Source organism: Camelus dromedarius, chromosome 36, assembly GCF_036321535.1.
Source record: "Camelus dromedarius isolate mCamDro1 chromosome 36, mCamDro1.pat, whole genome shotgun sequence".
Classification (NCBI taxonomy): Eukaryota; Metazoa; Chordata; class Mammalia; order Artiodactyla; family Camelidae; genus Camelus; species Camelus dromedarius.
Genome location: NC_087471.1, coordinates 9142638 through 9265109, shown reverse-complemented (window position 1 = coordinate 9265109; position 122472 = coordinate 9142638). Strand labels below are relative to the sequence as shown.

The following is a 122472-nucleotide window of genomic DNA, read 5'->3' as shown; positions in this document are numbered from 1 at the left end:
GTGAACAGAGATGGGACTTATCTGTATTGACAAAGTAAGTGTGAAAGAGATTAATGATACAGAATGGTGTGTTTACATATTTCTATCTTCCAGATAAGTGTGCATCCCGTGTTAATATGAATGAAAAAATCAGTAATTAGAAGAATGTAAAGTAAACCTCATTTAAAAACAGCAGTGTAATAGGTTAAATGAAGAGTCTAGGAGATGATGTAGAAAATCATATTCGATCAGGCACTAATGACAAAATAGAGAACGAATCATTTAACTTTATTACAAATTTCCAATTTATAACCAAAATATACAACCACTACATTTAAAATCAGTTTGTACACTCACAGTTAAAGTGCTAAGTAAAAACATTTACAAAAACTGACATCAGTCTACTGTAAACAAAATAGATCTACAAGAGCAGAGTGCAAAGCACATCCAGCTAATGTGAAAGTACAGTCCATGCTCTAATCAAGTGTACCTGCCCTACACATATCTCAACAACAGTAACTTTTCCACTCATCGGGAAATGAATGAACAATTTTAAGTACATAGGAAAAGAAACATGAAGAACTAATGCCACGAAATAGAAGTCTTTCTTAGCATAAACAATTTCTAACTAGATGTTTATATGATAAAGCAAGATTAAAATTTTAAGATCAATTTTGGAATCACCTCATCAGTTTACTCCAGAGAGGATTCGAAAACTAAATTGCTAAGTGCTGGCTGTTTAAAAATAATGAAAAAGGAGTATGTTTTCTACTTTTATCTCTCTTGAATAAAGGAGAAGGTGGTGGCCACTGTTGATAATGGTAAAATGAGGAAAGGCTTTTTTAAAACAAGAATGGAAGGTGCTTATCTCTAAATTTAGTATCAAGGAGTAGAGCTAGAAGACAGGCTTAGCTGAAGGTAGGGCAGACTGAGCCTGAAACACAGTCAGTCTTAGAAGAGCAGCGTGGGTGATGGGTATCTAGCATGTTTCAGACCCAGCCCTCGAACTGAAAAACATGGGACCAGCAAAGCCCTGACTTCACATGACCCATAAAAAGGAATGACTAGCTCCCTTCCTCAACGTCACTGAAAATATACAGCACTGTCAGACATCACATTGGTTCAGGGAAAGAGGAGCAGATTCCCAAGTTAGGTCACTTAAATGTTGACTCTTGTCTCAAAACAGTTCCACCAACACTAATTAAATTATTTCCACTTTTGCTTTAAAGCTTAATATTCTACTAACTGATAGTAATCTGTGCTAACAGCAATGTGTTTGTTCCTAATGCAGATTTTCAGAGAGGTAAAAGGGCTATAGTCACTAACACTTTATTCTAAACCAAGACACCTAGGTTAATACTGGAGTGCACTATGTCAGCTCTTGTTGGCTAACCTGTTACCCTTATTATGCACAATGATATTATTTATATGAGGAGATACAGTCTGAGTTTGTCAATCCAATCTTTTACAACTTTCTAGATCATAGCTTTATTTAAAATTGGGGATTTCCTGTGAAGGAGCTTCATATTTTTATATGCTTTTTTATACTCATATACTTTAATTCTTATAACTTGAAATGTAGGTATAATGAAAATCTTTCAATGGCATTCTAAGGCAAGTTTGTTCATTACATACTAGTATTCATTATTTTAGAATGCCTACCAAGAAGATAAAATTCTATAGCTGGCAAAATTTGAGTCCATATTATATACTGGGGGGGGGGCAGTTATTTTGCCTCTAAATGATATTTACAGGCTAATCCTTTGATATATGATCATATCACAGGTTATGAAAGCTTAAAAACTACACACAGACTTCATGAAAGGCTTATGTATTCCCAAAAGATACATCTTTTCAATTACTTCAATTACTGAAGTCAATTATTGAAGTCATTTTAAGTATCTTTGAAAACCGGGCAGTTTAACAACAAAACAAAGCAGAATTTTCTTGATACTTATGGTTATCTGTAGTTTTAGTCTCCTTCATAAAGCCTCTGATAGGCTGATAAAAAGAGTCGAAATGGGAAGTCAATATATCTGTTCTAAAAAATCTTTTGTTTGGCTGTTTCTTGAATATACACAGTGAAATTGCTAGCATCCGATCAACAAATCCAACAACCTCACACAGCTCAAAATAATATTACCCAACTATGACCACGTAATATGAATCTCCTTGGCCCGATTCTCAGAAAGAATAGTTCATCTACAGAACAGTTTTCTGCCAAGATGACCATGAAAACCTAACATATGCAACACTGTACAACATTAAGAAAATAAAGTGAAACAAAAAAAGGCTCAAAATAAAATTCACATTAAATAAGTGTGAGCTTTGGGTATCACATATTACAGAAAGTGAAATAACTATTAACTATAATAAACTGAAGACATACATACTTGTATAAATCATCCTCCCAATTCACTATCAGATAAAGTACAGCAAAGCTGGAATTTTCTTAATACAAAATTTTTAAATTGGGAGAAACAGCTTCCATAGCTCTTTTAAATAACAAAAATAAGACAATTTAATAGCTTTTGTGTGTTACATGGACTTTTCTTTTTGGGACTGTGCAAAGGGACATCGGTGTTGCTGTCATTATCATGCCAAAGTAAATGTTTAAACTGCTGTCACTCCTTCACATATACAGTATGTTTAAACTTCAATGAAAAAAAAAAAAACAACTCTCAAAAATATAATTTGTCAGTTGAAAATAAAAGCAGAAAAGTTGTTTGAAGTTTGTGTTAAATATCTGTGAAATGGGATAATTCTACACAAGTTAAAATGTCTTAAAAAGATGAATGATAAAGAATTGAGATTTGCTGTGCCAATTCACAGGAAGGTAGAAATAGCACCTGATGAGAACTCCCAGACTAACATTTTCACATCAGACAGTCCTTTTCATGATTAAAAAAAAAAAATAATTTTAAGTTCACATATAAAAAAAAAAAAGCACAATGTTTTCAAGTACTTAATCACCTCAGCTCAACATAAAGGACTACTGTGTTGATTTTATCTCAGAACTATAGAATTATTTCATACTAAATGTTTCTGCTGACAAGAATGGTTCAAAGAAAAATTATCTGAGGCAAGGCTAAGGGAGAGATGGAAGACATTTATAAACTTCCTTTTTAAAACTGGGGAGAGGAGCAGCAGTTAGAGAAACAGAAAAATGGTGGATGGATAAATATAAATTAAATCACCCTAGGATGATCTGTTTTATCCTGTAGAATATTCTCTTATCAAAACGCAGAAAACACTCCATGAAATGTTTTGACCTCAGGCTCAAGTTTAACAAATGTAATAACAAAACATGCAAAGCCAAAGAACTGAAAATAAAGTTGTTGCTGTTGTTTTTTTTAACAGGCAATCAAAATAACACTGTAATACAGGCATGTCTGAGTGAGAGAAGCTGGGCATCTAATTTAATTTCTGGAAGTCAGGAAAGTTGCCTGATCCAGTGAACTGACCAAAGACAAGGAATCAAGTAGAGCTGAAGAAATCACACCAGAAACCAGTATGGCTTCCTGTATCAGCTTTCCTTTAGTCTTCCCTACCCATCAGACACCAGACCCAATACCTAGATTGTAAATATATAGACCAAAGTGTTCAAGAGATTGATATGAGCTAATGCAGACAAGAACAAAGACAATGATCTTTAAAAGTAACAGGAAGCTTCTTGGCCTGATTCTCAGAGGACACAATTAAATCTACAAGATAACTCTGCTGAGAGAGGGAACTAATGGAATCTCTACATTTTATCACAGAGGGAGGCTTTACAGAAACATCTTCTGCAGAGCCAGAAAAAAAAAATTAAAAATAACAAATCACATTTATCTCTAACAATACTTTAAAGCAGGACACTCACTTGCCCATGGCAATCTGGCAATCTGGCAACTATATACAGCCTAAGAATAAGAATAATTCCTGATCAGAAAAATTTCAATCCACTCCTCTTAAATTCCTTTTACATTTTATAATTATTTTAATGTTGGTAAAACCTAATAGCTATATGGGCCAGTGCTATCACTGCTTCTTTGCTAATTTTAACTTGAATAATTTTTCTACATAGCTAAATGGCTAAATTCATATTTAAGAGACCATAGATCACAAAATTTTACATGCCATTTTTCCCTGTATATCAGTTTTACGGTGCTTATATTGGTTCTTTAGGAGACTTTTCCCTTCGGAGAAAAAAAGTCATGTCAATTATTTGTAACCTTGGTTTTATTATCTGTAATATAATTTTACTCCTTTAAAAGTACTTAAAATCACGAATGGAAAACAAAACTAGCAACATGTCTGAATCCTATCAATTTAAGTATAAGTTGCACTAACAGTACAGGCTGATCTAGTAAATATAGTTCATGGGAAGAACAACAAGAACAAAAGTAAACCTAGAATAATGATTATAAAATAGTCAAGGGATAACCAAATCAGAGACAAGTGAAATTTGAGACACTACCTAACCTAATCTTGTTTCTTTCACTTACAGATAAGAAAACTGAGGCCCCAAGAAATAAAATTCCAGAGTTACACAGCTCATTGAAAAGAGAGGCAAGATGAGAAATCAGGTCTTCTGATACAAAGTTCTGTGGTATTTAGAAATTAACATAGTGCATTAACTAAGCAGTAAAAAAACTGCCAACTTAGAAAACAGAAATCATTTAAACTCTAAAACTTTTTCTTTTACGTCAATAAGTATGTCAACAGAATTAAAGAAATACTTGCAAGTTAGCAATACAAACAAGCTGACTTGATGACAAAACCCCCAAGTCTATAATAATAATAATTATAATAACGTAGTTCACCCTACTTTGGGAAATATGATAAAATAACAAACTTGAAAATATCACTTTTACAAATACTGTTACTAGTGAATGATAATTATCGAAATAATGAACACTGAATCTTCAAAATCTGAATTACTATAAGGTAAAAGCTTATTTCTCTTGATTAGGGAAAACTGGTGACAATGGCCAATAAAATGAGAAAAAAATGAACAATGAAATGAAAATGAAAATGTCCAAGAAAGGACATAATAGATTTCCTGAGAAAAGTGATTACTGAAAAAAAAAAAAAAACTCTGAAGGAAATCATCCTTCAATGCATTTAAACAGACTGAACTATTCTCTCTTTATAGGAAGTAATGTTGCACTGGTATAGGATTTGGCTAAAATATGAGTGAAGCTTTACTTTCTTTTATCTTTATGGCAACAAAATTTTACTTTCTAATTAGAGACCATGGAGTAAGAGACATCCTTATTAATTTATTATATGAAATCTTTATAAATTAACCAAATAGGAATGTCTACAAAGATGGCTGGTTCTGGGTAGACCTTAACATTTTCTTTTCCAGAAGACGTTGGATCCTGAGAGAAAATTATAATCCTGTATCAATATGACTATTAAAGAAGTGTAGGATTTACATTAGAAAAAAACCCAGGAGACTAATCACAGTCAGATGGAAGGTAAAGGCTGCTTAGTCTTCCTATTCCTTGCACAAAACTCATATAATTAGAACAAAAAAGAAGGGAAGAGAATTAAAATATAGAGAGATGTCAATATAACTTTTTCATATAAAATAAAAATGATACAAAAGTAATGTAAAAAATTACACAGCTACTAGGAAACATAACTGAAATAAACGTACACTTTCTTATTTTAATCAGTTGTGAAAAGGCATAAAAGAAATTTAAAAGAATCATGAGTTCCTTTGTAAATCTAGGTTCTATAAAAATGCTCTTTTGTGTATTTATGTATGGAAAAGAATGGAGAAATCCTTACTTTACACAGTTTAAAAAAATTACATATACAAATATGCATACAATTAAGATAATGTTATGACTTAAAATTTAAAGTTTTGCCATAATGAAAAACCAACAAGTTACAATAGTCACCTTTTAAAATAATCACCTTTTAAAAACTTGTTCTTAATTGCAAAGAATTAGGCACATGAAAATCCTCAAAGGAAAAAAAAACAGGGCCTATCCTCCTCTTCATATTTTTCTTATAAATTTCAGTGAAACCAAGCTCATATATTTATATCATTCATTATCAAAGGAAAAATATGATGGAGATCCCTAAAGTTCTGTTGAAAGTGACCTATAAATTCAGCCATATAAAATCTGAGAGCATACTCTGCTGTAACATACACTAAAGAGTCCATACAATCTAAGGGCATAGCTACTCTTGAAAGAGAACCTCATTTTAAAGGGTTAATTGAATTGATTTAAAGACTGTACCAAATGAACACTGATCTAATTGTCTATTCTGTTGTTATTGCTAAATACAACTGAAGACTATTATCCTTGTTTTCTGTAACCCCAAATTCTAACAAGAACACTATCAGTAGGGCAATTTACAGGTTAAAGAGCACTATAATGCCTGTTATCTAATTTGATCCTCATGATGTCAGTGAGGTAGGTTTCAGGACCTAAAAGTACCTTATTTTACATCAAAGAAGTTGAGACTAAGAGAAATTAAATGACCTATCCAGTTTACATCATAATTATGGGTCTTTTGAATTCCAAGCTCAGTAGAATTTTCATTACACTAGACTATGTTAGTCATCCAAGTATGATGAAATATAAATACACCTTTGGCATGTCAAAAGCAATATAAATATAATCATAATGAAATTTTGGTATATTAATATTTTCTAAGCTCTAGCCAATGATCCACTATTTTATCAAAGATTTTTAAGTAGTTCCTTTTATTTCATGGGTATATAGCCTAAACCAATATAGTTATAACTTCAGTTATTTCCAGCTATTATTATCACAAAGAAACTAATGAGGTAGGTTAAAATGTAGTAAATTTTCTAATTTGAAGAAATTCTTAGAATTTTTGTAAGTCTGCTCTAAGAAACAGCTTTAGAAAAAGAAAATCATCATTAATAATGGTTTTCTTGAATATTTATTCACCCAACTAGTACACAAAGATCTAGCTTCACATAAAACCACCAAGAACCTAAATACTTCTAAGAATTGCTGTTCACCTTTTAAAATTAATATAACGAAGTTTGTATATATATTTCTTTAATTAAAATAGTAATATGGACTGTTACTCTAGGAGAAATTAGCTTTACTTGGTGCAATTCACTTATTGTTACTTGCTACATATTATTCTGGTAAAGCAGAGACTTCATTTCACTTAGTTTAAATTTAGATTCTCCAAACTTCTTTGAAGTGAGACTCTCACTACTAGAGTAAAAGTGAGTTGCATGACATGAGTCATTGACTCATTTAGGTTTTACTGAAAACCTACTATGTCCTCTGCTAGCTGTTGTTATTAATCAAATGTTCTTTGAATCTAATTATTGTCTCGAGCTTAATATTGTCTTGAATCTTTTGCTTTAATTACTGAAAAAATTCAGTACAGTATTGCTGAAATCAGAGTACTTCTCAAAAAACTTTTGGTTTTATATTAACATTTTGGAGAGAACTACTATTTTCTCAGTTGACAACTGAACAAATAAAATACTAAACATTATCATATGCCAATCACAACACAAATAAAAGTTAAACATATGGTAAGAAAGCTGTTCAGCAGACTTGCTCAAGTTGGTTTAAGTTGGTTGAGACTTGAAATTGTTGTTTTGCCATAGTTCTTCAACTGTCTCTTTAATGAAAAAAAATCTTAATTCGGAGTACTTAGTTTGATAAATAACGTGGCCAAAACTAAATACTTATTTACTTCTAAACTGTTATTTAAAACAATGGATTAACAATACTAATATTAAGTAAATTTTGTGGAGCAAAACTAAGGTACTGAAAGTAACTGAAAGGCCAAATAGCATTTACAAATATACCAACAGTTTAATAGGGAAGATACAAATGAATATATAAAAATCAGGAAGCACAAAGATTTTCATAACGATGTTCACTTGACTGTCTATACAGTTATACAGCCCACTTGTACAAGAAAACCAATTAACATTTTGGCAATTGATAATGTAATACAGATGGTGACGGATGACAACATCTTTGAGCTCAAACTGGTACCTTCTATACTAACTTCTTATTTTTGTGTCTGAATGTTTGTTTTGGTCTCTTATGCTGTTCTCAGGGTGAATTCTCCGACAAAAGCCTCATGAATTACCGACTTATTATAAATGAGTTGTTAAAGTTTGGCCTTCAGAGAAAAAAGTTTACTAACTGTCAGATATGAGAGAATTCAGACTCCTTGTCTTGAGTTCTAACTCCAGTTCAAAGGGGAAAGACAATGAAGATAGAGGAAAAGTAAGACATTTCAGCCAAATGGTCAAATATATCTCATGAAGAATTAATAATAAATATTAAGAAATATGTCCCTTGAAAGAAAAAACATGATACGCAAACAAATTATTATTATCAGAAAACTGACTCTTGTGTCTGATGAAAGCTTCTTTTTCAATACCTAATTTCTTGGTACTTTTTGTTTTAAAGAAGGAGAGAAAAAAGTACACATGAATTAAACACATGTCAAGGAATGTACCATGGTAGCCCTCAAACAAATCTCTTAAATCGTCAAAAATCTTAATCCCTTATATTTCATAACACTTTACAGTTTTCAAAGAGCTTTCAAATGATTTTCCATTTGATCCCTATTTGACAACTTTGTGAGGTAGGTATTTATCTTCTATCTTCATTTACAAACAAGGGAACTGAGGCTCAGAGAGGTTGACTTGTTAAAGGTCAAAAACTAGCATTTGGCAAAGCCAGCCTCTCTGGAGCCTAGAATATTTTTTAAAGTGTGATTCTTAGATACTTGCATAAGAATCACCTGTGGTATTTTTATAACTACAGATTTTTAAGTCCTACCATCACCTTTGACTTACTTTCGAGAAGAATCTTTAGGAGTGGGGTCCAGAATTCCAACTGTGTATCAGGTAATGATATAAAAGCATAACACTGATTTTCACATGATATAATATGATGCCATCAGATCATCATCAGGGCAAGTTAGTTTAAAAAAGCCTGCAGCCTGGCTGCAAAATAGAATAATCTGGAAAACTTTTTTTTTTAAATAAGTACCAATTCTCATCTAAACAAGAGGAAGGTGTTGGGCACCAGAGGTTCCCCAAGTGATTCTTATCTGTAGTCAGAGTTGAGGACAACTAGTTTAAATATGCTTTTCTATATAACAACACATCCAGCATTTTCCAGAATTTTTCCTTCCTTTCTGATCAATTTCATGCCTAATAAAATTTGCAGTTTTTATTGTTAAATTATATAAACATTACAAGACAAAATGTCAAACATTTTTGAGTTGACTTTTTTTAAGAGTAAAAGATACGTCACAGCAAGACTAATCATGCTTCATTTAGCAACAATGATTTTCAAATAACCCAAATTAATCACTACTTTGGACTCAGGTTATATATATTTCAGCTGTAAACAAGAATGATCCAGAATCTGAAAATAAGGGTGTGGGACAAAAGCTGTAGTCTATTGGTTATCGGGCAATGCAAAGGTGGACAATAGGACTCACTGATAGGAAGGGCCTGGATACCAAGATCTGGTGGCTTTGGCAAGATCACATCTCACTGAAGAGAAACACAACAATGAATACAGAGGAAACATTCTGCCACTGTAATTATGGTTACCACAAAAAACCTTATAATGTGATACTTATCTTATTACATGCTTCCACAGAACAGATCTGAACATGAAGCTCTCTATGAATCAATACCACTACATGGGAAAAGACGGCTACAAATTAAGTAGTTTCCATCATGCATATGGGTGAGTTACAAAAACACAGCCAGTAAAAGTGATATTTACAAAAGTAATAAAAACAGGATAATTACTGGGAAAAAAAATGCCCATCTCCACTTTTACTCCATTGCTGACCCTTCCTGCATTTCTCTGGATAAGGATTATTTTGATAGAATTTCAAAAGAGCCTTCAATAGATTAATCAGATTCTTCTGTTGATTTTATATTCTATTAGCTAAAATAACCTTGCTGATTTATCAAATTCTCCTACAGTTTAAAAACACAGTTCTTTTTCACTTAGTGGAAAGAAAACTACAAATCTTGCTATTCATCTGAGAAATAAACCTTGCATAGAAAATTTCTTTAATTCTGAAATTTTATTAACAGAACTACCAGAATGTTATCTCATGACGAGTTGATATATGAAAGTTCACTACAAAGCAGGCACCACACGTTTAGAATTTTTCTAAATATAAAATAAGTGGGTTTGTAAAAATGCTTACCAGACAAGTAATTTTTCTTCATAGCCTAGAAATAAGAATTATTTATGTGATGATATGATCCTTAACATTTTGGATGCCTTGATGTTCCAAGTTTGATGCAATATAAAAAGCAAAAATTTACTTTTTCAGTGGACACAATCTGCACCTGACTGAAAGCATCATAACGGTGAGTTACAGCAATCAGTCATGCAAAGGCAAAGGGTAAAATCTGCTTTTTAAACAGCACAAGTTTTCCACCTTAGACAGGACAGTTTAAGCACTGGTTCCATCTTCTTCAATAACCCGATTCATACTGGTGCCATGTGTGATGTGGGTCATAGGGTTGTTACTGAGATCTCGGACGCTGCTGTGTCGTGACTGTTCATTGAGCCGATGAGAACTACTGTGCCTGGAGTGGTCTGTTAGCCGTGACATGCTGCCATGAGGTAGTCTCTCCTCCATTCCTCTGTAACTGCAGGGAGTATACCTGATACAGAAGAGTTTACTTTGAAGTAGGTAACAAAACACACTAGAAAATACTAAAAATTTTCATGAAAATATCTCATTAAGTGAAACGACTGGGAAACTAACAAGTGAAAGCGTAACAACCAACTTTTGATGATTTACACTGTAGAATTATTCACACGGCCAATTAGGCTCAGAATTAAGGGATGCCTTCCAAAAGGACAGAAGCTGAAGTTAAGCAGAGTGGGTGTTCTGGAGCTATGTTAAGTATGGATACTTTTCTCATTCAAATAAATTTTGGGTTATGAAGTGAGTTCAGGAAGAGAAAGAATAAAAACAGAAGAAATATGGCATTGTCCCAGGGAGTCTAGAAGATTGATTATAATCAGTAGTACAGCAAACTCCCATTTTACTAAAAGACTAGGATTGGAAAAGAGAGCGTATGAAATTAGAGGAAAAATTAGTATAACCTTTAAAAAAAGTGAGTGAACTGGCAAGCAATGAGGACTAAGTGTGGACAGCTTCTTTCCAGAGCACCCAGTTAACAGCAGAAATAACTACCTGTAAATGGTCTTAATTACTTTCACGAGGGCTTGCGGCTGTGAGGAAGCTATTTCATAGAAGATATATCAGCTTAAATATACAAGTAACAACCTCCTAACACTTTGTAACCCATATTCCTGCAAAAGCAAGTTCTTTCCATACCCTTAGCCCAAAAGGCAGCTTTTGAGTATGTCAACTGGGCTACTTTGCTTATTGCAGGCCATCTTCTTCTCCATCATTGTTCTTATCTTGAAAAGCAGCAATGGGAGCTGTTACATTTTCTTTTGCTGCAATCCTGATTCACTGAGCCCCTATTAGAGGTAAGAACTCACACTCATACACACTATAACACCTATTTATAAAAAGCATTTAATTTAGAGTAACAAATATCAAAGAAAACTTAACTGAATATAATTTATAACCTTATTATACATTATATTTTAAGTAATATTTCTAAAAATAAAGAGGAGGTAGCAGGCCATTCTTTTTTTAAATAGTCATCAAAAGAACTAATCACAAGCAGCTGAAAACCTACTGGCTGTCAAAATGCATTAATTTGTCATTTCTTTCATAAGAATTATAACAAATTTCATAACTCAATATGAATTACTCATAAAATTTAAAGATTTTAAAGACTGATTCATACACTACCAAGGTAATCTGGTATTATAGCAGTGCTTGTCAAGTAATGTTTTCATTAGATCAGAGTTTAAAAATTATGTCCTTTGAAAATTATAAAAGAAAGCATGCCTTTTTTTTTTCCAGTTCAAATAAAGCGAAAAAGAAATTTAAGAATGAAAAGCTACATTTAAAATACTTTAAAAATTTCTCATGTTAATGGATAAAATAGCACTTAATTCTTATTTATTAAAAGACTTTTCACATTCAGAATATAAATAGTTTTAAATTTGATTTGCATGTTTTGGTAAAATAATCACAATGTTTGCAAATGAAAGTATTTCAGAATGAGCTTGTTATTCTAGTTAATAATTCATTATTTTGCATAATGATTACTGCCCTAAACTGAAAGATTTTACTAAGTATGATTTATCAGCTAATTTGGAGATCTTTCACCTTTCAATGGCTTAATGAATATCTATTTCAAATAAATATGGCAAGTGAAAAAAAGGAAATATGATGCAGTGTTCTAGGAATGATATCAAATTAATTAAAAATATGAATTGGGTATTTTCTAAAATGAAACCTAAATCTTTGAGTTTAATTTAACAAATAAGACTCAAAGAATGCATTTTTTTCACAGAAAAAAATTATTATATTGAGTTCTTATGTCTAACTGTCTAAGTGAAATATATGGCTGTCCACAAAATTCTAGAATATGAACAACACTGCCCACGGATAATTAGGAATCCACTACGCAGAAAAATAAATTTAATGAGTGTTTAATTTCACTTGTATACATGGGAATTATCAAGTTTATTTATCTTTTGACAATCATTTAAACCACTGTGACCATCTACTCTAATACACAATATGAAAATGTACATTACATTTTAATACAAGCTTGGGCAAACCAGTTAGAATGGTTAATTTGCTACAAAGATAATATGGTGTATTCCTAAGTCAAAATGAAAGAAACTAAAAGATGATTCACTCTTTTTGATTCTCTATACTGTTTGCTACCATTAACACAAGTCATCGAATTCACTGTAGTTTTACTAGTATCTCATTATTCAGCCCTTAGCTTTCTCTTGTCATGTTACCTACTTACCAACCTAACCACTCATTCTCAAACTTCCACCTACCTACTCATCTACTTCCTCTCCTACATCCTCTCATCTAACTACCAATTACTTTTTCTCTGAAGTGTACACACATGTGTAGGTATACTTACCTAAGCCTATTTGATTTCATGTAGCACTGAGATCAGTAATTATCCATCAAGGAGTCTGGACTAGAGTGAGTACTGAGAAGCAGGTATGTGCATGTATGTATGATCTCATAGCCAAGCTACCATGAGATGATGAGAAAACCATGGCCAAAATACAGTGTCAACATACAAACTTAAAAACTGACTGATGCAGAAAGAAATCTCCACGAGATGGCATGCCTACATTATTTCTAAAGTTGTTTGATAGATCTGTCTCCTAATATATATATATGACTAGCACTGGGCAAGATACTGTGGGGGAATTCAGACATGTCTGTCACCTAGTTTTCATTCTCCAGAAGCTGCACACTTAGCTCAGGAAAGAAAACTATTTTGAAAATAGGTCATATGAAAAGAATGATGAAAAAGCAATTAATTAATTGCCATAGATATGAGAATTGAGCAGGCCTTAAAGGATAGGTATGATTTTAATTAAGCAGAGAAGTGGGAAAAGCCATTACAGGAGGCTGTTATCTATCCCGTAGTTTCCATGACACCTTCATATGTCTATAAGCACTTTCTCTGAATCACATGCTAGGCTATTCTTAATGTATTATTATCATTCCTGTATTTACCAAGGTTTTGTTCTTGGTCTGTTTTTTTTTTTTTATTAAGATTCAAGGGATTCTGTCTCACAATTTTAACTACCAACTACCTAATGATTATAAATTTTCTTATCTAAACTCCAACTCCATTCAGATTACAGAAGCTGAAATCCTCCTGTGTTTAACTGCCTTCAGAAAGTCTACTCGATATAAACTTATCTTTTATTACCATTCATTCATCCTATTTATCTCCTCTGAGATATCTTCATGGGCCAATCTGATCTTTCCCTTTTCTAAAGTTCTAGAACACTGATCATCTCTAATACTTACTGTTTTAGTTCTATGCTGGCCTGCATTGTTTTTTAATTGGTTCTTATGTATATGTCCTATCTTTCCTAGAAGGTTATTGCTCCTAGAAAACAGAAATTATACTTCACCTTTCTTCTGTATATCTCTTTACACACAGGATACCACGATGCATAAGAAATGTACTATAAATAACTGTTCATTCCTTATTGAAAAGGGTGAGGCTAGAAATGCCAAATATCAAAAAATGCTGAGAGTCAGTTCATGGACTGTGGTATTCACAGAACCTATTCTAAAAGATTCTCTGGTTCCCAACCTCCTTATGAGTGTCTTAAGACTGCTAAATTACTGTAAAAACTTCCCAACTGGGTTTACTTACAATCTCCTCTCCTATGCTGTTGTCAAAGTGATCTTTCTAAAATACAAATCTGATTTTATCACCCCAAAACTCAAAGTCCTTTAATAGTTTCTCACTGTTGTAAATAAATAAAAAGAAAAAAAACCCCAAACTCCTCTCAGCATGTTTCATGTCCTACGGTTGCCCTGGTACCTAACTACCTGTTTGTCCTCCTTTTCTCTGCATGTGCTGTTTCCTTGTCTTTCATTTCCAACTGCCTCCTCTGAACCCTATTCAAAGTAGAAGTGCTGTCTTGTTTGTGAAGCTTTCTCTGACTTTCCATGATGACTCAGATGGCTTTCTTCTCTGGGATCCCAAAGCACCTTGTAAATGATTTTATCATACCCATTATATTGTATATTATAACTGACTGTTTACTGTTCTGTCTTCCATTTCTGTGTCCCTTAAAAGAATGCTGTTCATATATGAGCGCTGACTGGAAGGAAAAGGCAGGGAAGAGAAAGGATCTTAAAATGTAGTTTAAAAAAACTGGTTATTGGTCATGTTAGAAGGTATAGTTTAGGTGGGTAAGAATGTGAAAAAGACTAGAAATACAAGGAATGAAGGATGGGACTGGTAGAAAGGAAACATTCAAAATATGCATTTCAAAAATCTAGCATGGAGAAGAAAAAAATGCATAAAAGAGAAAAAAATCAAAGAAAGGTTCCTGCTTTTTCAAACACAGAGTAGCTGACCAAGTTAGAAGACAAAGGAAAGCAAGTTGAGAGGAAAAACCAGAAGGTCTAAAAATAGAGGAAGTATGGGAGTCATATCCTACACTGGGAGGACAGAGAAGTCTGAGAGAAAGGATGGAATGAGATTGGAAGGATACAGGACAGTTACAGAAACAGAGATGTTTTAAAGTGAACATAGAACACTTTCCATCTTAGGCGTTAGAACTTTCATTTTCTTTTTCCCAAACTAGAAATCTTAAAAAAAAAAAATCTTTGGCACATTCATTCTCTCCAATTGCTTTTAATCCACCACCAACTCCTATCATTTCATTTCTTATTAAATATCTTTCAGATCAGCTCTTCCTCTCTTGCCACTGCCACAGTTCTCCTAGAAGCCTGCATCATCTCTCAACTGAATAACTACAAAGCTTCTAAAAAGTTTCTAATTCTAGTGTCTCCACCATCAAACCTAACAGCCTTCTCCCAAACATTCTCTGTGATGCTTTCTCCCACCATCCCCCCACCAGAATCAATCACTCCTTCCTCCGTGCTACTACACACCTACAAACAGGGGTTGGCTAACTATGGTCCACTGGTCAAATATGGCCCCTTCCTATTTTTGTAAATCGTTTTACTGGAACACAGCCATTTCCATTCTGACTACATATTGTCTATGGCTGCTTTAGTGCTACAATAACAGAGATGAATAATTGCAACAGAGACCATATGACCCAGAAAGCCAAGTTATTTATTATGTGGTTCTTTATAGAAGAAGTTTGCCAACCTCTGGACCATACCACTATCCTTGCGTTTTACTTTAATTATTCACTTATAATGATAATAATAGAAGTTGATATCAGGTACTTACTGAGATGAGCACTGTTCCAAACAATTAGGTATATTATTTCATTAATTTTTTACAACATTCCTAAAGAGGCAGGTAGTATTACTATTTCCATTTTACAGATGAGGAAACTGAGGCTTACCATTTCAGACCCAATGCTTTTAACTACAACACAAATACTGACTACATTATCTTTCTTTTTTTTAATTAATTTTAAATTTTTATATAATTTTGAGGTTACACTCCATTTACAGTTATTACAAAACATTGGCTCTATTCCCTGTGCTGTACAATACATCCTTGTAGCCTAACTTACATCCAATAGTCTGTACTCCCCTCACCCCTTTAATGCTCCCCTCACTGGATAATCACTAGTTTGTTCTCTGTATCTGTGAGTCTGATTCTTTTTTTTGTTATATTCACTAATTTGTTGTATTTTTTTAGATTCCACATATAAGTGATATCATATGATGTCTTTCTCTGACTTAGTTCATTTAGCATAATGCTCTCCAAGTCCATCCATGTTGCTGCAATTGGCAAAATTTCATTCTCTTTTATGGCTGAGTAGTATTTCTTTGTATATACCACATCTTCTTAATCCATTCATCTACTGATGGACACTTGGGTTGCTTCTTTATCTTGGCAATTGTAAATAATGCTGCTATAAACACTGGGGTGCATGTATCTTTTAGAATTAGTGGTTTTGTTTTTTTTTTTCAGATATATACCCAGGAGTGGGATTGCTGGATCATATTGTAGTTTCTTTTTTTTTTAAACTTTATTTATTTTAAAACAAAGTTTATTCTAGGAAGAGCAACTCATTGAAAGATGAAACCATTTTAAAATTTACATACATGTACTGTGCACTGTTTCTAAGAACAGTTTAGAGCATTAGCTTTTTAAACTTAACATAGTTATCAAAGGAATAAAGCCAACCAAAGTAAAAATCAACAGAATGCAGTAATCTAATCATAAAGGACAAATGTGCTTACACATATTCAAGAAATCAATCATCTAAGTTATAAATAATAAGTAGTTCATTTGTGTATATTTTTGAACCAGGTCCTGAAGTATTGGAAATAAAAGCAAAAATAAACAAATGGGATATAATTAAACTTAAAAGCTTTTCCACAGCTAAGGATACAATCAACAAAACGAAACAGCAACCTACCAAATGAGAAAATATTTGCAAATGATGTGACTGACAAGGGACTAATTTTCAAAATACACAAACAACTTAACATACCTTAATATCAAAAAAACTAGCAACCCAATGAAAAAATGGGCAGAAGAAATAGAAATCTCTCCAAAGACGACAGACAGATGGCCAACAAGCCCATGAAAAGATGTTCAACATCACTAATTGTTAGAGAAATGCATATCAAAATTACAATGAGATATCACCTCACACCAGCCATTATGGCCAACATCAAAAAGTCTACAAATGACAAATGCTGGAGAGGGTGTGGAGATAAAGGAACCTTCCTACACTTTTGGTGAGAATATGGTAGTTCTAATTTTGTTTTTTGAGAAACTTCCATACTGTCTTCCATAGTGGCTGTACTACATTTATTAAGAACAAAGATCATGCCTAAATCATTTTTGTATTCCCAGAGCCTAGCACAATGCCTGACACGGTAGGTATTCCATAACAGCTTGTTAAATTAATCTTACTAAAATAATGACTTTTACCCTGCCTTCTTCCTGATCAATAATACCCTTCAATGACTCCATATTGCTTACTCCATCAAGTCTAAACCCTAAACCCCTCTGACTAATGTTAAGTCTGGCCATAATCTGGGACAACTTTACCTAGCAAAGTCCAAAAAAGGTTAATAATGATGAACTTCTTTTTCAGAACTGGCTACTATTCCTTCTGAAGCTATGTGACTCTAACTCAGCATATGAAATAAACTAAGCTACCAATACAACTCACCTGCCATCACGGGACCTGTGGAGGCTGCCGTGGTAGCTGCTCACTTTGCTGTGGACACTCCCTGCTTTGCTTCTCTGATCATCCACCGTAGCCAGTTGCGTTGAAGAAGCATGAGTGGATGTTCCTTGAGTGGAAGTTCCTCTTGATTTTCTTATAATAGGAGTATTTGGATCCCTCAGGAGGGACTGAGCAAAATCAGGTTCCTGAAGTACCTGTCGGCTCTCATTCACTATCCTAGACAACAAAATATCAAGTTTAAGATACAGACTAACATCCCTATGGACCAAACAAAACAAAACAAAACCCTTTTTGGACAAACAGACATTATTCTTGAAATTAATTGCTCCCCAAATAATGTCTTTAGGACAAATATAAGGTAACATTGTTGACAGAAGAAAGAATATAACAAAAATCTGTGTCAATCTGTCCCCTAAAATGGTATGATGGAAAGAGGTTCATATATAATAAGGAAATCAGGATTTTAGTTCCAATTCTATCAATAAATGTGATTTTAGGCAAGTCACTATACCCTTTCCTTAATTTTCCTCATCTATAAAATGAAGGTATACAGTTTTATCATTTCTAAAAAGCCCCTTTCAGCTAAAGAAATTTATGATTCTCAAGGACACTGAAGTATTACAAAGATATTACTATAAAGTAGAGAAATTATTTCCTTGCATGGTTTATAGAAGTAGTGGAGGCCTCATCATGGCATAGACACATTTTTTAACTTGTAAGAGCAGTCGTTTTAAGGCTACAAGTTGATTTTATGACAGAAGCAGTTGTCAAGTGCTGGAATAAACATAAATGGCCATAATTAGAACAAAACATATGAGAAGTTAATTTAAACAAATGTACAATTAACATATTAAAGGCTTAAGAAAAAATTTAAGGGGATGAATTATCATCAAGAGCAAAACTGTTTAACTGCTATGAAAGGGTTAAAAGCAGATAGATATTTATGATGATGAAAAAGCAGTAATAATAAAAAAGCCAACTAAAAAGTTGCAAAGATCACTGTTTCAATTTATGTAAATAGATGACTATGACAATCATATGTAAAGTTAAAATTAGAGAAACAATTTCACTTAAAAAACCTCTAACATGTAGAGACTGGATAGTACATTGAGAAAGTGCATATATTCTCAGTTTTCAAATTACAAGAGGATTGTTGTTATTGCTGCTGTGTTTAGTGCTGGGGTAGAAGGGCTCAAAGAGGACTGATATTTGTTGGGTACCCGCATCGTACCAGGTATTTTACAAATACTCTCCTTTGATCCTCCTTAATAATGTTTTTATTATGGAGATTAATGTTCTAAGAAGATAGTTCCAAATTGGGATAGATATCTATTAAGAATAAATATTGATCCCCATTTTATAGATGAAGAAACTGAGGCTCTAAGGGATTAAAGAACTTTCCAAAAGTCACGCAACAAAAACAACAGTTGAGATCAAACTTAAGGTTAAATACTTTAGAAGTCCATCATAAAGTAATAAAACATAATGTTTACATATACCCTAAAAACAAAATGTCAAAGAATAGACAGAAGAAAGAACAAGTCAAAAATAGAACAACAACATTTGTTCTCCTCCCATCAACAGCCCCATTCATATATACACACATCCCAAGTTACACTTGACTGCTGATTTTATTTTCTAAACATTTATAAAAATTGGTTCAAACTGACTTCTGGTTATTCCAAAAATTTAATTCACCTTCAAATGGTGAAGGTTTGTCCCCTCATTTTACAAATTAAGAAAACAGAGGTCCAGAGAAGTTAAGTGATGTGACCCAGATAATTCCAAAAGAATATTTCTAAAAATGTTTCAATCAGTGTCAAAATTATTAGCATAAACAGTCTTAAATATGGCTTCACTTAAGAGGAAGAACACTAATTTGACTAGCATGATTTTAGAAGCCAGTCTCTACAGCACAGAATAACAGAGGGGTTAAAAGCAAAGACTAGAGGCTAGCGTTGGACTGCCTGGGATTGAATCTCAATTCTACCATCCACTAGCTATTAAACCTTGGTTCTTTGCCTCAGTTTCTTATCTGTAAAACGATGATCTACCTCACAGGATTGTTTAGAAGATTGAACGACTTAATAATATGTAAAAAGCTTAAAACAGTGCTTGAAGTATTAAATGTTCTCAATTAATTGGTTACCATTATTATGATTACTATCTAGTCATTTCTCAAAGGCTAAACCAGACAAATGCTAGAAGTAGCTCTACAGTGCTCACACTCTTGAGCTCCAGAATAAAGAGCTGCCAGTCTAGCAAAGAGCACAGTCCCAGCGAGGAGGATCACAATGACTTCGTTGGGAGGAGATCCATGGTTGCAGAAAACCAAACAGGAGGGTCCTTGGTAGCTGTAACCAGTTTCAAAAGGATTCTGGCCCAACCAGGATCCCCCAAATAACTAAGGTGAATCCCCATAAGGGTAGTTGCATGTAGCTCTATCTGGAATTTCTAATACAATCCTATTACAGAATTGTTTGTGTATGCTCCAGAGGTGACCAGAAATGTTTAATTCAAACTCTTTCCTTAGCATTATGTTTTACTGTGATTAAAACATATTTTAAAATTTCAAAGAATATATAGATAACTCCCCCAAGGAAGGACATTCCATGAAAGCAAGGACTTGGCGTGTTTTGTTTGCTACTGAATCCTTGGTATCCCAAAATAGTTCACCGCACATAGTAAGCATTCACTAAAGACTTTCTCAAAGAATTCCTAGGAAATACATTTTTGTTGTTGCTGAATTAATCTTTCCCCTTCTGTCCTTCTCTGCCGTATGAATCTGTATTTAAAGGAGAAATGCATTATCTGGTATCCCTAGTAGTAGTCTCAGATATGGTAATTAGAAATGTGTACTTTTAAATTGTGTTTTTTTTTAAATCTCAATCTAATCTGTATGACAGAAATTGTTAATTACTGATATTATAGAAAATACAGATTTTGCTTTTGAAGTACTTTACATTGTATAAAAAATTACATTAACCTATGCAAGACACAACAACATTTTAAATATAATCTTAAGACTTTTACAGACTATCCCCCAAAACCCATTTTCCATGGTAAATCTTTCCATTTACTGTAAGTTAAGTTAAATTGTAAGAATATGGACTCCACTAACTTAGAATTTATGATAATTCAAATACAGTTACACATGCAAGATTTATACTTAGTACAAAGTTTGAAATCATTTGTTCCTTTGTGAATACTTCAGGGTCTTATTTTGTATTTTATTAACTATGGGTTCAGAAAATTAAAGATTTCTTAAATATACTCTCAGAAGACTGTTTTGGCAAATTTTACATTTTATCATGACACTAATATGCAGTGTGGCCAACAACTACAAATTAAAATAATTTAACATATTTCATTTTATCTACTAATATTTTACTATTTTGGCTTTAAAGTATACTACATGAGAATGGAATAACATGCTATCTCTTTAAATAATTTATGGTGTAACTTGGAAGAACAATGGACAATTGGAAATGGAAGTCTTACCTGATACCTACGTGACTTCAGCCAAGGCACTTAACCTCTGTGTTTTCTCATTTGTAACACAGAGATAATACATACCAGCCCTCACAAAAATGTCAAGATCTAATAAGAATATATATAAAAGCATTGATTTGTTTTTAATTTTAAGAAGATTATAATTTCAATTTTTTAAAACAAAGATTAGCCTTGCCCCAAAAATTCTGAATTAGTAAGGAATAAACTTGCAGCCTAGTTCTACTTGGCTATCTTTTCTGAATTAGTTTTTAGCTTTGATTTAAGATATGCTACTGTACTAATCATAACTGGTGGCAGCTGAGGTTACAGTCTGGTTGGAATACTTCCTCCAAATCCGAATTGTTTTAACACTGGCAACACAAAAAATGTTATATAAATGTAAAGTCTGTGAACATGATAATTCACTTCAACTTACTCTTTTTTCCTACGACCATGAAAAAAACTGGCCCATTCGAAGCATGTCTTCTTGCTTCCAACCCAAAAAATGGAAGGAATACCAACTATGAGAGCCATCAGGTACTTCATCAGAAAGAGAATCAGGTCTGGACGACTCATTTGAGTAACCTACAAGAACAGAAAGAAAAATATCTTCACTGTATAAATAGATAATTCTATTAAACACCATTATAAAATCTTTTAAATAAAATAATAAAATAATTCTATGAATTTCATGTTTTTACTTACACAGTTTTATAGTTAATTTTCTTGTTATACGGAAAAGATATACTCCTGTAAATTTGACAATAAATTTATATTCTATATTTTGAGTTCTACAGTTTTCTTATTAGCTCATGTTGGATATCTTCTATAGAAAAAGATTACTAATGTAGAAAATAAATCACGAACAGGAATAGAGGTTCAAATAATACCTACATTCTCAGCCAACTTCACTCATCCTATCATTGGTCATCACAATATAAAATTCATCTTTCCCCCTCATCTTATTAATTTTTGTTCTTATATTTAATATGCTCTTCTTTCTATTTACTTTCATGTTTACTCTGCTGGGTTTTCAAGCTTCATAATACCATAGACAAATTTCACAAAAATAATGAATGACAAAAGAAAATGCAAACATTGTATAGCTTTGACATTGTAAAGTTTTAAAATACTTCAACTGATACTATATATTGTTTAGGTGAGTAAATATGTAGTAAACACACAATAACACCAAATTCTGGATAATGACAGTTTAGAAGGGAGATTCGATCAGGGAGGGGGACCTGATGTTTTGTTAGTGTTTTACTTATTAAATGGGTAAAATCTACTGTTGTTCAATGTATTATTCTATATAATATACATGTATATGTATATGACATACATACATATATATAAATACCCGTGTGTTAGAAACATTTAAAATACCTTTTTTAAAAAAAAGGACAAAACGAAGTCAAGGCTCCTATAATTAAATATACATTGCTCCTCAGAGAGGCAATAGTTTTGAAATTAAAGCAGCATTAGTAGAGTAAAAAGAGAACTAGTTAGTAATTCACCCCTTTAACTAGATCTGTATCTTCCTTTTACTCTCTAAGTTTATCTTCTTCCATTCTTTGCCCATCAATTTATCTGTAATCCTGTGAAAAATAAGTATAGTAAGCTGAGATTTCAATTCCCAAGCTTTCCTCAATCACGAGAGGAAATGATAAAATACAAACTCCACATTTCAAGTATTTTGCAAATAACCTCATTTTCTTTTCTAAACACAGAGACTACCTTCTTAAAAGAATGTGTTCTTCTAAACTCAAGAATGGCTAATGGCAATGAGGAAAGTTAAACAATTAGGTCCTAATTAACTTTATCAATGATTACTGTAAAAGTCTGGGTGGTGTCAACTTTTAGAAAATGAAAAATAAAATTTAAAGATTAAAGAACAAATTTTTATCCCATTATTTAAGGGACACACAACTTTCCAAGTGAGAGACTAGGTAGGCAAAAAGATGAGGAAATGGCTTCAGTAAACTGAGGAAATAAAGGAGAGCTTGCCTGATTAGGAAGGGAATGACTGGTACAGAGCATATGTACTCAAGAGAAGTAACCACAGAATATTATCTCAAAAGATTTATCATGACATCTGGATATAATGTGGTTCTACCTCTGACAGAAAGGTGTTCTGATATGGGCCAAGAACAAAACAGAGTCCTCAGGGAGGACAGATACACCACTGTACTAACAGATGGACATTCTGTAGGAGGAGGAAAAGAACTGTAAAGGGATGGGTGAAAACTCTAATAATCTTGTTTCTCTTTTTTCGCTAGCTGATGTGTTCCTTCCATTGGAAGGGTTACTAGAATTAGGGAAGGGCCTGAGAGAAGAGACATGGAGAACGGTGGCTAATGAAGGCTCAGCTTTAGGCCTTAGGGAAAAGAGTTATTCTCAGATCTTTGCTCACTTTCTCCAATTATGGTGCCAGTGGTAAGCCTCAGATAGGGCCAAGACCAGAAGCAGACCTAGGACAAAAATTTATAAAGCAAATCATTTGGCCTTCTCTTGTAGAAGGGCCAGAGGAACGCCCCTACACAGATGGACGGGCATGCACACACACCCACGTTTGAAATACACAACACCGTAAGCAGAACAGTAGAGGATTTAGGCTTCAGAGCTGTAGCCACTATTCTCTTTCCATCAGATATGCCAAATAGACGTGGTGTTCACAGAGAAACGTGTATGTGCATGCACAGTGCTGCGTTTGGTGATAATTTTAAGACACACTTATTTTTATTTTTTCCATAGTTACCCTTTGGGATTAAAGTGCTGTATTTTATTTGACGGTAAAGGTGACAAAACATTTATCTAAGAATTGGTTAAAGTGATTACTTGGTCATTTTAAACTTTAAGACCTCAGGGAAGTTTTTCCTACTCAACTGATAAAGAGACATATTTTAACTTGGCTCTGAAGCATTTTCATTGGAAGTGCTGGAAAAATATACTCTTCTAAATTAATCATTGTATACTTACTAAACAACTTTGTATTTTAGCCATAGTTTAATCAATATCATACTCTTTAAGGTGTTTTCACTAAGTTGCTCTCTATTTTTTAAAGGAACAAAAGAGAGTAAGAACTCAAAATAACTGTACTTTAATCAAAGAATTATCTGATTTCCATATTTATTTTCTCTTAGTAGGCTATGAAGTCCTTTAGGATAGGAGTTGCATCTTGTTCACTATTGCTTCCTCAGCAACTATCGACATGCCAGAATGGTCAATATATAATAAGTGTTTGTTGCATTAATGAATGAGTTTTATAAAAAAAAGGAAAAGAGGCTGGTATGGGAGAAAAGTTCCCAGATTCATTTGATATTAGACCTGAGAAGAACCTGAGAGTTTATTCAAGCCAATCCCCTAATTTCAGAGATGAAGAAATTGTAAACTGAGTGACTAGTCTAAAGACACAAAACCAGTCAGAGAGATAGCCAGGACTAGAATGTGTCTCTCAAATACTCAAACCAGTGTTTTTTGCCTAAGAGGTGTTGAGTGATGGTAAGACTGTGAATTTGGAATCAGAAGTACAATTCACCCCCGGCTCTATCACTTACTGTAAAAATCTGGATAAATTATTTTATTATGAGGTTCAGTTCCTCATTTGTAAAACTGAGTACAATCTAACTTACTGGGCTAGTGTGAGGATTCAAGGAGATAACGTATATAAATTCATTGAGTACAGAACCTGATGTGTAACATATACTTAATAACTAGAAGCTTCTATGACTACTTCATTACGTTGCTTCTATTTTACTATTCCCATAAATCACTCAAATTATTTCCTTAAATCGGGGTGGTAATGATTTCAAAGATAACTGGAAATAAGATTTTTTGGCATGTCTTTATTATGATGATGTACTAGAATTTATTTTTATTTATTTTCATGATACAATCCTAGATTGTACTGAATATTTGTAATACTATTAGAGAATTAACGTAGCATTAGAGTAAAATGACGATCCTCAAAAGTAGTAATGAAAATGAAAGTGACAATTTCCATGGGACAGCAAAGTGCCATAGGTCACCAACCACTGTTATGAAAGAATTATCAAATGTGATAGGGAATAAGGCTTGCTATAGATCAGGGATTGGCAAGCTACAACCTACAGACATAATTTGCCCCAATTATGCTATTGTAAACAAAGCTTTATTGGAATACTTCCATTTGTTTACATATTGTCTGTGGATGCTTTTGCATTACACCAGCAGAGCTGAGTAGTTGCAACAAAAAACACATGGTTAGCAAAACCTAAAATATTTACTATCGGACCTTTTAGAGAAAATGAGCTGTGCCCTGCTGTAGACTGTGGCAAATGCACTGAATTTTTTCCTAAGTATTTGTAAACCATTTGTACACCAGGCATATCTGCAGTTGAGACTTAAACTGAACTCATGGCTTAGGCTATTTATTGTTTAACAGAGGCCAAAATAATAGTAACTTGAATGTTTTAAAATATTCATCCAAAAGTGGCATTTGACAGCATTTTACAGCCTGTACATAATAGTATGAATTTCTTTAATATTCTATATTTCTGTAACATAGTATTTTAAATATTTTCCTACAAGAGATTTAGAATATTGTTTTCAGAGAATTTTCACTCTTTTCTTCTATTATAGACACTAAACAACCTTGAGGAAAAATTAATTTGGTACTAGGAAGTCACAGGCAGGATATTTACCACTTTAAAGATCAGTAGTAGAAAAAAAGACTAGTAGTATGTACTATAGAATTATCTGCTATCACTAATGCTGGAAGGGCAAAACAGACCCCTTCCCTTATGGTCCTTTCACAAACAATGCTGAGCCCTTTTGGAATTGCCTGGTTAAGGGAAACACTCCTATTAGAAAATGAAGCTGAAATCATAAGTTAGATTTGATATTATTCTGCTATTTTTATATGTTTCTGAATCAAGATTAGATAAACAACAGATGGGTTGCCTTGTGTGGCTGAAAAAATAAAAATGTTTGTTTGTTTTCTACAAAAATAATTTTTTAAAAATTCTACAAATGGCTCTCATGTGAATTTGATAGCCTTAGCTAAGCTGCTTCTATTATCATAACATATTTCTTTCACTGAAACACAGGTTCCAGTATCAGAATTCCTTAGGATACACAGCACTGGATTAGATGGATGAAAGAGATGAAGAACAATGAAGGGGCATTTTAGGAAAGGAAATGTGTCCTTTTGAAAGTCAATATTTAAAAGAAAAAAATGAAGATTCTAGTGCAGAATATAAGAACAATACTTTTTTAAACCTCAGGAATTATGTATGTACTTGTAACAACAGAATACTGAAATTTTTCTTTGTGCAAGGCACTCTAGTAAGAGGTTTAAGTTTATTTTCTCATTTAATCTTCACAGCCACGCATGAAGTAGATATTACTGTATTTAATATATTATTTCCTGTATTTTACATAAGGAAACTGAGGCTCAGAATGTTATTAGACAGGACATAAACCCAGCCTGACTTTAAAGCCCACATTAAGCCCATGTTCTTAATCAATAATGTTATATGAGAATAGTTTTCTAGAAATATTAACAAACTCTGAAACTTGTAATTCTTTCATAAAATGCTTTGAGCCTCTTAGAAAGCCCTAAATAAAGAGGAAATTTATTTGAAAGAAAAAACCCCCTAAATACAGGGAAAATTACTAACATGTTTAAATAATACATAAGATGTAAACATATTCTAGGAATAAAGTTTACTGATTTTAAATTGTAAAATCTAAATTATTCTGAAAGGTCAGGTTATATTTCACAATTAATTCTTGATTCAGGCATTAAGTATTACCTTCTCATTTTTACTTAATATATACTTTAAGAAAGTGTTCTTGTGAAAAATACTTGGTATAAAGTATTCTAAAATCTAAGCAGTGAGTTTCTGATTTCAGCAAGGACAGTCACTTTAAATATTTTAAAATACCTTACACAAGCCCATTTTTCAAGTTATGGACTTTTAAATACATACAATTTGCATTAAACCCAACTGGTATTTTTATCAACTACCTCACAAACTGATTTTTTCAAATATTTGAAAGCTTCAATAATATGAGAAATGACTATAAAGCAACCTCACTGATTTTCAAGTGAACATACATTCAGATAAGTCACCTGAGGAGGCTACCCCAAGGATAACATCATTGCTCAATACATTTTAAAAACTTCTCATTAGGAATTATCATCAAAGCCTGCTAAGTATTCTTTTAGGCATGCTCAGTAACAGCAAATCTTATTCAGTTATGTATGGATATTACTTCAAGGAGCAATTTAATATCTCTAATGCTCAATGCACAAGTCTGTGTAAGAGTCCTCTAAAGTAAAATTCTAAATGAAAACTAGTATTAAAAATCTAGTATTTGAATTCCACTTACATGAGGTACCCAGAGTAGTCAAATTCATAGAGACGTCAAGTAAAATAATGGTTGCCAAAGGCTGGGAGGCAGGGAGGAATGAGGAGTTACTGATTAATGGCTACAGAATTTCAGTTTGGAAAGATGAAACTTCTCTCTTCTTACCTCAAAGATACCATGACAGAGGGTTTTTACAGTATGATATACCAACCTTTTCAAAGAGCAGACAGCCCCTATTTATTGTAAAAGCTGTTTCAAAGAATAGAAGGGAAGAAAAAAACTCACTTTATGAAGCTATTATAACCCTGACACCCAAACTGGACAAGGACAGGGCAGGAAGAGAAAAATTATCACAATCTATCTCACTCAGGAGTACAGATGCAAACATCTTAAATAAAACAAGAAATGGAAAGCAAGCAAGCCATTAATTTGTTCTTATTTGCAGACAACAGGATTTCTACAAAGAACATCTAAGAGAATCTACACACAATTAGAACTAATTAGAGTTCAGCAGGGATGCTCAACATAAGATCAATATCCAAAAACCAGTGGTATTCTTGTACACCAGCAATAAGCAGTTGAAAAATGTAAGAGAGAAAAGATGCCATTCAAAATTGCAACAAAATTGTAAGGTACTTAGGAACAAATGAATGAATAAACACATAAATAAACAAAAAGATACAAAAACTCAGTACTACAAAGATGACAATTTCCTTCAGATTTATTTAAAACTTAAAACAATTTCAATCAAAATCCCAACACTTTTTCAATAATAAATTATTCTAAAAGTCACATAGGAAAGTCCCAAGAATGGTTAAAATAATTTTGATGAACAAGGTAGAGGAAATGTGGAATTGATACAAAGTTACACAAATAGACCAGTGGAACAAAAGAGAGAGCCCATAAATGAAACTTGTATATTATAATAGAAGTTGCATTGCAATTCAGATGGGCTACCTGATAAATGGTGCCAAAAGCATACTGCTTATTCATATGAAAAATAAAATTGTTACTCATAGTGTATATAAAAATAAATTTCAAGGGATTAGAGATATGCATCAAAAGTCAAATTTTAAAAACTTCTAGAAAAATATGGCAGACCATTTTATGACTTTTAGAAGCAGGAAAGGATTTCTTAAAACCCAAAGGCAAAGAAATCACAAAGTGAAAAGACAAGCTAAGAACAAGATAAGATATCTGCAATGTAAATAATTGACAAAGAACTAAAACAACAAAAGGCAGATAACCTAACAGAGCAATGGACAAAGGTAACAAATAAGGAGATCACAGAAGAGAAACCCCAAACGGACAATAAACATATGAAAACATACTAAACCTCATAAGGAATAAGGGAAATAAAAATTATAGTAGACTTAAAATACTGTTTCAAAGGCTGGCAAAAACCTAAAAGCCTGAGAACACCAGGATGGGGAGAAATGGGGAACTCATATTCCACACTGTGAGCATAAGCTAAAACAACCTCTTGATTTGAAGACGTCTGTATGTCACAATGCAACAATTTCACTTTTTGGCATACACCCCATGGAAATTTTTGGTCATATACAAGGAAGATAGGTATTACAAGAACGTTCACTGCAAAATAGTTTATATGGCAAAAAAACTTGGAAACTATATATTCTTCAATAGAATAATGAGTGAATAAACTGTAGTATATTCATACATTAGATTACTGTAGTTAAGATGAATAAATTAGTGGTACACATATCAACATGTATATTCTCAAAAATTTAAAACAATTATGGCATCTGCTAAAGCTTGGTACTGGATGGTTTAATAAAACATCTATATACGTATGTATGTATGTATGTGTGTGTGTAAATAACAGTAACAGCAGCAACAATAAATGAAGAAACTAACAGAGCTAATATCTGAGCACTTATTATGTAGGAGGCATTCTCCTAAGTGTCTGCATACAGGCTCCTAAAATCAACCCTAGGAGGCACAGTCTATTACTATTTCTAACACTATCTAATATGATTACTCTTTTATTACTGTTAGAATCTATTACTCATTTCACAGATGAGGAACTGAAGCAGAGAGAGGTGAGGTTGATCTAAGGTTATATATAAATCTAGTAAATAATGAAAGTTAAATATGAAGCTAGGATTCCTGGCCCAGACTTTACAGCTTAGTAACTATGTTACTGTTACTATACCATTTTCTATTCTTTTTAGGATGTTGGAAATCCAACATTATTTCTGTATGTTGGAAATAAAAAACACTTTAACCTATGACTATAATGAGATGCATACACACACATTTTTGTGTAGCTCGAACTAGTTCTAAAGATGCCTAAAGAATTCTAGTAATGTCTTGAAAATAGCAGCATCCCAACTATCCTAATTTGCAAATTTACATGTTTGACGTTTGGTATTTTTCAGATTATTTTACAGCCAAACATTATTTCTTCAACAGCCCTAAGATAATATATATTTAGAATCCTAGATACCTTATATGGGGAAGCATATGATGAAACTCAATCATCTCTTTTTCTTTCGTTAGAGGCAAAATTTGATTCTTAGCTTCAGGTCTGAAAACTCATATTAGGAGTTTTTAATAAGTAATTCTGCCAAGAAATGTAATACAATTTCAATTATTCATTTTTTTTCTGGTCTCTCAATTAGATGTTGGTTTATTTTTTAAAAGCCAGTAGCTAATATTTATACAGTAAAAATACAATTCTGTGTAGGACTATTTATACCACAAAATAAAAAAGGGTAATTGGCATTCTCGGTCATCAAATATTTATGAGCATTGACTATGTGCTAATCACACATTCCTTGTCCCCAATACCACTGTTATCATTTCTTTAAAATGTCTTTTCTTCTCTATCTATACACCCACATTCTCAATGACACCATCTACTGACCTACAGAACATGCTTTCAGAAAATATAAAAAGACGTTCTTGCTTTCAAAGAGTTCACTGTCTAGTAGGGGAAAGAGACAAGTAAACAAAAGTTATCTACATCAGTACTTTAATAAAGGAATTTTAAAGGTATTTGAGAAACACAAGGGTTGGGGGAGATGAAAGGGTGGCTGGTGCACCTTGAGAACAGGAAAGCTGGAGCATGATGAAAAGGAGACATCAAGTGGAGACAATTCTTTCAAGAAAACTTGTCTCAAAAGGAAGAAGAGAGGGTAATAGCTAGGGGCAGAGGTTCTAGGGAAGGTTTTAAGATGAGAGAGATAAATGCTTTGCATCAATTCCTCTGAACCTCTCCTTCTTCCACTCCCCTCCTAGGACTAAATCCAAGCCAAGCGTGAGCAAGTCGCTTATTATTTCTACACCTCAAATGAGGCAGAAGTTTAACTCTAAATTATACAGGGAACATGAATAAATGATCTCTGAAGTTCTCTCTAGATGTAAAATTCTATGATTCTATGACTACGATTATCTGATCTCTTTGAACTCAAAGGTAAATCATAAAGTATTCAGTATACAAAAAAGGAAAACCAAGACCAATTAAGAGATGAACTTGTTTGTATAATGGCGTTCTTTTCTTTTTTGCAAAACTGTTAAAACAATTAATTCCTATTCTGAATATCAGTAAAATTTCCACAGAAAGACACTGCCTTTTAATCAACGTCTTCCCCTTAAACCTGCAGACTTCTGAAGAATCAACAAGCAATTATTTTGTGATAACAGAAGTACTTAAAAGCCCAAAGCTTGGACTTACAAAAGTTACCTTTTAAAAGGAAGATATTTATAGAAACATGTGTATGACATTATTACTACAACAAACTTGTTCATTACCTGCACTTAAAAATTTTAATGTACAGATGGCAGGTTTGCGAAGTTAAAAAAACAAACAAACAAAAAACACAAAAAACCAACACCAGCTAAGATTAGCTCTTTCACTGTTATATATTCTGAAATTTAGAATAAGGTTTCCCTTACCTGATATGGACATGGAATGTGATATTCTCTGCAGCGTTCTTGTATCCATGTTGTTTCCCAGATGCCACGGTACGCTTGCTCATAAAAGTAGCATCCAATTACAACCAAGAGTGGTACGAGATAAAGAATGCTGAAAACGCCAATCCGGATCATAAACTTCACCAATTTATCTTGGTTCTCCTTTTCTAATGGAATCTCAATTCGAACTCTGTTTAGGGATATAATGCCAGCTAAGAGGAGTGAAACCCCAACTACCACATACAGGCAGAGGGGTGCAAGAACAAAATACCTCAAGGCGTCAACATCGTAGAGGCCAACAAAACACACGCCACTGATATTGTCACCTTCAATTTTATTCATGGCTAAAAGGATGATAGTTAGAGTTCCAGGGATGCCCCATGCACTGGCGTGAAATAGCAGCGCTTTCTTCTCAATAGCTTCACTACCCCACTTGGGCACAGCTGCCAAGAACCATGTGATGGTAAGAATTACCCACCAAACGCTGCCAGCCATAGTAAAAAAATAGAGTACCATAAAAAGCATGGTACATGCTTTATTGTGAGATCCTTGTGTCACTGTGGAAGCCTTATACTGTGCAGGGCTAGATGCATTGCAGGCTACTCGGTCCTCAAGCAAAAACCCAATGAAGAATATTAATGATACCATCATGTAGCATACTGCATAAAATATAATAGGTCTTTCAGGATAGCGGAATCTCGTGACATCAATCAAAAAAGTTAAAAAGGTAAACAACGTCGCAGAGAGGCAAATGATTGAAATCAATCCTATGAAATATCGAGCAAATGAAAGTTCTTCTCTCCTGAAGTACATATTCGGACAAGGAGGTGAACAATCACGTACGTGCAAAAAGGAATAACCAAGATCAGGATCAATTTTCAACTCTCGAGGACACCAAAAACCATAGTCCCTCTGCACAGCCACTGGGGCTCCTTCGGTAGGATCTCCAGCTAAATTCAGATCCACAAGTCGAGGGTACGGCTCATCACAATCTGGGAACCTAAAAATACAAGATGAGAATCATTTTTACTTATTGAGACCTAAGTATTTGGGTCTCCAAGTTTAGCACCTGGGACCTTATTTATGTCCTTGGAGCACATTACAGTAAGTTTTAGAAAAAATACAAATTGTGTATCTTGTTTGTGGGTCACACAACTAGGTGTTCCACAATTGACAAATGAAAAATTTATACTTAACTTTGTTTTGACTTCAAAAGGATTACTCTTTATTAAAACAGTCAAGCATAGCCATCAATAAATAGTGTATTTACTTACTATTTACTCAGGATACAGTTTAGAGTAAGATTTCAAAATATAAATTATATATATATATATATATATAAAATGAAATAAATATACATATAAAAAGCTCCATCAAAATAGTAGGTAATAACCTTTAATTACATGATAGTCCTCAGTTTTACCCTATACTCAAATAGAACTTACTTAAAAAATAGAGCTAAAAATCTTCCCTAATTGCATGGCCCAAGGTGTTTTGAGTGGATTAGCACTAAAAATCCTTATAAGTGACTTAGTTTTAGATTCTTTCTCCCCATTTTACACTTGCTCTCAGCTTATTATGTTGGTTGATCAAAGTCCTTCTAAGGTCTCTAATGCTAACTATTTCTTTCCTATACTAACTTCTCTCCAATCCACTGCATTCTCTATTCCACTTATTCACAAACTCTGATGTGCAAGACAAAAATTTAAGGTCATTTGAAAATGCAAATTCTTGGTCCATACCACCTCAAATTTTATTTCAGTATGCCTGTGTTAGGGCTCAAGAAATCTGCATTTTAACAATTTTCCAGAGAGACATGACCCACAGACTTGATAAAATGTCATAGCCTCAGGACAGAGAAAACAGGGTATACTTACACAACTGAAAATACTATTCTCATGAACTTCCTGCATCTTCAATTTTCTTGCCAGCATTAGTTTCTAAGCCTTCAGATTCCCAACAACTAGGTGTTTAGCAGTTATATGCATCAAGTAGTTTCCAAGAAACTATCACTGCTATTAAGTTTGCCAAATACATACATAACCTTATACTGAAGCTGATTAATCTTTTATTTTTTAATACAAACCATTTTCTTCACAGGGCTTGGAATTATAAAGTTAAATGACAGAAACTTATTGCATTCAGGCATTTAATGGAATTTGTAGTACGCCAGAGGTTTAACAGAAAAAGACCAAGAAAACCAGGACCTCTATCCTTGAGTCTAAAAGGAGACAGAAACTTGTAAATACAACATAAAATACAGCGGTGTGACATATGAAGCAATCAAACTGTATATCAAATACAAAAATGATATAGAAAAGGATTAATTATTTCAGGAGAAGAGGTTGTGAAAGACTTCGTAAAGTAAGCCCCTCAACACAAGATTTTGAATCCGTATTTGCCAGTACTGGCAGTATGCCAATCAGTATCCTAGCAAGAAATGCAAGCACAGGCATAGAGGTTTGAACAGGGTGTGTTCAGTATTGCTGGGACATGAAGAGTATATGACTTGTGACAGGAGACAAGGTTTGGAGAGGTATGCATGTTGCAGAAATATATGTGTGTGTGTGTGTCTTATGTATGTATAAACATTGATATCAAACTTAAAATCTCGCAAAGTTCGGTTTATATATGTTTTTGGATATATTTGTATATCCAATTGCCAATTCATAATATATACACCCCTCCCTTTTTAACCTTCCAAATCCAAACTCTTGATTTCCACTCCTCAGTTTCTCTACCTCCTCAAGTGGTAATTCCATTCTTCTAGCTGCACAGGCCAAAAACCCTGGGGTCATCCTTGAAATCCCTTCTCCCTCATATCCACCTCACAACCCATCAGCAACTCCTTGTCATTCTACTTTGGGACAGATCAAGAATCTGACCACTTTTCATTTCCTCCACTGCAGCCACCCAGTTTGAGCCACGAGTACCTCATCCCTGGCCTTCTAGAGTGGCTTCCAATTTTGATCTCCATTCCCACACAAGAGGCAAAGTGATCTTTTAAAGACACAACATTCCTGTGCTCATGATATCTCTTCTCAAAATCCTCTAATGGCTTCCTTTCTCACTCAGAGTCAACTCCAAATTCCATAACAGACCTAAAAGACCCCACCCCCAGTGCTCTTCTGATCTTATTTCCTTCACTCCTCCCTTACTCACTTGGCTCCAGCCTCTGTGGTCTCCTCGTTGCTCTGTGAATACACCAGCACATTTCCACTTCAGAGCCTTGGCACTTGTTGTTCTGCTTCTTCTGCCTGCACTGTTCTTCTCTACATATCTGCATTATTTGTTCTCTAGTTTCATTCAGGTCCCTTTTCCAAAGCTTCCTTATTAAAAAGGCTTTCCCCAATGTCTCTATAGAAAGTAGAGTCTTGCTTCCTCACATTGTATCACTATCACCTAACTCTACTCTCTCCTATTAGCATTCACTACCATCTGAAATTATGTATTTATTTATCTCCTCCCACTACCACCACCACTACAATTTTTCAGCTCCATAAGAACAGAGACTACGTTTTGTTCATGCTCATCTTCGCTATCTAAAATAATGTCTAGCATGCAGAAGACATCTACTTAATCTTTGTTGAATTGATGCCTGCTGAATAAAAATATATTCATATAGCCCTAAACCAAGTAATTAGAAAGATGACTAGGAGTGTGGAAGACATTTGAGCTGGGCAAAAATGTAAGCAGCAATATCAGCAGAGCTATAACTAAAACCAGATAAGGCAGTGAGAATCAGACAGATATGAAATTAGTTAGACAAAAGCTACAGAATTTAGAACTGATTGGATGTGGGAGCTTAGGTCAGTGAAGGAGGAATATGCCTTCCAGGAAATAAAAAAACGAGCAAGGAATAAAATCAACTTTAGACATGTTGAAATTGAGGTATTTAAGACAAATTCAAGCTAGTATGTCCAATGGCTGCTGGATATGCAGCTTTGAAACTTAGCAGAAAGATGTCAAGGCTATAGATTTAGACTTAGGAGTCATCAGTATATGAATAAGAGTTAAAATCAGTGAGATGAGATTATCCAGGAAAAACGTGCAGAATCAATGAGAACAGGAACAGAACTCTAGGAAACACCAGAAAGAGAAAGAGGATGAAAAGAAGGGAAATTGAGAAGGACTGGTCTGAGATGTAGCAGACCACAATAATTCACAAAAAATAGCCTAACAGATTTTCAGGAAAAAAAGGACAGGCTGCGGTTGAGGGGAGTAAGGGCCAAACACAGAATAAAGGTGAAATATGAGTTTGAAGTGAGTGACATGAATTTGGCATAGGTACTAAGGAGAATGAGTAGAAATCCTCCTGTTGACAAATTGTTAACTGAACAAAGACAAAAAGCAAATAGAATTGCTACGGTTTACATCATTAAGTATGTGGCATAATTAATTTGTAAGAAATTAGCTGAACTTATCCAACTGGAGATCTGAACAAGTACAGTGAAAGGAATGAACTGAAATGGATGGCAAAAGTATTATTTTATGTGATGGACTGTAAAGCTTAACCTAAGTAAGAAAATAAATAAAATCAGGAAGGGGGTTATTAAGAAGGGGAAAAAAAACCCCAAAAGTCTGGGGGTGTCCATGAAACTGAAGAACAGGTACAGTAGGAACAAGGATATGACAAATGTGGTAAAATGAAAATGAAAGGTTGTTATGAAAGATCAGTTTGACAGAATTTAAGATTTCAGTTAGGCAATCCCAGGCAATAGTGAAGACACAAAACAGATTTAATCTCATCCCATAATAGAGAAAGACAGAACATAATGAAATTTCTATATCTGTATATAATTTTTTAAAATAAAAAGACCACTAAACAATAGGGGTTAGATACAAAAAATTTAAAATAGGATTCCTGCACAGGCAATTCATAACTGTTGTTATAAATGCCAAGAAATGCACAGACTTCTAAAAGAGGGACTATGACTATTATCAGGTTTTGGGGAGAGAGAGAGTAGATGAATGGTTAGATAGGGCTATATAAAAGAATATGTTAAATAGGTAGGAAATAGGGTAGACAAACATGAGAAAGCAAAATGCCAGTGAATGACTACAAGTAACTAATATATTTTATTTCTTAAGTTTTTCCGTCTGTCAAATGAGTAACAACACCTGCTTTTTACCCACCTCCAAGAGCTACTGTCAGATGATTTAAAAAAATTAATTTTAAACATGAAGGAGAAAAGACAGTTCAACACAGCATTGCCTATAATAGCAAAACCTTGGAAACAACATGAATGACCACCAGTAGGAGATGACTAAATCACTACAGGATAGTAATACAACTGGCCACTATATAGCAATTAAGAGGAATGAACCACCCTTACAGATATAAATGCAAATACATGTAAAAAAATTTACATGTTGCTTATGGATATGCATATATGTAGTAAGAGTATAAAAAACAAAGATAGGAATGATTAACAACAAATTCAACATAATGATTACCTCATCTTTGGGGAGGGAAAAAGGAAATGAAATCAAACTGAGTACTATGGAAGGAACCTTCAACTCTATCTGTATTATTTTATTTCTTAAAAAAAAGAAATCTGAAGCAAATACTGCAAAATGTTAAGATTGAACAAAGCCAGATAATAATAGGTACATAAGTATTCATCTTATTCTTTATCCCTGAAGTGTTTAAGAATACAAAAAGGCACATTACTACATAAGAAATTCAGTATTACTACTGTATACATTATCACTACGATTAATATTCTCTTGTACAAATCTATAAAGCTATCTAGTAAACATCCTCAAACCTTTAGGAATGCTTATAATCTACATATATTGGAAGTGATTTGAAAAGTACCTGACATTTTTGGGTCTGGGTATGTTAATACGTGACAGAAAAACAGAACTGACAGAAATACTATACTAATTAACACATTTAAATCACAAAGATATTCAAGTCCAATTAAGTCATCATCAATGCTTTTTAATAATGAGGTAACGAGTGATTATGTTCTCTGTATTTTCTAATTTTTCATAAATGGCATTACCTTTATAACCAGAAAAAAAATTCATAAGGGAGAAAAATCAGCTGAATATCTTGATTCAACTATTTAAAATTTAATTATTTAAAAATTTCTTCACAGAAACATTTTTCTCTTTCCCCCTTTTTCATTTAGTGCTTCCAAATTCCTAAGTAAATGCACAGTTCTAAGGTCATGAAACTGTTGTTCAAAATTATGACTAATACATACAACTTCAAAACAGTTCTCAAAAACTAGAATGAGAACTAGAAGGCAAATAATTTTAAATATACTGCAACACAAGTAATAATCCATGAAAATCTAAGATTTTCGCACCTACTGCATTCCATATCTTCAGGCCAAGGAACACCAAACATCTCCATGAGCTTTGAACACTCGCTGTAAGCCCGCTGACACAGCCTACGGCAGGGAAGTGTGACACGTCCATATTCCATACAAATCGGAGCATAGAGTGCACAAAGAAATGGCCGGAAATCCCGAGAACAATCCAGATTCACCATGGGATGGAATGGCTAGGAAAAAGTTAACATTGTGTCATTATATAAAGAGTTGCATACAAGTTAAAGTTTTCTACATATAATACAGCAATACTCATTTTTTTGTTTGTTTTAAAAGATTTCTGAAGGCTATTAAAAATTTTTGAAGGGGAGTTTTTGCTTTTTTTCAACAAAATCCTCTTAGCTCTACCTCTGGAGATTCTGACTTGGTTGAGTCTAAGGTGCATCCCAGAATCTGTATGTATATTTTCATTGTTACAGGTGGTATTAATGAAAAGGCAGGGCTGAGAACCACTAACAGCAATAATAACCATTTTATATAGAAAAACCCACAAAAGATATGTGTCAAATGCTCAGAAGTATGATTACTACTGGACGATAGGATTACAGGAGATTTTAATTTTCTTCTTTTTATATATTTCAATTTCTACATTTTCTTCAATTAACATGTATCAAAAGGAGAACAAGAAGTGGAAGGAAAGGGCTAGGGAGGAAGAGAAGTGGTTGTACACAGGGTGAGAGGTAGGGAAGAGATCTCTCACTTTGGTCTCCTATTTTCTTACTGTTTTTACATTAACTTTTTTTTTGAAAACAGAGTTCTTTCAACTCTGAAATTACATAGTGTAAATGGAGCTAACATTGTAAGCTGATCATTAAGGAAACGAAAAGAAAAAATAGTGGCTCCAAACATAAAACCACACTAAAATCATTATAACAATAGGAATAGATCAAATATCCCAAGAAATGCGCACCTAAGCTTCTGACTACCAAATGTTTTTCTACTCGTTTATCTAATAGTTTCACAGCCACTGCTGATTTTGAACTGGTAACAGATATTCTCACCACCAGGCCTGTCTGTCTATGAAGACTCAATCAATTGATTTCTACTTGATATATAACATTTTCCAGAGGCCTTCTAAACACAATGCAGTCAGAAAACCAAGAGTCACTTACAGAAACCGATGTCAAGTAAGTTAACTGTACAATGGATGTGATAACTGATACATAACAACAAACTGTATGTGACTATTACTTCCAAGTATGAAGAAGTAGTTTGTGTTAAACCAATGTTTCCATTAAGAACAACTTCAAAATACAGGGGAAAAAGTTAAAAAAAAAATCTAATTAAAGCTATTAGAGAACCACTGAAGGAAAAGTACTAAAGGGCCCAAGAATCCAGAGAGCAGGGAAACATGGAGAGGCAGCCTGATAAACGCAGCCACTTTTCCAGGGAGGTATCTGTTGAGCCTGGGTGTAAGGAAAGAGGCTGAGAATCAAGCTGTGCCTTGGCTAGTGCTAGAGAACCAAGAAACCAGCAGAGCTTTGGTAGTACTGCAAGATTACAGACAAAACTCAAAATGAAAGGAACAACATAGGTGAAAAGTGTAGGTACCTAGGATTGGGCCTGACATGGAACCAGTTTTCCCTTCAAGATACTTGAAAATTTTGAAGCTTCACAGGGAAGGAGGCTAAGAATCTAAGCAGAAAGCCTCTGAAAAGCAGAAGGGACATTTTGGCAATTTTATCAGGTTGGGGAAACGTGATTAGATGTTCAGCTCCTGCCAGGGGAACTGAACCTAACAGAATCTCAGCTGGAAGCCCCTGAGTGATTATATTCTAGCAGCAGGGCCAAAACGGAGGGAGGCAGAGATCCAACAAAACTGAAACTGAGCCTCAACTCAGCTCAGTCCCTCAGTGAATCAAGGTGATCCGCCCTCATTTATCTGCTAACTCGAAGAAAAGGTGAACTTTCTTTGGAGTAATATAACATCATGTGGAGCCTTACCAATATTTTGTAATGTCTACTACTCAATAAAAAATACTAAGCATTCCAAGACACAGGACTATGTGACTGAAAAACAAAGGAAAAAATACAAAGTTTTGGTAATCCAGCTATTGGACTTAATAAACAAGATTATATATGACAAACATGTTCCAAGAAAATAAAAGATGAAGAATTCCACCAGAAAATTGGAATCTATCACAAAAGGAATCAAATGGAAATTCTGTAACTGAAATACATAATCACTCAAATTAAGAACTCATTATAAGCATCAGAAGATAGAACTAGCAAAATGGAAAACAAGGGTATAGAAAATATCCAAAACAGAAGCACACAGACCAAAAAATATGGAAAAATACAGGAAAGAGCATAGTAGACACATAAAACACATGAAAACGTCTAAAATATGCATAATTGGAATCTCAAAAGAGGAGACAGTTGGCAGAAGCAATACATAAAAACATGATGGCTAAGGGTTTTTCAAAACTGATTAAAGACAACAAACTACAGATTCAAAAAGTTCTGCAAATCCCCAGAAGAATAATACAAAAAAACAAAACAAAACAAAAAACCACACCTAGGCACATGTTTATTTAAATTGCTGAAAACCAAAGAAAAATATCTTGAAAGAAGTCAGTGGAAAAAATGACACCTTACCTTCCACAGAAAACTACTGTTGGACTTTGGAATATCAGGAAACAACAGAATGACTTATTTAAAGGGCTGAGAGAAAATAACTCCTCATCTATAATTCTGTAGTCAGCAAAAATATTCTTTATGATGGTGAAGGCAAGGTAAAAACATTTTCAGAGAAACAAAAACTGAGAAAATCAGTCACTAGCAAACTGCATTAACAGGTAGAAGAAAAACAATCTAAGATGAAAATTCAAAAGAAAGAGCAACAAAAGAGGTGAATATGTGGCAAAATATAAATGAATACTTTTTGTAAAAACAAAAAATAATGCCTTAAAATATGTACAAAATACAGGTAAATTAGCATGTATAATAATAAAATGATAAAGATGGGGGTCAGAGGAACACTTAATGGGAGAGTGATTAAAGTTATTATTTATATTAGAATATTATAAGTCAAGGATACATATAACTGCTAAGGTAAACAACAGAAGAAAGAACAACTAAAAAAGCAATAAAGAGAAATAGAATAATACAAAAGAAGTCCAGATAGGAGAGAAAAAAGTGCAAAACAGTTTGAAAAAATTGAAATCAAATAAGATGGTAGATATTAACCCAAGTATATCATTAATTGCATTATATGTAAATGGATTAAAAACTCTACATAAAAGAATAAGATTGTCAGACTAGGTAAAAACAAAAGCAGGAAAAAAAAAAAACTATGCCGTTTACTAAAACATGCTTTCATTATAAGGACAGAGACAGGTTAAAAAAGTAAAAGGAAGGTAAAAAAATAAACGAAAGAACTAGCCAAAAGAAAGAGTAGACTTCATGACAAGGAGTGTTCCCAGAGATAAAGAACATCATTTCTTAAAGATAAAATAAAAGAATCAATTCACCAAGACTAAAAAGCAAATCTAAACATATACATACCACATAACACAGCTTCAAATTATTTTAATTAAAAAATAGAACTAAAAGGGGAAATACACAAATCCATAGAGTGAGAGTTTAATACACTTCTCTCAATAAGAGTGAGACAAAAATTCTGTGAGAATACAGAAAATCTAAACAAGCCAATTACAAATTTGGCATATTTATAACATTTATAATTATGGCACCCAACAATGTGTGGAAACTATTTAACATACACATGGAATCTTTATTAAAACTGGCCATATTCTAACTCCTAAAATAAGCCACAACAAATTTCTAAGTACTAAAATCATTCAGAGAATGTTCTATGACTAAAATGGAATTAAGGCAGATATCAGTTACAAAAAGAACCCTAGAAAATACTCAACTGTTTGGCTATTTGGAAATTAGACCAAAAAAAAACCTTCTAAATAACCCATATCAACAAAGGAAATCATAACTGAAATTTAAATTATATACAATTATATATAATTACATTACATTAACAACAAATATAATTTTTATGTATATATGTGTATAATCTACATACAGAATTCAATAGTAAAGATAATAAAATGTCAGCAAAAGCTATACTCAGGAAATTTATAACCTGATCTGCATATATCAGAAAATAAGAAGGGCTGAAAACAATCAACTGTAAGCTCTACCTCAAGAAGAAAAAGAATGGCCAATTAAATTTAGAGAAAATAGAAGAAAGGTAATAATAAGTAAAAGAGAAAAAAAACCCACAAATTACCAATGTCAGGAATGAAGGAGAGATTTGAGTGACTATTCTGTGCTTGCACTAAGTCTAAAGCTATCAGTTTATGCTTCTGCCACTTATTAGCTATAAGTACCTTGGCTATATCTCAGCTAGCACTCACTGCACTTAATAGGCTAGACAGTGTTCTAGTGCCTCACACATGATCTTATTTACTCTTCTCAACATTCCCATAAGGTAGGTATTATTATTAGTAATCCCATTTTATAACACATGTGAAGAAAATGAGACACAGAAAGTTAAGTAGCCTGTCCAAGATCACACAGCTACAAAGACAGCCGCAAATTAGTTGAACTCTAGCGTTCTTATCCAGAGCCCTTGAGCTTAACCAATTTGTTCTACATAATCTCTCTAAATTTCAGTTTTTTCCTCTTTAAAATTGTCTTAATAATATAAATAAGAATACATAAAATAGCATACAGAACCCAGTAAATGATAGCTTAAAAGGAGATTAGGAAAGAGTTGCAAGTTAATAAAGCTGAAGAAGGCCTATTTGATGGACTTGAGGATCCCTGCTGAATTCCCTGTTCTCAACTGCCAAGTGAGAAAGTCAGCTGTCAACTGGAATGGTTTTCAGAAAGCAAAACAAAACATGGATGATCTCAAAATCATTATGCTGGGTGAGATAAACCAGACATTAAAAAGTAAATACTGTATGATTACATTTATATAAAACTCTAAAAAGAAAAAACCCCAAAACTAATACACAATGACAAAACAGATCAGTGGTTGCTTAGAGCAAGGAGTCAACTTGGGGTGGACTGCACAGGGACACAAGGAAGCTTTTGAGGTGATGGAAATTTTTATACCCTAATAGTGGTGATGTTTTCATGGATATAGACATCTGTCAAAACTCATCAAATTGAACATTTAAATGGGTGCAGTTTATTGTACACAAACTATACCTCAATAAAACCATTACATAAAAACAAAAATATTAATATTTTTCAAATAAGCAAATTGCCTTGATTTTAACCCTAACAATTTTTAACCTCAGCAAAAACAAAATTAAATAAGGTAGTCTGAATATTGCAAAGTTGAATATATATAAAGAATACTATCAAAGCTCTATAAAGTTGAAAAAAGAAACTTTAGCTGATTAAATTTTTGAAAGATTCTTAGTACTTCCTTGAACAGTAATACTTCTGTTCACTAAATTAAGGCCAGGGTATAGGAAGTTTACAAACTGAAAAGTAACTTTCTAAAATTGAATTTCTGGTTTCTTCAACAAATGTACACAACATGGAACCTTCTATTCTTTGTTCAAATTCAAATCAACCAAGCCTTTGTGCTCTCATTCTCTTTCTTCTTTGAAATTTCCATCCCCGTTACCATAGGAACCTGCTAGCTGACAAGCCTTCAAGCATAGCAACAGCCCAAGCTCAGCAAGGAGTGTGAAAAGGGGACAGAGTCAAAGGCCAAAATTTGACTCAGGAGAATCAGAATTCCAATCTTTGTCACTCTACAAAGGGTCTGATAACCATAGAAACTGTATCCTACTGGGTTTGGGAATATTATTCACTAAAAGTGGAAATAAATGTAGAATGGCCTTGAAAATTCAAAACTGATATTCATTCTATTTCAGATCCAAATTAGAGAAATAAATTATTCAAAAACAACTTTTTAGAATAACTTTAAGTGATTAAAAATAAGATCTTATTTTTATATGTAGTTATATAAATAAGTTATAAGACTTTTCTGTAACAATAAAATTTCTAATGAGAAAAGGTCCAAAACTTTCAGAATTACTTTATTTATACACACACATACACACATGTTAAAAAAATTCTGGGTTTGTAAAATACCTTTAATCCCAAGATTTGTTTTTCTTTCACAAATCTTATTTTTTTAAAAAAAGTCTCATGATAGCATATTAAATATTAATAGTCTTTCAATGAGTTGGTTTGCAGAAATGTGACATTATCACAGAAGTATATTTATTTTCTTAAGTCAAGACTTTTTCTTCAAGAACAGGATGATACCACACATAATGTTTTGCTATCCTACTTTTTTTCCTCTACTTACAAATGTATCAAGTACAACCATTAGAATTCTGAGAGGCAAAGATGGAGATGAGACTATTAAGGCAGAAGGAACATGAAAGGTCTAGAGATGGGAAAGTTGCATTGCTTTATCCTTTCACTTAATTACACCACTTATAAGTATAAACACATAATGTTGAAAGCTTCACTTTGATCCAAAAGAAAAAAAAGGGGGCAAAGTAAATTAATAAGGACAAGCTCTACTTTCAATAGCAAAAGACAGGAAACAAATCAAATGTTCTCCTATAGGAGCAGAATTTAAAAAATGAGAACAACCTCATACCCATCAGACTGGTTACTATCCAAAACAAAAAGAAAACAAAACAAAAACAAAACCCAGAAAACAACAAAAGTTATTGAGGATGTGGAGAAATTGGAACCCTCCTGCACTACTGGTAGAAATGTAAAATGGAACAGCTGCTATACAAAATCGTACAGTGGTTCCTCAAAAAATTAAACACAGAATTATATTACCTGCAATTTCACTTCTGGGTATATACCCAAGAAACACTGAAAGCAGAGACTGGAACAGATATACACCCATACTCACAGCAGCTATATTCACAACAGGCAAAAAGTAGAAGCAGCCCAAGTGTCTGATGGATGAATGGGTAAACTAAATATATGGTATATATATGCAACAGAATATTATTCAGCCATAAAAAGGAAGGAAATTCTGACACAAGCTACAACATAGATGAATCTTGAAGATACTATGATAAATCAAAACAAGTCCAATCACAAAAGGACAAATATTGTATGATTCCATTTATATGAGGAGGTACACGAGTAGTCAAAATCAGAGAGAAAGAAAAAAGTAGAATGGTGGTTGCCAGGGACTTGGGGGAGAGGAGAATAATGGGGAGTTATTTAACAGGTACAGAGTTTCAGTTTTGGAAGCTGAAAAAGCACTGGAGAAGGATAGCGGTGATGACATAACAGGGTGAATGTACTTAATGCCACTGAGCGGCACACTTAATGGTTGGAATGGTAAATTTCATCTGTTATAAAAAAAATTTGAGGAGAAAAAAATTTGAGGAATATCTATAAATACTTCTATGGGATATCCAGGATATATTAAGTTTAAAAAGCAAGGCAGAGAAAACAGTATAACACTATATTAAAGGAAGGTGAAAGAATATACACATATTGATAGATACTATATAAACATTTTACAATTATATATAATTGTAAATTATATTTACAATTTTTAATGGAAGGATAAACAAAAAAATAACTAACTACTCTATCTCATTGTAAATCAACTATACTTCAATTAAAAAATAAAACACAGGAAAAAAAAAGATTACCCACTAAGGGAAGGAAAGAATAAGGTAGAAGGGAGAGGGCCTGAAACTAGAATTCTCCTAATGTACTTTGTTCTACGTACAAAGTTTTAAAACATAACTATAAAATAAATTTAAACAAAAAAATTTTAAGTCATTCTTCAAAATCAAAATTAAACATAAACCTGTGTATTGAGTTTAACCAAATAAAGAAATATTTAAGAAATCTAAAACACAGTAATTTGACTGTGCATCCTTGGTGAAATACATCCCAAAGGACAAAAAGAAGTACAAAGAAATCTTAAACTGCTCTCAGTGATCATACTGTTAGTAATAATACTGCTATTATTCTGGAATTATATGTCTGTATATAATAAGGTTTCAGTATAAGAAACAAAAAATAAAATTTAAAAATGTTAAACAAAAACTCTGCAATATTATTTGAATTGTAAGTATCAGTATAGACCCATTATGTACTATCTTTAAAAAAAGAAAAGAAAAAGTACTTCCTAGCTGTTTCTATGAATAGGCCTAAAAATGACTAACCTAGGATCAATAAGCATAGTATCACCCAGAAAGCAGTTTGTGAATATAATTTTCAACTAAAGGAACCCGTGTGCCCTAAAAAAACTGAAAACTCAAAATCAGAGGCAGAATTTTATGATATGAGCTTGGATCACACCAGAAAGCAAGGAAGCTATTAGAAACCACTAGGGTAGTGTCAAAAACACTTAGCAGCAACCTAGAAGAGGCTCCCCCCACCAAAGACAGAACAGTTTGAGCCCCAATAAAACAGTAACTGCAGTGGACTGAAACACATCAAATGGGTAAAAATCCATGAGTTTATAACGATACTTAAAAAAAGACCTCATTAGTCACTTTTGAAAGAGTCTTGGTAATCAACTTATTACACTAAAAACTAATAAACAAAGGAGAATAATCAAGTATTTATCCTGTCTTTGTTATATAAACTGAACATGGGAGTAACTCAATAGTCCAATAGTCAAAGAGAGGAACTTCCTATTTAAAAAGCATTCCAGCTGGGAAATGAAGAATGACAAAATTAGAATATCACCATTTTGCAAACCCCTAATAAAATTATTGACCTAGAAAATGATCGATGGCTGCTAAAATTACAAACAGTGACAAGCAGATATTATGTGCCTACGAAGTATTCTTTCAAAAAAAAAATTAAAAGAGACAGAGGAACATGGGAAGTAACACCACAGGAATGCAATCAGCAAAATAAAGACTATGAGAAACTCTGTAGGGCAAACATATTATAAGAAAAAAAGGAGAGGGGAAAGGGAAGGAGCAACTATAAATTAAGAGATGTATCAATTGAATGCAATGCATAAACCCTGATTTGAAAAGCCAACTATAAAAAAAATTGTGAAATTCTCAGAGGAATTTGAACATTAATTGTATATTTGATGATACTGAGGAAGTGATATAGTGCTTATGTATAAAGTAAAAGACTCTTTATAGAGGTATACATAAAAATATTGATGGATGAAACTATGGTGTTTGGATTTGCTTCAAAGTAATCCACTTGGGTGTGCAGTCATAAATGAAACAAGACTAGCTATGAGCTGATAAATTTTGAAGCTGGATGATGGGTATATGGTATTCATTATATTATTCCATCTGTATTTCTATATAACTGAAATTTTCCATAATAAAAAGTTAAGGGAAAAAAGGCTGAATTTTGAGTTTGGATAACTGGGAGACTGGTTCAAACATGCTTTGTTCTTAATGAGTCAAAAAGGATACCAAGGATATTCAGGCTTTTAGGCTCTGCGTTTCCACCAGGATCTATCCCTCTGCCAGTTTCCCATGCTATAAGAAAATCTTCAATGACAATTACAAAAGAAAACAGGAAATGGAGGCAAGCATGAACCACCCCATCAGAGTTTTCCTCTAATTATGTTATAGAGGTTTAAAAAATTTTTAAAAAATCGATTAAAAAAAAAGACTAGCAATCAACCTCCCAAAGAGATTAAAGATTGCTTATTCCACAATCTAACCGAAATTAAACAGGGTGACAAGCAAAAAAGAGTAATGCTCTTCATTCACATAGCACTTTAACTTCAAAATTCTTTAATATACACATTACTTATATCATTTGATCTTAACAATAACTTCATAAAATGGACAGGGAAAATATTCACTTCCTAGAAGAAACCAACACAAAGAAGTCACAAAACTAGTTAGTGGCAAATCCTAGATAACAACAAAAAAAATTAAAAAATAAAAAAATAAAAGAGTAGTGAATTCATTCAAACTACAAAAAAAAAAACAAAAAACAAAAAAAACTAGTGGCAGAATACATGACTTCTATCCCTAATTAGTGCTTCTTTCGCTAAACTGTTCCCTTCCTATTCAACTGGGCTTAATTATTCAATATAGGAGAAAAAAGCTGCTCAGATCTTTTATTACCACTAAAGTCATAAGTACCTGGTAACGGGTAGGTTCATAAGGATAGTTATTGACAATTTGTTGTCTGTCCATGCTGGACAGCCCTCCAAAATTTACTTAGCAATTTGGACAGCTCAAAATGGTTGGGAAACTCAGGAATGAACCTTTTTTTTTTTTTTTTTTTTAATCAAAAGCCGTGATACTTGGGGGAAAAGACAGACATCAAGTTAAGAACTTACAAAAACTTAATGTGTGTGTCTGTGTACAGGTGTGCAAAGCAGGGTAGAGATATAAACACACTAACAAGGGTCTTCTTTTCCAACTTAATAAATGACATATCCCACTTATTTACACATGTCCCAATTTCAATGAAAGTATAGACTAGGAATCCTCTATATACAATCAAAGAACATCCAACTTGTTGATTGTGAAGAGTAACAATCAAATTTGAAATAACCCCAATTCTGCACTTTCTCTCTTCTGTGGCATTCCCTAGCTTAATTATCGTATACTACTTCATTCGAAGCACCATTCTGACTCACCAAACATCAGTACGGGAATGAACATGGGAGTAACTCAATAGTCCAATAGTCAAAGCCTCCATAGGGAGGCTTGAAGCCTAGGTCCTCCCACACCTAGGAAACTCCTTCAATTCATCCAGTCCCACAATGAACACTCAAGAATGTGCTGAGATTATCTGTTTGAATTACATGCTCCTGGTAAAAGCTGGCAAGCTAATCCAAAGTTCCTGGATCAGAGATGGAGGGTGTCATGAGCAGATATAAGTCCTTGTAAGGACCCAAGAACCCTTACTTCCATTTGGAAGTATGCAGTGTTTTCTGCTGAATTTCCATCTCCTTTGTTATTACAGAAACTTTACACACTCAAAATGTCAGATGAGTCTGTCAGTGGCATCACTGTCCTGATACGACAACCAAGGAACAAGCAACTATCCCCAACATTAATTACTTCATATCACTGGAGCCTTCTCTTAGAAATTATTACCCATTTAGGTGCTCTCCCTAGAATGTGTGAAATTCAAACAGATGCAATCTCATTGCTAACAAAGTATCTAGAACATATGGCATGTTTGATAAGAGGGTAGAGACAGCTTACTATGCCATAATTATGAATGAATGCCCCAAGAGCCCACAACTAGAGATGCAAGTTCATTTGAAACAAATATATCATCTTTCTAGTACTTTGTCTCTGGGATCACTAAGAAATGAAATTTGGAGTAGAATTAACATTTGTGGATTACCTATTGTGTGCCATGCATTGTGTTAGCTACTTAAGTCTCTCATTTAATCCTAAGAGCCCTTCAAGGTATTTTTGTTATTAATGCCTTTTCACAAATGATTTTCACAGGGATATTAGGAGACTTAAGCCCAAAGTCTGACAACTACTACATGGCAGATCCAAAAGTTGAACCCAAATCAGTACACACATCTTCATGACTCATTTCTTACAACACTATTTGCTTTCCAAAGGAATTATACTGACTTATAATGATACTAGAAACAAAGGTATTCCTACTTCAATTTTTTGTGAGAGTATTGATAACTTTAATACATAACAGGGATTAGAATGCCTGGAACCCAATTACTATATTAAACCAATAACCATTTTCATATATTCTAATCTGACAATCTATACCAAATCTCTCTTTACCAGTTAAGACTTTGTGTAGTCAGAGGAAGAACAGAAATGTTTTATTCAACCTCTTTAATATTTTCATATATTTGGAATATATAAGATATCCTCCACATTTCAAAATCTATGAATAATAATCTTCCTACAAATTTTCCCAGATTTATGTTAGTCTACTTGGAGGTAATGAACCTTTGAATTTTACTGTAAGACTAAGAATTCCAAAACATGTAGTCTTCAATTTGCTAAAAGCACTGCAACAATGGATTAAAGACTAAAGTACAAAACATTCTCTGTTAAATTCTATGTATTACATAGCCACATTAATATGAGAATATGGGCAAATGGTAAAAGCTATCACTTTTAGAGTACTTACTATAATAGTACTCTGCCAGGTACTTGATATACATTTTGTTTTGTACTTTACAAAACCTTGTATGATTATTCACTATTTTACAAGCAAAGAAATTATAGTAAGAAAGTTTACATAATTTGCCCAAAGTAATACAGTTATAAAGTGGTAGAGCTAGAATTCAAACCCAGGTTTGTTCAACTCCAAAGCCTTTGCTGCTGCTGCTGCTGCTTTTTTTTTTTTTTGACAAAGCCTTTGCTTCTTTTTTTGCCAGGTTACTGCCTCCTAGTTCTTTTTGAGTAAACGTATCTTTGTCTACAGTTCGAAAACCACTACAGAAACACATACATACTTATTTAAACCTATTATTAACTATATCCATTAATTTGTCATAGTATAATCATTAAAAAGTGCCTAAAGAATTATCATTAGAAAAATTCAAGCAAGGCAACAAATTTTCATAAAGTCCTGAGAGGCCAAGAACAAATAATTAACAGAACAAAACCTTTTTCATTGCTTAGGCGTTATTGTTCTTAAAATGATGTGAACATGCTAACACCAAGAAAGTATTTTAACTATTTAAGAAAATTCAAATATTCCACCAGCCTAAAGGTTAAACAAAAGAACTGACTTTTCAAAATCACGTTACCTTCAATATTAATAAATGAATTATGAATATTATTATTATATTCTGCCCTTTAAAGTTTTATTATCAGCCAAATGACAGAAAAGATGTAATCATATCATAACTCAGACAATTTTAAACTTCTGAATGGCTATTATCTCCCAAGTTCCAGTGTTTCAAGTTTCTTTATAAAAGTATAATGTCTGAAAACTAAGTTGAGTAACATTCCCCAAATATGAAATCTTCAATCTGTTAGCTTGAACCTAAATATATAACTTTTTAATTTACAAGATGTAGTTAAAAGTAACATATTCTTTGCCTGTTATTTATCAGACACATTCATTAGACTGGTTAACAGGGCAATACAAGAATCATTTTCTAAGACATGTCAAATAATAGATCAAGTCTTACCTCCATTGCTAAAGCCGCTGTCTGTTGGTCATAATGATTCAAAAGATTAGGCATGAAGGTAGTATTATAAGGCAAATCTTGGCACATCCTCAAGGTAATAGGTTCACAAGAAAACAGACTGTGCCCATCTATATGCGCCACAAACATAGTCAAGGGCCACAGATAGAAGACGATCCAACTCATAGCCATGCTTCCTGGATCGAATGAGATTCGGATGATCAGGCCTACTCAGTAGGTATTTCAGATCTTTATACACCTGCAGGTCTCAGCTTGAAAGTAGTTCTTCTATCTTACTGTTAAGTTCTTCAAACAGTTAAATACTCTTTGCACCGTCAGAGGCTTGTTAGCTTGGTCTCACAAAAGGCATTTGTTTTTGGTTTCACAATATGGCAAAGTGACATCATCTTGTCTCTTCTTTTCATTTTATTACATAGGGCACATTCGGCCAACATATCATGTCGATCAACCACATTCCCAAACAACAGATTCCATCTTAGGAGAAGAGTTATTTCTTCTTTTGACTGAAATATCTGAAAAGTAGTTTTTAAAAAAAGGGGGAAATTAATCATTTCCTCTTAAAATATTATAAACTTGATAGTAAAATCTTTGATGAACTCAGTAAAGTTGCAAGATACAAAATCAATATACAAAAATCAGCTGTGTTTCTATATACTAATCATGAACTATACGCGAACAATGAACAATCAGAAAGAGAAATTTAAAAAATAATTCTTGATAAGATATTATACTGACCTAAAAGATAAAATACATGGGTATTTCATAAATATACAGTATAGTTTTTCTACTTTATCATTTATGCTACACATATATTAAGATAATTCACAGAGAACACTTAAAGGCAAATTTTCCTCCCTCAGTTGGTTATACAGCATAGAGTTTAATTTCCCACCTATGATGGCAATTTTTCATTTGTCATAAGACATAAGATCCATCTTGAAAAATGTTTATGCTGTTGTCCTGTATTATTTAAATATCTGCCATACTTATGAGCTATTGAATTTGAATTTTATTATATGTGTTTTAACCACTAATAGGCATTTTTATATTAACTGATTTGGCAGATGCTATCTGTGAAAAAGGTGATATAAATAAATCAAGATATGATTCAAGCCTCTTACTAGCTGTTTGAATCATTTAAACTTCTCTGAACTCAGAATTTTCCTTCCTGAAAATAGCACCTTCCTGTCAAAGATGGTATGAGTGACTTATGAAATAATACATGTAAAAGTACTCTATAACTGGTAAAGCAACATCAAACATTAGGTAGTTTTATTGCTGAATTACAGTTGATACAAAGACTACCTCTATCAACCAATATTGAATTGGCAAATTGAAGATTCTAATAGTAGTTATCAGGAAATTTTCCCAACATTATGCCATCTTTTTAGATAGTGTAAAAATTTAGTACCATAGATGTAGAAACATTTGATCAAAAAATGTTTCATTACACACAGCCAAACTGCAGAAAAGAGAGATTATCCCCAGAAAATTACAACACAAATAGGGATGATTCCATTATAGATCCCACTAAGCTTCAGAATCTCTGACATGATCCTTTGACATGACTTTTCCAGGGGCAAAAATATCTATGTCATTTGGGGCTGGGAGGGTGTGGGTGAAGTGGAAGACAGGACTAGCAGGAAAAAAGCATATTCTAAGCTATCATACTTTCATTTGGTTTCATAATGATGTTAAGTTTGCTTTTATTTCATTTTGTTTCATATACATTGGCTATTTCTGTTTGCAGGAGAGAGCCTAGATTAGGAAAACATGAGAAATTCTGATTCAGAAATTCTCAGAGACCCAGGTTAATAGGACAACTTAGGTATATACTAGGGCCCATGACAGTTTAGACCTTGAGACCTGGACCTGGTTTGGCTCAAGTATGGAAAGAAACTGTCCTTTGTGCACTGATTATCAATGACTAAGACCTCTGCAACCCAAGCTTTAGTTACTAGGCAGAAAAAACTAATTGGAGAAAGTAAAGCAATGGCTGAATCTTCCCAATTTCACCCTCTTGCATATGGTCTTGAGTAGTGGGAGGGAAAAGGAAAGTTTGTGGCCTCTAGAGTTAGGAACACTGAAGTTACAAGCAATCCCTGACCCAAATGTCTAATCTCTCTAATACTGAAATCTCTAAAGCAGAAATACTTGCAAAAGCTCTTGGCCTGCCATATTTTTTCCTCCTTCAAGCTGGTCCCAGAAATGTGATGTCTGGCTAGAGAAAACTGATATTAAACACAGTCATTTATATTTAAGCTTAACTACCATGCAGCACAATAACAATTATGCATATCATTAAATATGTCATATAACCACTGAAAGCTTTATCTGGTTACAGTATTAAAACATCCATATAAGTTCCATCTTTGTAGTTTGCTGCTTATGCAGCATGATCATCTGCTTGCAACTAAAAAAAATTAAAGGGAACATTGCTCCCTATTGAATATGTATATAATAATTTCAAAAATTTCATTTAGACTATTTTTCAAGCAGTATGGGTTTCAAATTTATGGTTCAGAGAAGACTACCATATAAAACTTGAGGAAGAAACTGAGCAATACCTCATAGAGTTTTTAAAACTAGATGAAAAACCCCCTTATACTTCTGCTTACTCTATTTTACTTGATTATCTCTCAATTATTTCTTTTGCTTCATTCACAAGCAAAGTTTCCCACCCCCCCATCTTATAAAAGTGCTTTCCTTTATGTACTATGACATCCAAATTTCCATACATCAAAATGCTTTTGTAAAATCTATTATGTTAGGCTGGGGTAGAACAATAATTTTAATACATCAAGACTGTAGTTTATGATTATTAAAATAAATAGAAAAAACTGGAATATAGTAAGACAAAAAGAAAACAGGAACAGTCAAAATCTTAAAGATGTATTTCCCCCAAATCAGAGGTTCCCTACTTTTAATGTGTAGCAGATTCATAGATCCCCTCTAGGTCTAAGAAATCTGAACCTCTGGAGATTGATATGCATTCTAACAATTATCTCAGGTACTGTTAAGTGAGCTGTAAGTCATATTTTTGAGAAATGCTATCCTAAAACAGAATAACTGAAAAGAGTAAAGGATATTTGTATATAATTATGTGCTTAGCAAAAGTAATACATTAAGCAGATAAAGTATAATATTTTAATAGAAAAACGTGAAAAGGACATAAATTTACAAAAGAAATACAAATAAAAACCAAGCACATGAAAAGATATTCAACTTTACCACTAATTAAAAAATGCAAACTTGATGTATAACATTTTTGTCAATCAGATGGCCAAAATAATAAAGACAGAACACAGTATAAGGGAGGGTGCAGGGAAAAGAGCATTTTCAACATTCCAACACTTTTAAATATTACTAGTGGGAATGTAAACTAGTCGGCATTTCAAAAAACAGCTACATACATCAAAAGCCCTTTAACTGTGCACAGTTTGATCCAGCAAAGTCTATTCTATAATTTATTCTAAGAAATAAATATAAGTACACAAGATGTACAACCAAAATGTAACTGTGACATTATTTATAAAATAAAAAACTGGAGGCAACCTAAAAGTCTACCAATAAACAACTGGTTAAACTATGGTACAACCACTGCATAATGAGATATTATATACTCACTAAAAATGATGGGCAGGATCTGTATAAATTGACGTAAGACAGTAGTAATATAATAAGTAAAAAATAAAATTAAAAAATGGTTTATAAAATGGCACATATATACCATTTTTGTCAAAATTATATGTACATAGAACAGAATAAAACATTTCAATTGTTTAAAAATAAAATATATAAATGCTCCAAGATTTTATTTAAAAATCTGTCATATGTTATTTGTGTATGGAATAATTAACTCTGCTAAATCTATAAATGTGTGCTGACTAGCTGACAAGAAAAAACTACTAGTTGAATCACTGATTTATTGGCTGCTAATTAAGCAACAAACCAAAGGGCACAAAATTGCCCTCCTGTAGGTAGTAAGAAAAGCAAAAAGGTGATGATCAACTTAGCATGAGTCAAAAACTGATACTCAATACTGAAAAAAATCAGATCACCTAAAAGCTGAATCGAATGTAATACACGTTAAAAAAAAAAAAAAAACCTCGATATATATTCTAAATCGTTTTTCAATAACATAATGAAATATATGCTTCTAATCTGGATCATATGAGTATGGATAGCAACAGTCATTTTTTTCCTAAGGTAGAATCATCCACGGAAAAACTGGTAAGTTAAAGTTCCAGAGAGCAGGACATAGAGAAGATTCTGGATCCAAAGAGATACTGCCAAAATATAGCAACTCATTAAATAAAGGTTGACAAGTCATTCTGGCATTCCTATTGATAATATATTTTTTATTATGGAAATCTGCAGAATCTCAGCTGAATAAAGGGAACTGCTGGATTAACATAACTAGAGTGATCAGCTTCAGGAGCCAGGACCCAGAAAAAAATGAGTGATATGGCAACAGTTATTCACGCCCTAACTGTGAGAAAAGAGGCACATTTACTTCTCCACAGAGCAATATAAGACATGTGGAAAACTGATTTCAGATTAAGCTCCTTGGCTACCATTCCATCAGAAAACAAAAAGGACTAGATATATTTAAATCTATACTTTAATTTTTATCAATGTGTTACATCAGGAATCTGATATTCTCCAGTTACCAGTTTTCTTTTGATGATAAACAGTGAAAGCCCTTAAAATAAAATAAGCTGAGTATTTGTCCTGAAGAACAGCAATAAAGGGGATGCAATCTTGGAAGACTGTCTTCCTAGGATGGCTGTGAAGCCAGTCCCAAAGGACTCAGGTGGGGAAAGCAGGAGACGGCAAGATGTGAAGAAGAAAGCAGGCTGAATCCCAGGAGAAACAATGACAGAAGCGGCCCTGATGGCTTGTCAAGAGGGTCCTGCAACAAACGACTGTGTTCAGCAGTTCTACTTCAATTCACACTTTCTGTACAGAAAGTGATCTGTTTCATCATTTTCAGTTTAAGTTTAATTTTCTTGACACTCTAAAATGTAGGTAACATTTTGCATTTCCAATTCTGAAATACCATCTAAAGGTTGCCTCAAACACAGAAGCTACAGTGGAAACAGGAAGGATATTCTTTGTCTTCTTTCAGAGGAGCTTTCCAAGGATGCATTAAACAAGGATTAGCAATGACTACCTCTAAGAAAGTTTCTTCTCTCAAGGAAGTGATTGTCTTGTTAGAGAGCAAAATATACATTCAGAGAATACTCATTGCTCTAAGTGTTAGGTTCCTTTTCCTAAAACCCATGTGGTTTTTGGCCTTTTGTTTTCTGTATCTTATTATTTAAAAAATAAATTCATCCTCAAAATATTGTCTCCTGGTTGCTAAAAGAAAGTTTGTATAACTTCGTATTTAATTCACAGGGCCTAGATTCCTATTAATCTCAGAGTACTTCTTTTCCGATCTTTTCCTACTCCATCTATCTAATTTTTAGACTCCATCTCGCCATCCACTGATTACAACAGATAACCTAGTCTTCCAGTGCGCTGAGAGATAGGGCTTAAAAGAAAAAACAAAACAAAAAAACAGGAAAAACAAATACACCTAAGTTCAAAATTAAAATGAATGGTAGGCATCAGAATGCAGTCCATTTTACAAGTTGCATATTACTTTTAACACTAGAGAAAGCAGAAGATCTTGTAAAACTAACAACCTGAAAACAAAACTGGAAAGTTAAAAAATGGGCAGACTCTGGACTTTAAAAAAAAAAAAGTCAGGTTGGAATTCCAGTCTGGCCTCCCTTTCAATTAAAATCTGCTCATCAGAAAATTCTCTAAAATCAAGTCCCTGATTTTTCCCCCTTTAGCACGGTTGTATGGTTTGCACGATTTAACTATAAAATTATTTCAGTGAGATAAAATCCTCTGGACCAGGATCTTTTTTTTTTTTTTTTTTGAAGTCCACTAGCCTACTTATATTTATCTCAAACTTCATTCGCAGTGCATTCCACAGATCCACCAAAACTGTTGATAGTTCTCAGCATAATGAACTGGAAAGCAGAGAGCTGTCATTTTCAGTGCAATATAGTCAATTAAAGCTGATTCTTAGCCAATGAAGACTTGTTAATCTTAAAAACATTTTTTCCTATCCTTTATGGAAATGCCACCATTAAAAACCTTCATTTCTTTCCTCAAGACCCTGCTATACATCTTTCCCCAAATTTATACTGAACAATTTCTCCTGTATATATTTCAAAGCCATGCTTTTTATTTGCATTATTACTCTTTTTGTGGGCAGCTGCATCTTCAAGCAGCCTTGACTACAGAGTTTAAGAGATTAAAAAAAAAACTTGAGCCAACACTGTTTCCCCTATAAAATATGGTAAGAGCTGTTTCCAACCACTTGTCCCCTAAAGAAAGCAGCCTAACATCAACAACCTAATATGCTCAGAATAAGTTGAATATAAAATCTGTTTTATTAACAAACTAATAAGAAATTTAAGTTGGGTAGAGATAATTTTTCCTGTCAAGTGGGAAACAGAGAGCTTACTGTGAGTTAAAAACTTCCCTCCCTCTGCCCAATGATGAAGTTTTCACATTGTACTATCCAAAGAAAGAATGTGCACTTTACTATTATACTCCCTTCAATCCTCCCTACTTTAAATATCTCAATCATGGAACCCAGAAAAATCCACCTAAATGTTCAAAGTACAAAATAAAGCTCAAAGGAATATGGTAGCTAAGATGAAAAAAAAAAAAAAAAAGGAATGAAAGAGCCTATAGTCCTTTCTTCTTCTATTAATGTGGCATACAGACTTAGGAGGAGGTAGAGAGTATTAGTGGATGAGAAAAAAACAGAAGTAGGAGGAAAGAGAAAGTAGGATGGTAGGCTTTACTAATTACCTGCTTACCTTCCTGACAGTTTCAAAGCATTTGGGGGGTAGCAGAGAAACATGTTATTTCACTAAATAAAAGGCAACACGGTAAGAGAACGGCTGCATCTCAATTATATTTTATCTTCAGCTCTATCCTTGCAAGCCTGCCCACTTAAGCTTTTACATCACTTTCCTATCTTATTACCTCTATGTTGTGGTTTGGTAGTTCAAGTAAACGCTTTTCCCCTGGAGGAAAAAGATGCTATTGATTTGCTTAAAAGTACGGATGGAAAGCATTATCTTGAGGAGGAACTGCTTCTTAATAACAAAACTACGGATTTATCCATTTCTTTGAATGTCAGCACACCACTAAAGGCTAAAAGAAGGCTGAAGAGAGAGGTAACATCCTTAATGTCAGGTCTTTTGTTTCCTTGTTCTAGCGGTACTGGCTTGGCAAAGTAACCCAGTTCCCATCAATAAACAATACAGGTCTATCCAAACTACTTTTATAAAATAAGATCTTGTTTGGATATTTTTATACAGCATTTATTTCTGTAGCTACTGATCTGCTCTGCTGCTCCATCTGTTTAAATTCAGGAGAGGGAACCAAAATCCAAAATTTCATTTTAATTCTGGGCCAAACACCGGGCCTCCTTCATAGGGTAGATATTTTTCAACTTCAAGTTGACTCGCATGTCTAAATTAGTGGCATTCGCTTTTGTTGTTGCTGTTGTTTAAAAAAAAAAAAAAAAGGAAGGAAGGAAGGAAAAAAAGGATGAAAAGAAAAACCCCTCTTTCTTTCTCTTACAGAGGAAGCACCTAACTCTTCAAAAGCCTCTAGGGAGATGCTAAAATGGCTTGAAATATTTTAACAGCAGCTTTCTTGCAGAGGCCACCGACGAATTACCCCGCAGTAAACCAGGCAAACACACCGAGCGCAAAGGGGGCAGCGGAGGAAGCATCCAGGAGGGAGCCGACTTTGCGAACTGATGGGAGGGAAGGGACAACTTTTGGGCGCTGGAAGCAGGAGGCCGGCCAGATGCTCGGACCCCGCCCGGGCCCGGGGAAACCCCGACGCGGGTCTCCGGCGGCCGGGCGCGCAGCGCTCAGTGCATTGTCCTCCCCGCCGGCGCCCGCGTCCCCCACCCCCGCTCCGGGCGGCCGGGCAGCGCCACACGCCCCCGCGGCGGGCTCCGGCCGGGCACCCTCCCCTGCGAAGGGCTGGGCCGGGGGCGGCGGGGAGGGAGCGCGGGCCACACTCGCACAGGTTGCCCGGCGCGGGCTAGGGACCGAGGGGCTTAATCAGGTCTGCGGGCATCTGCCCGCCTCAGCCCCCAGCCCCGAACTTGGCGCCCCCGCACCCCGTCGGCCCGCCGCCCACCGCGAGAAGCCCCGAGACACCCCGCCACAGCCCGGCGCCCAAGGCTTTTGTTTTGGCCGCGACGAGAATAACGATCCCTGAGGAGGAGGTGCCAGGGCTGCCGGTGGCTCCTCCGCCCGGGGTTAGGCAGAGAGCAGGCAGCCGCGGCGGCACCTCCTCAGTCCCCACACTCCCCGAACCCTCTTCCCGCGGAGCCGGGCGGGGGGCTGCACACCCTGGGGCTCACCTCACACCTCGGGGCTGGGCTCCCGGAGGGCTGCGGCGTCGGCCGGGGGCGGCCGCGGGTCCCTCAGGTAGGTAAACGGAGCGAGCGACGACCGCCTGCGCGCGCCTCGGAGCGACCGCGAGCTTTCGCGAGCGCCGGGGCGCGCGGCCCAGGAGGCGAGCGCGCGCGCACGCACGGCGCAGGCGCGCTGCACCCGCTCGGCCGAGCGCTCCCATTTTGAGCCCAGCTGCGAGACGCCGCTTCGCGCGCTTCGTTGTTCCCTTCCTCGCGTCCCGGGTGATGTCTGGCGCTGTCCTGCCCCCCGCGGAGCGGTTCCGAGCTCTGGGAGCGTTTTTCTTAAATGCGCGCAGCCCCCTTTGCAAAGCCTCCCCTGCTGAGACAGCGCAACGCCTCTTCACCCAAGCCTGGGGTGGTATTATTGCAAGACCCCTCAAAACCTGTTTTGAGAATCACTGTGCCCCTGGGGACCTGGGGACTGGAGGTGGTTAAGAGGCGGGTCACCAGGTGCTGAGGGTGGCACTGGGTGCAGGTAGAGGTAGTCATCTGGCCTATGCAGAGCTCCAGGTTGAAGCCACCGAGCAGACAGGATTCCGGCCCGTGAACAGTTTGTATCCTCTTCACCAACACCTCAGTGAGCGGGTAAAGCTTGTTATTGGTGGCATTCCCCATCTTTTGCTCCTTAGTAAGCGTTTCTCCTCGCTTTTTCTATATAAGAACTTTTGGAGCTGAAAGACTTCTTAGAAATCATCTAAACCCAACCTCTCGGAAGGGCGCAGAAAGGTGAAATGACTTACCCAAAGTCACACAGCATTTTAATGGTGGAGTCTGGTTTCAGTCAATGACAAAGCTGTTCTTTTTGCCTACATCGTTTTACCTACTTTTCTTTCTCTGTCTTTTGGTCCCTTTTCCACCTAGACTGGTAGCACACAGGACTTAAAGTAACTGATTTTGTCGCACAACAATGTGAATGTACTTAACACCCGTTACCCTTGGTTAAGATGGCAAGTTTTATGTTTCATGTATTTTTTTTTAACGGTGCTCCTTAACTGATAAATAAATACTGAATATCGAGCTTAGATAGCCATCAATATAGTTTAACACCAGAAGATGAGCTCTGGGCAAGCACATTATAAAAGAGATATGAAGTGACATTTTCAATTTTGTTAATAAGCACTTGTGCAATAACAATTTTGTTTTTAAAATAATACTGATCCGTAGGCTGATTCTTAGCAAGTCAGTGCGTCTGGGGGAGCCAATACTGCCTCTCCTGAGGGTGAGCAAGAGGGCAAAGAGCGCCTGTGAAAGCTGTGCATACCTGCTTTGTGTATTTGCAGATCCCTTGCACCTGCGGATCCTCTAGAGCTGTGCTGCTGGGTGCATTTTTATGCAGTTTACACACAGGCCTGTGAAAGCTGTCCAGCGTAGGACATATCTTGGCTCACATTCGGAGGTAGGGATGCTGTAGAAATGATCACTGAATGTATCAACATGATCACGTCTCAGAAATAGAACACTGAGTAAAAAAAGCAAACTGCAAGGTATGTAAATTGTGATACCTCTTTACAGCACGTAGCCATATTGTTTATGAGGTCAGACATGTATATATACATGCATAAAAAGTGGACTAGAAGGCTACTCACTAATTTCACAGCAGTGGTGGCCTCCAGGCAGGCAGGGTGGGGAATGAGATCCCGGAAGCTTGCAAAAGGGGCTTCCACTGTGAACTACATGTGAAACAAAATGTTAACGTAAAAAAAAAAAATCTCCCTGGGGAGACAAGGATGTTTCTTATGCAAGTCTCTAAACTTTTCTTTATGGTTGAAATGTTTCGTTTAAAAGTAATGTTCAGTTATGGAGGACACTGAGCCAGTGTGCTCACCATGAACACAATGTGAGTGATGTCATTGAGACTTGGGGGATCAGCAGTCAGACTGCTGAAGGGCTGGACAAGAGGAGGCCTGGAGGATGCAGGTTGAGAGGATGGATGAAAGAGACCTTACTTTCAGGGATAAAAATACTCAAATCCAACAGGGATAAAGTACTGTGCTCTCTTTTATCCCATGTCTCAATCCATGTTGTAACCACCAATAGAAGGTCTTTAATGAGCGGGAACTTCACAGAGACACAGCACTCTCACACAGTATGTGGTTAAAACTGGTCTCTTTCTGGATGAACCCGTTTTGAAACCATAAATGTTAACTGGTAATACGTGGTAATTTAGTATTGCATCTCCTACCTCCCCCAGGCCTCTGCTACCTCCAAAGCCTTTGTTTACTCATTTACATACAACCTGATTGTGTGGAAAAACTGCTAGGCTGGAGTTCAGACAACCTGCGTTCTAATTTCAGTCTGGCCACTTACTGTGCCTTTGTTAACTCCAGGAAAGCAACAACTTCTATGAGCTTCACTTTTCATTTTCTTTCTAAATTGGAGCTATACAAATGCTGACTATTTCAAAACTATGAAACAATACAAACATAGGGTTTGCATTTTGTAATTTGGAGGAGAGTACATTTTTATCCATTTTAGGAAACATTTGATATTGAGAAAAGTCATTTTTTAAAAAAAAAAATTTGGTTAGCTGATGCCCGTAAGAACTTTGCATTTACCAAAGCAGTTCCGTTATGAAATTGTGAATGTTTTCTTTTTCTCTAGCACTTGTTTCTAGTTCCATCGCAACAGTTACCACTGTGGTCCTTACAGTGGTTATTTCTACATAGCATTTTCCAAGTCTTCCTCATTAGAGTGCTTTTTAAGAAATTCTTGCAGTCTCACTCCGACTCTCATTACATGGTGGTGCTTCAGAAATGTAATTAATTAAGTCAGACTGGGTTGTAAAATTTCCCAGATTTGGAGTTATTCTTATGAAGGCATGCCATCTGCTGGTTCCCTGATGTATCTGTCAATTGGCCTGAATTCTTTCACCCACTAAATTAAAATTCACGTGGACGCATTTGCGAGTTTGTGTGCTGGGCAGTTTTCCCACGTCCTTCCTCTTCCCATTGCAGGTGCTATTCTTTCATTAAACCTGTCGAGGCTTCTTTTTCCTCCAACCTTCTTTTACCTGTTGGCTACTCTTAAAACCCGGAGAAACGGAATCTCTGAGCCCTGGAGCGACCAGACCGATATAATTGGGCATGCTCAGTAGGCTGGCCTGATTTGGAACACAAACATGTCTTGAACGAGGGCTTTTGATGCTGCTTGTTTCAGGACTAGCTGCATCTTCGTCCTAGCTTTACATTGGGAGATTGCAGCCCCTCCTACCCTCTTGGCGTTGACACTTTTTCATTATATCCCTGTGCCCAGTTTTGGAGCCAGCCCTCCAGGATCTCCTGGCCAATCAAGAGGCCACACATTGTTGCCTAAGAGACCCCGGATGCCAGCGAAAAGATTTATAGACGGTGATTGGACTACTGGAAAGGGTGGGGGCTAGACAGAGTCAAAGACACAGCAGCTATGGCAACAACCAGCGCTAGAGGCTTGAAGAGAAAGACGAACTAAAAGAGGTGAGAACAGTGGGCAGTGCATGAAAAGGATGGAGATTCTCTTTCGAGAGCTCTCCTCTCAGCTCCTCCTGGGCCTTTTACAAGCCTTGTCAGTGCCCCTGGGAATTAGTACATCTTGCTCCGTTTCAGCTGCAGTTAAAGTGCCAGATGCTTCCTATTTATGAAATTAACGACCAACAAATGATTATTTCTGTGCCTATCAAGCACTAGCTCTTTGCATTTATTACAGTTTTTCTTTGTTTCTAGTTGATTATAGATGAGTTCGTATTTAAATCTAAACATACCCTGTTCCCTAATTATTTCCTGATAATACCTGATTTCCTTCTCTGATGGTACTGCAGTGTGCAATGGGTGAGCTGTGTATTAGCAGAGAAATTCAATCCTCTTCTGCTCTGTAAACTCCAAATAAAAATCCTATTATCCTGAGTCTAATCCCAGTGCTCAATTCCTAATGTTTAGTTTTACTGTACATTTCTGCTAGTTTTAATCCTTAAACCACTTCCCCTCCACTATTGTATTCATTCCCTCAGTTGATTTAACAAATATTTATTGAGCACCTGTTATGTACTACTGAGAGTAGGATTCAAGTGAGCCGTGTCAGAAAACCACGTAGGCAAAGAAGCATCAGAGTTTCTTACTGTGTTCTCTGATATGAAGTTCAGTGTGTCTGGGAAGGTGGTGCATGAAGGGAGACAAAGGAGGATGAGGCTGAAAACGTAGGTGGAGGTAAATTCATACTGGACCTAGATTTGCATGCTAAGGAGCCTGGATATTCTGTAGCCATTATCAAGCCTCTGAAGGTTTTTGATCTGAAAAATGATGTGATTAACTGGTCTTTAAAAAAAAAAACAACACTCCCTAATTAAAATGGTGGTTACCAAAGGCTGGGGCAGGGTGGTGCCAAGGGTAGGGGGAATGGGGTGATATTGACCAAAGGATACACACTGTCAGTTATAAGATGAGTAAGTCCTAGAAACCTACTGTACAGCATGGTGACTATATTTAATAATAATGTATCATATGCTTGAATTTTGCTAAGACAGTAGATCTCAAGTGGCCTCACCACACAGCACACACAAACAGTTACCGTGGGAGGTGATGGATATGTTAATAGTTTGACTGTAGTACTCATTTCACAATGTATATGTATATTAAAACATTACATTGTACACCTTAAATATATACACTTTTATTTGTCAAAACAAAACAAAAACCTCTCTAATAGCAGGTTGTAAACGCTGTTATAGCCAAGACTCCTATCTTTGTTCCTCTAATACAGGCCTAATAGGTCCTTAGTAAAGTTGGATAATAGTGACAGTGTGAAGAATGGCGTCAAGATAGGATTGGAGGGGTGTAGCCTCTGGAACTTTTCTAGGGGACCCATCCTTGCCATTGAATGTAGAGCTAGAACCACACATTGGGGGCAAGGGTCATCGGCCCTTTTTCCTTCCTTTTTATCCAAAGAAAAATTAAGGATGAACATTCAAGGGCAGCCATTAAGGGGGAAAGAGGTCACAGAAAAGCAACAGCAAGCTTTATATATGTGGAAGGAGGGAAGACAACTTGTTCTGTGTTGTTGTTTTTGTATATGCTGTATATACATGTCTGAGTGGTCCGTACTGCGAACCTCTGTGGGTATACAGATGTGCACATTGCCCATCTTCTGGACTGGATGGAGGAGGAAAGAACTGTCAAAGGATAATGATGAAAGGCAGGGCAGGACACCTCCATTTGTCTGCTTCAGGAACTATTAGTGAGAGGGCTGTTTCTCCTGGCCAGGATCATCTCCTGAGAACATGCTTTCCTCGGGTTGATTTGAAGAAAGCCTAATTCGAATAATTTCTAGCTCTGAGGAACCAGGAAGAAGAAAACAACCAGTGCAGGGCCTTGAGGAGGCCCTAGAAAAGCTACGTTGTCCTAATTCAGAAATTGTGCCTGGAATCAGTCAGTTGTTTCCTAAACAAACGGGGAGGAGAGAGAGTTCTTGTTTACAGCAGGAGTTTTTTTACCTGGGGTGAGCAAAATTTTTTGCTCATGTGCATTTTTCTAGGGAGAAGATACATGGCTTTCATTTTATTCTCAGTTTTATGGCCCTCAAAAAAACAAGATTAAAAACAATTGGACTAAAGAGAAGAAAAGTCAAATGGAAATAAATAACAGTAACAAAAAAGAAATATATAATTTTTAACTGGGCAGATCTAGACTCAGTGACGATGCCTTGTGTCTGTAATTTGCCTGCTCACATGTACTTTTATAGCTGCCTATTAATAGTACTATAATGAAATCATTTCTTATATCTTTTGCACCTTAGCTCTTAGGAGCTAAGAATGTGACAGCTGATCTGAGCCCCCTTATTCCAGTGGACTGGTGGCTGCAGGCAACTGCAGGAAGATATTGGCTATTGTTTAAAACCCAGAGGTTTTAAAACATTGGCTTTATCTTTAGCTATAACTTAAACCTGAAAGAGAATATTACATGTCAAATAAAAGCCTTAAAAATTTCAGATCCAGCATTTGGGGGAATCTTATATCTGTGAAAAACTAATGATTTTTTTTTTAAATTGTCCAATATTTGCTGTTGTAGAATAATTTTTGGAGCCCATAGGTCAGGCAGGCACGTCCTGGCCCCCTAGCTCGGCTCTACTCTCTTGGCTATGAAACCCACCTTCAGAGAGGAAGGAAGACATAAACAAGCAGAAAGACTGAGGATATATAATGAAAATATCATCAGTTTGCTTTAAGTATTTTTCACCTTAAAATATTTTGTTATGGTCCTTCAAAAGACAGGTTTTGAGGCACTCTCTATATAAATGATGGATGTTCTAAGAAAGGCTGCAGGGAAGTTACTGCTTATGGAGACCACCTGCTCTGCGACTCTGCCTGACCTTTTTTTCTCTAATATCGGCAACAGCAGTTGAGGGTAGGTGTGTATATCCTTATTTTACAAATGAGGAAACTGAAGCTCAGATCTATTACATAACTTGCAAAACAGTTACACAGCTAGTTAAGTTTTAGAGCCAGGATCAAAACTGTACGGTAAAAAAAAATTATTGCAAACAACATAAATAGATTCTGGCTAATACAAGGGAAAAAAAAGGAGATTCATTGCAAAGTTATCAAGTGGCTCACAAAAGACAAGGAAAGACAAGGGGCTTCTGAGGGGTGAGGCCGCAAGGACAGCTTAACAGTCTGCTCGGAACATCAGTGGTACTGTAAACAAAAAGTCAGGATAAGCCAGCATCAGTCAACTGGCCTACCTTGGTCTCATGACTGGGGAAGGGGAAGCCACCTTGATTAACCAACCCAACAGACTCTGAACAATGAAGGAAAAGGAATTCCTCATGGAAATTAGAGTTTTTTAATCAAAGGAAGGCACACATATACTGGGCATCTAAAGATAGCATATTCCCACCGGGGGGTCAAGGGGGTAGGAAGGGATAAACTGGGAATTCGAAATTTGTACCTCTTGAGGAGTGATGGAAATGTTAGCCATCTTGATTGTGGTGGTGATTTCATTGGTGTCTGCATATATCAAAATTCATCAAATTGTACATCTGAAATATGTGTAGTTGACTGTGCAGGAATCATACTATAATAAAAGTGTTCAAAAAAAAAAAAAAAACAGCACGTTCCCCTAGTAAACCCAAATCTGTCCATCTCCAAAGGCTGGGCTTCGTCCCTTGCATCGTTCTGCTTCTTAAATACTGTATCAAGCTGGAACTCTTGTTACCTGGATGTCAGAAAGTTAAGAGGGGAGGAAGAAGGTCACAAGGGACAAAGATGGAGTGTTTTATATTGCATTGTGATTTTATAAATTAAAATACCTTCTTCTTTCTGGCCAATATGGTATGTTCTTAGCTAGAAGTGATTCTGGATTCCCCCCAACCCCCATGGTCCAATGAAAATAAAAGAGTTAAACAGACCTGGGTCTGATTCCCAGTTCCACCACTTACTGTCTCTATAGCTTTGGGCAGAGCACGTAACATCAATGAGACTCATTTTCTTATCTGTAAAATGAGCTAAACCTACCACCTCACCAGACTGTTATGAGTACTAATTGAGCATACATATAAAGTACCTGACATATAAAATGTTCCCAATAAATGTTATCCCCCCCATTACCTCTCCCAATGTACTAAAAGATTACATGATATTAGTACTTTTAGTATTCTAAAGATTATATGATTCATTTCTTCTGTAGGTTTAGTTTTTCTTATGGAACAATATCCAGCTATTTCACGATGGCATTTGCACCTCCAAAAAACGTAGATGGTCCCAAAATGCAGACAAAGATGAGTACTTGGACACCCCTAAACCATCAGCTTTTGAATGACCGGGTAAGTGACCAAAGCGCTATTTTACCAGTTGGAGCTGTGCCTTAAAGGGGAAAAAAAACAACTAAAATTTTGGTTATCAAAATAGGAACAGATATTGTTAGGATTGTATAATTGATGAAAAAACAAAATGAAGGATTTTTTTTCCAAAAACTTTAATTGAATCCTTGCTACATGGGCAAGGTTGGCAATAGTTTCTGCCCAGAAAGAAATGTCATAGATTTCTCTTTCCTCCACTGTCACTGCTCCTCTCTCTTCCACTGTCACTGCTCCTCTCTCCCACCCCAAATGCCTTTTTTTTCTTCTATCGCTGGTTCTTTGCTGAAACCAATAGGAATGAGAGACAAGAGGGTGCTGTGTGAGGAGTTCCCTCCAAAAGAGGTTTTCTTACTAGAGTTGAGGCTACTGGGTAATGCTGTAAATTTAACCAAATAAATAAAATAAGTAAATCTCAACTTATTGCTCACATTTCTTAGGATCTCCTAAGAAGTTTGTTCTCCCCCTATATTCTGGAGAGGCACTAGCAGAAGGGACCAAACAAAGCATGGCAAAGGTGGGAAACTGAGTATCATACTGGCATGTGAGATTGGCCAGGCTCTGGGGATTTCTACTCCTGCTTCATTTAGGGGCAGAATTTCCAGCAGGTCTGTGAGCTCCTATTATCAGTAGCTACATACAAGGACCACATCTAGTTGGCAGTAAGTTACAATCAACATCAGTAAAACTGACCTCATTATCTTGCTACCATATTCTAGTTCCTCCCACCAGTGAAAAGCACCAGTTTACACCAAGCCACTCAAGCGAGACATCTTCCTTCTCCCTGTTGGGTCTGGGATTTGACCCAGGCTCTGGGATTTCTCCCAATTTACAGGTTTATAACTTAGCCCGTGACTATGGCAAAGAAGATGCTACTTTTTCCACAGTAGGAGACACGAGATTCTTGGGTCAGAGACAAAGAACTTTATTACTTGCAGTGCAGCAAGCAGCATAAGCTTGGGTTCTCTTGCCCATCTTTTCCCGTGGGGATGATGCAGAGGACGCGGATAAATACTGCACACACACTATGTTTGCGTCACAGCTGAGGAACAATGAGTCCAGGGAATCCCCTGCTTTCATAATAAGCAGTAAACAAGGGTACTCTTCGTCCCAAAGGGAGTTAGTACCACATCTCTCAAGGTTCCTTACTGCCAATACAACCTGGAGAAATGGCCCAGGAAAAGAGCAGTCAGGACCTTGCATTCCTGGCATTCCAAGACATGTAGGAGATGAGAGGTTCAGGGAGGAGTGTCTGCTGGAACCCCCTCACCTCCACATCCAATTCATTTTCAAGTCTTAAATGAATCTTCTTCCTCGGTCTCTCCATCTGGATCCCTTTTCATTCACCTGGGTACCTCCAGCTCCACACTCTCCATTCACACCCTCATCACTCTTTACCTGGCACATTGCAATAACCTCCCAACTGGTTTTACTGCCTCTATCCCTAGCAGTCCATCCTCTATTCTGGTTCCAGAATGATCTTTCTAAAGCACCAATATAATCCTTTTATTTAAAATTAATAACAGGCTGCTCCAAAGGATAAATTCCAACCTCCCACGCATAGCACTGAGGACCCTTCATGAGCTGACTCAACCAACCTCCCAGCTCCAAGCCCTGCCTCTGCTTCCTCTCATCCTACACCCAGGCCGAGCTAAGTGGCCCCCACGAACCATGCTCTCTCATGCCTCCACGCTGTTGCAGTGTGCTCTTCATTGCCTCCTGCAAGAGTCAACTCAAATGTCACTTCTCAGGGAAGCCTCCTCTGGCTTACTTTTCTTTGTTCTCATCCCTGTTTACCAGCTTCCCCACTTGACTCTAAGGTGTTAAGGGTTGCGATTTTGTCTTTTATCTCTGCATCTCTAGTGCCCAGTATGTCTCTGAAGCACAAGGAATGGAGGCAGAGATCGGCTGTACTCCCTGGGACCCCCTTCATGGACTCATCTTTTTGTCCCCACTCCTCTCCTTCCTGAGCCTGGATTTGACCCTTTGCCTCTCTGAACTAACAGATATGCTCATTGCTCTGGCAAAGCTGGAGCATCCATCCTGGCCCCTCCCTCTACGTACTTTCCTATTTCTCCTCCTCTGATGCAAAACATGAGCAAATCTGGGAGAGAGACAGAGGAGCCAGCTTCGCGATCAGAATAGTGAGAAATAAAAGGGAGGGAGACTGAAAAGGAAAAAGATAAAGGAAGTGAGGAAAAAAGAGTGAGAAACGGGGGGAAAAGAGGCATGAGGAGAAACAAAAGGAGAGGCACAGAATGAGAGAAATCCAGCCTTCATCAAGCCTGACGAACAAGCAAGTCTATTGAAAGTCTTTTTTATTCAACTCAACAGTTACTTATTGAGCACCTGTTGGCAATGCTCTTTGCTCTCCCACAGTTTCTGTAACAGCTTCTCTGCTTCCACCCTCCAGGAGACTCCAGTGCTTGGTTTTGAAATGTTTTCCCATAGAATTGTAAAGGTTTTACCCACGTGTGAAAAAGTGACTTGAACTGAAATACGTATTTGTTAGATGCCTTGATTTTCAGAGATTTTCTTTGAAAAATTCAAAGTCTTGATCGATTTAGCAGCCATGGAGAAAAAGTATCTTAATGGTCTGATTGCCTACCGCAGGTTGGGTTCCTAGCGAGGCAGACTCTCAGATTGGTGTGTAGGGCATTGATGTGGGAGGGCTCTCAGGATCAAGACCTAGGAGGCAAGGGAAGGACAGGACTTAGATGTGGGGCAGAGGAAGAAGCCAGGCTGTCAGGCAGTTGCAACGAGGCCTCTGCAGACCCCACAGGACACCCTGAAGACCCTCCGAGTCTTGCGCCACACTGACCATGTGGCGGATGGGATCGTGGACGAGGCAGATCTCGCAAGCTCCTGGCTATCAGCCAGCAGCACTCCTAACAGTTGAGGGAGTAAATCCTTCAGTTCTGGAGGTGGATCAGATCAGTGCATCACAGCGAGCATGCCACGGCCTTATCTCAGTTCCTGAATAGCTTTTGTCAAATTTCATGATAATTTCTAGAGATAGTATTTATTTTGTTGTTCACAACTCCCATTTGATTCCAAAAAATTTATTTTGGTTCAGTTAGGTTCTAGGTTGGAGTAAAATTATTTTTAAAAATCTTGGCTTGTGTATGTACCCATCTGTGTGTGTCCTAATGGACATAGACACACCCTTGGAATATGCATATGCATGTAGCACATTATTAATAGTGGTTGCCCCAAAGAGTTGGGTGGCATAGGGAAGTGGGAGGGAGGTCTATTCGAAGAGAGAGCTCTCGGGGGAGGGTATAGCTCAGGGGTAGAGTGTGTGCTTAGCATGCACGAGGTCCTGGTTTCAATCCCCAGTACCCCCATTAAAATAAATAAATGAACGTAATTACCCCCCCAAAAAAGAAAAAAAAAATTTTAAAAAGCTCAAGAAGAAAGAGCTCTTATTTTTTACTTTATACAGTGCAATAATATTTCAAATTTTAAAACAATTTAAAAACATATATAAATAAAAGCAAACAAAGAAAAGTAACTCTGAGAATTGAAAATACAGATTCCAGATCAGCTTTTCAACTAATTTCCTGTGTGACTTCAGTAAGTCACTGATGTCTCTGGTCTTTACTACCTTCCTTCGAAAAATGAGTGGGTTGGATCAGACCACCTCAAAGTTCCCTTCCAGATCTAACATTCTGACTGTGTGAAAGGGATTAAAAACAAATGCCCAAGAATACAACTGGCCAGAAGATGTCCATACAATAATTATAAGGACTTTTCTACACTTCTGCAACCAGGCATATGTCATGAATGATCAGTGTAATTTTGAGGTTCTGTTTTTGGTTTTGGTTTTTGATTTTGCCTTTTTTCTACTCTACAGTAAAAATGTGAAATATGTAGCTGTTTCAGACTGAAACAGAATCATAGGATTTTAATTTCACAGCAGGCTCTAAGTAGAGATGAAATTCAAATGTACACGCCTAAAAAAAGTAGCATCATCAGTTTAGGAAAATGTAGCAGATTAGAAAATAATTCAGGCATTGTGAACTTTGAGAGGCGAATATTTTAAAACTATGCATTTCTTTGCCATCCAGTATTTTAATTGAAAGTGATCAACACTTCTTTTGGAGTATGGTACACACATCTAGTTCAGTACATGTTAAAAGGGTGTTCTGAGAAAAAGCATCTAATTACCATCCATCAGTCATCATTTAGGAGCCCCCAAATGTCTTACTCCTACACTGTAATGATGTCACATGGTGCAATATGTAACTGCAGTGTCAACAGACTAAAATATCAACCGTGGGATTTTGACATGACAGCATGCTCTGAGTAAACTGTGATGTAAACAGACTGCAGCATTCTGCAAGGAAAAAAAAAATCCATTCTAATATTTCCACCTGAAGTCATACTGTTTCCCAGCTCCTTAAGATGAAAGACCTGATTGCAAATCTTTGGAATAAAGACTTGCTCCAAACCAGAGAATACATGATTCTGAGTCTGACCAAGGACCTGACAATGAAATTTGTCCCCACTTATATTTCTTGTTGAGGGTACAGTCAGAACCAGATCTGAGTTTGTCTGGCGTGTCTCCTCCCCCTCTGCACTCCCATCCATTTCTACTTGGGTCTAAATGCCTTTTGGTGAAGAAATGGATTTGCTCGGCTTCTGCTTAGTCTTGGTCGTTGGCCCTCTAAAGACCCCACCACCCACCCTATTCCTTTCCGGCCACCTTCTTGCTAACTCTCTTCTTCCCTTCAAGTCAGTGCCCCTTTCTTACCAACGCCCCCCATTGTCATTGGACACCATGGTGGTCATCCCAGCCTCCTTTTGAAAGGAGATTGTGGTCTTGGGACCTTTTTTCTTCCCACTGTCAGGCCAAAGCATTGGCAGCAGCAATGAGAATGTAGGACTGGAAGTCAGGGAACAGCAGGATTCTAGTGAAGAACCAGGTTCAGAGTTGAGCTGCACAGACAGTCTGGAACCAATGATTTTTTAAAAAATCTATAAATGTAACCCAATTGGGCCTTGTTTATCCTCTCTAAAATAAGGGAATTGAACAAAAAGATCTTAGGATTCCTTTGAGCACTGAACTTCTATGACTTCTGAAGTCAAAGCCAAAGCCTCAGAAACCATAGACGTTTTGTTGTTGTTCAGTCAGCAGGTGTTTATTCAGGGCTTGCCATCAAGACTGCGGAGCATAGAAGACAAAGTGGTTGTAATCTGCGTGGGAAGATGAAAGGAACAGGACCACCTGGAGAGCAAACAGCAAACCCAGTAGTCCAGGCAGAGCGTGGGCTGTAGGTGGCATATGGAAGGAGCCAGATCAGTGGGCATCAGCAAAGTGCTGGTGCCAGTGACCAGGGTTGGAAATTAGAGGATTGATAAGATTAGCTTAGATACAGGAGAGTTCAGGAAATATTCGAATCCAGATTTTTGAATCTTCTGTGTTCTATAGGTTCTCTCCTTTTTTCATCTAGAAATTGTGAGTTTATCTGTTCCTGTTATTTGACAGCCTTAGTAGCCCAGGTGGCAGTTAATTGGGGGGAGGGGAGAAGGGTATTCTTTTTAAAGTACAGAATGTGTCTACCTGTGATGTGTGAGATTCTACGGTTGGTATCAAAGATGACCTTTTACAGGTCTTGAGGTTGTTGTTGAACCAATTATTTCAGTCTCCGTTTTGAATGCCCTTTGAAACTAGAGTTTGAGAGTCTAAAAATGAGAAGAAAGCATTATCTGTTGGAAGCACAAAGCCAGCTTCTCATCCTCCTCCACCCAAAAGGGAAGAAATAGGCCTGAGCTACTTTCCAAGTAGGAACGTTTGACAGTGCTAGAGAAGTTAGTGCCAAGAGGAAGGGGGAAACACCGAGCCCGGTTCTGAAAGCTGCCGGAGGGTGTGTGTGTGTGGGAGTGAGAGAGACGTTCACATCTGTTCATGACTCTCTCTTGCTTCCTCTCCCCAGAACTCCCTCCCCTGCCAAGCATTCTCACACTAGTTGTCCCTCCCTCGCTCATTCAAATACACAAATGATTAATTCTCAGAAAATCACCTCTTTACCAATATATAAATACCACTCACATTGTGCCGAGGTGCACACACACAGATTTCTAAGCTGCAGACATATGTCGTGTATACCCACTGATACATGTCCACATGGAGATGTAAAAACAGAGTCTCTCCCTTGCAAATTTCACAAGTTCTCATACTTTTGATGTTGAAATATTTGGCAGGAGGTTCTCCATTTTCCTATTTTTTTCCTTTGTCAGTTTTTGCATCTCCTTTCAAATTCCAAAAATGATTTCACTTTACAAGTCCATTCTTTTCCTATGTCTTGCCTTTAAGAAAAATGATTACTTCTTCTTTAAGGTGAGTTATCCTACATGGAGGAAAAAGCGAAACTTTGCCCAAGTTCAAAATCATAAAGTACCTTCTCAGGTATAAAATCTGTCATTTTGTACTCAGTTGATATAATGAAAAGACTGCCCAGTATTTATTTATTGATGCTTTTTTGTAACGGGTATTTTGAACCATGAAATATGAAGTCATTCCATTCTTTTTTTATTTATTGTAGGTATTTGAAGAAAGAAGAGCCCTGCTTGGAAAATGGGTAACTGTTGAAAGTATACTTACTTTTTTATTATGTTACATCATCATAGAGACCAAAGAATTCAGTGTGTACATAAGGTAATGCGTGATTGCTCATTGCCTGGGACGTTTGATGGGTATTTTCTGTATATAACAGTTAGGGTTCTGTCAGAAAAATAGAAATCATACCAGTTATTTTAACAGACACAATTTAATGAATAGAACAGGTTAAACAAATACTAGAAAAGGCAAAAAGAGAACACTGAGGTACCACTGAGGTACCATGGAGATAGAGATGCAGGAAGTAGCTATGACCAGCTTCACTGATACCTCAGGAGCCCAGAGAGAGGACTCTGGAGCTGGGACCATCCTTCTAGAGGACTTAGACGTCTAAGGAGTAAAAAGTAGATGGTGTCATGCCCGGCTGATGCTGATATATCTGAGGAAGCATGGTTCTGGGAGTGTGGAAAAAGCAGGATACAGGAGTCAACTGCGACGGCCAGGGTGAAGAGTTAGGGGGATAGTGCCAGGAGCAGCAAGGAAGCAAAGAAGTAAGGTTCTACTTCCTCAGTTTCCTTCTAATGCCCCCCTTCCCACCAGCAGCATTTAACCAAGAGCCAACTGTCAAAGGAGAAATATGGTTCACAGAGCACCAAGCTCCCATGTCCACAGAGTATAGGAAGGTGGGTTTGGATCTGAGAAATGATGGCTAAAGAACCGGCACGGTCCGTCCACTTAACCACTTAACATCCATCTACACCCCTCATGCGCATGTAACATCCATCTACACCCCTCATGCGTATACTTAAACCTGCAAAGGAAAACTGTAACAACTTTATGTTCTTATCTAACAAGATACAACTACCCTTAGTACAAATGAAGACTTTCACACTCTTCCTCAAAGGAAACACAGAGTCTTAGTGATTGTTGTCCATCCTTGAGTCATCCCTCTCTGGGCAACGTGTCTTACTCATCAAATTCCTCAGGAGTGTCACCTAATAGTCTCTTCTACCCAAGAGGATTGAAAACATGGTTATGCGTGTTTATCCAGACTAGAGAAATATTCACAGGGGACATGAAAAAACATGCACAAGTATTTTGCAGTGTGTGTGTGTGTGTGTGTGTGTGTGTGTGTGTGTGTTGGAAACATCCTAAATGGTATCAGTAGAAATTGAATAAATCGTTGAATAAATAGATTATGGCATATCCATTCTACTGTGAATGATTGGAGAAAATATTATGCACTGGAGTTCATTGCACATCAGGACATTTATGGCTATATATATGTGTGTGTGTATGTATATATATATATATATATATATATTTTTTTTTAATAGAGATACTGAGGATTGAACCCAGGACCTTGTGCATGCTAAGCATGTACTCTACCACTGAGCTATACCTACCTCCTTCGTTTGTTTTTAAACTGTTGTGTATATTCCATGGGATGGGTATACTCTTAATTTATTTAACTGCTTCCCTATTGATGGATATATGTGTGTGTGTGTGTATGTATATGTATATGTAAATACATAGAAATGCTTGAGCATCAAACTGCAAACTGGTTATTACTGGGGAATGGAGTGAGATTTGATTGTGAGGAATCATAACAGATTTTCACACTTACTTCTGTAAGTGCCTATTTGAAACTTTTAAAACAATAAAGTATTCATGCTTTAATTGCGAAATTAAGTGTTTGATCATAGGATTCAGAAACTCAACCAAGTTAAGATCATGTAACCAATAAGGAAAAAAAAAGAAGTGTCTTTCTTCATCTCGTCCCCCACACCCCGGGAACCTTCCTTGCCATTCAGTGTGAGATGAGAGGCACTAGGTACCATCCTCACTTCCCGAAAGTGCAGCAAGAATCCTTGTAACAACTACTCTGAGAAGAGGGTTTCACAATTCTCTCCAGAATGCCCTATAAAAAGACATTTAAAATAATTATAAAATAGAATTCTACTATATGATATAAGACAGTGTAACATAGCATAATATAACATAATGCAATATAATATGTAATATTAAAAACGAGGATTTCACAATTCTCTTGCCAAAAAAGCCCTATAAAAAGGCATTAAAGTAGTTATAAATTAGGATTATATTATATGATATAAGATAGTATAGCAGAATATAATATAATATAATATATAATATTCAAAAGGAACTAACTGTGAAGTGAGGTACCGTACATGATACCAGGATAGAAAAATGGTCCTAGCTGCTCCCCAGTCTCACACATCAGATCCCTGGCTACACTGTTAAGGCTATTTTCACTTGAGAGGTGATGCATGAGAGACTGGGAGATTACCAAATTCCTGTACAGTTAACTCCTCCAGGGATTATTTACTTTTTGGATTATTCCTAGCACCTTTTAAATTCCAAAGGGATTTCCCCCCAACTGTTAAGCATTCTTGTGAGTCACCTACCCACCTTCAATTGGTAGGAGTTCAAGGAATGCAAATTCGTTTTCTATTAGCCTAAATAAACACAATTAGAAAGGAAAACCCCTCCAGGCACAGAACACCTATCAAAGCCAAATATAAATTACCTTTGACGGTTGTAATCAGGGAAATAAATGAAGAACCAATGTAATTATCTCTTTAATCTCTAGAGGAAAAGGTTTTAATGTTTTCTTTTATGGATTTCTTCAGCACTTTATAATACTAATGTTCTTTTATATTCATTTTAAATCACTTGTTCTTCAAGCTGAGGTCGTTCTCTTTTTGTGGGCACCAAGGAAAGCAAATGAGCTAACCTCAGCCATTCCAAACATACTTCCCATCCTTGTCAGTGTACAAACAGGGTGATCTCATGCCTTTTAACTGTTTACATATCTATTCGTTTTACGTTGGTTTATCTCACGTGCTTATTGTTTTAACATGACCATGGTATTTTATAATACTAGCTGCCGTGTCTACAATGAGTCATTTACTCAATTAGGATTTCTATACACTTTTTGTTTTATTTAATCCTCAGAACAACCTTACAATTGGGGTATGATTATTCTTAATGTATAAACGAAGAAATTAAGAGGTTGTTAGTGGTAGAGCTGGGATTTATTCATTTATTTCCGAAGCGTATTAGAAATAATAGAATGTTGGAAGGGAGACTCCCAAGGGCCTCATTCCCAAACCCACCATCCATCCATAATGCCATACTTTCTCCTCTCATGTTGATATATTAGTTTGCTTAGCTGGTCCACTATTGTTAGGCATTTGGGGTTATTTCTGATTTTTTGCAGTGATAATAATATCACATAAAAATTTCTTTGTAACCTTAATCATCCTGGGTCCCCAAGTAGCTCAGTTTCTAGAAAGCTACAGAGCACTGCCCAAAAGTCATTTTTAAAAATGAATACCAATCTTCATTTTGTCTCTCAAAGGAATCACAGGGGATCCAATTCAAAACTCGTAATGGTGCTTCTCAGCTCTCCCTCCTTCCTTCCCCAGTTCCCTCTCATCTGTAACTGCTACAAAGTCAATTAGAGTCTGAGCCCCAAAGTCCCTACAAGCGCAAGCTCCACCGCTCTTCTGTCTCCATACGCCTCCCCACTGGCTCTTCATTTTATGGGTCAGTGCAGCTTCCTGGGCCCTGGGCTCAGCCATTCTGGTCTGGCTTCTCTCTGTTCATTTTAATAATCCATCCCCAAAGGAGAGAAGTCTCTGGGAGTTGTAGATTATGGATATGCAGAAACAGGCATAAAAGAAATCTGGGAACACTCACATGTGAATACATTTTATTCATTTGTTTGTAAGTTAAGGTTTTTGGTGGGTTTTTTGTTGTTGTTGTTGTTGTTTTTTAGAATTCCTACCCCCCAACCCTGCTCTTGAATTAGTCTCCAAAGTGAGATTCTTGGGTCACTGAATAGATCTGTCACAGTGCATAGTTTTAATCAAGAAGTATTCCTTCTAATTTAAAAAATACATCCTATGATTATAAGGAAGTTGACTTGTCATAAAGCTTATAAAAATACATTTTTGCTTTATATGCCTTTTTAGGTGGTCAGTGTATTTTATGATTGCAACTAAAGTGCATTATAAAATTCGGATTACTTTATAATAATTAATAAATATCTATCTGGAAATGCACTAGTATACAAACACAAGTTGCCCCAGATTTCTCTATTTTCTCTTCTCTAGTGGAGAAAGGAGAGTTTTATACCCTGCTAATGACTCCTTCAGCTGCTAGATGTTCCCATAAGACCCTTTCTTTTGGTTTTGGCCAGCCCTCAAGTTCTTCCCTCTGACCCATCACTGATCTTGGAACCAGTCTGGGGTTATCTCTGCCGAAAATTGTGAAGTAACCGAAGCTTTTGTTTGGCATGCCCCGGGTCGCTTTGGCATGTACTTCTTGTCTCTGGCACTCTTTTTTCCCAGGTCCCCCATCAGTGTTTTCTCTCCAGTCATATCAATCATTTACGTATTAGTAGGACTTCAACCCCACATGCTCCCCTTCTCAGGAATATGTGCTCCTTATACCTTATCTCCAGTGTGAACACAAAGGTTTGTTTCTGGTCCTGGAGTTTTAATCACTAATGAGCTAATACAGAAACTTGGGGGGTGGGGAGAGGCTGCCCAGGCGTCTTCTCTTGAAGTTGTGCCGACGTCCCCGACTTAGGATGGTTCCACTTAACGACTTTTCAGCTTTAAGATGGTACAAAAGTGATAGACATTCAGCAGAAACCATATTTCAAACTTCAAATTTTGTTCTTTTTTCAGGCCAGCCATATGTGGTAGGATTCTCTCTTCTGATGCTGGGAAGCCCCCAGTTAGCTATGTGATCACGAGGGTACACAACAAATACACTTACAACCATCTGTACCCAGACAGCCATTCTGGTTTTCACTTTCAGTGCACTGTTCAATAAATTACATGAAATAGTCAACACTTTATTATAAAACAGGCTTTGTGTGAGACGATTTTGCCCAACTGTAGCCTAATGTTAAGTGTTCTCAGCACGTTTAAGGTAGACTAGGCTGAGCTCTGATGTTTGATAGGTTAGGTGTATTAAATGCATTTTCGACTTGTGATGTTTTTAACCTATAAGGGGTTTATCAGGATGTAACCCCATTATAAATTGAGGAAGAATTGTCTTTTAAAAGTATACATATTCTCAGTTTATGAATATGGCCAGCCTCCAGCTTATTGTTCTTACGTAACTAAAAGTTTTGAGGTCAAGTACACTTCTGTGCACACGCTGGTCTTGCACGTGCTCACAGATGTAAACGTGAGAAAGGACAGGTAAGTGGAAAAACATGGAGTTTACTAATTTGCGAAAGAAATATATGCTATCCATTCAGAATAAATGACTAAACTCGCTTTCTGTGCCATTCTTATCTCTTTTGCATGACAAATCTCTGGTAGCAGACTAAACCTGGAGTTTATTTTCCCTTTTGCTTTTTTTTTTTTTTCCAGTTTGACAAATGGACAGACTCTCAAAGGAGAAGAATCCTGACAGGCCTGTTAGAACGCTGCTCCCTGTCACAGCAAAAGTTCTGCTGTCGAAAGCTTCAGGAAAAAATTCCGGCAGAAGCGCTGGATTTTACTACCAAGCTTCCTAGGGTGTTATCTTTATACATCTTTTCTTTCCTGGACCCCCGAAGCCTTTGTCGTTGTGCACAGGTGAGAACAATGAAGCAGTGTCCAGCATTTTGTAAAGGCAGCCTAGAAAATTCTGAAACTTGAGGGAAAAAAAATACACACTCACAGAACCAAGGAGTCGATGAGATGGTCAGTATGTTTGGTCTGCACAGTTGGAATTAACCTCCGTCTCCTTTGTGTCTAACTCTGCATTTTGTGCTCAAAAGGGGAAGATGTATAAGACACCACTACTGTCCACAAAAAAGTATCAGCTAGTAGGGGAGACAAAGACACATATGGGTAACATCGTCAGCAGAACAGTCTTACATTACACAGCACAGAACAGCAAAATCCTCAAGTAGACAGTGCAGCCCATTCATAAATAGAAAAACTCAAAATAAGGTGCTGATGACATAAACACAAAACAATGTGAGACCGAAAGAGTTCAGAGTGAGCAGATGTGCTCATGGGGGTGAGGGGCAGGGGCTGGGGCTGGAAAAGGATCTGACCATTATTTTCTTACAGGTAATTCCCTGGTGTATCAAAGTGTATTATTTAAGGTGTAAAACTGGTAGTCATTTTGTTGATTCTTTTCATAGAATCTAGTAAGACCGCAAACTACCTTGTTACCCTGCATTCGCATATGTGTAACATGTTAGCTTTAGTTTAAATTAAAGAAGTGAATGCAGTAAGATAGATAAATTATTCAATAAATGATCGGGACAGTTGGGCGGCTATCTAAAAAAAATTCTAGAAGAATAAAAGATTGATGTGAAATTAAAGGAAACCATTAAAGTTCTCAAAGGAAACATAGGGAAGGAGGCCTTTTTGAGTATCCTATAATACTTAGGGCTTCAAAAGAAAATATATAACTTAAAATCTTGCTTCATGTGTTTTATATTATATATATTATATATATATATATTATAAACTAGCATAAAGAAAGCAAGATTTCAAATTGTGACTATAAAAATTAAAATTTTCTCCATGGAAAAGAACACCATAAATAAAACCAAACAGTAAATAGGGAAAAAAATATATTGCCAGCAAAGGGCTAATTTTCTTACTTTTTGAAGAAATACTATAAATCTATATTAAGGGGGGAAAAAAGATCAAAACCCAGCAGAAAAATGAGCAAAGGCAGTGAATAAGTAGTTCACAGAAAGAAAAGCAGACATTTCTAAAATATGTAAAATGCTTAGCCTCATTATCATGCCATCCTTCATGACTCAAATTGACTGAGTTATTTTTTTTAATGGTAATATTCTATCTTGGCAGAGGCGTGGGGAACAAGCACTTTTGTATATTGCTGGCAGATAAATTGATACAGCCACTGTGGAGAACAGTTTGGTAGTAGTCAGTTTTTAAATAAAGATTCCCTTTGCCTCAGCAGTTCCATGTCTTGGAATTTGTCTGATGGGTATACTTCAACACATGCAAAAATTGTGTCTATGTAAGAATATTGCAGCTCTGTTTGTAGTAGCAAAAGGTTGGAAACAATGGAAATGTCTACTGTTAGAGGACTAGTGAAATAAATTGCAACCATCTCCAAGATACATATATCATCAGTGAAAAAAGTGAAGGTACCAAGTTGTCCTACCATTTTGGAAAGAAAAAAAAGAATATATCCGAATGTGTTATATTCTGGAATGATACACAAGAAACCGGTAACAATGGTTACATCTAGGGAGGGAAATGAGTGGCTAGATGGCAGGGGTGAGAGAGACTTCCTTTTTACTGTGTGGCCCTTTGTGTCTTTGAATTTAGTATTCATGTACACGTATTATTCCAAAAATGAAATAATTTTTTTAAAAAGCACAGCATTTTAAATGTCCAAAATAGGAGAGTATCATACAGCCATATAATGAAATATTATGCAGCCGTTACAAAACATGTTTTGAAAGAACAGATGTGCTTATTATATGTAAAATGAAGAAAGCATGATTTTATTTTTATTTTTTTAAATTGGAGCACAGTCAATTACAATGTGTCAATTTCTGGTGTACAGCACAGTGTCCCAGTCATGCATATACATAATATATGCATTTTCATATTTTTTCTTTGAGCATTATTACAAGATATTGAATATAGTTTCCTGTGCTATACAGAAGAAACTTGTTTTTTTAAATCTATTTTTATATATAGTAGCTAACATTTGCAAATCTCAAACTCCCAAATTTATCCCTTCCCACCCCCTAAGCAAGCATGTTTTTAAATTGTATACAGTTTCCCGATTTTGTTCCGTATGTGCCTAGAAAACAGATAGAAGGGAAAAGAACTCTATCAGGTTGTTAATAATGATCATCTCTGATTGATGGGAGTTATGGCTATTGTTTTTTCCTTCAAGCTTTTCAGAATTTTTCATGTTTTTCCATAATGAGAATGTCATCACTCCAGGGAAACGTTATTTGAAATAGCTGAACCTATCATCCACAGGCACCATGTGTCAGTCTTGCAAGATTTCAGCATTGTATTGTATTCCCAGGACCGACTGTGAGCAAACACAGGCAGCAGTTATTTGTCCAGATTTAAAGCAAACAATGAAGTCATTGCACCAAGATGAGCTTTGAGCAGTTTAACAATACGGAAGGGGAATGTCTTATAGTTTTGAAAGCTCTTACCTACCCTTCAATTCTCTTCATTCCTGCTTAGTTTAAAAACAACAAACAAACAAAAACACACAAAACCTTATCTACCCCGGAGTTGGGGAAACCACAACTTAAATACCCAGGTATAAACAAGATCTAAGAAAAAAGAAGGAAAGGGTGAGAACTGAGAAACTTCTCTCCCCAGCCCCTCCCTCCTAAACTTCACCTCTTGACTGAATTCTGAGTTAACTAACCATATGGGGATTAAGGTGGGTGTAGTTTCATTTCTGGGTTGAACAAAGTAGATGTGATTCCTGTTTCTGCCTGCAGGGCTCTATTGGACCCATTAACCTTTTTCCTCCTTCCAACCTGTGATTTCTTCTAACTGTGCCCTCTCCTGTATGCCTCTCTCCTGCACATCTCATCTTTAGCACATAAAACAATGATAAACATAATAGGAACTCAGTACATGATGGATGGAAGGAGGGAGGAAGGGAGATAAATGGATGTATGGGTAGCAAATTCCATTATAGAGCATTCTGCTTATTTTTTTGGCACTCAAACATTGTTCATTATTTGGTTAATCTTGAAAAAGAGGCCAGTTTTCCAAGAATGAAACTTGAATTTGAAGGTTAGATGTCATCTTTGTGACTCTTATGATAAGAGACATAGAATGCCTAGTGTCAGTTTTACATATGAGCTTGACTCTAGTTTCTAGCAAGACTTACTCAAAACCTGAAGTAAATTACCATAAATACTACTACACATAGTAGAGTCACCTCCACCATGTGCTGGATGTGTGGGATTGACCGTGATGCTGTGGAAGTGGAATGTACAGAACAAATTCTTAATGCTCTGTTGAATCTTAAAGGTTGTTTAGGACCTGCCAATGTAGTATTAGCAATTGTGTTCCCTTCATAAAATTTATATTTAGTTAAATCATAGGAATGGAGGGAAAATGGAAACACATCATGAGAAGAATAAGCAATGTGCAGACCTGAGTTTCTGTACCCTTCATATAGCTTTCATATGGAGACCTTCAGGAGCCTTTAGGATGTCCCAAATTCTATCCGAGCCTCAGCTTCCTCATTTGCAATATGAGAATAGTAATTATGCTTCCCTCCTTAGTTTGCTATGAGGATGGTTACTAGGCGCTCAGTAAATATTAGTTGACTCTGATTCTAAGTCTGAATTAATATTTTTTTAAAAAAATCCATCTGCTTGGCTAGGAAGCACTTCAGGTAGGAGGTAATGAAGCTGTGATTTAGAGGAAAAGGACGAAAAAGTGATTTCAGTTCAGGGTGACAGTTCAAAACCTAGAGAAAGCAGGCATGTAAACTGAATAGAGTTTGTTTTTTTTTTTTAATTGTTGTTTTTTTTCCAGGTGAGCTGGCATTGGAAGAACTTAACTGAACTGGATCAGCTCTGGATGCTCAAATGTTTACGGTTTAACTGGTACATCAATTTCTCTCCGACTCGCTTTGAGCAGGGTATATGGAAGAAGCACTATATTCAAATGGTGAAAGAGCTCCCCGTTACCAAGCCCAAGGTACATCTGGGGAAGGAACCAGCAAAATTACAATCAGCTTTTTGGGAATTCTAGAACTAAGACTAAGTGATCAAACCGGAAGTTGGGGGAGGCAGTTGGTTCAAAGGAAAGATACTATGACTTCAAAATTCTCCTCTTCTGCGAACTTGACAACCCTTTTCAAGATACCCACGTTAGCTGAGAGCTGTCATCTGATACTCCCCAACCGCGGTTCCCGCCCAGGTCAGGACTCTGCCCAGACTCCTGGATTTCTGTGTCTCTGACTCCTGCACCACACGGTCCTGACACTGGGGCTCTGTGGGCAGTGTGCAGTATTTATTACCTACGGGTCATCAAATTTTAAACAATTGACATTTTCTGTGATTCTACTAGACAAGCTGAAGTTTATTTTTGTATCATTTGTAAAGAAAGGTTTTTCCAATAAATCAGTAATTAGGGAAGGGCATCACGGGCACATTAAAGTTCTTTTTAAGCTAGAAACTAGCAATGTAAAGCATTCACATAGACTCATAAAAAGTAATGTGAGCATAATTTTTTCTAGTGGTTTTCTATGCATTATAACCAATGTTTATATTCATTCTTACAATCACAGTTAATTAGATAACTTATGGGAGATTTTTTTATGAGCCTTTTCTTTATGGTGTGATCTATACACATGCAGAGTTTTGCACAATAGATGAGTGAAAAATTATATGCAAATTTTAAAATGTTTAATGATTTTTAAAACCACAGGGGTTTTCTGTGAAAAAGCTGCAGTGAATCCTTTTCAAACTGAAGAATCCTTTTGGAATATGCATAGTCAACTCCTAACATGCTCCATTTAAGTTCAGTTTTATTGTGTTTGCTCAAAGTAGAATCCATCTACATTTAATATAGTAATAAACTATGCATCGATAATATTGTTATAATTGCAATGATAAAACTAAGTCTTTCTGATTTCAGTAATTGGTGTTCTCCACGAGGATTTCTTTCAAAAAAAATTTTTTAAACTTCAGTGGTAGAAAAGTTATTTTAAAAATGATAGTAGCTGTGACTTCTTTTTATCATAAGGCTTCCCTTGACTCTATTCTCAATTGTAGGCAGGAAATGGGATTCAATAGCTGAAGACTGGGGCAGAGGAGAGAAAAGTGATGAGCCAACTTGTAGAATGAAAAAACGTTTTGAATATTATATATAATACTGACTTTAATGCTTTGTCTTCAGCAAGAAGTCTTTTTCCACAAAATATTTATGCACAACTATATTTTAAAATAATGAATAGTTTTAATGCAAGAAAGTTGCCACATCTTTGCTTAGTATTACATTTCTGTAGGGAGAACTTTGTTATATTAAACTTCAGTTTTTCTGTTGAAGAAATAGACCTATATCAGAAAAACAAAAGTTAGGAAAATCAACTAATAAACTTAAATTTATTGATTAAAATAATAGACCTATGGAAGATGAAGGTTAATAAAGCCATCTGACTAAGGTTAACAGAGTCAACTGTCAGCACTTGAATAATTGGTGTGATTCCCCAAGTTTGCTTCAAAGATGGTGAACATAGACAGTTGCCAGAGTAGAGCATAATTTACCTTCCTTCAAGCCCCATCACTGTCTCCCTTCCCCCCAGTACCTGGTACCTGGCATGTGCTTCAGCAGAGCTTTTGAATGCATTTGATGAGTTGTGTAGATGGTAGGGATTAATACTCATTTCCCCAACCTTGAAATGAGAGGACTGGACCAGAATGATCTTTATAACTGTTTATAAGTCTATGCTACCTACTCCCCCCCCCAAAAAAACCAAACAATTTCAAAAAGTCTTCATTGAAAAGGAGTAAGTTAAACCCTAAGTAGATAGAAGGAAGAAATAATAAAGAGTTGAGGTCAATGAAATTAAAAACATACAAACAATAAAAAAAAAAAATAAGTGAAACCAAAGCTGCTTCTTTGAAAACAAACAAAAAAAATGTAATAGATTTCCAGCTAAACTGATCAAGGAGAAAAAAGAGGGAAAACATAAATTACTAGTAACAAGAATAGACGTGGGGGAATCAGTACCGATCCTGTAGACATTAGAGGGAAAATGAGAGAATATTATGAACAGAAGAAGTCCATGTCACTAAGCTTGACAACCTAGATGGACAATGCTTGAAAAACACAAATTACCAAAACATTCTCAATAAGAAATAGAATACATGAATAAATCTTCATCAATTTAAAATTGAATTAATAAACTTTCTATAAAACTCCAGACTCAGATAGCTTCACTGGTGAATTCTGTGACATATTTAAGAAAGAAATACCAATTCTACATAAACTCTTTCAGAAAATAGAGGAAGAGGGAACAATGAGATCTGCACAAAATACTGAATGCTAAACCAGTAATGAGCTATCTATTCCATAAATGTTAAATGTCTTCTTCCTTTACCATAATCACTGATTAAATGGGTAAATATTTATTAAATACTGTTATGCTCTAGGTGCTAAGAGTACAGTGATCTTAACCCTGCTTTCTGGGAGCCCAGGATATAGACAAATAAACAAATATCACAGCACTGAATACTACGTGCTATCCTGTAATAGAAATGCAGACAAAGAGCAGTCGAAACAAGGATAAGAAACTAACTGATTCTGCTTGGAGGGACTGGGAGATTTTTTAATTTTCACAGACAATTCAAGCAAACCAATTTACCAACCAAAGCTTCCCTAATCGCTTAAAGAACAAAAATTAAGCCTTTAATGGCTTCTCAACATACCAGTACCACTTCCCTTAGGCTACAACCACATAAAAACCTTACAAATTTCACACACACACAAATAGACTTTCAGTCTGGGCAATTAAAGCAGAAGTATTCTTTGGGAATGGTCGAGGTTTTGATACTTGATAAAATCTGAAGTGTACGCCTACATAACTCGAAATTGTCTCTGTATGTTATAGGTAGTTAGGGCTGGGGTACTTTTTTTTGGAATGTGTATATTTTTATGAATAAATTAACTGCAATTGTGGAAAAACTATATAATGATGTGGTGGAAGAGGTGGCAATATGGGACAGAGAGGGTCAGCATGTGGACTTGAAGCAGAACAGTCCTGGATTCAAATTCTGACCCTGTGTCTTAGTGCTTAGGTGGTAGTAGTAGTGGGCAAATGAATTAATTCATCCTCTCTCAGTTTCCTCTTCTGTAAAATGGGAGTAATTACGATTGCCTTTTAGAGTGATCGTGAAGGTTAAATAAAATATTGCATGAATACTTCCTGAGACAGTGCCTGGCACATAGCAGGTCCTTCTGGGCTGGTGGTTCCTGTGATCGCTGCCACCGTTATCATTGCCATTGTGGTGATGATGATGATGATGATGATGACAATGATGTTCTTTGTTTTACTGCTGTTATTATTATAGTGTTTTGAGACCAGAAATAATCAAATTTTCTTCTTCTAGACACCTCCAAAAGATGGGTTTGTGATCGCAGACGTTCAGCCAATTACAAGCAGTTCTCTGGAGGCAAAGCCGTCTCCTTCATTAGCTTTCCGGTCCTCTTCCTCTTTAAGAAAGAAGAACCACCCAGGGGAGAAAGAACTCCCACCCTGGCGATCCTCCGACAAGCATCCAACTGATATCATTCGCTTCAATTACCTGGACAACTGTGACCCCAACGAGCAAAGCTGGCAAGGGTGAGAATCGTACCCTCCTCCACTTCTTTGCTTTTAGAAACAATTTCCTAGCTCTTCAGTCTATGGCTAGATGAAAACAGAACTTACTGTGAAGTACAAGTGCTGTTAACTACATAGAAGCAAAAAGTAATTGAAGAGTAAATGAACCACTATTGGTAAATTTGCCCTGTTCTTTAGGATTTGTTTGCATTGTAGCTGTAATGCTTCAACATTACAGCTTCTTTTAATATTTTAATACCTCAGATTCCAATCTAGCACCATAGGGTTCGTTCTAGTCTTTTCCTTCTCCATATCTGCACCTCCCTTCTCTGACAGTGAGAGATACACACACACACACACACACACACACACACACACACACATACATACACACACACACACATACATGCACACATATAATTTTGATTTTATATTATAGATACATATATAATTTTGTATAAAAAGGTATTACATGTAGTATATACACAGAATATATATTGACTTACTAATTCTGAAACTAATTTCAGATTGCTAACCCATATCATTATGAAGACAATCTACTAACTAAAATTCAGTATTTGTTTATGGTTCTTTTTGCCTTTAGCCTTTGGGTGTATACTCATAAAACTGTGTTCAAAAGTTATGTGAATTCTTTCTTGAAAAAATATCTCCTTCAGGATGAGTATGTTACATGACTCTAAAGTTAAAACTTTATAAAATACACAAAAAATGTGCAGAAGGCATGCCCAGAACAGCACCACACCCCCATCTCCTCCACACCACTTCTGCACTGTCACTTCGCCCACCCTTTCCCTCTTACCAATCCATAGCTTCTAGTTTATCCTTTCCATGTTGCTTTTTTGCACAAAGCTACCAAACATGCCATTTTTCAAATACCTGATTGGCAAAAACTTTAAAGTTTGACAATACATTCTGTTGGTGAGGCTGTGGGCAAACCAGTACCCTCGGACATTGCTTGTGGGAATATAAATTGGCACAAATCTTTTGGAGAAAAATTTTATAATATCCAGCAAAAAGTAATATGTGTTTACATTTTGACACAGCAATCCTACTTCAAGGAATAAACCTTGAAAATACCAAAAGTACATCAGCCCAAGTTTGTTTCTTGCAGCATTGTTAATGAGTCTGAAATATTGGAAATAAATGCTCAAAATAGGAGAGTGTTTGTTGAGTAAACTATGTATGGTCCATTCACACAATGGAGCACTAAACAACTGTAAAAATGAACGAGAAAGACCTCTGTGAACTGGTAAGGAGTGATTTCCAGGGTATATTGTTAAGTGAGAAACGCGGGTTGCAAATGAGTGCATATAGTGTCTCATATACTCTCCAACGAGACTCAACAACTGATAATATTTTGCTATTTTTCTTCATCTCTCTGTGTCTCTATATTTACATATTTTTCCCATGCCATAAGAAAGTAAACTAAAGACTTTCACCGCTAAATAAAAACTTCAACACTCATCTCCTAAGATAAAAACATTTGCCTACCCAACCACACTGGTATCATCATATCTTAGAAAATGAACAGTAATTCTTTAATATTTTAATACCTGGTCCATGTCAAATTTCTGCAGTTTTCCCAAGAATGCCCATTATAGTCTTTCTTTTTTGCACTAAACCCCACCTGAACCCCCACTGCATTTGCTATGTCTCATATCTAGAACAGTTCCCCCACCTCTTTTTTTCCCCTGTGGCACTGACCCTTTGAAGAGTCCAAGCATCTCCTCTATTTTGGTGAATATAGTGTATGTACTTTAAAAGAAATTGTAGAACTGTCTATTTATCTTTTTAAGTCTGTTAATTTTTGCCTTATGTACTTTCAGGCTTTGTAATTAGGTACACACACATTTGCAACAGTTATGTCTTTCTGTTTAGTTGATCCCTGTATCATTATGAAATGTTCCTCTTTATGTTTACTAATATAATACTCTTTGTCTTGATTCTATTTTATCTGATATTAATGGTCATTCTAGCCTTTTTATGCTTCCTCTTTGCATGGTACATCTTTTCTCATCACTTTATTTTTAAACCTAACTGTGTCTTAATGTTTAAGGTGTATCTCTTATAAAGGTTGGGGGAAATTTTTGAAAATCAAGTATCAGGAAATATTTGGGCAAAGCCGATCTTTTTCCAATAAAAGTTTTTTATAATAGAAATTCAAATATATGCAAAAGTAGAGAGACTAGAACCCCTTGTAACCATTACCCAGCATTTATAGTTTTCAGCTCGTGACCAGTTCATTCCTCACCCACTCTGCTCTTCCCCCAGGTTACTTTGGAGGCAAATCCAAATGTCAGATTATTTCATTCATACATATTTCAATGCCTGTCCTTTACAGATAGACTCTGTCTAAAAATCATAACCTGATACCATACCACTTCTAATCAATGAATGATTCCTTAATAAAGTCAATCAAATACCAAGTCAGTTTTCAGGTTTCCTTGAATGTCTCATAAGGGTTTGATATTTTTAAACCGTCAGTTTGTTTAATCAGGTTCCAGGTAAGACCTACATATTGCATTTGATCCATGTCACATAAGTTTTGCTTTGTTTTGTTTTCGATCCATAGATTTCCTCTTTGTCCTTTTTTTTTTTTTTTTGTTCCCCCTTGCATGTTGTTTGTTATAGAAATCCAGTCATTTATCCTGTAAAACTTCTCACCTTCTGGATTTTGGTGATTGTCCTCCCAACACTGCAGCTGAACACGTTCCTCTGCCTCCTGTTCAATGTCACACTGGTGGTCAGATCTAGAGGCTTGAGTATATAATGATCATATACTTCCATCATAAAGCACATAATTTCTGGTTGTCTCTGCTTTTCTGATGTTTGTGGCCCTTGATGATCAACCTTGGTCCATTATTTTAGGCAAACTTTTTCTGCAAAGGGTCAGACAGCAAATGCACTAGGTTTTGCAGGCCATATCCATATCTCAGTCCCAGCTGCTCAACTCTGCCATCATAGCCTGAAAACCACCATAGACAATATGCGAAAATAGGCATGACTGTGTTCCAATAAAACTTTATCTACAGAAATAGGCATGAGTCTGAGTTGCCCTCTGGGCTGTAGTTTGTGGATCCCTACTTTATCCTATTATATGTGATAGTTTTAAAAAACAAATACTCATAATGATACAAACACAGCTTAACATTTTTTTTTTTTTTTGGTGGGAGGAGGTAATTAAGTTTATTTATTTATTTATTTTTAATGGAGGTACTGGGGATTGAACCCAGGACCACGTACATGCTAAGCATGCACTCTACCACTTGAACTATACCCTCCCCCCTCTTAAGATTTCTTTACCTTTGTTTTTGTCCTTACTACTAAGAATATTCAGACAAATTACTGTCTTAAAATCCCATGAAGTAATTCCTTTGTGTGGGGTAATGCCACCAACTTGATAGACAAGATCATTTGTTTCATCTTGTTTTTAGATTTTAGGAATTTTCTTCCTTCGTTTTATTTTGTAATTCTGGGAAAAATTGAGATGGTTCCAAAGTCAAATACAAAACAAGATGTATTTGGAGAAGTTTCGCTTCTGTTCCTACTCCTCCATATTATTGCTTGTTCCTGATTGGGAATCCTGCTTATAGGTAACTGTTTTTCAAAGTGTTGTGGTACAGCCCTTCCAGTTAAAAAAATATAAACAAACACACACACACACACACACACACACACCTTTCTGAAAGAAATGGTAGCACACATGACATGACACTTTATTACCCTATTTTTCACGCACCAGTATGTCCTGGAGATCACCCCACAGTTACATCAAGAAGCATTCTGCCTTCCTTTCTCAAGGCTCATAGTCCTCAATTGTTGGATGTGCCAGAGTTTATTCAACCTGTTTCCTGTTGATGGACATCTGGCTTGTTTCCAGCTGAGTGAAAACAATCTTTTAAACCACAGGAACAACAAAATCAAGTGGACAAATAGTTATGCCAACACCAAAGCTTTAAAATAATATTTGTGCTTTCCCCAATGCGTTCCAATTTACAGAAGAAGGAAAAGACATGAAATGACCCCGGAGGTCAGCCGACAGTCACGTGATAAGAAAAAGAAATTGCAGGACAGATCTAAACTAAGAAAAGCACATTCACTGGTAAGTATTGCTTACAAAAGATTCCCCATCAAAGCGTTAATGAAAATTGCTGGATTTCTATTTGTGAGACTGAATTTGTTTTTTTTTTTTTATTGGAATCATCAAGTGATGGTTTAAATCCTGGTCTCTGACACTGACTGACAAGCTATGTGACCTTGATAATGTCCTTTATCTTAACTCTCTGAGCCTGTTTTCTCACCTGTTTAAAAAAAAAAGCTTAGATGAATTGATGTTTATGAATTTACTTTGAAACCTACACGATCTGAAGGGAACATTATTGTCATTGGTTCTTTCTTCTGCTGTGAGTCTTTTGGGGTGTTGGGGAGGGGGACCTATAGAAATTTCTGTATAGAAATTACTTCTCTGTAGAATGAAGTTTCCACGGCTCTAAGAAAAAGGTATGCTTTCCATAGCGTTCCTGCTACCAGTGCAGCATGAGTACAAAAGTGCATTTCAAATAACGTCAGGGAAAAAAATGAAGAACTTTCTTTCCCTAATTAAAAAATACCTAATTGACTACCTAATAAAGTCAGTGATTGGGACTAGGGAGCATTATTATTTGATAGCAGAGTTTCCCAGATTGTGGTTCTGTACCCACAATGGATCCCTTTCAGCACATCTGAGGGTCTTTGGAGCACAGTAGAAAGGAGTAAGGTTGGAATAAAAAGTTCATAGTAGTCGTGAGGATAGAAAAGGGCTGAGGATATACACTCAAGGAACATTAACATCAGATGGATGTCCACTGGGAGAGGAGTAAATGTGTACTCATGAATAAATCACTTTTATGGCTCTCCTTTAAAGCCCAATTACTTTCTGTTTAAATGCATTTCAAGTGTTATGTTCAAAAAAAAAAAAAGAGAGAGAGAGAGAAGAGCTTTTAAAAATAGAGTAGTCTGTATTCTGAGGGGCCAATTTTGTTGGGCTGGATGAGGCTTATCATAGACATATGTACAGATGCCCAGGGGATGGGGAAAGCTTAAAACAGAGCAGTAAAATTGTCAGTGAAAACCATTATTGAGGGAAGTAACTTGAGGAGGATTATCACCTGGGCCATTCAGTCATGCTTCTGCCTGGCTCCCCAGCCCCTCCGAGGCCAAGAGAAGTCTAAAGGAGAACAGGAAATTTGAAGGGCGATCAAAGTTGATCCGTAAGGTATGCTTACAAATCATCCACACAGTCGAACATTTTTCCAGCTTAAAAAGCAAAATAAAAACAAAATAAAATCAAAGGCTAAACAGAAGCCTTCCCTGTGGATTTTTGACGGTCACTGTCTGTCACACAGGAGCCGGGCTTGCTTAAGTTAAAATAATCATTATAAATTGAAAACTTTACAAGTTGAGCGAATGAAAGCTGAAAGGGAAACCAGGGCAAATTAGACAATGGTGGAGAGCAGTTAAGCTGTTAACAAATGAAATGTGATTGTATCGGTCTGTATGTTTATGTAAATATGCTAATTAGCACCACTGTTGCTGCTTAGTAGTTCGGCTAAGATGCATAAGGCACAATTAAACCCTCCAAAAGTAAGCAGGGATCTCTGACTCCGTAGCAGTGTCCTCCGGATAAGCAGGGCTGTTTGGGCCACAGGCTGCATGTGACTAAGGCCCCCCCGACACATGGTGGCAGGTAAGTGGGCCACATAGCTCTGAGGAGATGAGCAACCTCCTATGCGAGGCAAGGTGCTTGTAAAAATGAAGAAATGCTGGATATGGGGCCTGAGAGGAGAGGAAATGGGGACTGAGGAAATTCAGTGAGAGGACCTAGGAGAGCAGGGAGCAAATGAAACTCTGACAAGTGTGCAGCTGCGGAGCCCGGGTGTGACTGCAGCGGAGAAGATCACACACTCTTTTGATAGGAAGTTCTTGCATCATTTAGACAGGTTTATCGAGGAAGATTCAGGAGGAACTAGACAAACAGGTGAGCCGGCAAAACTTAGGGGAACACATTGTGAAGACAAGAATGAGACACAGATTGCCAAAGCCTGATGGGTAGGCGAGCACGAGGCCCTCGAGTATTCCTTAACCCCTCTAAGCCAAAAAGGGTCACGTGATACTGGGAGAAGCTAAAGCTTTGTGAAATGGAAGAGTCCGAAGAATACTCCTTAGGTCATCTCTCCGGGGCGTGGCTGTCAGGCCACCGCGACATCTTCACTTTTTGCCTGTCATTACTCAGAGTCTTCAAATATGAGAGTCCTCCCCAAAAAGAAACATTCTCAGGGAAACAGTTGCGAATCCACATATGTTGCTGTGAGTTGGTGATGTTTTCTGTTACTATTAGGTCTGAGTTTTCAAAACCTCCCCCTCTCCATCCGAGGCACCTGATTTCCTTTTCTTCTTCTAATTCCAGTGCTGCCTCATTGCAGCCGCTTCACTGAACCACCTTTTGGTGTGAATCCTTGATAGAAGATAGAAGCCTAGATCTGATCACTAATGCTTTGCAATTTTGAAGGTCTTTTTTTTTTTTAAGTATATAAAATAACAAGAAATGCCCGCTACCATTAGTTATTATTTTTAAAAAATTCCATACAGAACAAAGCAATTAAAAAATATAAACACTGCAGTATAGCCGGGTACCATCTTAGACGTCAGAGATTTTCCCATCTTGTGTAAAGATGTGAAAAAAATTTTTTCTTTTCCAAACTCTCAACAGCTGGCCCCGTGAGTCCTCTTCAGGAAGGGGAAGGGGAGCTGTCTCCCTGGGGGAGAGCCACTTGTCGGGAGGGGTTGGACTATAGAGGAGGGAAAACCTGTCTGGCCGCCGGCTGTAGATTAAAGGGAGAGTTGTTGTTTCTGCTCCTGCCAGGGGAGGGCGGGGGAGTAGAGTTGGGGGAGGAAAGAGAGGACGAGGAGAGAGAAGCCAGCCAGACTGAGAGAAGCTGAGACCGGGCAGGGGAGCTGGGCGGTCAGTGGTAGATGGTGCGCCATCTATGCCCATCAAATTAATTTGGCTATCACTGGGATGTAAACCCTGCCTTCCATCTCTATAATAAATTTTACTCAGTTTACACCTGGGAGCAAAATCTCTAGAAACCAAGAAAACGAAATCCCCTCATGACAATTCATAAAAACCAAGGCGGTGGGCTTCAGACTTCCCAGGCCCTGGAATTGGGACTCCCAGGACCCCAGCTGCCATCTTGTTTCAGGTCTTTTGTTTTTTCTTTTTCTATCAAGTTAAGTATAAAAACAGATACCTTTTGTCTCACACTGAACTTTTTCTTGGAGATTAGAAGTCCTCACTTTCTAGGTGCTGATTTGGCCAAGGATTTCAAAAAGCTTGCTGTTCACAGCGTTAACAGAAGCCGCTAATTGCCTGCTTACTCTAATTGCTTTAGATAAGACCTTATCTTTTCCTCGCTCTGCTGACTCCAGCCTCTGCAGTTACCTTCTTGACTGCCTTCCAGGAAAACTTGATTCTTAGTGTCCTGATTCTTTTAAAAACTCTTCTTTAAGCTTTCTCACTCCCACCCCTCCTCCTTCTGGGTCAAAAGAGGAGGAAAAAAGAGTATCTTCGAAAGTGATTCCTGGTTTATGTCCTGGAAAGAACAATGGTTTAAGAATCAGGAAACCCTGACTTCTAGCCTCACCTCTACTGTTAAATGGCAGCCACGCACCCATTTGAGTTTTCATTTCCCCACTTATAAAATGTTTAAACTACATCTTTAAAGTCCATTCCAGGCTAAAATATGAAGCTGCAGACCGAAGATCCTCTCTCCCATCTAGTACCTGAGGGACACTGTTGTGACTAAAGTGACTTTACATAGAATACCAACAAAGAATCCAGCATATTCATGAATCCTAATTAGAAACTGATGGAAACTGGTTTATCTCCCATCTTTTTCTTTGAACCTTAGAAAACATAATTAATTAGAACAAGAGAATTTACAAAACAGAGTTTACACAGTTGCTTCCTTGCAGGCAATCTTTAATAGATTTCTTCCAAATCCTAACGAACTGCCCCCACCCCCGTGTTTGTTTTATAATGTCTATTTGGTTTGGATGTGCAGAACTAAAAATATCTAAAGGAGAGATTTTTAATGATTCAGTTCAATCAGTGAAATTCCTGAGAATGCTATTTGGAAGAAGAATCAGAAAGAATATGGGATTTGCAGTTGGTGAGACTTGGGCTCTTTTACTAAACAGTGCAACTTTGGATAAGTACTTAACCTCTCTGAGCCTCAGTTTCTTTATCTGTAAAATAGGACTAATGATACCTCCCTTGCAGGACTGTGGTGAGGACTAAATGCCAGGTGTATCTTAAACACTCAATACATGTTTGTGTTCTCCCCTATTAAATACCTTATTTTTCACTTTGCTGACCAATGGCCCAGGATTGGGACTTAATCAGCCTAGGTTCAGTGCCTGAACAATTTTAACAGCTCGCTGAGTTGGGCCAACTTATTAACAATCTTGGAGGCTCTACTTCCTGGTCTGTAAAGTGGAGTTAGTAACAACAGTGCCGAGCTCAAAGTAAGCACTCAGTAACTGGTAGCCAGCAGAGGTAATAGTAGCCATAGTAGCCATGGGAATCACACCAGACCCCCGCTAAGCTGGCAAGGAAGGGTGGGAGAGCACGGATGCTGAGAGCTGCAAGAGGCTGATGGGGGTCGGCCAGGTGGCCAGGAGGAGGCTCCAGCCTGTGGCATAAGCTTCTCCTTCTCACTTTTACCTTAATTCCCACTTTTCTTTATCTTTCTCCTTTGTCTTCTCCCTCACAGTTTCTGCTGTGTAAAGATGGTTGCATCCAGAGCTGTACAGAAACATAAGTCATCTATTTTCTTTTCCTGCACAACCTCTAACATCTTGTGCCTGCTCATTCCTCCTCATCTGTGTCGGGATTTCTATTCCATGCTCCCAGATTGGGATAGTGTGTGTGTAGTTAAACTCAGTGCCATGAATTCTGTGCTGTGTGCCCTCCGCTGCCTTCTAACTACAGTGCTGGCTCTTGTTAATTTCCGATACCTACGAGAAGAAAATGCCTAATGGCTAAGAATCCTGAGGGCAAAATTAACTCTCAGGCAGGACCCCTACTTAGAGTCTTTGCATTTCTCCTTTGCCTCTAAGAGAGCATAGTTTACCTGTTCTGTCTTGTGGCCCTTTGTTTTCTCACTCTGTGCATCGTAAATTACCCTGGCGTCTCCAACAGGACTGATTCTACCTGCTCAGGAGGGAGAGCGAGGCGAGAGGTATAAATCCAACAGTTGAAGATTTAGGCACTGATTGCCCAGAAAGTGGGCCAAGAACAGAACCCCGGAGAATGCTGATAAGAACCCCGGAGAATGCTGATGTGTAACACGTGGCTTTGTGTAGATGTGATAGCAACATGGGGAGACACTACTGGCGAAACCTCTCTAGGAAAAGAACCATAAATTCAACTGATGAGAAAAATACATTCAGATTACCTGATTCCATCTGGTATCAGATCAAGGAGAGGAATACTCTTTGTGATGATGCTCCAGTCCTAGGATTACTGGTAGATTGCGTGGCCGTTGGCACCCTAAGCCCGTCAGAAAACAGGAGACAGCAGGCGGACCTGCTTGAATGTAAAGATGACTTACATCAGCATTGTTTCTAGGAGCAAAAGATTGGGAACAGCTCAAACAGCTGTCAATATGGTTCATCCGTAAATGGACTATAGTACAACCGTTGAGAGATTGAGGAAGTTCTTTAAGTTTTGATTTGTAACAATCACACACATACACATGCCCATTCACATACTATCATATATATATAGTGAACAAAAAGTGATGGTGTTTGTAGTATAACACCAATGGTATCAAAAAGGAGATGGGGAGGATATATTTGCATCTTATATGTCTATTTGCTTGCAGTGCATAAACTACCTCTGGAAGAATACACATGAAAAAGGATAATATTGGTTGCAGAAGGGAACTGAAGGGCTGGGAGATGAGGTGGAGGGAGGTGTTTCACTGTCCTTTTTTGTTTATTTCCAGTGCTGAACTATGCAGAAAAGTAACCTATTCAAAAATTAACAATTATTTTAAAAGACAGAGAAAAGGGGGAGAAGTCAGAGGAGCTGTAGGAAAAGGTCTTGAAGGAAGAATGTAGGACAGAACGGTAGTAAACTAAGCCTCGCCTGGTCTCAGAGTGCTCAGAACTTAAAATAAACCACTTGAAATAAGGTTCAACCATCTCCGGCTAAGACAGTCCTTGTTGTTAAGTCTCTGTGCTGGGGAGATGGAGTTGTCTGGGGCAAGAAAAGAGAGGGGTTTTCACAGCAAGGCAGCAAAGATGAGCAGGAAGAAAAAGGTTTGATGAGTCCCAGTGTGACAGAAAAAACCAACCTTTCCCTCCCATTGTAGGGGAAAATCTCAGTTCAGCCTATCTGTTGCTTTTACTTCGCATGCAGAACACTCATACTTCCAGTACTTCTGGTCACCAAATGGGTGGGGGTCTTCCCCACACCAAGCAATTCTCTGCAACACCAGCTGAATGTCATACAATTTAACTCAATTCTGGCACTGTCTACCTGGAGACAGCTCAGATCCCACCGGTTAAGGGCTCAGTCTCCCAAGACTCCCCTCCTTCCCACCTCAACACACACTTCAGTCACCTGTCACCGCCTAGGTTATCACTTGTGCTTCTGACCAACCAGCTATAGATCAGAGGTTCCAACTGTTACCGAGAGAAGGTTCTTGTCTTGCGCAGGAAAGAATTCATGAGTGAGCCATAGAAAAGTGAAAGCAAGTTTATTTAGAGAGATATACATTCCATAAACAGAATGCGGTTCATCTCAGAAGGGAGAGTGGCCCTGGGGTGTGGAGATGGTTAGTTTTTGTGGGCTGGGTAATTTCATATGCTAACATCGGAGGATTATTCCAACTGTTTTGGGGAAGGGGCAGGGATTTCCAGGAATTGGGCTACTGCCTACTTTTTGACCTTTTATGGTCAGCCTGGGAACTGTCATGGTGCCTGGGAGTGTGTCGCTTAGCAGCTAATGTGTTATGGTGAGTGTGTAATGAGGCTCAAGGTCAACTGGAAGTCAAATCTGCCATCTTGGGACTGGTTGGTTCTAACCAGTTTATATTGTATCCTAAACGGCTACATCATTCTTTTAATGGTTGTGCCCTGCCTACCTCCCTCCTGTCTCACAACAACACCCTCCTTGGGTTCAATTAATGTGCTAGAGCAGCCCACAGAACTCAGAGAAACACATTTCCCAGTGTATTAAAGGATATGTTAAAGGACACAGATGAACAGTCAGATGAAAAGCCACTTCGGGCAAGGTCTGGAAGGCTCCCAAGCACAGGAGCTTCTGTCCCCATGGAGTTGGGGTTTGTCACCCTCCTGGTGTGGATCTGTTACCCGAAAAAACTGGATTTGCCTCTTGGTGGGTGTCGAGCCAAAAGACACAATCAAGCCAAAGAGTGGGAGAAGGAAGGATTCATTATTACTTGCAGCAAGGAAGGAGAACGCTGGGGATCTTTCCGAACAAAGCAGTGTCTCCCCAACAGCAAAACTGGGGAAGTTTGAAGTTAAGGGTACATGCATATTCATGAAGGGGCTTAAGTAGAGGAGAATTTAGCATAGAATTGGGGCCAAGGTTGACAGAGTCCAAGCCTTAGTTGATAGAAGTCAAGAGGATCAGAAAAGATCAACGTGGTCCTTCCATCCTCAACCTGGGCCTTAGATTCTGCAGAACTGGAAGATACATATCAGATTGTAATATCTAGGACTCTGTCTTATCACTGAGCTATTGTTTCTTGATTGCTTTTACTTTGTTCCCTTAAGATCATTAGTTACTGAGACCTGTTTAAGGGCATTCACTGTGGCCAGGCTTGGATCACAGTGACTTAGGCCAAAAATGGCTTCTCCTGTGTCAAGAGAGCCATACCTGGTTCTCAGTACCCAATGTTAGTAAAAAAGAAATTTCCAGCTATTTCAACCAGATCGTCAAATGCTCAGGACCAAGGTCCAAGAGTGTCAGATTTGTATACTTTTTTATACCTTCCCCATATTTTCCCCTTAAATCTTGTCTTTTTTCTTGTAATAGTGGACATTAAAGTTTTAAAATGAAGAGGGTCTGCGAGTTTGTTTTCAGGGGCAGCGAGGAAGTTGGGTGTAGGGAGACCATTTTCCAGAGCCCATCTAAGAAGAATGAGAAGCCACGGTCTGCGTAGGTGGTGACAATTACCAAGAGGAGAGGAGGGGAGCGGGGGAACCCCTGGGACCTGCCACAGTGAAAAAAGAGAACTTGAGAGCAGCCTGCCTGGGCCTGTGAACCTCCCCGGGGGACTTAGGAGGAAAGGGTTCCTCAAATACAGTGAATAAATAAGCTTTGCACTGTAATAGGATTAAACTTGAAACTGTTACAGATGAGGTGTTACCAGCCCATTCTTGTATCACAGAAACCTAGGCTTTTTCTTCATTCAACTGGTATTATTTTATTCTCATTGTTCCTAAAATAGCGCAAAGGAACGCTTCTATTTGTCATCTTACCTTAGGCTAATCTTAGAACAACGCTGAAAATGCTGACTGGACGCCGATCTTAAAGCAACACTGAAAACTTCAAACATGGGAAGATGCTTTACTCCCATTCCTCCTCCCCCTCCTCTTGGATTCTAACAACCAGCTTTGTTTAACCCCAGTTTTGCCTACTCTTTCCCAGAAAAGTCATCAGCAAATATGCATGGATCTCCCTCTAGGGAGGTACCAAGCAGGTATAGGATGCCAGCTTTGCTCTCAGGGAGCTGACAGCCTCATCAGGAGGCAAAAAAGTTACATTCAGAAACCAGTACTGCAAATATATGTATGTATAAGTATGACTGAAACATTATGCAGTACACCAGAAATTGACACGTTGTAACTGACTATACTTAAATTAAAGAAAAAGAAAAAAGAAATGAGTGTTAACATTCAAGAGTGTATGTTCAGCGCCAAGTTAGGAGTCAGGATAATAATGGCTTCAGGAATCCAGCTGAGGCAGAAATCCTTGAGGGTCAGGACACTCAAGGCTCTTGGAGAAGGTGGGCTTCCCAGACAGTTAGATTTAGAGAAGGAGTAAAGAGAGCAGGTGAGGCAAGTTGGAGGTGGAGGGCGCCTCTGGAAGGAAGGGGAGGAAGAGGGACCTGGCTCTCTGGAGGCAGCAGTCATTGGCTGAGGCAACTTCTGATTCAATGAAAGTCTAGAGTAGGATTTTCCCCAGGTTAATAGAAAGCCTGTGTGCTGCAAGCATACCCATCAGGGCGTTAAAGGGATGCAGTGGGTGATCTGACTGTTGGGACCTGCCAGCTGAATATGGAGTCACAGGAGGGGGCCGGCGCTCAGGGAAGGCTCGGCCTCTGTACATCTGCTGAATCTCCTCTGTCAGTCTGCATGCAGTTGGGGCCAAGAGGAGGGTGAATGCACGAGGGAAGATCCCTCCTGCTCCCTGCAAGCTCAGCTGGTTTTCTTTCTTTCCCTTGCTCTCTCATTCTTCCCTCTTCTGGTCCTGCTATGGCCAGATGTCGAGGAGAAATCCTTTCTCACTGTGAGTTTCAGTTGGAATGTCAGCCTGTGGCGTTAGCCTTTTGTGTGCATGCGCAGATTAGGGAGTATCAGAGGTGGGAGCTCCACCAATGCCCACCTGGTCTAAGTGTCACACGTCTCCCCACCCAGTTCTAACACCTCTAGCTCCATGAACTTGAGCTGGCACTTGACCTACCTGTCCTTCAGTTTCATGTATTCATAAAACAGAGATGTTAACCCCTGCCTCCCTACCTCGCAGAATTTTCTTGAGGTTCAAATGAAACATGGTTGTGAAAGCCCTTTGGAGACTAGGGAGCTTGTTATTTGTAGCCCAAGGTGAAGAGTGCATGAGGGGAAAGGTGGGGAAATTGGCAAGTCTCAATAAATCCCATTCAGCCCTATTTATAAAATTGTTTTTTATCCTTAAAATAAGTTTAATGATACAGCTTCCACTGATGTTTTAATGATGCTCACTCTAGTGATATCTTTTTTGTCCCCAGATTTCCCTGAGTGCAGAGCTCAGCTCCCCTCTGCAGGTTTCAGCCCATCCTGCCTGGCCTCCTCCTCAGTCAGTGGGGCTCCCAGCCACCGAAGCAGCAACAAAAACTCTCATGCAGCATCTCCAGAGACACTCCAGGCTTCAAGCATTACCCCAGGCCTTATAGGCGAAGATGATTTAAAGATGTGAAAGGACTTCTCTAGAAATGACATGACACAATGCAGGTTGGAAAGTTGGATGTTCCTTGGTTCCTCTGTTAGAAACAGTCTAGGTACCTCATTGTGCAAATGATACAGTGTTTCAGTAAAAAGTATTCATGACACAAAGATTGACATATTTATAAACTTAGATAGAAATGTTGAGGGTACCATGGGGTTGATAAAGGGATGGATGAGGCAGGGTCCTGGAAGCCAGCACACTCCCAGGGCTGCTTGAGCAGTTTAAAGATGGGGCTGTTGACCGTGATGTCTGAGTTTGTTACGGCTGTCATAACAAAGTGCCACTGGCTGAGTCCGTTCTGGCTGCTATAACAAAACACCCCCTGATGAGTAGCTTATAAACAGCAGATAGTTATTTTCTCAGTTTTGGAGGCTGGACGTCCATGATCAGGGTGTCAGCAGGGTTGGTTTCTTTTGAGGCATCTCTCCTTGGCTTGCAGACGGCCACCTTCTCCCTGGGTTCTCACACGGTCTTCCTTCTGTGTGCATCTGTGTCCTCATCTCTTATTATAAGGACACAAGTCAGACTGAATTAGGGCCCACCCATATGACTTCACTGAACCTTAAGTACCTCTTTGAAGACCTTATTTCCAAAGACAGTCACGTTCTGAGGTCTTGGGGGGGAGAGGACTTCAACATAGGAACTTGGTTGGGGGGAATGCAACTCAGCCCATTAACACTCCCCATGGGCAGGGCTAAGAGAATCAAGACGAGTTGGCGAGGCACCTGGAAATTAGCAACAGCGGAAACCTTTCTCCTCCTTCAGCCTGAAAGGACGGAAGAGAAAGGTCATGCTATTCCTAGAACCCAGTAAAGCGGAACCCCGGAGTGGGCCACCCAGCTACCAGGCACAGAGTAGTACACTGCACAGTGTGATCACTGTGAAAATCAGGGCCTGGCAGGGAGGAAAGAGGAAGAAGTCAGAGAACAGAGAAGCCTGGAGGCTGCAGCTGGTCAATGTCAGCCTTTGAGGCAGGGAGTGGGGCTGACGGGTGTGCCCGGGAGTGGGCGGGGAGGGCGAGGATTTGAGGAGGACAATAAGGAATAAGCAGCTGATGGAGGAGCCACAGTAGACATTTCCAAAGGAGGAATTACGATGGAAATTCAGGCAACGTCAATGGGCTTTAAAGAGTTACTGGAGAACAGAAAATGCTAATACTTAGCTGTGAAAATATTCATCATACATTCTCAACTCAGCCACCTACTCCTGTCACCATTTCAAGGTCCCAGAAGTTGCCATTCTAGGATACTTATTTGGGTGAGTAAAGCAGAATGCTAGGAAGACAAATATGTTTGTCAATCATGCCATGTTGAGCACTTACGTTCTTATTCTGTATACTGTAATGTGTGTATTTTTGAATGGTTTGAAATGGTGGCCTGGTGGGATGGCCCAGGATACAGTGGTTTGGATGCCTGAATGATCGGTGGAGACAAAACACGACCAACTTACAGTGGATTCCTGGTTTGCACCTCCCAGGGTGAGGCTAACGTGTGGCACTGAGAGAAGAAGGAAAACACGCCAGGAGTGAGACCTGCTGCTCTTCCCAGGGGCGAAGCAGACAGCTGTCAGTTAGCTTCCTCTTCCAGGGGCCTGAGCCCACACGGTCGGCCCCTGGGAGCCAGGGGCAGTGGTGTCAGCTGCAGGGGTGGGGGTAGGGGGTGCAGTTGCAGGATTCTGCCCCACTCTGCCCCAGTGAACCCCTCTGATTACGTCTGGAGCCAGTCACGTTGTAGGAATATGTTTGAATGGGCCAGTCTGGAGTATGTCCCCAGCCCCGCTCTGGAATAAACCAGAATCTCCTGGGGCAGAGGTACAATCAACAGAAAGAAGTACTCGTCCAGTAGGAGTGGCTATGTCTTGTCTTAAGCTGTACCGGGTTATCTGTTCCTGTGAAACAAACCAACCCCAAATGTAGTTGCTTTCAGCAGTCTGTTGTTCTCATAAATCTGCAGGTTGGGAGGGTTTGGCGGGGTGGGGGGTGTCCTTGTCTCCCATCCATACAACATCTTCCCCCCAACAGAGGGCTGGAAGGTCCATTTCCAAGACAGTATAGGGAGAGAGAAAAAGAGTGTGTCTCACTGATGTCTCTTCTTATAAGGACACTAATCAGATCAGGGCCCCACCCTTAACACCTCATTTAACCTTATTTACATCCTTAGAGGCCCCATTTCCAAATACAGCCACTCTGGGAGTTAAGACTTCAACACATGAATTCAGAGGGGACACAAACATTCAGTCCATAACATCCCCCACAGCGATATGAATTAGACAACAGTTGATAAAGATGAATTTATATTGATATTCAAGAAAACTTCACTGAACCTATGTGCGAGACTCGTTGCTAAGAAGCTCTGGGAATATAGGTAGGACCAAAAAAAAAAAAAAAAAAAAAAAACCTGTTGCTGCCTTTAATGAGTTTATAACTGTGAGGAAGACAGAGCAGCCGTTGTGACACAGTGATGGTGATGGCTGCAGGGACAGCTTGCTGTGACAGCTCCTACAAAGACCTGTCCTGGGAATAAACCACTTCCTGGGAGCTGCAGAAGTGATGTCCAAGTAGAAACTGTGGTTGAGGAGTACCGAGTAGTAAGCAGGGCTGGGTCAGACAAGGGGAAGCGTTCAGGGGAAGGTATGCGGAGGCCTGAGATGAAACTAGGGTGACCACGATCCTGGTTTGCCCAGGGCTGTCCTGGTTTAGGCACTTAAAGTTCCACGTCCAGGGAATGCATAGGTCACTGTGCCTTATCCAGGGACTGTAAATGGCTCAGTGGAACTGGCGCACAGAGAAGCAGGGGTTGCAGCGGGGTTGGTGGGAGAAAAGCTGGAAAAGGGGGCAGGAGCCCACGCAGGAACCAAGCCGCTGTAGGAGTTAAGACTCTCTTAGAGGTAGTTGAGCAATCAATAAGCAATCTTAAATAGGGGAGCGACGTGCTGAGACTTGCATTTAGAAACAGCTCTATCTGCTGGATAATTAAGGCGGGGGAGAGGATATAGCTCAGTGGTAGAGCGCATGCTTAGCATACATGAGGTCCAGGGTTCAACCCCCAGTACCTCTGTTTTAAATAAATAAATAAACCTAATTACTACCCACCATGGGAAGAAAAAAGTTGTTTTATCAATTAAAAAAAAAAAAAGAAGAGGGACAAGACTGCAGTTGGGAAGCCATTGTGTTTTTCCAGGGAACAGATGATGGTGACTTAAAGTAAAATAATGGCAGGAGATGGAGAGAACCAGAGGGCCAGGAACATCTTAAGAAGTAAGAGAACTTACAGATGAAATACAGTTGTGGGAGGTGAGGGAGAAAGAAAAATCAAGGATGACTCTCAGATGCTGGCTTGGGAAACTGGAAAAAGTCTCAGGAAGTAATTAAGATGCTTTGGAAATACCTTCCCCCCAGCATCCTCCACGAGAAGACAGACAAAGCAGCCCTTCTTCTGCTTCCCATGCTGCTCTGTTGACCTAAAAATCTCAGTTATTGTGCAACTGCCCCAGAAGTCCCAGGCCTGAACTGTCAGGAGGCTGACAGGAACATCAGGATAGGGAGGAGGTTTGGGGCGAGAGAGGGAAAGCAGGGGGCATTTGTCGCACTAGGTCCTTCCTAAAGGTTTACATACTCTAATCATAGGAGGTAGTGGGTGGGACTGTTATCCCCATCTCATAGCTGCAGAGTGGAGGCAGAGTCCCAGCCACAGAGCAGCAGAGCTGGGCTTTGAGCGCAGGTGTGTCTGACTCTGAAGTACTGCTCTTTCCACCATGCTGATGAGCACCTGCTTCTACCCAAATGCACACGTTGTCACTTCTAATGCCACGCCTTGATTCTGTCTTCATTCAGCATTCAAGAAGGATGCGGACCAAGGGAAGGACTCTAAACCCCACCCCACCCTTCCCAGGGCTCTAAGAGGCCAGCTGAAGGCTGCTTGCAGGAGCAAGGATTGCAAAAGAGCTTCTTAATGCTCTGTAACTGGTCCCCACGCTGATTATGCCTGCAAAAGCCCCAAAGCCATACGTCCTATGTAATTATCTTTGTAAGCATCAAGGTCAGGGAAGCTATGGAGACAGTGTGTCCATCAACAGCCTGTTTAGGGAGGGAGGGAGGGAGTGTCCGGAGATGGAACTCAAGGGATAGGTAGCCAAGGGCAGGACGCTACAGGGACGGAAGGACCACGGGATGAGTCCTCAGGGCCCCTCCCCACAAGATGGGTGTGCGCAGGTGAGCTTGTCCAAACCTTAGAAGAGGCTCTGGAAACCTGACAGCTAGACCCGTGTGGCCCCTCCATGGAGGCTGCCCTCCCAGGACTTGGACTCCCTGGAGCTGGAGCCGTAAGAGAAAGCCCATTGCCAACTTGAGCTCCATCATACCCAGCCTCACAGCTTTACATTTGGATGTGAATCTCGATTTATCTCTGCAGAGTCTTAATCCTTCTGAACTCACATAGTAATCTATCCATTTTGCTTAGAGTATCCTATTATTATTTCTGCATGTATTGTATTCCTGTCCCCCTTTTAGATTGGGAATTCTTCAAAAGATCCAAGTTTCACTCACTCCATGTTCTCACATTTTCTTTCACGCAGTAGGCACATGACTGGAGTTTGACTGTTGTCATTGCAGGGTGGGTCACCATATCTGAGATGTTCATGTCTCAGCTGGCTGCTTTATTTACTGACACTGGCAGACAAAGGACACCAGAGGGCGCTCCTTCCCTTCTTATCTGAGTCCAGGGAGCTGCTCCTTTTCTGCCCACTGGGCTGTATCTTCAAAACTCAGGCGCCACTGAAAACATGTTTTTTACCTCTACTGGGGAGAGGCTTTGGGAGACTTTGAATATTTATACCGATACCTTTAGAGAAATATTTATTCAGCTCAAGTCTTTGATTCCACCCAAATCAAACAAATATTCACAGTTTTTAAAGAACTTACAGTCTAAAGAAGAAACATCTATTTTAAAAATTAACCAACCACTTTCTACCCATTAGGATAGGTATTATCAAAAATAGAATGTGGAGAAACAGGAAGCTTTGTGCATTCCTGGTGGGAATGTCAAATGGCAGCCACTATGGAAAATCATATGGTGGTTCCTCAAAAAATTAAACAGAATTACCATAAGATCCAGCAAGTCCACTTCTGGGTGTATATCCAAAAAGATGAAAGCAGGGACTCAAAGAGATATTTGTACACCCAGGTTCATAGCAGTATTATTTGCAATAGCCAAAAGGTGGAAGAAACCCAAGTGTCCCTTGACCGATGAATGGGTAAACAAAAGTGTAGTACATCCATACAATGGAATGCAATTAAGCCTTAGAAAGGAAGGAACTTCTGACACATGCTATAACCTGGATGGAGAAAGGACAAATACTGTGTGGTTCTGCTTACACGAGGTTCCCAGCGTAGTCAGATTCATAGAGACGGAAAGTGGAATGGGAGTGCCAGGGGCACGGGGTATTTAATAGGAACAGACTTTCAGTTTGGGAAGATGAAAAAGTTCTGAAGATGGATAATACTGATGGTTGTACAACAATGTGAATCTACTTAATTCTACTAAAGTATACACTGAAAGGTAGAAGAATGAGCGAGACAGAGAGACAGAGATGTGTGTTTAAACTCCATTTCAGATACAGCCCTGTTTCTTACCAAGGCTTCTGAGAACGACCCCTGCTAAGACTGTGTCCCACCCACCCGGGCTCTGGCTCCACCCCCTTTGGTGTCCTGGGACGGTGCGTTCTCATTTAAGCCTCTTTCAGGTGTCTCACATTCTTTACTCCTCACTTCACAACTTGTCCTAAAAGGGTTTTCATGTGACCCAGCCTTGTTCCCCTCCTTCATCTCACTTTCTTGCAAGTTATATGTGTATCTTGCTTTTTCTCTTCAATGTCCACTCTCCTTAAATCAGAAAACCTGGTCTCAACCTGAACCTCAGGGCAACTGTACTCTCATGCTGTCCTAGTCCGTTTGGCCTGCTAAAGCAAGATACCACAGACTGGGGGCTTACAAACAACAGACACTTACTTCTCCCTGTTCTGGAGGCCGGGAGTCCAAGGTCAAGGTACTGACAGATTCAGTGTCCGGCCAGGGCCCTCTGCCTTGTTCACAGCCAGCAACATTTCCTGTGTCCTCACCTAGTGGAATAGGTGAGGGAGCTCTCGGGGGTCTCTTTTATAAGGGCACTAATCCCACTAAATCACCCTCATGTCCTAATCACCTCCGAAAGGCCCCAAATAGTCAAACCATCACTCTGGAGGTTAGGATTTCAACATATGAATTTAGGGAGGACACAAGCATCTGGGTTATGAGGCCATCTTATGGAAAAGCCCAAATAAATAAATACTCCCTTGCTAATATCATTGAAACACCAATAACTGACTTTTCATGAGCCCCCATCTGCTTGTCATCAGTGTGTTTAACCAAGATGCCATCCTTTTGTACTTTAAAAAAAAAAAAAAAAGTTGTTTCTTTTCCGTATCCATAAGGATTCTAAAGGCAAGACAGGATCCCGGCAATCAAGGAAACTACAATGTAGCAGGGAGTTTCCTTGTAGGCAAGAAACTGTTAGAGAACCGCAAAGCTCTAGTCTTCATTTTAAGTGTTAAGCATAGTTGTAGTTCAAAGAACACAGTATGGGCTGTAATAATTAAAGAGCAGTTCTGAAAGTGAATCTTGACCCAAGTCCTGAAGGAAGGGTAAGGCTTGGATAGGCAGAGAGGAGGCAGCAAAAGTAGGAGCAAGAGGACGGAGGTAGGGCAGTTTGTTACCAGGAGGGGAGTGAAGGCTTGACTGACACCCTGTGAAGGCAGAGCAGGAAGGGCGGTGGGAGGGTGGGGCTGAGGGCAGGCAGCACCTGAGCAAGATGCAGTAAGGAGCTTCTGTGTGTGCCTGCATCAAGAAATGATGAGATAAAATGAGCATTTCCAAAAAGTTAGATACAGGATCAATTCACGTGGGAAAAGACTATATAGGTAAACTGACTACTGCAGCAACAATCCAGGGATAAAATGATGATGCACTGGATTATGGACAGTGGCCCTAATGATTAAAAGAAATGGATGAATTAAAACAATAAGCCTTTCCATCATTCCAAAGTCCACAAATGATAAATGCTGGAGAGGGTGTGGAGAGAAGGGAACCCTCCTACACTGCTGGTGGGAATGTAAATTGGTGCAGCCACTATGGAAAACAGTATGGAGATTCCTCAAAAAACTAAAAATAGACTTACCCTATGACCCAGCAATCCCACTTCTGGGCATATCTCTGGAGGGAACTCTAATTCAAAAAGATACATGCACCCCAATGTGCATAGCAGCACTATTTACAATAGCCAAGACATGGAAGAAACCTAAATGTCCATCGACAGATGACTGGATAAAGCAGCTGTGGTATATTTATACAATGAAATACTACTCTGCCATAAAAAAGAATAAAATAATGCCATTTGCAGCAACACAGATGGCCCTGGAGATTGTCATTCTAAGTGAAGTAAGCCAGAAAGAGAAAGACAAATACCATATGATATCACTCATATGTGGAATCTAAAGAAAGTACACTATGAACTCATCTACAAAAGAGGAACAGACTTGCAGACTTAGTAAACAATCTTATGGTTACTGAGGGAAAGGAGGTGGGAAGGGATAAATCTGGGAGTTTGAGATTTACAAATGTTAGCCACTATATGTAAAAATAGATTTTAAAAAGGTTCTTTTGTATAGCACAGGAAACTACCTATGTTTTATAACAACAAATATATGTATGTATATACATGACTGGAACATTGTGCTGTACACCAGAAATAGACACATTGTAATCAACTGTACTTCAATTAAAAAAAATAAAATAAAATGATAGGCCTTTTTCAACATCCACAGATCAAGCAATGTGATTCACCACATTAACAAAATGAAAGATAAAAATCACATGATTATCTCAATAGATGCAGGAAGAGCATTTGACAAAATTTAACATCCATTCATGATAAAAACTCCCATCAAACTAAGTGTAGAGGGGATGTACCTCAACATAATGAAGACCGTATATGACAAGATCCCTCAACAGTGAAAAGTTATACTCAGTGGTGCAAAGTGAAAAGCTTTTCCTCTATGATCAGAAACTAGACGAGGATGTCCACTCTTACCATTTTTTTCCAACATAGTACTGGAAGTCCTACCCAAAACAATTAGGTAAGGGAAAGAAATAAAAGGCATGCAAATCAGAAAGAAAGAATGAGAACTGTCTCTACTTGCAGATGACATATTATGTATAGAAAACCCTAAAGATTCCACCAAAAAACTGTTAGAACTAACCATTGAATTCAGTAAAGTTGGAGGATGTAAAACCAATATATAAAAATTAGTTGCATTTTTATACACTAACAGTGAACTATCAGAAAAAGAAATTAAGAAAACAATTCCATTTACAATTGCATCAAAAAAAAATAATAAAGTACAAAGGAATAAATTTAACCAAGGAGCTGAAAGATCTGTACACTGAAAACTATAAAACACGGATGAAATAAATTGAAGATACAAGTAAATGGAAAGATTCTGTGCTCATGGATTGGAAAAATTAATATTGTTAAGATGTCCACACTACCCAAAGCAATCTACAGAGTCAATGCAATTCCTATCAGAATTCCGATGGCATTTTTCACAAAAATAGAACAAACAATCCTAAAATTTGTGTGGAACCACCAAAGACCCTGAATAGCCAAAACAATCTTGAGAAAGAACAAAGCTGTAGGCATCATGCTTCCTGACTTCCAACTGACAAGGGGTTAACATCCAAAATCTATAAAGAATTCATAAAATTCAGCAGCAAAAATAAAATAAAATCTAATTTTAAAATGGGCAGAAGAACTGAAGAGACATTTTTCCAAAGAAGACAAACAGATGGTCGACAGGCACATGAAAGGGTGCTCAACGTCACTAATCGTCAGGGAAATATAAATCAAAACCACCATGAGATATCACCTCACAGCTGTCAGAATGTCTATCATCAAAAAGACAAGTAGTAACAAGTGTTGGCAAGAATCTGGAGGGACGGGACCCCTCGTACATTTGATGGCAATATAAATTGGTGCAGTCACTGTGGAAACAATATGGAGCTTCCTCAAAAAATTGAAATAGACCTACCATATGATCCAGCAAGTCCACTGATAAGTATATATCCAAAGGAAATTAAATAGGGTCTCAAAGAGGTATCTGCACTCCTATGTTCATTGCAGCATTATTCACAATAGCCAAGATACGGAAACTAAGTGCCCATCAACAGATGAATGAAGAAAGAAAATACGGTGTATATACACGTGGAATATTATTAAGCCATGAGAAAGAAGGAAGTCCTGACATTTGCGACCACATAGATGAATCCTGAGGGCATTATGCTAAGTAAAATAAGATAAACAAAGAAAAACAAATACTGATGGCACCACTGATGTATAGAGTCTGAAAAAAAAAAAAAAAGAAAAGCAAAATTCATAGGAACGGAGAGTAGAGAAGTGGTTGCCAAGGGCTGGAGGCAAGATAGAAACAGAAGAGGTTGTTAAAAGGGTACAAACTCAGCTGTAAGATGAAAAAGTTCTGAGGATCTAATATAAAACATGGTGACTGTAGTTAATAACACTGTGTTGTGTAATTGAAATTTGCTGTGAGTAGAACGTAAACATTCTCACCAAAACAAACAAACAAACCCTCTGCATTTAAAAAAGATCCCCAGGTGTGTCTTATGCCCTCTGATGTTTGAAGAAAACTGTTGTATACCATTCTGTTCTTTCCCCTGCACTTTTCACAGTCATGCAGTGAGTTAGAAGGAGAGAGTATCGTGATTTTAGACATTTTCACCAAGTAGAGAGTTGATTTGTTCCTTTAAGGCTGGACAGGATTTGGATGGGTAGGCGTGAGCTGGGACAGAGTTCCAGCGAGATAAGATGGTTTATGCAAAGAAAAAAAAAAAGCAAATGTGAGCAGAGATTAGACAGCTTTTTCTGAAGTCAAGGCTTCATGAAGGGGAGTAGTAGTGATAAAGCTGGAAAAACCCTGAAGAAGCAGCCAAGGTATTTTCTTGGGAGTGCAGTGTTTTCTCTAACTTGTTCATGATGAAATTTTGATATATTTCATTCCGTCATCCCCAAAAGAAACAATTTTTAAGAAAGAAAATGACTCTACCTTTGACACGCATTATAACAATCACAACTACCAGCCCATCTGCCCATGAGAAAACCAAGCTGTTGAAATAAATTCGATCTGCCGTTGCCAAATCTTTGTTATTATTTATTTGCTGCTTGTTCACTCAGTTTGTCATCTGCTAATGCTAGCAGATAAAAGTTTGGATCCTGACTAGGATGGAAAAACAAATATGAGGGGGGACCTTTCAAATTGAGGAAACTCTACCCATTACATACTCTTTTCTCTATGCATTGGGAAAAGGTCAAGGTTATTTGATATGCGGGCAGACCACCTTAGTTCAGCCCATGGAACATCAGACTTCCTGGGGAATGTGGATTAAGTCCCACTGTGAACCGTGGGAAGCAAGGCCCCCAAAGGATCAATGTGAGCTTTTAGGCTGATTACTCTGGTAACTGTATACGTGATGGGTTGTGGAAGGGAGCAACCAAAGACAGGAAGACCAGTTAGGAGATTACAGCAGTAAACAGCAGTAATCCAGACGTGAGATGGACTAACAGGACCTTCTATTTACACTGCTTTATGTTATAGACATTCTTTTCACAGGCAAGTCCTTACAACGATTATGTAAGGAAGTGTCATTTTAAAAAAAAAAGTGAAAGTTTAATTTAAAAGGTGGCTATTTGAGAGAGATTAAAAAAACAAAAACAAAAACAGAACTTGGTGAGTGGTAGGGTGGTGGGGAAAGAGGCAGAAGGGAAGGGAGGAATCAAAGATGATCCCAAACTTTTTGACCTTGGGCACTTGGCTGCTATTGAACAGAAGCCTAGAGAAAAAGCTAATGGGGAGGAGGGGAGTTATAACAATAAATTTTCTTTTTCTTTTTCTTTTGAAATAATTTCAAACTTAGAGAAAAGGTATACCAAAAGAATAGTATAAAATAACTACCACATTCCCTTTGCCCAGATTCACTCAACTTCCACTTTTTGTCTCAAAAACGCCTTTTTTAGCAAAACGATCCAACACAGAATTACACAGTGCACTCAGCCGTCACGTCTGTCAAATCTCTTTCCATCTAGAGAAACCGTGATATTCCTTTAATTTAAAGGCCATGAGTTTTTAGGATATTACAGGCCATTTTGTAGGCTTGTCTCTCAGTGTAGCTTTGTCCAGTGTTTCCTCATGATTAGACCCAGGTGACGCATCTCTGACCGGACTGTCACAGAAGTGACCCTGTTCTCACTGGCATCAGGCAAAGAGATTATCTCATTACTTGTGGTGTTAACTTTCACGATGTGATTAAGACTGTATCTACCAGTTTTCTCCATGGTGTGAAGTGACTCGTCCCTCCCAATCTAATTACTGAAAACTCACTGTGCAGAGATGCTTCGAAAGCGTGCTGGCAAGTCTGGCTGCCGAACAGTACCACCTGCGTAGTTGTACTGGGTCCTGCACTTAGAAGGGTCCCAGGTTTGGTTTACTTTTTTGCTCAGTTCCCAGAAAGGAGGAGGGAAGGAAGGGGCAAAGAGGCATACATTCAATTTTTGACTTGTAACATTTGAGTGGCCAGAATATCTAAGGGTTAGCAAAGCATGAGTAGGGCTTGGGAGGGAAATCCCGTCTGGAGATAAAGGCTGGGGCAACACGCGCACAGAGGTGGTGCCTGACGCGGGGCGAATAATCTCTCCAAGGAAATTAGAAAAAGAGGAACTGAGGACCTAACCTTTGGGGACAGGCACCGATGCGGTATAGAAGGAGAAAGGAGGCCAGCAAAGGATCTAGACGAAGGCATCAAAGAGGGAGGGAAATCCAATGGTGCAGCGTTACAGAAACCAAAGGAATAGAGGGTTTTAGAAGGGAAAGAGTACTCAGCCATGTTAGCACTGCAAAGAAGTTAAAGGAGACAGCTGACCAGGGAAAGAGCCCTAGTTCTCAAAACTAGGTACAGTAAGGAGATTGTTCTTGTATGCATTCAACACACATTGGTGGGTGGCGGGGCGGGAGGGTGATTAGGGCTTAGGTTTGAGGATAGAAAGAGTGCTGGCAAGGTCGGCTTCCTCGGTGGACAACTCTAAGGCTGTGCGCTTTGAAGAATCGCAGGCTTGGTTTAATGATCTCGAAATTCTTAATTTCTGGGCAAGAGGTCCTGCATTTTCGTTTTGCACGGGACCCGGCAAATTACATAGCTGGTCCTGAGTGGCGGAGCAAGTGTGTTTAAACTATTCTTGCCTTTGGGAATATTTGTCGGTGACAGAGAGAGGGCAGTATCTTGTCCCGAGGGGAAAAGCGCAGGTGAAATTCCTCTTAGCCTTGGCCATGTGTGTTGGCAGTGGGTACTAGACGGTGGGAGGAGATCATTGAAGCTGGGGAGTGCGGGTGGATTTACCGAAGGGGTGAACGGTGGGTTCAAGGCCTTAGGGGCGGCAGACTTAGCCTTGCACAGGCGTTGGGATTGGAGGAATGTCGAGACAGAAAGACAGCCGAGGCCATGAAGGTGAGGGGACAGGCCAAAGACAAGCCAAGCGCCGATTTGGGGCCTTGGACTGAGCCGGCCTCAACGATCGGGCTGGTGCAGAGCTCGCAGGGCCCGACCCCCGGGCGCGCGCGGGAAGAGGCCGGCCACCCCGGCGCAGAAGCGCGCGCGCCGCCAGGCGACGCGATTCCCCTCCGCGGGCGGAGCACGACTCGGGGACAAAGGGGCGGCGGGGCAGGCCAAGCGTCGGGGCTGCGGGGCGGCCCGGCCGGCCTGGCCGGCCCCTTGCTCCCTCCCCGCGTCCCCGCCGCTCTCCCCGCCCGCCGGCCGCGCGCCCGGGGCGGTGCAGGAAGGCCTCCGTGGGCCCGGGCACGTCCGCGCCGCCGCCCTCCCGGCCCCGCGCGCCCGGAGGCTGAGCTGGCGGGGAGGGGCCTCGCGCTGCCTCCGGGCCCGGGCGCTTCCGCCGGCCGCTGCCTGGGCTCGGGCGCCGGGCCCGGGGGGGGGGGGGGGCCGCCGGTTGCAGGGGGGAGGGGCGGGCGGGCCCTCTGGCAGCCGTCGCCCCGCGCGGCCAGGGCGCGTCCCGGGCGGACGAGCCCGGGCGCACGAAGCGGGCCGGCCCGAGCGGCGCTGGCGGGACGTGCAGACGCCCGCCCTCCCCCGACGCCGCCTCCCCACTTCGCCGTGGCCTCTCGAATCTTCCTTCCAGCCTCCCGGAGCTCGTGTGGGTGCCTGCGGGGCCCTGCGGAGGCTTCAGCAGTTTCAAAAGAGAGGAGATTAACCTGACTCAAAGAATTGGGAAGGAAACAGAGGATATTTGAGGTCGGTTTCAACCTCGGCCTGCCACCGTATAATCAAAGTAATACGTGTTTACTGTAGAAACTGTGGCAAGTACAGAAAAGTGTGACTAATTAGACCAAAAAGAAAAGAAAAAGCACCCGTGATGCCACTACCCGCAAACACTCGACGTGCTGGGGTATCGCTTCACATGTGGCTGTGTGTGTACTTTTCTTTTGTAGCTGATAATTCCGTGCAAATTATTTGATATCTTGCTTTTTTGTGCTTAATAGCTTATAAACATTTCCCATTTTTTGAACACATCATTTGTTGTGGTTCTATGCTAACCTTCTATAGGTATACCAAAATGTAACCATTTTCATTTTTTAAAGGTCCAAAGGAAAAAAATATTTTAAAATACATATTTAAAAGTTCTTAATTCTTAATATTAAACTGTTCTCCACGAAGACTGTACTAATTTATATTTCTAGTCGCGCTGAATGAATGGCCAGCCTTACCCTACCCATGAATATTGGTCAGAGAAAGACACCAGGGCCTTGAATAGGTAACCCCGTTTCTCCTTCTAGGCACCAGACCTCTACCCTACCTGCCTCTTTTCAATAAAAATGTAGAGAAAAACCAGAGCCTTTTGGATTCAGACATTCGGGCTACTGGGGGCTTTGGCCAGTTCTTGTTTATCAGTTTCTCCGTTGTTTTCTATCCCCAAAAGGTTAGAAAGGATGCCACCCAAACAGTGTCTTAAAGATGGATGAGGAATCAGAAGTCTGTCTTCCAGAATCCTCTTGTGCCTCCAGGTGAGCTTTCTTGAGTGTGTTTTCTCAGAATGTCAGGCTAATAGATGCCCTGGTCCCATGGGGTCAGGCCAATAAGAAGTCAAAGCTCAGGGGTTAAATAAATATTCCCATTAAGAATTCTCTGGTTCTCTAGAGAAACAACCTAAATACCAGGAGAGGGAGGTGTGCCTAAAGATGATGTGAATAGATACAGATATAGATATATAGATAAATATTACATATATACTATATATGTACAATTCAACCTTGAGGGCATTATGCTAGGTGGGATAGGTCAGAGAAAGACAAATACTGTATAATATCACTTATATGTGAAATCTAAAAAAGTTGAACCTGTAAAACAGAGTAGAGTGGTGGTTACCAGGGGCGGGGACCGGTGCAGGAGGTGAGTAGCAGAGATGTGTAAGGATACATAGTTACAACTGGTAGATGAGTAAGTCCTAGAGATCTAATGCTCAGTGCAGTGATTACAGACAACAATACTTGTTAAGAGACTAAATCCTAATTCTTCCCACCACAAAAATGATAATTTTGTGATGGAAGTACTAGCCAATGCTACAATTGCAATCATATTGCAATATGTAAATGTATCAAATCAACGTGTTGTACATTTTAAACTTACACAATGTTATATGTCAAATATCTTTCAACTAAAAAAATAAGTCCCATAGAGCTAAAGCCTTAGAGAATAAAATAAATTAGAAAAGAAGCAACATTGTGCATACAAATAACCTCACTCTCACCTCATCCCACAAACAATTAAAATTTAAATGGACAAGTGCTATAATAAAGGTAAAGGCAAAATGCCGAGAGAGGGGTAAAAAAAGAATCTCTTGGAAAACTGAGTGCCTCTCCATTCAGGACTGCCTGGCAAGACTTTTTGGAGCTTCGGCATTGTGTTATAAGAATAAATAACCAGCTTGCATGCTCTGAGTGTTAGGTCATCATCACCCTTTGAGGAAGGTAGTATTATGGCCCTCATTTTACGGATGAAGTCAGAGTGGTTCGTCTGATTCCTTGATACCCTGTAACTGGTAGCATGTGTTGCTTTCTCTCTTCTGCCTTTGTACCAGTGGAGAGAGTGAATCCAAACAAGATCTGCACTTTTTCTTAAATTCTAAACCCAATCATAGCCCTGATGGGATCAAAACATAAAGCAGCAGCAACCACTTTTCATGTTGACTTCTATTTGGCTGCTAATCCGTCATCACATGATTTTACTGTACTCTGTCCATTAAGCTGGCCTCCTAGCCCCATAAATTCAGCTCATTCCTGCTGCACCTAGAGCCTCCTGTTCTGCCCTCATCTTTGAAGTTAGTTATATTCATGTATTTCCCTTGCATCTCCCATCTGGGCCACTGGCCTGGTGATGTTTTTAAAGACCACTTTATTCTTTCCAGAGTGGACTTATTTGGGGATTCCTTAAGACTATTAACCATTCTCTTAGCATCACTAAATCACAGTGTGATTGAATTTTCAAGCTAGAAGGGACCTTATCCATTGTCTACTTATCATTGTAAAGAGAAGGTGCTCGGGTCAGTCTGCTAGCTGAGTCACCAAGGCCAAGACACCGGTGTCCAGTGTTTCCTGCAGCCTCTGCTCACTGGCTGTTCCCGTGGCTCTGGGCTCTCCTCTGTTAGCTTCACCGTCAGAGCAGGTGACCACCAGGTGTGCCCTTAGATTGAGCAGAGGCCTCTGTCTTTCAGGTACTCGGGATTGTTTAGCCAATCCTGAATTCTTGAGAAATGTGGATTTTGCCTAGATTAACTCAGCAAAATATCCTGATAAGCTGCCTTTTTAACAGGTCTGCACTGGCCAAGCGTCTGACCCTCCCAGTGTCACAGGGAGAAGAGCAGGTACCAAGGAGAACCTGTCAAAAATCCTACCATAGCGTAAACAGAAGGAATGGCACCTCCGTCCTCTTGGCCCAAGTCTTAAAGCTTCCTTAGAGCTGGCAAGAGCTTTCTTTTATTTTGTTTTTCAAATGACTGAAAATTGATTTCAATACCTTACCACAAACATACAGCATACTGACACCTTTACAATTCATTGTTAGGGTTTGTTTCTTGTTTTTTAATTTGAATAGCATCATTTGTGTTGTATTTTTGTGCAATTTATATAATTCTTCAATTTGCTTTCCTCTCTTTTTGTAAGTATAATATATATATATATATAGAGAGAGAGAGAGATGTAAATATCAAAAGTGTACATTTTGATGTGTTTTCCCAAATGGAACACACCCAGTTACTTGCATTCAGACCCACTTCCATCACTCCACAAGCCCCCCTGCACAGAGCTTTTTGTTGTTGTTCTTTCTTCTGTCTTTTCATAAACTTGCCTGATGTGAAAATGGATTTTTATTTGATTTAAAGATGGCACATTCCCCAGCTTCCTAGCACATAGAATGTGTCCAGTAGAACTCTTTCTTTCCTTCCTACTCTTATGAGGCCAACTTAAAAATCAAGTTCATCAAAAACTTGGGCTTCTCAGGAGAAAGCTTGAGGGTAGATTCATAGATTCACACATATTTAAAGCTGGAAGAGACTTTGGAAAGAAGAAGTGATGGTCAAGGTGTTGGACCTCCCAAGTGGCAGATCTGGAACTGGAGCCCAGGCCTCCCAACAAACCACCATTCTCCCCTGCATTGCTAATGTCATGTAAATTGCCACAGCCGAGAGTGGAGAGCCAGCAGGAAGAGCAACTTCTGGAGGATATCCTGGGATTGGCTGAGTGACAACACTCTGGCGGACCTTGAACAAGGGTACTGGTGGTTCCCTCTCTTCTGTTCTATGAGAGAGAACTCTTCTGCCCTCTGGTTGCTTCCTGAAATAGTCTCTAACATGGTCCTTAATCCTATGGTTCCCAAATGGTGTGCCAAGTCACCCCAGGGTGCTGCAGAAAATTCACCAGGGCACCTTGGGATATTTTAAATTGTTAAAGGAAACACAGTGCTGTGTAACATCAGTTACACATTGCATGCATTACTAGTTAAAGGAAATCCACAATTTCAACATAAAATTGCATTACATTCCTTTCAGTGCCATCCTGTCTTTAGGGAGTTGGGTTTCTCGTGGATGCTGTGTTAAAGAGATGATTGGTGGGGAAAAGGAAATGAGGGTGGCTGTGGACAATCTGATTCCAAGGTTTGAGAAGTTTGCAGTGCACTTCATTAGAAAGTCATTGTAGTTATTTAAGAATAATATAAAAATGTCAGTTTCTTTCAATTTATGTGCGTTACTTTTGAGGGGGGAGGTAATTGGGTTCATTTATTTATTTGTATTTTTTATTATTATTATTTTAAATGGAGGTACTGGGGGTTGAACCCAGAACCTCGTGCATGCTAAGCACACACTCTACCACTGAGCTATATACCGTCTCCTCAGCGTGCATTATTTTTGCCAATAACCACTAACTTGTTAGAACATAAATACTTACTAAATTTTTGTTTGTGCCTAACTGCTTGATAAATGGACCCAGTAGGTATTTCTTTTGGCCTGGGTTCTCTGTGAACCTTGGCCTTAGGTGTAAGGCCAGGTGAGATCAGGCTCTTTAAGTTATTTCAGCACCTCTGGTACTATGCGTCAACTGGACATTTAGCTGGTAGGCCAGAGTCTAGGATGATTTTATTCAGACAAGGAAATTAAGTCTCAGAAAGTAACTTGATGAAGGTCATCCAGATGGGGCAAATCCAGGTTTTATGGAGCCTGAAGCTTATACAATTGTTGGAACCCTCTACAGACAATAATGCACAATTAGGGATTCACAGTTGGGCAGAGGGCTTCCCAGGAGCTTATGCAAGGAGGGGTCCTGGTGCTTAAGATTCATTAGCTTCACAGCAAATCTGCCTCGGTCACCACCTAGTAAGGGGTGGAATGGAATCAGCTTTGTCTGCCTCTAAAGACACAAAACGGAAATTTCCTTCTAAAGATAAGAACAGAAAACCAGGGATGAGAAAGCACTCCTGGAAATGTGAGCCTAGCTGGTCATCTCCACACTTGACCTTAAGAAGGAACCTGAGAGTGGGAACACAATTCCTGTATCTTCTCATTGGAAAGGGCTTCGGCATCGAAGCTGAGTCTGAATTCCAGCTTCACCACTTCCTGGCTCTGTGATCTGGGCAAGTCACTTACCATCTCTGGTGTTCCTGGAGGAATGAAACCCACAGCCCACAAGACTGAGGGTTACATGAGATATCACAGATGAAAGTGCCTGGTCTAGTGCAGGCACACAAATCTTTCAATCTCCCTCTCTTTCCTCTGCTCCCACACAGATATCATATGTATTTGGAGACAAAGTAAATATAGACAAGCTGGTTGGTAGAGTTTCCTTCGTGTGTGGGTAAATTAAGTAAATGCACATATATGGCCAGCAACCGTCTACAAAAGATGCAAATCAGACCAAGTTGGCAGATATTTGCCTGGTGTCTTGTCTTGGTGCAGCGCCTAGCTCAATGTCTATTTTCAGGGGTTCCCAATTATCCACAGACTAAGGTATCCTGGTATTTGAAATTTCCCCAGATCTCAGCTTAACCCTCTTAACATTTTGTTTTTTCCCTAGTACAACCCAACCCAAACCTCTCTTCTAACCAGACTGGTTTCTTCACTGACCTTTAAATATCTACCCTGGCCTCAGGGAAGGCCAGGAATTGTGTCTCCTTTCCACAGTCCTGAATCCTGCCCATCCTTAGGACGAGTTCAAGCCCTCTCCTGCAGTGAGCATTATTCTTCCTGATCCCAGGCCCTGGGGATTCTAGCCCTCTCAGCTTCTACCACTCCCCCATTTGTACCCTGCATTCAGACCTTAACCACACACTGCCTTATTTTGTTCTGTAGTTCTTAGGGAGGTTATTTTTCCTTCCAATTGCGTTGTAAGTTCAGTGCAATGTCAGGGAAATAACATCAGACCAGAAGCAGAGACTTGGCTTCTGTTTCTGACTCGCTGTTTAACCCCAGGGCAAATTAACTCTGACGTGAAGGGGGTTGGATAGGGAAACTCTGAGATCCTTTTTCTTAAAATGAAGACCTTCTGCACAAGGCCCAGCTCAGTGACTTGTATATTATAATTTCACTAAAAAAAGAAAAACAACATTCAAACATTTGTTGATCACTTATTCCCAAAGCACTGAGCTGGGTGCTAAAAGATAAAAAAAAAGAGAACAAAGCACAGAGCTTACTCTCAGGAAACTTTCAAGGGAGGACCAGATGCAGGTACTCACTTGTGGAATTTATTCAGTGAGGAGTCAGGAGCTAGAAGGTCAGGAACTGGTGGAGTATCTGTCTGACATTCTGGCTGGTAGTGGCTTTTGTCTCCCTACTGCACTGTTTGGATCTCATCTCTGAATCCCACCTGTCTCCCTGTATGATCCCCCACCATGCACAGCCTGGAAGGGCATTGCTCAGAAGCTCCCTGCCTCCGTCCTCACTCTGCACACATCCTGTTCCACTTGGCTTTGAAGTCAGCTGTGCTGCAGTCAACCTGGGGAGGCCCCAGCCAGCATGGCTCCCCTGCCTCTGCCCTTCCAGTCACTATCTGCTGGAGCCTGAAGCCAGTCTTCTAAAGCTGAGCCTGGCCTGATAGATTAATCTGGCTGCAATATAGGGAGGGAGGCATCAGGAAAGAGGGATAGGACATAAAGAAACTCAGCATGGTGGCTAGCCCAGAGTGATTTTTTGATGGCTTTAATATATGTTGATTGTCTTAACCACTTTACTTATATTCACTCATTTAATCCTCACAAGGTCTCTGCGAGGCAGGTAGTGTCATTATCCTCGATTTACAAAGGAGGAACTGGAGGCAGTGAGAAGTCAAATGACTTGCCCAGGATACCTAGTAGGTGGCAGGGCTAGAATGCGAATCCTGGCTACCAGGCTCCACTTCCACTTTCCCAGCCTCTAGGTGTAACTGCCTCTTGGTAAAGGTTTTCTTTTCTGCCAGCTCTGATCTATTTCCTGGAGCTACCTTGAGACAGACAGAAGGTAGAGGGCAGATACATTTTTCCGGGGGGTTAAGATCCGGACGGTGTTTAAGTGATAACCAAGGCTGGAACTACCGGTTCAGGGTAGTCAGTTTGACCCTGAATTGCAGGAAAGGATCTGGGTAGAGAGAAGGCCCTGGCAACAGGAGGTCTGGTCTTAGTTACAGGTCTAGGAAATCCGTTCACCTTTTAGAACCTCGTTTCCCCGCCTTCAAAGTAAGAGAAAAGGAAGGGTGCTGGGTCGGGTGAGCTCGTGGGTCCCTCCAACGTTCCGATTACGGGGAAGTAATGAATGAAGAGGTGTGGGAAGACAGTACAATACGGGTCTGTGTGCAGGAGGACGTCTCTGCGGGTGGAGGCAGGAAGGCGGTGTGTTTATGCAGCAGGGGGCTGGGAGGCTGCAGGGTTCTGTGGACCGGGCCGGAAACTTCACAGGCTCCGCAGCGTGGGGACTTGCGGGCGAGGGGTCGGGGGCGAGCCCCATGGCCGGGCTGCGCGAGCAGGAACAGCAACAGCGGCAAAGTCGCTGGGAGGCCTAGCGCAGCGCTCGCCGGGCGGCCTAGCGCAGCGCTCGCTGGGCGAGGGGCCAGAGCGGGGCCCCAGCCGGCCCGGAGGAGGGGCAGGCGGCTGGCGGCGGGCCGCGGCCCGGGCGGGCTCGGGGGAGTGAGGGAGGCGAGGCCAGGCCCGCCCCGCCCTCCCGGCCGCAGCCGCCACCAGGGCCCGCGCAGGCTCCGCCCACAACACGAGTCACGTGTGCGCCACGCACCCTCCCTCGGCGCGAGTTGGGGGCACGCGGGCGGGGCGCGGGGT

General features: G+C 38.2%; 2 protein-coding genes and 1 long non-coding RNA gene across 4 annotated transcripts; 2 read left to right on the top strand and 1 right to left on the bottom strand.

Moving 5' to 3' along the window:
- Positions 1-3291: 3291 nt before the first annotated feature.
- Positions 3292-59564, bottom strand: FZD3 (frizzled class receptor 3). Its single transcript, XM_031442152.2, has 7 exons — positions 59434-59564; positions 50955-51484; positions 37877-38073; positions 31539-32556; positions 21700-21848; positions 17754-17987; positions 3292-10642 (listed from the first exon to the last, which is right to left on the bottom strand). The coding sequence occupies exons 2-7, from the start codon at positions 51141-51143 to the stop codon at positions 10429-10431; spliced, it is 2001 nt and encodes a 666-aa protein (XP_031298012.2). The 5' UTR covers positions 51144-51484; positions 59434-59564; the 3' UTR covers positions 3292-10428.
- Positions 59565-60895: 1331 nt separating this feature from the next.
- Positions 60896-101619, top strand: FBXO16 (F-box protein 16). 2 transcript variants are annotated; one of them, XM_031442154.2, is made up of 10 exons: positions 60896-60971; positions 62740-62939; positions 65722-65858; positions 67140-67275; positions 73857-73892; positions 79288-79494; positions 83425-83589; positions 87006-87238; positions 91238-91340; positions 101302-101619. In XM_031442154.2, the coding sequence occupies exons 4-10, from the start codon at positions 67180-67182 to the stop codon at positions 101464-101466; spliced, it is 1005 nt and encodes a 334-aa protein (XP_031298014.1). In that variant the 5' UTR covers positions 60896-60971; positions 62740-62939; positions 65722-65858; positions 67140-67179; the 3' UTR covers positions 101467-101619. The 2 variants fall into 2 exon arrangements, with proteins under 2 accessions (XP_031298014.1, XP_031298013.1); XM_031442153.2 differs by lacking the exon at positions 65722-65858 and having other exon boundaries at positions 60897-60971.
- A 13018-nt stretch (positions 101620-114637) lies between these two features.
- Positions 114638-118912, top strand: LOC135320058 (uncharacterized). Its single transcript, XR_010379206.1, has 3 exons — positions 114638-114918; positions 115604-115688; positions 117493-118912. It is a non-coding gene; the product is annotated as an uncharacterized LOC135320058 (long non-coding RNA).
- The last annotated feature ends 3560 nt before the right edge of the window (positions 118913-122472 follow it).

Excerpts from the sequence above, each read along its gene's own strand:
- FZD3 (XM_031442152.2), bottom strand. The coding sequence starts at position 51,143 with ATGGCTATGAGTTGGATCGTCTTCTATCTGTGGCCCTTGACTATGTTT. Across the intron at positions 38,074-50,954 it reads CAGCGGCTTTAGCAATGGAG|CCATTCCATCCCATGGTGAA; the intron begins GTAAGACTTGAT and ends ACTTTTTCCTAG. Across the intron at positions 32,557-37,876 it reads GAAGATATGGAATGCAGTAG|GTTCCCAGATTGTGATGAGC; the intron begins GTGCGAAAATCT and ends TTGTATTTTTAG.
- FBXO16 (XM_031442154.2), top strand. The coding sequence starts at position 67,180 with ATGGCATTTGCACCTCCAAAAAACGTAGATGGTCCCAAAATGCAGACA. Across the intron at positions 79,495-83,424 it reads GCCTTTGTCGTTGTGCACAG|GTGAGCTGGCATTGGAAGAA; the intron begins GTGAGAACAATG and ends TTTTTTTTCCAG. Across the intron at positions 83,590-87,005 it reads TCCCCGTTACCAAGCCCAAG|ACACCTCCAAAAGATGGGTT; the intron begins GTACATCTGGGG and ends TTCTTCTTCTAG.